Raw genomic sequence first — 144,179 nt, 5'->3', positions numbered from 1 at the left:
CCAAATCATTAACCACAATGTCTTGGGCGGATCCATAGGCAATGTTCAAGTCCTCCGCTATTTCTCTGATGGTTAATTTGCGGTTATTGACCAACATTTCTTTTACTTTATCAATTTTTTCACCGACTTTCGATGTCGATGGTCTGCCACTGCGTTCATCATCTTCGATTGACTCACGACCACTTCTGAACCGCTCGTGCCACTGGTAAACGACCGTTTTTTTTAGAGAATCGTTGCCGAAACACTTTTCCAATATTTCCAACGTCCGTGCGCCACTAAATCCGTTTTTACGCAAAATTTAATACAAGTTCGTTGCTGCAAATTTAAATCCATTTCTGCAATTGTAAAAAATCGCCAACACACACAGAGATAGATGTACTCTTGGCTACGTAACTTTTGCAAATGTCAAGTTATGACACTAAGATTTAAAGGGAATATCAACAACAGATGTACCAATTTAACAAAAAAAACAGAACTCAAATCGGAACGATGGGAGCGCCACACGGTGGTTATTCCGGGAACTTTTTGTTCAAGGTAGTATATTTACAAAGAGAGGTCGTTCCTCTCTCATGCACTCATTTCATATTACACATCACGATTCATTTTTCAAAATAAAACTTTAAAATACTATATTATACCGTTCTTTTTCGAATGACTTCCAACTTGGCATGACTATATGCATTTCATTTGGGCGACGGACGTAATTACAGCCGCGCACATTATTACCGAAGTTTTTTTTTTAACGAGACTCACTCCGATCATTCCAAAATAATTTCCAAAGCCGTTCTCCATGAATTTCCTAGAAATGTTCTCCATTCGCCGGATCCTTCTTTTTACTGAAACCGCCTCCGAAGTTCTTCCTTCATCTCTCGGTTGGCCTCCCCAGTCCCCCCCCCCTTCGAACGAACATTCACTTACTTTATTCTCAACGATTTCAATTTTTAACCTATTCCGCACCTCTACCGAAATCGATTCCCTCTTTCCACTCCACTTTTACCGCTCCGCGAGCGATTGCTCGCCTTAAATTTCTTTTTGATATGCATTTTATCCCACATTACTTCTCCTCGTTTTTTCGGTCCATGCCCTTCGTCCCTTACCCAAAGGCTTTCTTCGACCAGCATTCGGCTCCCCTGTGGTCCCTTGCTTTCCTGATTTCACTCTCGGTTTTCGTATCCTTCTCTCCTTTTGGATGTAACATTTCCAGTTCTTTTTTCCCTTCGATCCATCTTCCATTCCCTCCATCACCACCTCCCTCGCGCTCATCCTCTCCTCTTTGGGTCTCTTTTCTCTCTCCTCCACACTCCATCCATTAATGTCTCTTGCTATTAATTTTATTCCCATCCCTATATCACTTGACCATTTCCCTCCGAAAGTCTCCTCTCTCGCTTTTCGCGCACCCTTCCTCTCAGCACTACCACACCCCTCCCAATCCGTGTCTTTGCCAATATTTTCCTCCTCACCCTCTCACCCTTCATCCCTTGCTCCGTCCCATCATATCCTCTTTCCATCGCTGTCTCGTGTCTTTTTTTCCCTCCTCTCTCTCTCTATCCCCTTCACTGCCTCCCCCCTGAACACACCCTCGTACGCTGCTTCGTCCCGCCTCCTCACCCCTTACGCCGCCCCCCAACGTCCTCTTTCCGCCCCCTCCCCTCATCTTCATCCCCACCTTACCTCTCTGGGATTGAAAATCGATGCTGGGGCTCGGCGGCGCGAGACTGTGCAAGGGATGTCCCGTGGGATTCGGCGGTTGAAGGGGAAGGGGAAAGAGAGCACACATGGGAGGCACGCACACACACACACACACAACACACACAACACATGCGCGCCTTCTCGCCAACTCCCTAACCGCTAGAGAACCGTCAGTCTCCTACGCCCTTTCATACTCATCCTCGCCGTCATATCAACATCCCTCCTCTTCTCCCCTACGTGTCCCAATAACGTGCCCCGTCTTTCTCCTCAACCATCAAAACTCTCCCCACGGTTTCGACTCACCACTCTTCAAAAGTATCCCTCAACTACTCCCGACTCCCGTGTTATTCTTGCAATCGGACCCTACAGTCGTCCTTTTCTATTTTTGCCGAAGCGTTGTTATCCAGGAACTCGATTTGGTTCCCCGCTGAATCTTATCCCAATGCTCGGCTTCCTTCGGATATGTTGTTTGTGACCACGTTCATGGTAGGATTGGTGAATCGTCCCACCACACCCGTTTTGCCCACTCAATTGCTGCAATTTGCACCGGGAGGATGGGGGAATATTATATGAAAAATTCTTAGGCCTTGGAATACATATTTTAATGCTCAGGTGAAAAAGACTCAATTAACATTTATAACTATCTCATATTAATGATTTAGAAGATATGCTTGTGTTTTCTGTTCTTTTAGTCCGGTTCTTATATGACTTGCATGCGAGAAGAATTATATTAATTTAAGTTTCCTGTATGTTTTTATTTTTTATATAATTACGATATATTTTACTTAACCTTATAACTTAAAACCCTATAACTTTAACTTTAGCTTATCCTTATAAAAAGTCATCATGAACTTAAATAAAAGGAAAGTACATTACCTATCCTACACAGCTTAATTCCACATGCAATATCAATGAAGGTGACCCTTCTACGGCGAGTAAATTGAGAAAATAAATGCGTTAAGCTCTTGCGAGACTATTAATTACATGCGTTATTCAGATAAGAGTTGGTGTGGTTGAAGCTTTAATGCGTGTTCCACTCACAATATGGATTTCCAAGTATCCTCAATATTATTTCAGCAAGACTCTTTGCGATGAGATGAGGCAATCGACTGTTCACAGAGTTAAACGAGACCGGCGCCTAAGAGCACACTCTGCCAAAAGTAGCCTCAGTGAATTTACGGTTTCCAAACTTGCCTAGAAAACCAGAAGCGGCGCAGGAAGAGACTCATCCAGGAAGTTGGAAACACTATCCCGAATGCGTTACTTGGCAAGCCACGCGGCTCGGAATGACGAGAGCAGTATCCTCCTAGCTAATCAAACGGACCTAAAAGCAAATGACCACAATTCTATTAGGACAATGCGGTTTCTAAAGCCCATTTGCCCCATAAGTCTTCGGATTTTGTTACTCATAAATTCGGCCAAATAATTTTTTTTCGGGAGTTAGTTTTATTGCTAGACATAACAGACAAACCGGTGGATTACAATTTGGTGAAATATTTTCATGAAATTTTTCACCTCCACCAGAAATCACTCAACATGTATTCGGTATTTAATATTAAAGATGTACTTAGTGGAGAATAGAGGGGTCTTCTTAAATATATAATGATGGTATATAAGTCATCACATACGCATCACTACAATGCTTAATACGGCCATGGCCTGCATTTTTGCGTCCAATGTTAAATATGGTATAGCATACATTTCACAGATCCAAAGTCGTGGCTGCCAATGTTTTTTTAAACTTAGTATTTTTCCCTTCCTTTCTCTTCCAACTTAATGAGAATTTCGGGAATCATTGTGACCAATAGAGCTGTTGCTGCTGGTGTAATTGTTCATGAAGGAAAGAATTTGTCATACAGTCAACTGTGAATGTGCCCGTTTGCTCCAATAATACCTCAGACGTCAGTATCATTTATAATGATGTCGCATATTAAATTCATCGTTAAATAATCGAGCAAAGAAAATATTAAGGAAGTTGACGCCATCAGAGAACTTGCTCGTGCATGGGGAAAGAGCAGCGAATCTTTATCACCTCTGATAGAATGCAAGTTATGAGCATTTTCGAAAATGAGGTACGGAAAATTTTCAATAAAACTTTGAAAGGGGTATTTTAAGTCTAAGAAGTTTCAGGTGAAGACGAAGATATTAAATTCTGGAGAAGAACTTCTCGTCCCAACTCGTGGTGCATTTCTCAAACAGATACATTTGAAAAGTTTCCTTCATACATTCTGGTACCCAATAGATGCTCTTGTCCATAATTCAATACCTCATGATTATTTTCATGGACTCAATATTCATCATTCTAATGCAGGCATTTTTAAACAGAATAGTGATTATACTAGAAGCAATGATGGAAAATAGCCTGCGAAGGAGGGAGTAAAAAAGGAGCAGGGGTATCTAAGTCTCAAGATTAAAGCTTGAGCAAAAACAAAAAAATAAACTAAACTGACGAAATAGATTTAGGTAAATAGTGGTTCTACTCAAGCATCACAATTTTCTCTCGAATGTCAGTAATTTTGAACCGCTATATTGGCTATTGCCATTTCAATGATGAGTAAAGATAAAAATATAAAATAAAAGAAAAATATATCTATTTTTGCTCCAATTAATGTTACTATAGCACCCTGTGCTTCGAAACATGAATCACTTCCACGAAAAATAGACGTGTTTTTTTAGTTTAGCCACATACGATACTAAATTTTAAAAAAAACTAATCTACGTTAGTCTTTCTCAAATAACTTTCTTCCCTTTCATCGCGAACCAAATTAAAAGATACAAGTAACCAGAAAGAAATTTTCAGTGTATGACTTAAGATACAAATATTTATCGCTCTTTAAATCTCAGACGAACATTTTCATCACAAACAAAAACAGGATATATACAACTAATCAATGCCTTGTTATTCATTGGGCCTGATTTTTTTTCACCCCAAAGGAATCTGCCAAGGAATAATAAAATATAATTTGAAAGAAAATGTATTGCATGATGTCAATAAAATAAACCAGTCAATGACATCAAAAACAAGAATCAAAGGAGGAAAAAACTATTTGACCGTCTATTTAACGCATATATAACATATAGGAACTATTATGCTATGCAATCATACATACATCTTACCAGCATGTGTCTGTGTGTATGTTGTTTTGATGAAAATAACAATATCATCAACGAAAGGGAAAGAAAAACTTTCCTTCCAATACCTTCCTCATGTCATGCTCATATCATTTTATATTCAACGATTCGATTCCGTAAGGTTAAACCTTCCGCAAGGTTAAAATTAATGTTTGGAAAAGCTTTCTACGGGATCACGTTCCTATCGACTCTATCTAGAAAATATAACTTATGCAGGTAATGCGTACCTCGGTTGCCGCTTTCAAATACTTGGCATAACGTCCTCAAATCAGCAGAAAGAAAACATGTAATTTTCCCTCAAACGACCATGTTTATTCGACGACGGTGGTACGCGTTGTACGTTACAAATAAACTGTGGAAAAGTGCAAATTTTGTTTTTCTCATAATGACAAACTTCCAATACATCTCGCTTGAATCTGTTGAATATATTGAGTATTAACTATTGAGAGGAACTTAAAAAAAACCATCACATTCTAGGTGAAAATATCCTACAGCGGCAAAAAATACCAATTCACTTGATAATACCATCAAGGAATTTCAGAAGGCTATGGGAGGGGGATCTTTCACTATATTTTCCATAACACTTGATGGTAAGTGAGAAAAAGGAGGGCGAGGAGAGGTGATGTTAGCACGAAGTAAAGAGGAGCAAGACAAGTGGCCCGCTTTTTACTACCATTTATTTATCTTTCGAATCCCCAGCGCGCGGCGCATGACAATGCGTAATGCGAATGAAGTGCGGTTGGTTTGACGACGAAAATATTCCTCGACGACGGAATTGTTGGAATTGGCGTGGGTAGGGATTGCGGAAGGGGGAAGCGGAGCGCGGGTGGGGAGTGACGGAGGAATCGAGATGCCTGCCTACGTGAGCGGTGTGCTAGAGACGCCATCTTTCCAGATCAGCGTCGAAATGACGGCACGGGGACGAGCGGAAAGAAAGGAGGAAAGTGAAGCGAAAGGGAGAAGAAGGGAGGGGCAGCGAGTGGTGATGTGCGAGGGCCGCAGGAAGGAGATAGCGGAAGGGGTGGAAGGAAGATGAAAACTGACGCGAGAAGGAATAGAAAGGTCGAATGGGAAGTGGAGGAGTGGGGAATGAGAGGACACGAGGGACACGGGCAGGCAATTTGGCACGTATGAGCCGGAATTCCAAGAGCCTCTCCAACTTTCTTGTACTCTTTCAAACAAATAGGTGACATAATTTGTCGATACGAAATTTTTGGCAATGGTTGAGTCGTCAAAGCGCTACTTGGCAATACAATGTTTTGAAGCCACGCACTATTCTTCTTCTTGGTTATCTAAATTATAGCGCCGTGCGGACATGCATTGGTGGCGATGATACAGAATGAGATCGTGCAAAAGAAAAAAAGACAATAATCAGCATAAAGTAGTGACTGAGCACGCGTCTCTTGATGTAGCATCCATTCAATCCAATCACGATTGAAACATCTCCGCAATTTAGGGCTGGAAAATATTATTCCGTCAATTAACGCAGCTGGTCAATTGCAGTATGATCTTGTCTATATTAATGCAGCACAGACAGAAGACGTTCAAGTGATTACTGCAATGAAATCTTGACCGTAGGTTGTGTATTTGCAATGACTTTACTTTCTAAGTGCACCCATCGTTAGTTTGCCGTGTTTCCGTATTTCCTATTTAGGTTCATCAGTAGCAAATTTCTTTGGATTTTAGATTCGTGGAAACCTTAACGGAAAAGGGTTACCGGGAGAAAGCAAAAGCATACGTCAAATGTCAGACGCATCGAATACAAACGTAAAACAGCCTTAAGAGGTAGTAAAACCAGTAAACCACGAAGTTTCTTGAGGGAGCTCTCGGAATATTTTTCACGTTTCCCCAAGGAGTTCATTCACATAACTTCCGCGAAAAGGGGCAGTGTTTTTGTAAACAATCAAAAGAAAGGAGTAAAATCTCTGTGGATGAAATGAACCATTTCCATTTTAATGACTGTTAACCCTATCCATGCATATAACTAAACTATGTAAAAAAAAGAATACCTTAGTTTTTGTGGAACGGGAATACAAATGGTGAGCTGGCCATTGCCACACGTATAAAAATAAATGTCAAGCGAAACCTCCAGCAATTAGTTATTGTGATTATAAATTATCATACAAAAGGCTCAATATTTTTTTTGGTCAGAAAAAACTGAGCAGAAAAAAAGCGAGTTACCTCTAAAATGCCACTCGATCAATTTCCTATTGGGAAAGAAAAATAGTGTCAAAGAACAATTTAATTAGCTACATCTGGCTTAAATCTTTCCTCAAGGAGTATAATTACTTCCGTTGTGGAAACATACATATAGATCTGATCTCCCCCGTGGTTTGAAGAACAACCTTCGAAAGGGCCGAATTGTGTTCTTCTTCAGATATCTTTTATCATGCACTTTAGAGAATTAAAGGGATATTCATGTGTGTATGTGCGTATACACACGCGCGCACACACACACACATATATATAAATATATGTATAAATATATAAATATAAATATATATATATATATATATATATATATATATATATATATATATATATATATATATGTGTATACAAACACTGATATAGATTTTTAAAACATGAAAATACAAAGAAAGGACACTCACATATCGTTAGCAATTTTGACGTTTCGACGGCACGGCTGTCATCATCAGATTTCCCGATTCTGACAGATATATCGTATATATATATATATATATATATATATATATATATATATATATATATATATTGAGCATTGCCGCTATAATTGGAGATAAATTTAATTTGTATCTCTTCATATTGCAAAGCTTCCATATTTCCAGCGTTGAAATTAGCTTTTTCCAATAGTTCATAAGTCCTTAAACAAATATATATAGTATGAAATAAATAGGAACTTATTGTAATAGGATTTAGCACCGTTATGCTTCGTATTAACAGTTATGATGCCATTAATGATTAAACATGTGCATCGAGCCATGCTACGTTTTTTGCCTTTTGACGCAATGATTTATACACGAAATCATTTGTACAATGGCTTAACTCTAGTTCATTAGGAATGAAAAGTGTTTCGAGGTTCCTAAGCTTTGACTGAATTTTTTTTCTCCATAGAATTTTTAATTATAATTTATCCTCATTAAATTGCCTAAGTACATTTTAAATAAAATAAAAAGTAATAAAAATCTGACCACCAGCTTCTTTCAGACTCAGAACATTCAAGTTAGGCCGAAGATGAAATCGCGTTCATTTGGATACATTTGAGACTCTAAATTTAATAATCACTCCGGTGAATCACTAACGCAGAAATCCACCGCAACTACTCCCGTGAGATGACCAGAGTCTAATTGAAACCCTTTGCATACACCACTCCTATCTATCTCTCTGCCTTTCTCGGCCGTGAGGAGCCAAGGGAATGTGGGTGTGAGTCAAACAGATAAGGATTTGGTGGACAAGGAAGAGAATAACTCTAAGGTGGGATCAGGGAATTGAAAACGAAGGGTTGAGACTCGTTTTAGGGATGAAGGGGCTTTGAGGGGAGGAGTGTGGGGATGAGGGAGCGTGATAAGAAGATGGGAGGGTTGCAGAGGGTGTAGATAGCCGGGAGCGGCAAATGAGCGTCGGACGGAGGGTGATTGTCGGACGATGGAAGAGATTTCCTCCTCCCCTCCCGTGGGATGGATGAAACATCAACGTGAGTGCGGTAAAGGCATTTCTGTGGGCTGGAAAGCGGTTTACTTCGAGAGAGAGGGAACCGAGTGAAAAGGACGGCTGGAGAATGATTGTGCGGTTTCGGCGAAACACCAAAGTGAAGGAAATACACACAAATTGGAGAAGTATTACATCGAAGTAGCCTTTGTCCGAGATCAAACATGAAAAAGTTTTAGATGGGAAGAAAAAATTTTTCTCGCACTACTATGAGTAATTTCTGACCTCACTGAGGATAACAACTACGGGATAATGAGCGAATGGATCGCTAAGCCTAGACAATAAATAAAATATACGGGCAAAAGACAAAGTACAGAACCATCTGAGCAGAGAATGGCCTCCTCATCCATCATTAAAAAATTAATTTTGAATGATTAATCAACCTAATATTACACTGCGGCAGAACCATAAAGTCTGGTATTTGTGATTTTCAAGACACTTCAATATCACTCTTCAGCTAGTTTCAATAAATTTAACTCTTTTAGTAAGTTCCATTTTGGTGGTATCAACGGTGAAACACTGCACAAATTCTTAACGAGGAAAAACTCGTCACTCACGTAACGGATAATTTCACATCGAAAATATAAAAATCCTAATAATCCACATTTTCAGCCGAATTTCAGAAAAATCATCTTCAAAGCTTTTTAAAACCAGAGATTAAACAATATATCCAGGATGTGTTTGAAATAAATTGTAAAATAGCATGGGAATATAAGAGGAAAATCGATATTTTCATGCAAAATGAGCAAATAACTGGGCAGAACAATGAAGCTTGTCTGGGCTCAGATGGTTCCACATTAACATCCTAATTAGAGAAATTGTTGAAAAGAGGTGTATGATATTGTTGGTAGGCATATTTCATGAAATGAGAACATAAAACTGCCACAAAAAGAATATGCCTTCAAGAAATCTAATGAGCATACAACAGAAAAGAACAAATAGAATAGCGTAGGGATCCTTTGAAGCATTGGAATATTTGTATGATCCCGGTCACATTCTAATTGACGAACAGTTAATACATCTTCAAATACAAACAATGGACGGATAATGGATATGGATTAACCTAAGAAAAAAATGGTCTAAATATTAGAAAAGAGCAATAAATGTCACCAGGATACAAATAATCGATAATTTACTTAAAATTAGCCATACTGTTACAAACAGACTGTTACAATTGTTATCCCTGTATTTGCTTTTATCAATTCTCGATTTGTTTACTCAGAATGACCTTTTAACGCCATTTTAAAATCAATCTCGAAATTTGTATGCTCACAAAACTCCCCATTCAGCTGATTTACGAGGGTCATCCGGAAAGTAGTACCCGTTCGTGAAATAAAGACACAAAAGTAAATATTAACAAACATAAAAAATTTTATTTGAAAGAGGATACTTTAAACTACTTCTCAACATAATCTCCAAGCAAATTAAGGCATTTGTCATAACGTGTGACAAGTTTCTGTATTCCTGCTGCATAGTCCTTCGCCGCCAGCTCATTGAGATACGCGAGGGACCCATCTTGCACAAATTTTTGCATAATGCAGATGGTGTTTAACAATTTCATGAACAATTGTTCGAGAAACATTGGGAAAATGCTCACAGATGTCATCAATTGTGACGCGCCGATCGTTCCTCACGAATTCGTCAACTGAGCTCACCAGTTGGTCTGTAATGACAGACGGTCTACCCGAACGCTCATCGTCGTGTGTGTTCCCCCTCCCCATGTTGAAGTTGCGACACCACCGCCGAACAGACGACTCGTCCATTACATTGTCTCCATACACCTCCTTTAATTGGCGATGAATATCACATGGGCGAACGTTTCTTGCATTGAGGAATTTAATCACTGCCCTCACTTCACAACTGGCGGCGTTCTCAATTTTTTTAAACATTGTAAACAATCACAGAAACAACACAGGCAATGCTAGCGTCACGCAACTTGGCTCAGAGAAGGCAGACAAGCCACTGAAGCTATCTGACCTCGTCCAGCGGCTACTCGCGTCGTCAGCACTTCATGCGGCACGAACGGGTACTACTTTCCGGATGACCCTCGTACATGAAACTGTAGAACATGATTGGAATATTTTCCCCTGGCGCAATATGGTATCCCCACAACCGCGCTGTCATGCCAATACTTTCAGTGTCTCGTTTGGAAGTCGCATCACGACATCTTTTTAATTTCTGCGACCACCTTTCATCGATCCTCGTAAGCCAAGAATGACTAACAATGCCAAAATCTACAGAAGAGTCAGAATTTATTCCTAATTCGAAACTGCAAAGTGGTTTGGCATTGGTATTTTTGCAGTTTTTGATGAAGCAAGAGGAAAAAAAAGGAATTACTCCCATAATCTATTTTTAATCAAGCTTCCAAATTTATTAAGTGTGTCCATCATAAACTTTTCATCGTATTACACAGCAAAGCACGAAGTTTCCTACAATGACTCACGGAGCTCAAAAAGTACATTTCCGTAAGCATTTCACGCATTTAATGTGTACATGGGTATTGAAATCGATGTTTTCATGGAGACGATTTTTACATAATAGTAACCATTATAGAGGATTATGTATACTGTTAATACACTGGAAATAGTATATCGTGAATGATAAAAAAATATGCCCAGGTGGTAATATTTTGACAAACAAATTGATAAAAATTTCCACCAAAGAGTTTACTGAAGCAATGATCTACTGAATTTTATTTTTTATTGGGTGATAATAATAAAAAAAACACAAAACGCACGAATATATTCTCACAAGGCCACGTGTAATAAAACGGGAGCATATTTACCGTCGTTGAACCACCACACACAGGCACATTCTATGTATATAGGGGAAATATTTTCCTGAAATCACGGACAACGACACACGCACAGTTCCACGTTTTGCAAAAGCGCAAGCAAACTAATATGCTTTACAATCGTATGCCTCGAAGCAGATGGTAAAACCCGCAAACGTTTCTCCGGATGCCAACATAGCCAGAACAACCTACGAATTCGTTCAAACACCCGTCGCCATGAATATTCATCCCACGAGGGAATCGTGCCTTTCTCTCCCTCCCTCTCTTTCTCTCTCCATCTGTCTCTCTCTCTTTCACTCGCTAGCCCTCACGATCCATTGGCCGTCCCGATCATCAGCTCGCTTTCTCACTCGTGTTGGGCTAACCGAGATAGGCTTTAAAACGCATTAACCACCGACCGAGAAACTTCAGTAACGCTCGAAAACATGTAAACTCGAGTCCACATGAGACGTAGGCGTTCCCAGTTTTTCCCCCATTTCTGGAGCAAAGGAAGAGTGACATGGGCTGAATTTTGCCACTGGAGGAAGTACTCGATGAGAGACGGAACGCACAGTAGTTGTCTGCAGTGAACACACGGATACGACACACCGAGTGGAGGGAATATAGCAGGGGTCTGAGCGGGGTCGAATGAGCAACGGTGAGGGAGGGTCGGTGGAGTGGTGGGAGAGGGAAAAGTGTGGAGAGGACACCTCAGGAGCCGAGGGGTTGTTGTTGCCTTGGGAACGGCTGAGGGCGGCGGTGGGGCGGGAGGGAGGAGGGTTATCGGATCGAAGTAGAATGGAGTCCGGAGGAGGGAAAAAGGGGGTAGGAGAAGGATGTTGTGGAGCAAAAGACACAGGCGTAAAGGGAGGAGATATAAGGAGGCGGGGTCGGAGGAAAGAAACCCTAGGCAGTACGGAGTTCGGAGGAGGAAAAGGGGGTAGGTGAAGGATGCTGTGGAGCAAAAGACACAGGCGGAAAGGGAGGGGGACTGGAAGTGGGGGAAGAAACCCTAGGCAGTGCATCACTGCTCCGAAAGGGGTTAAGCGATCCTATGCATTATTTTCCCTATACTACCCTCCCTCAACTTCGCGCTTTAATCTTCCTCTCCTCTCTACATTCTCCCTCCATTCATTAACCTACCCCTTCTAAGTTTTTCCTTCCAGACTCACCCCACCCATTCTTCATGTGTTTTTCCTTTTTTCCTTATATTTACCTATCTCCCATCCATATGCGTTTCTCTTGTGGACTATTTATATCTCCGACCAAGGTAGCTCAGTGAGAAACAAAAGCACCGTCAAGGTATCATGTCGTGTTGTTTCTTATTATTGCATTTCTAAAATTCTGACTACGGTGCCCTACCCCCAGCTACTAACTAATAAAAATAAATACTTATCAACCATTCAAATTGATAACAACTTGTTTGCAATGCGGTTACAACATAAAAACAATCTTCTGGTGGTAAATTACCCACTGATTTTAAACTATACAGAGAAACGGCCAGTGCTGATTTTATCACCAATCCTGTTGCAGCATCTTAAAAATCAAATATTACCGTTATTAACACTTTTCTGAACCTGATTCAAATAACAGAATATTTTTTTCACTTCATCATTGCTCCTTTTTTGCACTATTTGCGTCTTATCCTGAATAGACATATATCTCATTTGATGCTTTCAGTCGCAAAAACGGATTACTGACCTGTCGCTTTTTTAGAAGATTTTTCTAATGCATATATTTTTCATACATATAAAATAAATGTGCTTCCCTTCCATTTGATGAAAATTTGTACAAATTTTGTATTATTTCATTTACAAATTTTGAACAGATCTCTAGAAATTTCATAGAGTTAATCCATCATTAGGATACAATGGTTGAAAACGTTAGCTAAAATTTACTTCAAGTAACTCCCGATTGCCACTGACTATGAACATTGTTATGAATACTCGTTTTCAAATTATACTAACATTTTCATTTGATCAATTTAAAGTGATTCTATTTTGGTCGATGATGTGGGGAAAAGTTCCGAAATAATAAACCTTTCATTCTCCGTATTCATAAAGAAATAGAGATACTAAAATATTTTCTCATATAAAAATAGTGTGCTACTTCTCAATAAACTTCCATCCTTTTTTTAAAGCCATCTTTCACCTTGCCCATAACCAACTTCATGACAAATCTACTTCTGCATGCAATTGCTCTCCTTTCTTGCTTTCAATACCCTTTAGTTCCAACAATATCATCGGAATGAATTCAAATATTTTCTTGAATGGTACAGTGTATCCAATAAAACAAAATTTCGTGTAAAAAAAAGACTGCGAACAGAAATGGCTTTTAAAATAAGAAATAATAAAAATAATATCCCGGTCATGAGAACATTTCGAATCTCCGAGCAAACAAAAGACGTCAAAGGCGAAAGGAATTTTTTTCAGAGCAAACACTGGAATGCAGCCACGTCGTTCTCACGTCCTAACTCACGGTGTTTCATAAAAACACGCTGTAGAGCGAAAATTATGCACAGGTGTTCCACACGCCACCAGGGAAAACAAGGGGTTAGCAAGGGAGAGTGCACACAATTCTGCTTTTTTCCCTCGAGGCCAAGAATTCTCCAACCATTAGATCAACACCCATCATACCACTCTACCAACGGAAGTTAACCACGAGTGGATAGAATTGCATCCAAAGGAGACAGAATCTATCCTATGTAGGGTAGTCTTGACAGGAATGTACCGGAGGTAACTCAATCTTCTTCTTGCTCTCACCCAATCTCCTAATTACCTCTAGCACTGATTCACATTTTAATGCATACTCGTACATTGGGGCCCAAGAAATTCGTCAAATACACTCACCATCGTCTATGAGGTGAAATGGTGACAAAGTACATTGACAGACAAGGTAGACTCCAGTTTATAACCTTCGGGCTGTTTCCTTCTTATTGATATCTCCTACTGGTTCGCCGAAGCCGAATATTTCAACTGTTGGTGAATATCTAAATAAAGTAACCAATAAAAACGAAAGTAAGTAAACAGTACTGTTAAATTAAATTAACGCGTCATTTAACCTGTCGCACCGTCATTTCTGCCGTATTGTATTTTTTGGTGAACCGAACGGTAATCACCTTGATCGTATCATCCATATTAATGATAATTAGATATGTTTAAATGTTCAAATATCGTTTTACAACAAATGCACATCAAGTTATAAACACTTAATAGCTAAATCTTAATAGATTAGAACGCATTTCATGAAAATGCCTAGTTACTTCTATAATAAAATAATAATTTCGTCTTTTTCATCCTTTAATGGGTACGTGGCACAAAGTGTTTACATAGAAACTTGAAAAGCCATCTTAGCCACTATGCATATTCATCATTTAGCTTTCACTGTATCATATACATGCTAAAGTGCAGTGAAACGCGTCGTGTTACGTACCATTAAAAACCTAAAAAAATACAAAGTTATCTTTGAAATAGGATGTCATTTGTTTCCACAAAGTTACTCCCATTATATTAACGTTACCTACGTATGTTTTAGATACACAAATTTGTATTCAAACAGATTAACACTTTTTGTAAAGTATCATACATTAGTTGAAATATTTGTGTAAGATTATTCATACACCGCTGTATAAAGTGAGTAAAGTTAAATTGAGAACATGCCCCTCATTGTCAGATATCCTCAATCACCATTTCACCCAATTTTCTTTCCCTCTTCAAAGAGTTTTCGAAAGTGGACCAGAGCTTTTGTAATCAGGTACCTTCTTCATCACTGTTTATAAACATCGAGAGTTTATGTCAGCTCTCCAAGTAATACTTTTACCGTCCAAAGATTTCATTTCTTCGTAGTTCCTGGGTCTTTGGCTCCTGGGTCTTCCATCAACTACTCCCATGATTCATACTTGGCCTTTCTCGGTAATTTGTCCTCTTTTTCTTCCCTTCAATTATGGCCTTCAACTAAGTATTGTGCCTCAGGGTGAGTTCATTTAGTTCCCCTCTTCTTCTTTTGTCCTCCATAGCATTCTCCATTCACCCACGCTTCGAAATACTTTTCCTTTCATCCCTCCGTCAATACATTTTCTTTTCATCTCTCTTCGGTAGCACCACATTTCCATTGCGCCAATCTTTTATCTTCAGCTCATATTGTCTGTTTTTCCCACAGTCGCAGAAAAGATACCCTCTTGCACGATATTTCTTAGCCATTTTCTTTTGACACCACATTCCTAGCGTCTCCTGTTTTAGCGTTGATTGCTGTTAGCAGTTGCTCCTTCTGATAGAAAGCCTCCTTCGCCACCCCTATTTTACTTACTTTATCCCTCTGGTTTCTGCCATCGCTAGGTGTTCTGCTGCATAAATGGTAAAGATATTTCACATATCAAATTAGTTAAGGCACACTTTTGGGTTGATTAGCGAGGCGGTAATAAGTCTATGTTCTATACCATTACCGTCTCAAGTTAAAAGAAAATTACCTGAACCAGATAGTTACCAATTCTATTTCAAATAAAAATAAATGACGTAACGTTAGATTCATATTTACTGATTCATTAGAGTTTCAGTAGCTGAAAATAAGCTAGTATTATATTCTTACAGAGAATATAATTTTTGTCGGAATACGTATAAGAAAAGCACATCCTATTGACGACCAGTAGCTGGGGACCATATTTTTGAGGGGAGAAAATACTTCTAAGAACTCCGTCGTGAATACTACTCATAACACATCAAAGACATAATCACCCTCGCTCTTTTCAGCCACCACTTTTAAAAATCCTCCAGCGTAAATTGCACGGACTCGTAGGATAAAACGGAGAAGGCTTTTTGAGCGCGGAACCCGAGAACATTGAGCATTTAGGTATAAACTTGCGAAAGCAAAACAGTGTTCCAAATATTTACGCTTCATTGGATCCATTCTGGTTTCATCTCGAGAATTTTGAAGCGAAAGAGCGAAAAGAATGACGATTCCTCTCGGCTTGCGGCGAAAGATACGCGATATTCCTCGGCGAAATGCGAAGGGTTCCCATCGATGCATCGGCACCGCCGAATAAACACGTCCCTATTGCTTATTCCGAAGGCGGCCGTTCACGGTCCATGAGATGGGATGCAAGAGGGAAAAGAATGGGCCACAAGGGAATGATAAAAGAGAAATGTTCCCCATTAAAGCGGGGTAAGGAATTGAGAGTAGGCGCGAGGGTGAACTTCAAGGGGAAGGGAGGAAAACAGTTAACAGCGATCGGCCAAGGGCGTTGGCGGGGAAGAAATGACTAAGTGGGGATATAAGGAGACTGTAATTAAAAATAGGGTTAGTGAGGCGTAACCGGTAGGGTCCATCGTGGCGGAGGACACTGATAACGGGACGTTTTTTCTTCTCTCCTCCTCGCGCTCCATCGCTCGTGGATGATTGTTTTTATTCCCGTTGACCACTCGATGACGCAGGATGGTGATCGTATGAGTGCAAGAGCAAATTCAGACCGATCTATTAAACGATGGCGGAAAGGAGGAGGCGGGGTGAGATGGCCGTTTCGATTCGTCCCGAGCGGAACGAGTAGTGAACGAACCCAAAATGTCTAATCATCAACACCGGCCCTAAACATCCTACACTTGCCAGAGCCGTAACGATCGGAAAGGGAATACGATCCTCAAATGGTTTCCCTTGGACGGGAGGGTTAGGCGGGGCGGGGACGAGAAAAAAAGAGGATGTCAACACTTATCCATAATCCGAAGCCGAAGGTCAGAGAGAAACAGGTGGAAAAAGAAGACAGAGAGCTTCCCCACCATCGTCTCATCATTCAATTAAGTCAGAGTGCCTAATAGGGAGGGGTTTAGTGTGTGTGGGGGAGGAGAAGAGGTGACGGGGACAGGCCGGAAGGGAGACGGGAAAAATGAGATAGGCGGATGGATACAGGTGACACCGAGAAGCGGGGGGAAGCGGCGGAAGGAGGCAGAACGAGACACCGGATTGGAGTGCAGCCAATTTCGGACCGGCTCTGATCGTCCTTCTGCGATTGAAGGAAAAAAGAAAATATTTGCAAGAGATTTCAATGGAAACATGTGCGAAGGCAACGTCACAAACATCCGTTGAACATAAAAATTTGGTGAAATACCGCGGGCTCAAGTCTATCAGCTGAAGATATCGCAAAGACTCCTTTTAAGGAGGAAAAACGTTTTTGAAATTCATAACCCATAATTTCTACCAAGACACGTTACTGAGTGCTCATACAGACACCAAATGGATGTAGATATATTTTGCATTGATCATCTCTCCCTGAATAATGCATGGCCAAGCGTTGGGTATTTATGCATCTAGCATTTGGCAAGAATGTTTGGAAAACTTCTTGAAAAACTGCCAGAATTCATCCAATGAACATGATTCACGTCGTAGGTGAGCGGACACTTTCATGTTTACTATTTTTAAGTTTCAGAGTTTGTTACATAAAATCGATATAATAAAACTAACAAATTAAAATTGCGGTCCCGATGCATCTAATGGCATCACTTAATTATTAATTCTGTGGTTTTGTGATAAAAATGAAAGTGCCACCTGAAAACAAACATGATTTAAAAAGAGCCCACAACTAGAATGAAATTTAAGTGATTCTCTTATTAAAACATAACAAAAACTTTTTTACGAAGGCCATAATTATCTAAACGCTACTCTATTACGCTGAGATCATTTTAAAGTCGGGGAGAAAAAACTTATTATTAAACAATCTAAATTATTTTATGCCATTCACAAACATTTCATTGTGCATTAAACTATTCTATGAAAACATGTACCGTATGAAAGTATCAATCCCGAAATATTTTTGAGTGCATAAAATAACTAAAAATAATATATAACATGTAATTCCAATCCATCGACTATCGTACGTTAACATCGAGATATTACAAATATCTGACATAAAGATATTATGCATTAATAATGTAATTTTTACATTATCAGGATGTTCCATACTTTAATACTATTTCCTTCTATTGCATTGGCATGCAAACTATTTTATTGTACAAAACATATTGCGAGTCGATCGCTATAATGCAACGAAAAAATGCTATTTTCTAAGGACGGTTTCAGATTAAAAGATGGAATACATGACAGAAGGAATACATGATTTAATTGATGTTAGCCAAACACCTAATTATCTCTGATTTTCCTGAAAGGGGTTTTGAATGAATCACAAAATAATATCTAGCTTAGAAACATAAACACCTACTTAATATAATTCATATTTACACACCGACTCTTCGGTTATTTTTTTTGGAAATGCATCTATCTGAATAAGCATATCAAACACAGCAACTTTGCCATCCTCTAAAGTAAAATATTTTACTGATAAAATGCCCAATAGATTTTTATCCGCTTATAAATCACCATTTGGCTAGTCTTGTGGCATTTAGGTCGACTGTGGGGTCGTCCTAAAGAAATTCTTCGTCAACACAACCAATCGATGATTTGATGGATTGATGTAACCGAAAACTAATGATTTCCAAATTTGTCATCGCGACTGAAAATATATGAGTTCCCTCATGACACAACGTGCTGTCGATACTTAAATGTTTGCCTTTTCTGCGGAGAGCGCTACCCTACATATGAAATACCCATCGTTCTCTGTAATTATTTAGCTATACACACTGACATGGAACAAAGGGCATGCGGTCTAGGATATTGAGAAAAAAACTTAACCAAGCCCGTCGGCAAATAGCTACAATATTGGCACTCACGACAACTTTAGATGAGTTGAGAGTGGAAGGAGGCTAAAATACGTCATCGGAGTAGGATGACTAAATCCAATTAGACTCTCGAATCCGAATTCCTCTCAGATCGATGTTTTTATTATTACATATAATTGAACTGACTAACAAAACCATGGTATGCAATCTAGATATTCCACGGTTCAAAAGTTAAAAAAATTATCAGTCAATTGGTCGCAATATATTGCTAATAATCCCGGTCAGTTTATTATCAATTTTAGTAAAAAATATGTTATATTATAATTTTTCTTTCCCTTTAATTATCATTATCTTTAATTCATACTAAAACAAGGATAGCGAGAGAGAGGTACTCTCTTTTTTCTTCTGGGAAAACCAAAATTTTTTAAATACACATCCGGAAGAGGTAATGTCACGATCATAAATGAACTGGCTCATAGGGGATACGTTCAGAACAACAAATGCTAAAATAAAAACTGAGCTTTACCGTGAAACTGATAATATCATCATCCACATTTTAATCACGTGAAATATTTCTGTTTTCTAATAAATATTGCATCATCGCTGCTCACTTAAGTTCCTCCTTGCGTCACCAAAGGCTTCTGCTAATGATGAAATAATAACACCTTAAACAAATGATCAGTTTCGTTCTGACCCTTCATCATGCGCTCATTCGTCTGTTCATCGAAGCCTGTCAGGCTTCACCATTGCTCCAACTCAATATTAAAATCTCTTTTCAAAGTTAAGCTGCAATCTAGCTGATGCTAACTTACGAGCACAATTCTTCATTTACTTTCCCTGAGAAATGGAATTAATTCCTTTTGTTCGTCTGCACTGTCACTCTTCGCTCTCTACTTCACAGCTCTTCGAGATTCCTTTTGAACCTGCACGACTATCATAGGTACCTTTGTGTGTTTCCGATTTCGTAAATCTAAATTGAATATTAACACTAAATATTCATTGTTTTTTTTAAGATCATCAAATAGCACTACATGTGATGATACTGCCAAAAGAACTGAGATGAAAATATTATCATAAAAGTTATTTAAGTGGTTTACCAATTGTATTATAGTCCATCCCTAAATTAGGTATTTCACTTCTGTTTCGAGTCCTTGTACTGTCTTGAATATTCATTTTATTTTTTTGATGATTCATGAATAACTTTATGACATTACGGCACTGGACGACCACGAGTAATTGCGCCAGTAGTCGGAGAGGACGGATTTGTGATACTCTTGTGAACATTAAGTAAAATAAATAAGGAGAGGCTTCGTTCCATTAATCATCCGGATGACGTGAAATAGTGTGGTCTTTAGTTTTTAATATTGCTTGCTGGTGTACTTTTTTCAGAGTTAACCAACCACCTTATCCTTCAACCAGCGTCTATTTTTCACCATTCAAAAACCGTTATTTGTACTACGGAAGGGAGAGAGGCTTATGAATTCTGCGTCCTGGACAGAAGCCAGCCAGCTTTACACCATAACCTTCCCGATGAGTGGAAGTCTATAATGAATTAATCGATCCATCAATCTCACGTCATCACCCCCCCCCTCTCTTGATCACCCACTTCAGCCCTCCCTACTTGCCACTTTCCCTCGATTCCCCGCGGGCTTCCCCTTCCCACCTTCCCATTCGGCTCGTTCCCTTCATCAGCTTCTCAACGCGCTCCACTTTTCATTCACCTTCCAGCGAATGCCGTCCGTATTCTCCGGCAGAGGATCTCTCTCGTATAAGGGATACTTGTACGGGGAATCTGAGACTCAACAGGGCTCTCTCGCTCTCTCTCTCCCTCTCTCACATATTCACGAATAGCTACTCCAGCAGCTTTTGATATTTCCCGACAAAATTTAAGACCCATCTGGAGAAATGCTACATTTTGGTCTGATTAACCGCCCTAAGAATTACATTAATTAATGTCTTAAATCCTATCCAAGGGAAGTTTGTCGAATGAAGATGACTCACAGACTCACTGGAAGAACTCTTTTTCATGAAACAGCAAAAAGAGCCATTGGAACGACGAAAGTCCACATTAAAACTTACGGGTGGCACAAAAGTTTAGCCAGCAGAAATTTCTCCTTTCCGAAAGCCAGTAACGTTTAGTTGTAACGTAGAGGTTGATATTGTTTTCTGTTTTACGTGTTTTCAGGGAAATTAAGGTTCGTTGAACAGGTTGAAGAGCTGAATTTTCACCGTTTAGTCTCGAAACAGAACAATGAGAAGATATTTGCTAATTAATAAGAAGCATAATGTGATACCCGCAATTTCAATTATATTCAAACGGATAAATTTAAATTTTGAACCTACACAGTAATGCAAAATGATTTAATTTCTACGCTCTGGTATCTACTAAGAATTGAATACTCATTTATTTCTATTTAAATAGAAGTTGTTCGTTAAATGTCGACTACTCCTCTCTGGTTGAGTAGAGGACGGTGCCATGTTTTAGGGTTTCAGAACCACACAGCTCTAAATGTACATTACTACATGGAGGGAGTTTCTGCATTTAATTTTCATCTTTATGAATTTGAAGCAGTCAGTGGAATCTTAATCTGACTGGCTGCATTTCCATGTATAATTATAAGAAGCTCTGGCGTTATATGCGTACAAATCATTCACATATATTTCAACCGTAATTAATGTGAGGTATCGAGGATACAGTAGATTCATATATAACCAACCACGCATAAAAAAGTCCAGTTCTTACAAATAAAACACATAAAAGTGGAACGGCTATAAAGTTTTGTTGTTGTGGCAGTCAATAAAGCAGTTCGAACAAGTGACTCCCGAAGACATACATGTATGTTTTCCCTAACTAACTCAGTGGAATAAAGTTACTCAAATCCCTTATTCATGTGTGTATTTTCCTTCACTTTCTCACCTAGAATATACTTCTGAAAAAAGCCACCCACTTAATATTTCACTCAATGCTTTACTATTGAGACACTCCAGTAATTTTGTTCTGATTGAATGGCGTTTTTCTGTGCTCTCTTCCTATGATAGACTGTTTACTGATCGTACAGCAGAGGTTTTAAACATATAATATGTTTTTTGGTGGTTTTGATGCATAATGGATTTTACAAATCATTTCCCTGGCTACCGTATGACGGCTAAATATTCAAATAAACAAGTACGCTTCCCCTCCACTGAATGAATAAATTGCATTATCCGGTTCAAAATAAACAGTGCAATCCACGCGGATGCCGAAAATGGGCTTCCTCAAAATGAATTTCGATTGTGAGGGAACGATTAACAACTTGCATCAATGAAATATACGACAGATTGGAATCATCCATCGAACATCCCGTCAATATCGTCATCATTCCATCCAGGAAGAGCCTTTCACGACAGAAAACGAATACTCTCCCGTAGCCCTCGTTACCGCTTGAATTCATCTTCATCACCGCTCCACACATCAGCGAGCTTTCCAAAATGGAAATATCCCTGGAGCCCCATTTTAAAGGAGACGGATCAAAGAAAAAAAAACATTGAAGACGACCGAAATGTTGAACCGAAAAATGTTGGACCGAATCGAAAACACCAGGGTGCATTAAAAACGTAGAGCATTTGTGACTGCTGAGGGAGAACGAGGAAAAAACGAACGTTCAAAAAATCTTACGAAGCATCAGCCGCCCTTTTCACGGGGAAAATAGTCACCATACCGAACCGCTGCACGTCCCCGGGAACGAAGCCCGCTCACAGGCGAACAGAAAAAAAAGACAGCGAGATCAGCGGCCTCATGAAACATCCGATGACGTGAGCTCTCTTAACCCCAAAACGACCTTGAGTCTCGGTTTTCGCTTAGGTGCGCGTGTGTGTTTGGCGCTCAAGTTGCTCTGAGTATTGCGCTTTTTTTCTGCGCGCCTGAGAGCTTGCGATCGGATATTTTGCAGGGGTTGCACTAAATCTGAGTTTGTGGATTAGCGCCGAATCCGACCACCATTTTGAAACAGTATATGGATGATTGCCTTTCGTCCCATGTCACAACACGCTGGTCCCTGGTTCTATCCATCTGTACGATGCACAGTGTTAAATTTAAAAGTTATGGTGGAATAAAATGTAGCTTCACCATGAAATTTATATGAGGAACAAATGTCGATTCTAATGCAGCATTTTGTGCTTTAAGCTAAGGAGAGTGAGAAATAATCCTAAAGAGGGATAAAGGATGATTGGAAAACGTCATAGCAATACAGCTATTAAGGAATGGATCCGGGTACTGTGTCAATTGCTTATCATCTTCCAACTGATACCCTTTTTCTGACGACAGGCAATAACATCAGGTTACTTCGTTAATTTTGGGAACATCAATGAAAGTCATGACTCGTTTAGAAAATACTTTTCCTCTTAATAATCTACGTGCTTTTACAACTTATTAATAACCCTAAGAACTAAAAGACATTAAAACCTCTCTAAATTATTATGTCTATAATATCACTCACTGATTCAACCCAGTAAAGCAGGAAAATAACAGTACTGTCGAAGAATTTCAAAAGTCAAAAGGCCCGCATATTTTCTGTTCTATATTTTAACAACATAATGGACGAATAAGGAGGTGTTGCATACGAAGGCTTTTTCACAGCAAATGCAATATTCATTAAAATATTATAAAAAAAACAAATGGTTTTTCCAAAATTCACTGGAAAACCTAACTTCTCTAGAATTTCGTTACATAGAAAAACCCGGCGGTCATAGATTATGTTAAAAATTTAATTTGTATTTCTTGAAGATAAACAATTTTAAAAACATTGCATGATAACAGTATTCGGTCAAACTACCATCGCAACTAAAAACAGAAAAAAACGTGAACATAATAAATTAGATATTTCACATTACAGTAATCAGAGGGTATTCAGTCGAAATGCGACCGATAGAGTTCAGTTTAGAAATATATTATTCTTCTATTCATAATTTCATCGAACTATTTGATCTGGGAGTTGAAAAGAGTTTAAACATATAAAACACATTATAACAATATTTGATTCAATACATATAAATAAATATGATCACGGTATATATATATGCTCGTTATTTGGTTTTTTAACAATATAAAAGTCGTCCAAGTGTTATGTACGTATGTGTATCTATTTATATATATATATATATATATATCTGTGTGTGTGTAAATATACATGTATGCATATGTATGTTTATATTATATTTTGTATATACATATATATTTATAACATTTGGACGGCAAAATATAACCCAAAAATATAAGCAGAGAACACGTAAAAGTACACTCACCTTTATGGTTAAAAAGTTTAAGCTTTCCGCCTTCTACAGGTCATATATCTCAACACTAATATATGTACATACATGCAAATATATATATATATATATATATATATATATATATATATATATATATATATATATGCATTGACACGCATTCATACCTCTTTGGTAATAAATTAGTATTCATCAATTTGCATTTTACCTCACTGAATATACAAAATATATCATTCTAGAGGCACTGAAAATCCATTAATATGTTAGCATCGGAGCATTAATTTACAACGTTGAACTAGAATTAATTTGTTGTATGTTGTTATAAGTAATTAAAAATACTGTAATTACCTTGGCGGATGAATGCGATCTCTGGATTTATTAATCTTAAAATTAAAATCACAATGTATACTCACCAACACTACATATATATATAATTAATTTTCGTCTTGCTGCATTATTTTTGCGCACTAATTGCAATATAAGTAAATTTTCCATATTATAACAGTAAAAAGTCCAATTTAACATCTATGAACAAATTTCGATGCAGTATACCAAAATTATATTGGGGAATAAGTGAATTTTAGAGGTAAATTTTTGTATTGTTGCCATTAAGAGCGTAAATTTGAACTCAAATGCAACGTAAACAGTTGACTTTTCTGTCAAAATGAATGATCAAATTTTGGAGATCAATAAATGAATACCAGGCGTTTATAATTTCGCTTCACATACCTTTTCATTTTTGTCACAAAAGTATGTCCCTTTCAAAAAAGTGCTTTGTGGTTCATTCGTCGTTCTAATTGCTTTCACATATAACTCCCCTCAATAAATCTTGCAGGATAAAATCACGGATTCTTTCGATTCCATAATGACTCAATGTAGACCAGAAAAAGTCTTTCACGCCCCTCCTTTTCATTCACGCGAGTATGTCTCTCAGATTCTTAAATTACTATTCATCAAAGAACACGTGCGCTTTCAAAATTCCGTTATTTGTTTTGTCGAATGATTATCCTCAGCCTTATTCATCATTTTAATATTTCCAGAGATACTGAGAACAAATATTCATAAGGGTAACTGCGGCATTCGACACTAAATAGGTCAACTTGTGACAATATGGACGTCTAAGAATCAGACTTGATGAGCTAAGGAACTATCCATTAAGAAGTAATGGAACTCAGGGACCTTTGGCTATCAATTTGGAATTGATAGTGTACATTAGAAAATTATTGGACAAGGGGACAAAATTAAAATATTCTTTCTAAGATATACAAGCCCAAAGAAAATTATGTAACGCTGTACATGAGCTCCCACTTTATGGATAAATTTACTTTATTGATATTAAATATATTTTCTCATTGGCCAATTCCCCAGTAGTAATCAAATCAAATCCCAGCATTCATCAAATATTTTAGATAGATATCAATCTAGTCTCTGTATAGCCCCAATAAAGGCGTTTTATTATTATTATTATTTCATAGGTAATTTTATCAAAAAACCTTGGGAAATATTTTATGTGTCCATCAATGTCGAAACTAAATTCTTTCATTGAATACAAAAATGTAAGTGGAGAAAAATGAAATTGAAAAAGCCTCGATAATTGGTAAATATATCTGTACTGTAATTTTTTAAGCTAATGCAGAAGTAGGGTATTTTAAAATCATTCAGTCTTTCCAAGTGCCATAATTAAAATGGAATTTTGCAAAATACCATAATATCACCCTATTGTTTTGTGATGTTTCATCAATTAATATCTGCCTGCTCTCAGAATGTAACTTATAGTTAGAGTAAACTAAAATAAAAGAAAATAGTAAAATATTAGCCAAATGAAAGAGCTAAGTTACCCAATTTCAACAAAGAAGTTCTCTTCAAAATACGGAGATCTTGGAATCGTCTTCATTATTTCCGTTCTCCCGCTTTATATCATACTGTTACATGTATATTTTTTTCACAAAATGAGGGACTAATATTCACAATTTTCCACTTGTATACTACTTTAGAGCGAGAATGTTATTTCCAGAACGGTGAATGTATTCTTCGTGCCATTTTGAACCCATATGAATCTGGAGAAACTAGAGATGGGATAAAATAAATTGAACATAAAAATGAAAACTCGCAGAATTTAATATTCAATTTGATTTGTAAAAAATTGCATACGATTAAATCTAGCTTGTTCTGAATGAATTATTAATAATGAATTCTGACGGTATCACAATGCATCTTGCATTCAACAAATATGTTAAAATTTTAGGAACGATCTTATTTGATAACGTAATGAGAATAAATACTCAAGAGCTATTGTTGCTCTGTGAAAAAACATAATGGCATATGACTTTATAGAGACAAATATGAACAGGTTCTTTGAAATAATGATAAAAATTTTAGCTATGTAGAGTTCATCGGCATTTTCATTATATTTATTACAAGAATTTTAAGGTTACCATGAATTATTCCCAATTATATTACCCAATTATATTCGAGCTTGGTTTCATTTTGAAGATAAAATTTCTTGTTGTACACGATTTTATGAGTTTGTTAGTAGAACAAGTTTAATTTTTATATTTATTTTATTTAAATAAATATGCAATCGCGAAAATTGTAACCCCGGAGCCCGCCTATAAAGTAAACATCGAAGGAACATCAAATATATAAGAGTGAATTAATAAAGCAAAACGAAACTGAAACATTAAACTAGAAGTATTAATAAAAGCATTTCGATACTGCAATCATCAATTTGCTGCCTTTTGATTAGACATGTATGACCTTATTACTAAGCAAAATACTGGCATACTTACTGTCGATAAATTATTTTCTTTGAGCTACTACTAATGACGGCCTAGTGACATAGACAAATCTGGCCCTCACCAATGCTTGCAATGGACAGGTATGACATAGCTCTTACATTTGAACATCTAATTTAATCTCCAATACTACTCATTTCATAAAATTTTGGTTTTTGGAGGATTTAGAGTTGATTCGAAAGTTAAATTTTCCAGTGGACGATATTTGCAGGTTTCTCTATTTTTAAGTAATGAGGGAACAATTTAGGCAAACGTATCATCAACTTTCCAAGATACATTGAGCACATCTAAGCGAAAAACTGAATGATAGGGAGGTAGCTCGGCTTATTTAATCTCTTGAGAAGTTTCCATAATTAGTTTTATTTGCGAATCGCAAAAACTTTCCAGAGCTCGCCATGCTTGAAGCAATGAATTTCAACTAGGAGAAAACACAATACATCACCCCAACTTTCTCCTTCACCTCAATTTTCTTTCTCTTCTAAGCCCTTCCATATCTGCTCGCCCCGCTTTCGACTGCTTTTCTCTTTCCCGTCGCTCATCTCTTCATGCACCCCGGAATCTTTGAGACGCATATCCCTGATTGCAGAATTAGGTCGTGCTAATCCTTGTCCCTTTCCTCTCCAGGTCTCGAGAAACGGAAGCATGGGCTTGACAAGCACGTAATTGAGGAGTTGCACACTTCCGAAACTCCTGGACCGAGAAATAGTTTACTTCAAAGCATAAATGAAGCCAACCGCATAATACCTCTCCCAGCGGGAGGCAAGCACTTCATAAAACCTATATGGGTTGATCGTGATTGGCTATACCGAGCGCAGCAATTAAAGTTTTTAAATATGAGGTAATGGAACATTTTGATAAAGAAGTCAAATTTCAGGAGCACATGAAAGAAAATGGAAGATAACTCAACCAAAAGGGATTTCTCCTTGAAGGGAAGGAGTTTCCTAATCTTTTTAAAACATTTAGATAAACGTTTCACGAAGCACTTTTAAGTTAACGATACAAAATTTACTCGCATTAGGTTTTGAATGAGCACAGCCTATACGACGATAGATTTTCTTGCCACTTAAAAAAAAACATAACCTGGCAACCGACACTTAAGTACGAGTAAGTCCCTCTTCGGTTCCGCACACTTCCTTCTCCTATTCATTCCGTATTGTTTTACATGGTATTTCCGTAATTAATTATGAACAAATATTTTATGAGTCTCAATCATCTTATCGTTTCCAAACATTCCTCTTGCATGTAGTCAATTTTGTTGCATTAACTGTACGTTAGGTTATCAGCAGTTAAAATTTCGGCATTAGACAAAAACATGTAAAAACACGATTCAAGCATTAAAAATTATGCAAAAAGCAATATCACTTGACCAAAACAGGGTTCAAATGTTCAAGATAAAAAACTCCTCTAGCTCGTGTCAGGATTTTCCCAGCCTGTTTCGTATTCCGTTCGCTGAAACTAGCGAATTCCTCGGCGATGCCTCTTCTGCGCATTCATTCATCCACACCCTAACTCCCGCTCCCCTTATAGTGGAGGGCAGGAAGTTTAGCTTGTATGGTGACATTTGTTGAGATCATTAAATCCACGCGCAAACACTAGTTGTCATCACAGGATACGAGTACATGTGGTGCCTCGGAATTATTATGCCAAATGTAGCATGTGGAACAGAAACCCTTGCGAAACATTCTATTCCTATTTCGTTCTCTCCCTTTCTCTTTTGACTCGCTCTCCCTCTTCCTACCTTCTCTTCATGCTCTTTGTTGGATTTCTCTTTTTCCATCCGTTTGGGGACCTACCCTGCTCTCTTTTTCCTGATGTTTTCACATCCATGCGTCTATTTGACCCACCCATTTTTTCTCTTGGAATATCTCCACTGATCACTCTAAGAAGACCACCCATGTAATTTTCCTATAGATTGAAAATAACTCCGTACTACCCACCATCTCAGGTCTACTCAGGTGGCGGATAAGGGAGCGCCTCCCAGATAAAGGGGGCGGTAGTGGTAGATTTAGTTGAGGCGACCGACAGCTAAGGTCATTTGCGCAATTAGGAATGGATTAGAAAAATGATCCACGGTTGAACGTCCCATCCGACGGACGGCGTACTCATTCGAAGTACTCTCCACAAAGCACCTCTAGTAGGGATCAGGATACCATTAAAAATATCTACCATCTCTAAGATTCTAACCCTGGCTCTCTGTGCGGGAAGATATTACATTAGTCATTGCATCATCCCTATCCAAAGGAGTCAGTACCGAGTAAATAAAACAATCGGGGGGACCTATTTTAGCACATAAGGTAGATAGGATTCAATAACTCTAGAAGATGTGAATTCATTGAGAGTGAGAAAAAAGTTTATACGTTATGAAGCCATAAGATTACCCTAACTCAAGAATTACTCTGCTATGTGCTGGTAAATCATACAGCGTTAAAAAATATCTCCATAAATTTTGCATTGAGAGGAAGTTGGACAGAATAGAAAGACAGCCATATTAAATCTAAATTTCGTTAAATCAAAGTAAAACCATTTGGAGTATTAAGAATTAAACAAGAGTATGAAAATTTATAATTAAGCAAAGAAATTGATTGATTGTTCAAGAATTAAAAATTAATTATGAAGATTTGGCAACGATTACAGAAACAAAAAATAAATCTAAGGAAGCAAAACAGTGTGAAAATTTAGATGATAAACAGTGATGTATCTAAAAACCAAAAATACGCTTAATGTGTAGCATCCAATCTGCGTTTAAGATGAAAATCATAAACAATAAGCTACCTCCTATATTTCTGTAGCCTGAGAGTTAAAGGAAAGAGGTCCCTTTTTAATAGTCAATACTCCTGAAGAAGGGAAAGGCGATGTAAAGACAGCTTTCAATGACACATTTTAATAAACTATTAAATAAAAAGGTAGTAAAATCATAATATATTTGTCTTGCCAAAGACGTAAACGCAATAGTGATCAATTATACTACATCAGATAAGCAGTTACCTTCGGTGAGGTACACTCAAAAGAAACGAGAGACAACTCTGACAGTTTGAGTATTTTATGGCAATTATTTAAAAAAATATGCATTGTTCTGGAAAGAAGATAACCGTAACTATATGTTGGTAGTTGATAAAAAGTGAGCACTCGTTGATTAAAAAACATATTACAAATAAGGCAATTTTTGGAGCCTAGAATTAGTATCTATACACTTTCTGATTCTGAGCAAATTCAAACTTTATAAAGATCTGAAATAACCAAAACCTCTCACAAGAAAGTATTACATGGTACCTAAACAAAAAAAGGTTACATATCACTTAACTGCATCAGCTGATGGTAGAATAAATGACTAATGGTCAAATAGAAGAGTTCACTGAGAAAAATGCTGAATGAGCAAATGAAAATATATAAAATGTTAATGACACAAGGTATATTATTATCGAACCATATTATTAGCAATATTTCAATTACATTTTTTGGAAACAAGCCCATGGATATAATTTGACGTTTCATCAAGTCACATCAAACTGCTTCTGTAGCATGAGCTAATAGTAAATACCGTTTAAATGCCAATTAAAAACAATGGGCCAAGAAAAACTCCTCTCTTAATACAAGTTATCGCTGCAAAGTGAAGTGTTTTAGGAATATATTTTACGGGAAGAAATTAAAAAAATAACAGATTCTTAAGTTTTTGTCTCTTTTATTTTCCCTCCTTTTTCAATTATAATTCATATTTATATTCCTCTTAAATTAACAACTCACATTTTATTAAAACAATATCTCTCTTCTTTACGAGCACTTCTGTTAGTTAACTCGAGAATTGGCGTATGAATAGTAGATTTAAGAAGACGCAGCATTTCAACTCAATTCCGATCTTTTTATAAATAATTAAATGCATAAATACACCTAAGCACCAGCTCTACGTTCTTTAAGAATGTGGTTAATAAATTAAAGATAGCTCGCGACTCGATGTCGCTGAAGCGGCGGAGAGAGGATGAGAGAAAGGCCACCTGAAGCTCTAGGAAGGAGGAGAGGGAGGGAAAAAAGTTCTCGCGGAAGCAGGCGGGAGAAAGACCTGGGAATGGGTCGGAGGAAAAAAGTGAACGCCGCCTTAGGGTAAAACTTTAACCCCTGAGATGCGAGGAAGACGCTGCTTTTCTTGGCGTTGATCCAGGATTTCTAGCGATGGCGCCGGATTACATCGTGCGCGCCTTGAGGGAAGGAGAAGAAGCGACGAGGTTACGGTTTGAAGGGACGGATGGAAGTCGATTCGTACCTGGTATCCTTCATTCTAGGCTAAAACTTATTCATTTATTCTTATACGAAGCTATTTTTTATCTCGCCCCTAATGCCTTCACAATATCTTGTGGGGACATTTTGATGGAAAAATGCGAAGTACAATGATAACTAAATTGTGTAGTGTAGTAAACAGTGCGTCGAAGGAAGTTATTTAATGCGTCTTTTCTCCATGGTTCATTATCTTCTAAAACATTTCCTTTTACGGATAAGCGTATGGATTGATATAGTTTGTACATGATCAAGAATGGGCGTCAGCAGATCTTCAAAATAAAATAAAAGATAGTAAAATAAAATATATAATTTGGGATGTCTACCATTGGAAAATATACCATCCACTACTGCTCTTCAACTATCACATTATATTTTTTCATAGGTCTCGTTGCCCAATTTGGAAATTCTTGCTGATTAAAATGTAAAATATGTTTGCCAAATTTAAATGCCCATTTTTCTCTTACACGGTACCTCAATAGTAATAGATTTGAGTAGTTCTCTGTTAACTCTTAGTGCATCATGATTTTGGATTAACTCCTTCCTGACACTGTAATGGTGTTATTAAAATGTAAAACGGCTTAATAATATCAATAATAGAGAAGCAATACGTGGTACCCACTAAATCATTGTATAAAATCGGAAAACACAGAAAAAGCATTCTTATATATAGCTAATTACTGAACATCTCTCACCAAAAATAGTTTTATGTAAGTGATACTAGCAAAAACGTTTTATGTAGTGAGTACTAGCAAAAACGTAATACAGGAAGTATATCATGAAAATATATATAAACAGGTTTGTGCCAAAAATATCATCAATTTGGAGAAAAAAAGAAGGCATAACATCCGTATGCAAACTTCTTTTTGGATCAGAATACACCATCAGACACAGCACAGCAGTGAGAATAATACATCAAGAAATAGCAATCTAGCTTCAACTAATTACGCACGCAACACGAACTGCAAACTACATGTCCACTCCTGAGATAATAGATAATCATCGCAGATGATGCAGGATGCAAACTAGATTGGCACAGAAAACTGAATAATTATAAAACAATAATAAACAATGGACCGGGCGTTACATTCATTTATATGAAAAGCTAGAAACATAAAATAAACATTAAAATAGGAAGTACAGAATTAAGTACATCAAAGCTAGTAGTATATGGCAAAGAGAAAAATATTCGGGGTTGGAATAATGACTTTTTGAATGGTTGGGTACAAAGAGTAGTCATAGCTGTAGTTAGCTCAAATGTAGTAGAAGTTACTTCAGGTGTTCCCCAGGGAAGATTTATCGGACCTCTTTAATTCCTACTTTATGTTAATGACCTTGATGGACTGTTAATGACCTTAATGCCATACAACGCTGGTGCGACATATGACAATTAGGATTAGATTATAAAAAGTGCGTAATGAAGAAACCTTGAAAAAAGATCTATTCCCTCCCGAACGCCTACTGCATCGGGAATACCGAAAAGGATTGTGTAGACTCGATAAAATACTTATGCGTTACCTTTACTCACGACCTCACCTGGTTGAAACTCTTACGGAGAATATGTGGACAAGCTAAAAAAAAAGTAGGATTTATTAGAAGATTTTTGGGGAAATGTGATGGAAATATCAAAGGCATGTTATCTTTCGCTGGTTAGGCTTCTTTTAGAAGATGCTGTTAATCTATGGGATCCTCAAGAAGTTGGATTGATTGCCATATTGGATCGCGTTCAGCGTAGAGGAGCCGGATTTGTTAAACGTTGATTTAATAAACTTAGTAGCGTTCCCAAAATAGAGCTAGGATAGGAATCACTCACGGAGCGAAGGTTAAATTACCGATTAAATCTATTGTTTAAGCTGGAAGGATGTCTCGTTAGCAATCGTGTTGAAAATGTAATATTTATCCCATTGTATTATAGTATATATATGTATTATATTATAGTATATATTATGTCATTAAAATTGGAGAGATTAAGAGTGCAAAAGATAAATTTAAGATACCATTTTTTCCGCAAACCGTAAGGAATCAGAATAACATTGTCCAAACGTGGTAGGGGTAAACGTATTAGGGTCAAAATTAGTCTGGTTAACCTCCTGCAACATACCCTATCAGTCCCTTACAGGGTAATAAAAAATACGAAATACATATGTTAACTAAATATTGTGTAAAGCATTCCCAACTGGTTAATCCATTTCAAATGACACGAAAATAAGGAGAAATAAGTGTCATCATACACTTCTTCCCTGGCCATTGATTGAGCTGAAAGAGTGCGGATGCTAAATAACGCAATAATTCTGACAATTATAATATTCGTAACATGCATTACCAGCAAAAACATCATAGGTATATCGAAGAATTAGGAATTGAACATATATCCACACAAGTATACACTGCAGTCGTACTGAAGAGAGCCTCGATAGTGAGGAAATTCCTCGAGTAATAAAGGAAAACGTGACTTCGCATCGGTAGCCGCACGATCAAAAATAACACTCTGAGAGCAAAAAGTAAAAAAATAATAATGGCTTTAATAAATTTATAATGTTTGTTTTTGTACATGGTGCTTCTTATTTTTGTGATTTATTTTTCTTTCCTAGTTGTTCATAAGTGTTTTTGTTTCCAAAGATATTTTCGCATTGCATGCATAATTTAAGAAAATATCATTAGAGTTAATCGTTAAATAAAAGCATAAGGGCAGGTTAATTTTTTATTCTTCTTATTCCCGCCCCTATATCACATTAATCACAACCTATTTGTACCAGTAGGTGTCGAGTTTCTTAAATGTAATTTAAAAACCGGTCAGAGAAGTTATCGTAGAATAATGAAGTAAAATGAATTCCACAAGCCTATGGAACAAAGTAGAACTTTTTTAGAAAGCAAAACGTTTTTTAAAGTCTTCAATGTATCTCAGGTTCTAGATAATCACGCTAATTAAAAACATAGTGATGGATAAGTTAACAACTATTGAGTTAATTTCATGATACTGCGAAGATTCCTGATAAACGCGAATACGATCGTATTCAGATACTCCATGAAAACAATGTAACATATTAACGCTGGAGGAAATAAGAGACAGCTCCCCCAAATGACTTCAATTGGAAATACGAAAACTTGCTTCTAAAAAAATGAAAATAAAAAATTAAGGAGAATATAGTTGTTTCGAAATCAATAAATACATCGAGAATATTTACAATAAATTGCAAAGTCTATCATCAAATAAGCTCAAATTTCTGACTCCCAGATATAGCCACAATGAAATGGAATTTCACAAACGAGTGCGGTTAGATGTTGCTAAATTTATTCAGGGGAAATGTGAGGGCCGAGCGTACGCCATTATGGAAGGAAAGAAAATTCAACACAACTTTTATAATAACTTCCACTTCAGATGCAGAGGTGGTCCTCGGGAGTGTTTGCGTGTAGAGCGTTTTCGGGCTCTCCACGCATCCAATTTCGAGAACGACCCCTGCATCATCGAATAGCTGCAAAAACCTTCGATATACTCCCACTTCTGACGCTCGAGAGAATGATGTTATATTCATTTCCGATCGATAAACCTGACATAAGATTTGACTGTTTTTTTGCTCATAAATATATGCCACTTTAATCATAATCGAGATTCAAGAAAAAATTACAGAAAAATAACAGACAACATATGAATGCAAACCAAAGCTTTTTTAAGGGATAATAAATAGAAAATTTTTGCTTATTTCGTTTAAAAACTTCGAATATAATGAATGTAAATGTTGATGGACAATAATAAGATTAACACATTCATGATGTGTTGAGAAATAACCAAAATATTTTTAACTGAGCAGGAGCACTTGAAATCCATTTTCACCAAAAAAAACTGCTTTTCCCTGTGCGTGAATGATACTCTCATATTTTTGGCAGTTTATTACCAACAATTTCGTTATTGTAACACAATAATTGTTATTTTATGAGGACAAAATTAAATCAAGCCGTAAGGCATGAACGATATTGGGTAGGAGAATGGGGGACTTCTTTCCAAGTGCTTCTGGTGGTTTGCCTCTAAATGTTGAGAAAGTCCTTTGCCGCCCGAGTATCTAAAATCGAATATATTGTGTTTACTAAAGATTTTTAAATATATTGTGCACAGTTCATTTCGTTTTCCTCTCTCTTATACACCGAGAAGAGCGGAGTGACAAAGGGTATATCTACTTCAATCTGCTTTGATTAGAATACTCTTGACACAGAATCCCTGTAAACTAAGAATTTACTTATCATAATGCGTCATATCTGTGATAGAAGATTGAAATATTACTGATACCAGTATAGGTTAGTTGTTGAAGTGGCAATTATAAGTCTTAATTCCTGTGATCCATTTACATAAATATACTAGCTGAATTAAATACAGTGCATGCATGAAACATGGCTATGCATGAAAATAGTTAAAATGGAGAAAAGATGGCAGATTTGTCGCGGGACATCTAATAAGGATTACAATAAAATCATTAACACGGTGATTAGCCCTAAGGTCTGCTTGGTAGGTGATGGTAGGTTCCACTCGATACTAAACCCAATACCGAATGAAATTCATACATCAGGGTACGGGGGTGGATCCTTTCCCTGTGCCACCTATGGTTAGGGACTTGCCCTGGAATCGAACTCGAGCCCTCGGGTCAGCGGTCCAACACCCTACTTCCAGACTCCCGCGTCCCGATTATAAGGAAATACAGTGGTTTCAATAAAATCATCAGGTTTATAGAAATAAACTAGTGCATCCCATCAATTTCTCTTTCGTCTTCGACTCTTAGGTGGTATTGGATGTGGATCGACGGAAGGAAAGGAGTTAACTCCTTACATTTAATAAATATCACATGATAAAACTTTCATAAGCAATAGATATGTTTGATTACGCGTAATGAGAAAAATTTCAAAAAAAGTCAACCTCTTCGCCAATAACAATTTTCAAGCCAGACTCGCTTGTTCCCGTCTCCTTCCCTTTCCTCATCTATTCACAGCGATATCTAGAACACAAGACAGCCCATAGGGTTTGGGAAAGGAAAAGAAAAACATGGAACTCGATGTGATGACTAGGCACCTCAAACAAGTGGGGATAGCGGATTGACGAGAAGAGTTTCGAGGCGCAAATATTTATCAAATGACTCCCCGAGATTCCTTTCGGAGGGGTTGGTGGAGTGGGGAAGAGGATGATTGGAGGAGGTGGGGGGGGGGGAAGAGAGAGAGGCAGTGGGGACTCGGAAGCCCGGCAACGAGATGAAAAGGGACCTGAAACTGCGAGCGAAACGTACGGGCAGTGGGAAGAAAGAAAGAACCAGGAAATCGGAATTTTCGGACGGCTGGCTGAAAGCGAAGGGGAATGAACGAGTGCTCGGTGAATTGGACGGAGTTGAGGGACGAGGACGGGGAATTGAGGGGGATTGAGTGAGTGAAGGGAAGGGCGGGTGAATAAGAGGAAAGAGGGGGGGGACGAGGGAGAGAAAAGTGCGCCCGAAGGGAGGAAGGAAGAGAGAAGCGGAAGATTGAGATTCAGAGTGTGTCAGAATTCAGGAATATGCGTGTTTTATATTTTTTCCTCTCGTTGAGAGAGAGAAATAAAATGGAAAGTAGATTTCATTTTTTAACTGTCGGTAAAAATCGGGAAAAAAACATGAGGATAAGGAAGAAAGTGGTATCTCTGTTTTTCTTCCTTCTTTGAAATATTAGCTTCGTCATATTTACTGGGGACGATGAAAAGGAAACATTTTCGATCGAATTGTATGGCTTTTTTTTTTTAAAGAATTACCCAACTCTGCACCATGAAATTCTAATGCCGAATACTAAGTTCTAATATATATAGTTAATTATATTCCTTAAGCAGTTGGAAACATAACTTTCATTTATTTTACGAAAACTTAGTCATAATGAATGCATATTTGGTGCTTTTAATTTATTGCTGAAAGTTTCATAAATTTATCTGTAACGAAAAATCCTCTTTCAAGAATTGGCCAACAGAGTCAGCAATCGGATTCAATTTCCCGATCTGGAAGTACATGTATCCTATTGTCTGTTATTTCAAATTACATTGAATTTCCCAACATCAATATTGAATATCATTCCAGAAAAATTATGAAAACAAAAGATGAAAAGAAATAAATTAAATCTCCCTCGATCAATGTCAGCATCTGTCAAACTCTTCTGTGGAGCTCAGGGTTGATATCCTCGATTAAAGTGGAGGAGTTTGAGCGTGACGCAGCTGGATAGGACTCCTTAGCATTTTACCCATCTTAAAAGCACGCATTAAATTAAGAATTATCACAACACAATATTTCTTGGTCCAGTGGTTCGATTGCCCTAGGCTATGGACTTAGCTTCAATGTTAAAGATAATGACTTCAATGGTCAATCTTACTATTTACCCAAAGATTGGTTTGGGAACTCACAGTAGGCAAATTCCTATGACTAGTTTAAAAAAAACACCACGCATTAGGTGCACCAAGCAATATTCCACTATTATAGTAGATAAACAGATGAAACTGGAAGCACAGAAGTTTTTGACTGCCTATGAGACAGCAATTGATAAAAAATTAGAATTTTCAGATTTAATTCTCAGGGAAAATAATAATAGTTACTATTCCACTGAAATTTCTACACATGAAAGCATAAAAAATGCCATTACCACGAGACCTGTTTTCTCAAGCCCTGGAGTGGGTATAGGCATGACACGCGAAGGGATTATTAAATCATCAGGTATGAGAAAAAAATAATATGCGTTCTAATCTTATCATAACATGCGATATAGTGATACTTTAACACAACGTGATTAATTATTAATCTTTAAAATTATTTTATTTCGCCAATTAAACTTCGATAATTCATTTAAAAAACTATTTCTTACCTGATGAAGATCTATATGTTTTGAATATACGCTTTTAATTACTGCAGCATTTTCTAGAAAATATTTCAAGAGTAATGGAGGTAATAGTAGAATAGTACCAATTCGAGTAGAAATCTCCACAAATAGGTTTGAATAATTAGAGAAAATCAAACAAGGAAAATATCTACAGGCTGTATCACAAAATAATTAAAGTAATTTTACCCCATTAGATTACATTGGTTGAGAACAAATCAGAGGTATTGCTTAAATTTACTTGACTTTCTGCATGCTTCATGGTAAACTTTTATGTATCAATATGTATAGAAACACAAAAGTACAAAATAAAAACGTGAAACGCAATGCATGAAACTAAAGAAAAATGAAGAGCAACAATGAGGAACAATTAACAGCTAAAAAGCTGAAAAGAAAATGGAATGCTGTGTTACAATATCTTCGGTTTTAAGCAGCATTTTTCCGAATAATATAGGTTTATAATGATGATTGGTACTTCTATGACTCTACACTCGGGCTAATTACTAGGTATAAGTACCTACATGTCGCTTTCTTATAGAAAACTGTTATCATATTATTCTTGGTTGTACCCTTGCCCATTTTTTCTCTCTGAGCAGTATGCACGAGTACGTTCAACGTAAAAAAAACGAGGGAAAATATTCCTAAATCTCTGAGTGAGACGTAAACAAAATTTGTGAAATGGATAAAAAATCAGCCAAATGCGAAATTAACTCATTTTGATGCTACAGTAAGTCAAGAGCATCACGTCTTAAATTAATTTCTGTTCAAAAGACAAAATGTCGTCCGAAATTTTCCAATAATCAGGGAAATATTTGTAGAATAGAAATCATTTTATTAGTGATACTCTATGTTTCATGCAAATAAAGAACCTCTAAATGCAAAGAAAATACCAAATAAAGCGGTGTATTTACCAGAATGCCGAATTCACGCGTTTAAAACTCTAATACGCCCAAAGCATTGAAGAGTTGGATTCAGGCGTATGGTAACTTTTACCTTGCTTAAGCCTTGGCTTTATTTATTCCTATAAATATAATTTATTTCATCAGACGTATATAATCCCCAACATGTGTCTCACATATTATAATAATGCGGTATTCAGGCATGTCTCAAAAGACTGTTTTATCATTTTAAAAATAAAAAACAAAATAACTTTATAAATATATAAAGTACTTCAGCACAAAATCCTGAAAACGTGAACCAAGAGAGTAACTTGTTAGATGTGATACCAGAATAATTGCTTGGGATGCTTTCCCTAATATTGCGTTGTGCTCCAAGCTTGGATGTTGGTACTCATACTCTTTAGAATCCTTCATTTAATTCAATATTTTGTGGGCGAGAATAGCAGATAAAGCGAAAACAATTACGCGTGAATAAACTACTTAAAACACTCATGCAAAATTCAAACAGAAAATTTAGAAGCGCTTATAGCAGTTCGCTTGATCAAATAATTACGATTGCGCAAATATTGACAAAAGAAGTGGAATTCAAATATGTTACACAGGTTTTCTGTAACCTTTCTCTGAAACAGCTCGAGTGACTCCCGCACCAACTTTTTCATGTTCCAATCCTTCCAAAGGTTTAGTCTTTTGAGAAATCACAGCCGAGAGACCGTCGCCCTCACTAGAGGAAGTCCCTCCTTTTTTGTATGCGGAGAACATAGTGAAAGAAAATACACGGACGGAGATGAATTCTATACGAATCGCTTTTTTTTCATTTTAAATATAGGAGACAAAGATGATGTTAGGTAGGGAGAAAGCGACTCATCGAGAATCTACGGGACGGAATAAAGGGAAAGCATTTTTAGGGCGGAGGGGAATAAATAACGGAAGAGAGGACGAAAAATTAAGAGACGACAAGAGGGAAAAACGAAGAAACATCCGACTAGAGCTTGGGTGGTTGTGTTTGGTGTTAGTCAGGGGCTGAGGGGCCCAGCGCAGTCGTTCGTCGTCGTCGGTTGGATGGAGAACAAACGAATTTTTCCTTGGCAAGCCTGCCTCCCATTTTGCCCTCTCTCACCATAATACCAATTATACATCTTCATCGCTTCTCCGCTCTGCGCCCCCTTCATGCCGGCGTGTTACAACCAAATGAGCAAAACTTCGATAAATACATCTCTTAGGTCTTAAATGGACTTCATACATGGTCGCTATTTCAGCAGGTCCATAACATGGCTTTAACTAGCCTTTTCTTCACATTCTTACTCAACGTCCTTGCCATCAATTCCCTTTTCCTTGCGAAATCTTCTTCGCAGAATACAATTCTCTACCATATTTCCTTACTACCTGAACAATTTTGTTCCAAAACGCTCCCGAGATACGTAAACTGTTCCAGCTGCTCTAGACTTTGCTCGCCTCTGCTCCAACGTTTAACTTAACCTTTCTCTTTCTCGAAAATCGCATAACCTTTGTTTTATTTACATTTTCTGTCATCCTATAGCTATTTCCCTGACCTTCCAATACACTCAGCAGAGTTTGCAATCCTTTGACTGACTTACAAACTAAAGTTTGTTCATCAGCAAATCTATCTGATATCATGATTTCCCTGTCGATTCTCATTCCTACCTTCATTTTCTCCCATGCCTCTTTTAACATTTCCTCTACGTATACGCAGAAAAGTACAGGTGAGGATGGACTGTCTTACCCCTCTTCCTAACACTGCACATCCGGACTCTATCGGTGATACCTACCTGCGCAGTCTGTAACATGTACAATTCGCGGATAAGTCTCCTATCCCGCCAATTTACGCCTATTTTCTGAACACCCTAATAAATTCTATCCTTTTCATCCTATGAAACGCTTTGTCGAAATCTACAAAATAGACAAAAAACGTTCTCATTGTATTTAATGTTCCTCTCTATTAGTGTTGCTCATAACTGTCGCTTTATCTTTTCTCATTTCCCTGCCTTTACCCTTTTTCTAATATTCCAAGTTCCTATTTTAATTTACGATGTTCTTTTCGGCATCTTCTGTGCTGTTTCTATCGTTGTCGCTTTTTCGTGAGATGACGACCGCAGAAGCCTAGCCTGCCTAGCTGCCGGGGACTACACACGGCCGATTGTGCTCAGTCCCATAGTTGCCAGGACCCATTTTCATCATGGTATCCATCCTTACATTGTTAGAATGAATAACTGAGGTGGTTCCCCATTGCTTTCATCAGAAGTGTTTAAACGTGACACCATCAATGCCGCCAATGGGGTCATACGCATTTGCAGCCACCTCATCGAGGGACAGACGCTGCGCGGACTACCTTTCGTCTGGCCCCCTACCTTCGACCTACTATCTGGTACGAGTGACCCAACCGGGAGCAAATATCATTTTTCCCGCCATTATAGCTTGAAAGGTCATCGTTAAGGTTATAGCCCATGAGGAGTGCAACTAAATATATGACCTAAAAAACTGCAACAAATAAAACCTGAAATGGAATCATGTGTGGATTTTTCAATGAGCCCTAATGAAAAATAGAAAACATTATTTTGGGTAGTTATTTTATTTTTCAACCTAACACCTTTTTAGCTCGATAGACGTTTGCCATCGTTTTTCCAACTTTTTGAAGCCGACCAACAAGTAGGATTTGAAGAGGCTTAACACCGAAAGACATTTCGGTGTTAAGCCTCTTCAATGTAGTTGAGGAATACGGACGTCCTCGTCTGCCATTCCAAGGGTCGCGGGTTCGATTCCCGCCTGGGTGAGTTTCCCTCCATCTAGGGCTTGGGTGTTTGTAAATGTGACCATTGTTATCGTTGTTAACAGTTCGATGTAAAGGCCAAAATGCGCTGTTTTCGGACTAATTCTGAATAAATAAATAAATAAATAAAATGAATAAGCTAAACTTTACGTTAAATTCACAAAAGATTTTTGAAACGATATTACCGGTTTCATCACATTGATGGTATCTTCAGGTACAAAAATCTCGTGCCATCATTTTTGTGCCTCTCGTGTGCATTTTGTGTGATGAAACCGAATGTACCACGTTAATTTTTTTGTGAATTAAGTTTCTTTTATTCAACAAGATGAATGTTCACAAAATCGAGCCCGACACCATTTGAATGCTCAATAGAAGTGTTTAATCACCACATGTTACTCATTTGTTTGATTTTTATAAATAAACAAAAGTATCAATCAACAAAGAATATGAAAAAAGAGATGGAAATCTATAGCTGAAACTTTAACAGCAGTCTAATTAGGTCTGACTCTTAGATCCCGTAAGGTCTTATTGAACAGCCCAGGTATTAATCCAAAACCCATAGATATTCGAAAATAAAACTATACTCACGTCTGTTTTTCAGGAATGACTAGCTACAGGGTCTATCCCAAAAATAAGTAGAATTATGTTTGCCACTAATGCAGGAGGCTGAAGTTGGGTGATTTTTGGTGATAAAGGTAATGGAAATCTTGGGAAAGCAACGCGACCCACGTCAGTCAACCGCGGGCATATACAGTGTGCGGATTACTGCTAGACTGGACCCCTGTTTGACGGTCACGTCACGAATTTCCGTTGCCACTTCCCATGGAGCAATGATATTCGATTAAATTGTGCATCATGCTTGGTAAATTGGATTCGGAGACCATGACCACGGTTAAAGTTGCTTATGGAGATGACCCAAGTGATGGTTTTCTGCTTGCACAGGATGCTCTGGGAGGATAACGAGGAGGTTGATGATGAGGAATGCCCTGGACATCCATCAACGACAGAGTGTGATAAAAATGTGTAATAAGTGAGACACATGCTCAAATTTGATTGACCCTAAAGTTTCAGGATGTTAGCAGGAGAGTGCAGTATTCATAAAACCACAGTTCATTATATTCTTATAGAAGATTTAGCCAAGAGAGAAAGTGACCCAAATTTCTTAGATTAGATGGTTACTGGTGACGAGACATGGGTCTTTCAGTACGGTCAGAGTATAAACCCTTTGAGTACCATTTTCGACTACTGGATTATGTCAGAGGCCATGAGCGAGGATCATGTCGATGCCTTACAGGAAGCATACCGCAACTAACGGAGGCACTATGTGCTATGTACTGTGAACTGTAATACATTTTTTCTCCAAATTTATTCTACTTATTTTTGGGAAATATTTTGTAAATACATGGTGCATAAAGAAGAAATATAATGAAATTCCCTGCGCCGCTCCTATTCATTAAAGTGGGATTAAATTACTTTAAGTAAGTAAGGGAAAGCTAAGCTTTCCCGAACTACCGGTCTCAGTGCTCTCCAAGCTATGGAAGTGGCAAGACGTCAGTTATTGTAAACCCCTGCGCGCCGACGTCATGAAAGACCAACCAAGCGGAAATTTCAAGTGAACTTTTGCAACGTATTGAAAATGAACCTGATTATTTGGACAACGCCATCACTTGTGATGAATCCTGGACTTCTAAATACGACCCAGAAACAAAACGCCAAATCTCTGAGTGGCACACCGACCAGTCCCCCAACCCCAAAGAGGCAAGAATGAGCAAATCAAAAGTGAAAACAATGCTCATTTTCTTTTTTGACAGTGAAGGATTGGTCCATAATGAGTTTTTTCTTCAAGGACAGACATTTAATGCTGCCTAATACGTGGATGTGCTGTAAAGACTCCGACCGAAGGGTCATCAGGACGAGAAAAGACATATCCGCTTCCTGGCAACTCCATCACGACAACGCGCCTGGCCACAACGCGCTAGGAGTCCGCGAGTTCCTGGCCAAATACCAGGTGCCAACGCTGCCCCACCCCCCTATAGTCCTGACATTGCCCCAGCAGACTTCTTTTTGTTCCCTCGGATTATGGCAGCCCTAAAAGGAACCCGTTTTTCGTCCATAGAAGAGATCCAATCAGCCGTGACGAAGACCTTGCGATAGGTGCCCGAAGACGCCTTCCAGGGCGAGTACCGGTCAATAGCAGAGTCTCTGAAAAAATGTTCAAAGGCCCAAGGACAGTGCTTTTAAGAATTTTAAGTTTTTTCGCAAATTTTTTCAATAAATTACTTTAAAAAAAATAATTTCAAAACTTTTGGAAACCACCCTGTAGTTTTTAGAATGATTTAAAAATGCATCGACTTCTTAAGTCGATACGTGTGATGAACGTATATATACCGATTTGAACGACAGTGAGGTACTCGGGGTAACAGGTTTAAACAGTGGACTTTCAGCCAATCTCAATCTTCACTCGATGTAACCACTGCTAAATTGTGCAGCATCTTACGACTGCGCGATGGAGCAGTAGCCACATAATGACGATAACAGATAACATAATAGATGAAATAACGATAAAAAATGAAAGCTGCAAAGCAGGAAAGAGCACTTAATCTCCTAGGGCGCTCCAAAAGTATAAACAGAAATTGTCAGACAAGTGCGAAGTGGATTTGATCCGGGAGGATGTTCACTCGAGTCCTATGATCAGAAAAATACGCTCAAAGCCTTAATCATAAAAAGAAGATGGCTCTAAAAATGGAGCAAAGGAGGAGATCAGGTCATCCCAAAGGTTCTTCTTTCCATCGAAGGAGCACTTCCTTCTCTCTGAGTAGTAGTCCCTCACCTTTCCCTCCGCCCAGTACCTACCTGCTCATCTCCACGTCCGGGCAACGCGTCATCGACCGCCCCCTCCCCCTCAGCCGACTCGACCTTCCCCCAGCCCGTCAACTGGTCCTTACCCATCCCCAAATCCACCCTCTCCCACTCCATTTGTCCCTACCACCCTATATACCAGGGCACGAATCTCAAACCCGCCTACCGGCCGAGCCCCTCTAATAATCCTCCCCTCACCTTCGATCCTCATCTTATTTTTCCCACAGAGACCTCCTCGTCGTCACCATGAGAAACTTTCAAGAAAAGGTGCCCTCTGCGTGGTATTTTTTGCCCTTCATTCTCGGGAAAAAGGATAAAAGGGTTTCTTATTTTAGGGAGTGTGGATAAACAGAAGAAAGGTCGGGATTGAGATGGATGCGGTCGATAGGCATTAAATGGCATTTACGCTCCGCTCATCTCGCCGCAACCAGAAGATTTAAGTCGAATGCGTTGAAAACAGATCTCTACTGAATGATATTTACGAAAAGATTAGAAACAAAATCTGGAGGAATTAAAAGCCCTAAACTCTCTCCCATCTAAGATGATTCTTATTCCTCTTTGGATGCCGAATCCGCGTTCTCTAAAGGATTACGAACCCCACTGACGAATGATCAGTCGACTGTCACCGATGGTAGGCCTTTTAAAATCAATAACTCCCCCAAAATGAAAACTCAAAGACCATGTTTAAGAGAAAAAAAATGTGAAAAGCACTGTTTATGCTCAAATTTTACAGCCGCAGTAACATGTACGAGTATCTGAACACTTTCATCGTCATGAAACTGTGGACATTTCGTGCAATTCAAATTACACTGATGAAAATCATAAATACTCAGTTGCTATAACGTCAAGAATGCATAAAATATTTGAAATCAGGATAAGCCATCAAATAAGTAGAGGCACTTCTGGAATTGAAAACAAATCTAATCCAAAGTGTTATCCGTGAATTGCATGAACTGCGACAGTTGGCAAGCTATTGTCGAAAAGTTGGAGGTTGACCTGACTCTCGAATATAGTAAGGCTCTCATATGACTTTCAAATTATAATAATAAAATTTAGAATTTAAATTAATTGATTGAACAAAAACTATTAAGATGGGTTATGACTATTTTAAACTAAATACTGAAATCAACAATAATTAAATTTAAGAAGAGTAGTGGCGAAAATTACGTGTACTTCAACCAAATATTTAACAGACGAGCTAATACCCTTATATTAAACATTATTTCATTTTTTTCAAATTAATGAAATCTACTGATTATTAATAAATGAAAAATAGTTGCTAGTGATAGCTGAATTCTAAGTAAATATCTGAAAAATTTGTCCAAACATGCATGTTTTATGACGGGTGAAAAAAGGAAGAGGCTATTTGAAAGTAGTTGGAGGAGGTAAGGAGATTTAATGGAATGCTGAAGGGCTTAATAGAAGTTAGAAGGTTGGGTACACGAGAAAGATAAAGAAAGATAATAAGCTTTTTAGCGGGTATGAAGGCAAGTAAAGGCACGAGAAACCGAAGAAGGAAAATATAGGTATGGAACAAACAACAGAAAGTAGATTCTACGTAGTGTTGATTGAGACCGTCCAAAATGTACCTTTAATAGGTAGATTACCCGCGATGATGATGAACGGGGTTTGATGTTTGAGAACTGGGTGTCAGGGGTCGGGGAGGGAGTATTGCTCGGAGTACGGTGATTGTTGATACATATATCGAGGGTTATGTTACATTGTCCAAAGCAAAAGGCGAGCCAGAGTTGACATGTTACGTGATAAATTACTTAGCTAGAGGTGCCAGAGGGAACGGAAAGAAATGGAAGAGAACTGGCAGGCTCTTGGTCGGAGGAGGAGTGGTGAAAGTGGGAAAAGTTTTAAGTTAAGGTAACTGATGAGTACTATTGAAGGATTCTGGGTGTGGCTTTAACCTATAATTTTATACATATTTATAATGTATATACACACAGAAACACACAGAGACTCTAATGAAGATGGCTGGGGCCACCTTTACCAGAGTACACAGGGAAAAGGCTTATGTGGCTGACATAATCTTTTATTAAAATATTTTTACGCTAGCACATATGCTTGTGCATTTGACGTTTAACGCCAAAAAGGTGCAATTTATTCAAACTATATAAGACATCTCCCAGCGAAGAAAAACCTTTTAGGTTTACCTTTAATCCAGATTAATGCAAAGTAAAATGAGAGGCATAAAGAAGATTAAATATTAGGATTGTCGAAATGGCTCCAGGAATTTCCAAACCTTTAACATACAATTATACCATTGGTGTAAAATGCTTCTTGGATGTATATTTTTCTATTTTTGAATTTTAAAAATATTGAGATTACGTCTTTATGCTCGGGTTTGTTTTCTATTTTCATTAATTTATTTACATCATAAAACCATTGAGTTTATATTTTTAATGTGGGTGGATATGATTCCATGTACTGGAGAAAAAATTGCTTCATGAAATTGTCAGTGTAGCGCAGTTGTCCTGTGGGTGTACCTCCGAGCTATAGACCAGAAGGCCTGGGTTCGGTTCCGGGTAACGCCACTGGACACCCTCAGCTTCTGTCTTCTTGGTAACTGCCAACCACCGGCAGGCCGTGTGGCGGGGTGACAACGCGCCAGGCATGCGACATTAAAAATTAAGTCTATGTTAAATTTTATTTGCATTATATGATTGTAAAAGATCTAATTTTGTTTTTTACCATACGTAAACATTATCCTTGAGATGAGAAGTTCGGCGTATATTTGAGGCTTTTGAAATTTGGGTGTTGAGAAGAATGGAAAAGGTGAAGTGGCAGAACGGAAAACAAACGGGGAAGTGTTAGGCATAGTGGGGGGGGTGTGGAGAGGGGACTGCCGGGAGAAATCCTTTGTTCAAAGCATACTATGCGCGCGTGCTCACAGATGCCACCGAGATGAAGAGACGTATGGAAAGTACATAAAGAGACCTATATTAAGAATTAAATCCAGTTTCAGCTGTATGTTTAACTTGGTCCGGTGATGCCCCGATATGCTATATCTGTAACACACACACACATAAATGTAAATGCATTTAACACGCATTTATATGCGTTCGAGCAAAATGCCAAAAGACTACTGGGTAGTTGTTAATCATGATACGTAATTCAGCAGTTGAAATTCTCCAATTATGTTATCGAAAGCAATCCCATTTAAAATACCCAGCAGTGGAATCAGAGAAATGATAGAGAGCAAGAAATAGAGCAGGACAGGATCAATCAACTCGAGAGGGAAGGAATATTATGCGGAGAGGGACCGAAAAAAACCGAATCCGATAGTGAAAGCCAAGCTGTCCCACAAAGTGGGATATTGGGGAGGAGAATAGTATAGAAGTGGCGACCTATACGAAAGGCATGGTGAAAAGGAAACTGAAATGGCAGAGAAGACAAAGAGGGCGGTGTGAACGGTTGGCTGTAACGAGGAGGCCCTAAAGAGCTCCTGCTCCGAAGGGAACAGCGCAAAGCAAGAAAAAATTAAGCAAGTTGTAGGTGAGGAAATCGGGGAATAACAAAAAAGAAACGAGGAAAAATATAAGGGGATAGGCGATAAGAGGGATGGGTGTATACTTAAGGGGAAGCGGCGCAGGAGTCGGCATCATCCTCTCATGCGATTGTTCACTCCCTCTCCAAAAAGGCCAACAATGTCCATGCGACCATAAAAAAATAATAATTGCATGGTACCCAGAAGAAGAAATACTGAGTAGGAGGAAAAGGAGGGAAGCTTCCAGAATCCTGTGCGTGAACGCACTTCGGCAGGAGAAGCGAAAAATTATAAATTTGCCTCTAAGTGTGAGGGCAAAATTTCAAAGCAGCAACTTAAAGGTGCTGGGTTATGTTACTCGGAGACAAAAGAATGCCGTAGGAAAGCTAAGTGGGGAAGAGGACACGGGAATACAAGTGGAAACACGCAGGGTTTATGCAAAGCTCAAATGAAGAGGACGAAACTCTCTGTCAGATGGGGAAGGAAGCCGATGGTTTTGCAAACAAATTTCCATTCGCACAAAATGAATTAAACCTAGCTTTATCCTACTTTGGGGAATAAAAAACGCTATTAATGTTTTAATGAGTCATTACATTAATGCGAATGATATAAGATCAACATATTACAACGGGAGTAAATGCAATCTTCCTTGTTAGAATTCTAAAGCTATTCGCCAATATCAAGCATAACCTAGTACTTTTCTAGGCCGTGCGATGATTTCAAATTTAGCAAACCAATCATACCATACACTGGACTTTGCATACAAGGCTCTATAAGTCCCTTTCATGTCAGAAGTAATACTATTCTATAAATTTAAAATGCTGAAATACGGTTCGAAAAAGTAGGATAGATAATTCAACCTTCACTAATCGATATTAAATTGTAATAAGCAATAAAGATCTTCTTGTGAGGGAGGAATGTTTCAAGATTTAGAAAAATAATTTTAAACACATTTACTGAGATAAAAATTTTAAACTATGAAAAATTCAATATGCACAAATATACAAAAGTTCATCGTCTACTTATTGCATTTGTCTTGAACAGGATTTGCTTCCTTGAATGATACTGACAAAACATACGACAGCTAAACCGTTAGGTAAGACGTAAAGAAATGCTAAGAAAAGTTAAGATGCAAACTTTGTGAAAAAAGTATGTTCATGGCTGTTTGCCTTATGCTAGGAGCCAATACTTCAACTAAGGCTTTGTGCGGCTGGTAACAAAATGCGAGCGAATGAACGAATTATTCTGAGCAATGATACAAGAAAATATATCCAGAAAAATATTTCTGACACCACATTTTTAAAAACAGTTCTATATGCCAGCTATGGGGCTCCTCTTCCTTCTTGTGATACATGTAAAATGAAAGGGTTTCTGCCGCCAATTACGAAAAAATACGCATTACTGCACTTATAAGAAACCAAATTCCATTTTTTGAGCCTACTTACACAGCAGAAAACTTTGCGATACGAGTGCTATCCACGGGCGTATTCAATCGAATGAGGTTAAATAAAAATGGAGATGGGATAGAAGTAAAGATCGTCTTGAATACACTTATCACTATACTACCTTGATCAAAAGGTTCCCGGAATAACCACCGTGTGGCGCTCCCATCGTTCCGATTTGAGTTCTGTTTTTTTTGTTAAATTGGTACATCTGTTGTTGATATTCCCTTTAAATCTTAGTGTCATAACTTGACATTTGCAAAAGTTACGTAGCCAAGAGTACATCTATCTCTGTTTGTGTTGGCGATTTTTTACAATTTCAGAAATGGATTTAAATTTGCAACAACGAACTTGTATTAAATTTTGCGTAAAAAACGGATTTAGTGGCGCACGGACGTTGGAAATGTTGGAAAAGTGTTTCGGCAACGATTCTCTAAAAAAAAACGGTCGTTTACCAGTGGCACGAGCGGTTCAGAAGTGGTCGTGAGTCAATCGAAGATGATGAACGCAGTGGCAGACCATCGACATCGAAAGTCGGTGAAAAAATTGATAAAGTAAAAGAAATGTTGGTCAATAACCGCAAATTAACCATCAGAGAAATAGCGGAGGACTTGAACATTGCCTATGGATCCGCCCAAGACATTGTGGTTAATGATTTGGGTTTCCGTCGTGTAGCAGCAAAGTTGGTTCCAAAAGACCTCAATTTCATGCAAAAAAGAGACCGTGTTGACGTCGCAAAACACATGATTTGTGAGGCTGAATCCGATCCCACATTCATCAAAAGGATCATTACTGGAGACGAGACGTGGGTTTATGAGTACGACACGCAATCCAGACATCAGGCAAGTGAATGGCGTTCACCAAATGAGCCGAGACCAAAAAAACCACGTCGTTTTCAGTCAAAAAAGAAGGCAATGCTGACGGTTTTCATGGATTACAACGGTGTAGTGCATCATGAATTTTTGCCAGAAGGCCAGACAGTAAACAAAGAGTATTATTTGGGCGTTATGAGACGTTTGCGTGAAGCAATTCGCCGAAAGAGACCAGAAATGTGGGCAGAAAACTCGTGGATTTTGCACCATGATAACGCACCGTCGCACAGTGCTATCATTATTCGTAATTTTTTGACGAAAAATGCAACAAATACCATCCAACAGCCACCGAATTCACCTGATTTGGCTCCCTGTGACTTCTTTCTGTTCAATCGAGTTAAAAAACCATTACGGGGAACGCGTTTTAGCAGCCGAGAGGAAGTAATGGAAAAATCGCAGGAAGCACTGATGGACATACCGAAAACCGAATATAAAAAATGTTTCGAGGATTGGATCAAGCGCTGGCATAAGTGTGTTGCAGTCGATGGGGATTACTTTGAAGGGGACAATATAGATTTAGATGAATAAACTTGTATTTTTAATTTTCTGAATAAATTCCGGGAAAGTTTTGATCAAGGTAGTAATTCAGGGCATACATAAGTTTTTATGGCCTCAGTTCATGTATTTATTGGGCAAGGTAGTACTTTTACATTCTGTAGTTCACAACATACAAAGCAGTTCTCTTTCATGCAATCGTATGAGTCATGCTGAAAACAGAGGAATCATTCAAACCCCACGTTACATGGGTAAGAAAAACCAAAATGAGAATTGGAATAGTATTTCGGGGGATATACATAATCTGGATTCAAACGAAGAATAGAAAACATACTCTTACCACAAATAACTGAGCAGATATCCGCCAAATATATTTAAGATATCGGAAATAAACTAATACTCATTTCCTAAGTTTCATGAGCATGACAAAAATTTCCCGTAACTATTACACTTCTAAAATTTCTTTCCATGTACACATTACGATTAAGAGGGCAATAGAAGTACGTAACATAAGGGAGGGTAATACACATACTGTATGCATGTAAACTAATCTTTAGTAAATTATCTACCTGAGTTTTCGGTATGTTTTCTAAAATTAACTTATGCATCAAACTTATAGCCGTAACTTTTCTGTTTTTTTTCAAAATTTTTAACGTGAACCCAGTGCTGTTGTACCAGCTTTTATTTAAGTCTGCTTCCGAAAATCCCAACCTCACGTTTACAACATGATCTAATGTTAGATGAATTCTTAAGTCTACATTTATGATCCATGCTAAAAAGACTTTGTACTTTTCCATATATTTTTATTTTAAGATACGACGCGTTTCACCGACTTGTGGCATCATCAGGTACAGACTCATATGCACCTCCGAATCTCCAGGAACTGTGGCGGAAACTTCATATCCAAATATCGAAAGCTAGATTAAAATGAAATATTATGCAATAATGGTCCGATATTTTTCACAAAAAACATTAAAAACAGGCATTGCATCATAAAATTGAACGTATCATGAACTCAAATTACCAAAACATCCAGATACACTCAGATGGCCCGAACTGAGGTGGACGTCGTCGAATTTTGGGCCGAGGTGGCTTTTGAGTCCATTTTCTCGGCCTATAATGCGCTGATATGGCCACTTCATGCTTATTATTTGAGTTATCTCGCGCAATTAAATGGCATAGGGCAATGAAATTGTATTCACATTTGGAACCTTAAAGAAGATAATATGATATATAGATACATATAAATATCCTAAAGTATGTGACTATCTTATCTATTCCCAGGTTATTTCCCAGTATTTCATCAATATACGTTCTCTTTGCACGGAAGTCATTGAACAGGTCTACACAAAATTATTATGTTAATTCAACCGTAGGAAAGGCCCAGTGACAGTATTCATTAATGATAAATTTATAATAATAACTTTATGCTCTAAAGTAAGTCCCCCTGTTATGCAGGTGCAATATGCGAGGCAATTGAATATTTAGTTAAATCTGTTTCCTCGATTTTTAACGACGCATCAAACTCCTTACAAATTAATAATGAGATCAACATTTCCTGTGAGACTGTTTATTCATATTAAATATCTGAAACAGTTGATATAAGGATTGGTAACTGATTATCTGAGTCGCCTTTTTATGTTATATATTGGGTTACGTAAGTATCGCATACCACTCTTTATTCACCAACGTCTATTTTTGCACGCAGAAAGACTGAAATTCCTGATTTATATTATACTTTAAACTAAAACAACGGCCTATTACAGAGAGTAAAGAGACTACGGAATTGAAAACAACTGTTACTAGTGGGGAACTAAGCATGAATCTGAAATATCAGACAGAAAATTCGATTGCATGAATAGAATTCAACGGCAAAAAAAAGAGAAAATCGTGCAGAAAAAGGCAGATCCAGGCGCTTAAGCTAGGTTTCACTTGGAAAAACTGAAATCATTGACCATTCGACTCCAAATTACGAGATGGCATTTCAAAAGACGAGAATAAAGCACTGCGTAACTAATCGCAAACCGAAGATGAGCGCCCTAATCGCTATCCTCCGCTTTCACCAAAATAAATCGCCGGCGCGAGAAAAAAAAATAATAAAACGAGAGCGGAAAATAAAAAGTGGGGATAAAACCGAGGAGGCAACTACGGGAGGTACGGTGGAACGAGAAGAAATAAAGGGAAAAAGGCGATGGTGCTGTGGCAGGGGGGGGGAGGGGGGCGTGGGTAGAGGGAGGAAGAGGGGCGGGGTTGGTAAACCCGATGAAATAAATCACCCGGCCATCCCCTTCGTCGCGAACGCGTCTCTCACCCCTCACAGACACTCCCTGCCCACGAAAATCCACCCTTCCCTCCTTCCTTCCTTCCTATCCGTCAAAAGCGCTCCCCCCTCTTCCCCCCTCCTCCCACTGTATTCCGTCGCTCGCTAGCCCCCCAGAGTCCATCCCCATCCTCTTCAACATCTCCACAACCCCCGCCCCACCACCTCACTCACGCAAAGGGGTCTAAAGGGTCTTTGTTTACCTCCGTGAAGTTAATACCCTTCCGCAAATTGGTCTCGGAGGGAGATAGGGAGTAAATTAAAGGCGCGGAAGCTACCCCCATCCTTGCTACTGCGTCTACCTACGGCACTATCCTGCGTGGACTACGCAGACGTGCATACAAACACATCGACACCGCACCGACAGCGCCCGGACCACCTGGACATGAATATTAAAAAAAAGGACCCATGGAGGGGGGGTAACGTGAGAGGGCAGAGTTCATTCTGGGGTCAGGGATGGAGGCAAAAAAAGGGAGAAGCTGCATCCAGAGCTCATTAAGACGGAAGACGCACCTCTCGTTGCTTGAGATTAAAAGATATAACACTGGCGAGGAGTATGTCCGGCTTCAGACTCTAAATGTTCAGTTTTTAATATTAAGAGTCTCTTTCATAATTTAATTTCATGATTTGCTTTGTATATTATCAATCAGATATACGATTGTGTATACACACTTCTTACGAGGTTGGTTGAACGACTGAAATAATATAAGACAAGATGTAGGACACGCGTGGTACCAAAGGACGCAGCCGACGCTATTAAGGATTGGCCCCGCGGTGGGGGCGGCTTCAACAGCGCATAATAGTTTTTAGTTGGCAAGCCCCCATGAATTCGCGAGAAGGGAGTTCATTTGGAAAGGCCAAAACTCTAGGAACGGTCCTGAAGTATGGGCAGCAAATAATAAGTTAACTAGGGAATGGAAAGATAAACCACTGGGCTTGGTTGCATTATAATGTATCATTCCAAGTGAAGTGGTAGAATTAATGAAAGAGTAATAAATTTTCCTTTACAAATATCATCAGACCATTATAATCCCGCAGGATAACATCTGGCGAATGTTTCCATTAAGTGTCCCTAGAATTGAAAACTTGAGGATCTGTTTGGCCGCAGCATTTTTACAATTACTTACTGCGGTTACTTAAGAAATGCATTATGTCAGCACAAGCTAACTCTAGAACGAGAAAATGTGCTTATTTTCTTTATTCAATTTCTCTCCTGCGCACCGAACACTGGATTTTTCCAGTTTTAATTTTTGTTAATAGCTCTTAATTAGCTTCAGACGACAAATAAAAGTCAGCCCAGGGTCTAACTATGCTTATTTCGTATTTTCCATCGTAATCTATTGGGAATACAACGAGAAATATTAACATAAATAAGATAAATAAAATAATTAGTTAATACTTAAGGGAAAGTAATATGAGGCGTATTTGGTACATTTTGGTTCATAAAATAGTCTTAAGTAAATAGATTGCGCATAGATTGTAAGACGTTTGAGGTAGGAATGGAGATGGGTGGTAACAATAACCTAAACTGAGACGAAAACTTAAAAGAAATCTTCGATATAATTTGATAATAGGTGAGGAATATTGTAGGTACAATGGAGGTTTTGAGTATTAAGATGGTAGTTAAATTAATGAAATAGAGACGAGAAGATAAAATATTAAGACATGATTTTGTTCAGAGGCAAGGGTATCGGCGGAAAGATTCGAGCAAAAAGGTAAAATTGGGAGTTACCAAAGCGCATTGGTATTCCGTATTTTGCTGTAAAAATTTGAGATTAAGAGGAGGTTGAAAAATAAAGGAGACTGGCATTTAGGATGGAAGAAATGGGGATTAGAAATTTTGAGGAAAGCCTCCTACATCTTGTAAAATCTATATTGATTATACGTCTGTAATGAATGAACTTCACATAGGTTAACAGAGGCTAAACGTGATCTCTCGCACTCCTTCAATCAGTAACAAGGAGAAGGGAAAATCCTACCAGCTTACGAGAGACCATCTGGCCCTCAGATAGATAGAATATGGGAACCAGAGTTTCGTGGGGAATATGCCCGGGGAGTTTGGCGGTCGTCTTTGAGCGGCGTGAGGAATGATAGAGAGGAGAGCAGAGGAAGTTTGGTCGGCGTAGTTGTGTAGACGGACGGAGAGTTAATGTGGTGGAGTGGGGAGCGGGGGAGGGACGGAGGAGGTGGTAGACGTAGGTGGCGAGTTGGCGTTTGAGAACCCGCCACCCACGCACGCCCCCGCCTTATTCCTGACGTTACCTCCTCCCTCCCAACAGTACCCACAACAACCTTCTGACTCTAGCTCGTGTATTCACGCCTCCTTCAGAGTGAAACGAGAGTGAGGGAGAGAGTGTGGGCGATGGGGTAGGGAGGGATAAGGAGAAAAAGGAGGAACGGATTTACGGAGGGTAAGACGAGGAAGGGGCGCTGCTGCTTTGTGTACACATAAAGTTTTGGAGCAGACGTGCCTGGGTATGGCGTTGTGCGGGTGACGCTCGTCACATGTTTGTGCGTGTGTGGGCGCGATTGATGCTCGGAAAGGCGGCTGCGAGAGTGGGAAAGAGAAGAAAGGGTCTTCGCGTTTAGGATAACAAAAAGGTTTAATACCCGACAGCCGAGAGCAAAACTCACGAATCATGGTAACGTGGGTGATGGTGAATATATGCAAATAACATAAGCCCTCATGGTTAAAATATGCAGATCGGCTTCCTTTCAGCAACCTGGAAACATCCCATGCACTAGTTCTGAGTGAGTAATAGAGTTACGGCGCGAACAGTTGCCATGTTTCCATTCCTTTGTACCAGCATTTAGGGCTAGTCCCCTCTCCATTCTTCAACTGCCCCCTATAATCTATCCATTAAATGTTTTTCCATTCGTCTTCGCCTAAATAGGAAAGTTTAAAAGCTATGGCACGTGTTAACTGTTAAGGGCATACTATTATACCGGAAAACCATATTTTGATAATTTATGATGCTTCAATTTCATACAAGACACCGATTTAGGATATGAAAAAATGCTTCTTCGGCGAACGAATCAATAAGTGTATCCATTACTCGTATATGAAACTCCTATTTCGTAAGCACCTCATATCAAAAGGAATCGAATAAAAAATTCCAATCAATAGATACCTGCTACTAATAAACTCGAATTCGAAATTTTCTATGAATCATTTTCATTCGGCCCTTGTAATTCATAATGTGCTCGTAAATAATACTTAAATAAGTAAACTTTATTCCAACCTAATAACATTATAAGTTAGTCCATCATCAGCATATAAAATAGGCGTAACTATAAGTAAGAAGTCGAATAAAAATAAATACATGGTATTAGCACTGATATTTCTTATGAATCGATTATTTCCGGTCCACAGATTTTTGCTTAATTTTTCATTTCAAAAATGTATTCTTGTATTAAAATTGGCTTTTCTTATTTTTTCAATCTTCAACAGCATAGAACTTAGTTGATATTTCAAGAACACATACTTCATGCGGCATAGTACCCTCATGCTTAGAGTGTTCGTCTACTGGCCAGTGGGATCTCCGAATTTTGTTCAGAAGTATGCTTCTGCATGCTCCCCACAAACATCTAAGTGGATTGATACATTTAGAGTTTTGCGAGGAGTCACATTTGGTATAGGGAAAGGAGCTGACTCTCTAAGCCTAAATGTGCAAATTGCTCACGTATTTAGAAGCATTTGAGACTGTTGAAAATTAGTATTAGGTAAGCCTTCAGCAACTAATTACTGCTTGACAGATTTTTCAGACACTGTTGATGTTTTACGTAGATAGGCGTCCAACAACTCGATTTTCGCTACACATACAATTTTTTTTACGATGAAATCAACTTCGAGAATAGAGTAAAATTCTGCTATTTTCACTCAGCGAACCAACTTACTCAGGCACTCCAGGTTTCCAGAGATGGAAAAAAACCCTGGCTCCAAGAGAGGAAAAGAGCTTTTAGTTATGCAAGCTATTTTTCCTCGTCCATCTTTGAGGAAAGTGTATAACTTTTCCAGACCTGCGAGGGCAAGCAAATTTTGATGGGGCGAAGAAGGAAGAAAGGGGGGAGGGGAGTGCAGATTGAAGATGGACGGAGCGAGGGCGAGAGTGTTAGTAGTCGCATGAAGAGCGAAAATTGCCGAATAGAAAACACGAGGAGTGGTTGGTGGAGAAGGGAAGTTGCGGGGAAGGGCGAAGTACAGATGACGCTCAAGGATGGGAAGACGGGGAGTGCGGGTGGTGAAGGAGACCGAAGGCAGGCGACATTAGGGCACGTGAGGGTGTGAAAGGAGAATGATGGAGGCGTGGTGAATTGGGGTGAGTGAAATTCGGGCGTAGTTTTTAGAAATAAGAATTTGGAAGGGTAGGGATCTGACAGCGGTTTGACGGCGGCAATGAAACTATTGGAAAGACGCTGTGTGTGGGGAAGGGTGGAAGAAAGGTGGATGCTGACGGAAGAGGGAATGGAAGGGAAAAAGGAAGTAGACCCAGAGTGAGAAATGCGCGAAAATATGGGGTAATGGTGGGGGAAGGAATGGTAGGGCTGGAGTGAAAAGTAAGAGGGTGAGGGGGAGGAGGGAGAGCGGGATCGTGTGAATTGAAGCGAGAGGCTTTCAAAAATTATGAAGCAGCTGAAGGGGAACATTTTTAAAGATGAAAAAAGCTAAAATGTACCGAACATTTTTTTATTTATTTTTGCCACTTTCACTGATCAGTTGATCAGTCACACTACTTTCGATAATTCCAGATGAAAGTGTGGCAAGTTGCAAGGCAACACAGTTAATGTACACACGTACCTGTATATTTCTATGATAGAGAAAATCTGAAAGGAATTTGAAAACTTAGATACAACTGAAGAGAGAAATATATTTTCAAGATATCAGTCTTCAATACCAAACAAGAAATCTATTCCTAAATTTTCCTGAATTTGCCTTGTAATTTACCCGAAGATGTTAACGCTATAACGAAACCAAGGTCGTAATTAAATTATTTTATGCGGAAAACCCAAGTTTCTTCTTCCATCATGAATGAATTTCACTATGTAACGCCTGCAACTGTGTTATGTACCTAAATATACGTTTAACGGATTTTACTTATTTGGTACATGATCCAAATATTACATCAACCGCACAAGAAAGTATTTTTTCTATAACGGTGGTCGATTAGACCAATTGCATTGCCGAAATGTCCACGCAACTTTTCCCAAAATGTATTTCCACAATTCCAAACTATTGGATGGATATTACAAAATTTAATTTGGAAGAGGACAAATACATTATATTTGGAATTAAACATAGCTGAAAAACCCTCCGAAATGCTATCTTAACATGAACAGATACCTGAACTTGAATGAAAGCAGTCTTCACTGAAGTAAAAATACTCAATTTTATTCGGTGTAACTAGTTTTGACGCATCGGCATCATCCGAGAATAAAATTGAGTGGAAAGATACATTGGTATTTTTACTTCAGAGATAACATATTTCCACAAAGTTAAGCCTTAAAAACATCGAATATAGAAGCAGCCTTATTTTTTCCCGTCGACCATAATATGACGAAGAATTCCATTTTTTAGCCAATTTTCTCTCTCCAAAAGACAATGATTCTTCCCTGGGTTATTCCCGAGTGGAGGCCAGCACTTGGACGTGAACACGTGACGAGAGGAAAATTGAGATAGAGAGGAAGCAGGTTTGGGGGGGGGGGGTGGAAAAGATCCGGAGCGAGGGAGGCTCTGGAAATGTATTTCGATTGAATTACTGGGTTCAGGGACGGCTCTGAGGCCTGGCCCTGCTTTTCAACAGCTCGAAACCCAAAACTTACGATAATTGAGGGATGATGGATGGAGAGATGGAGCGCCAGCGTCGAAATAGACGGGAGTAGAGAAGAGACGAAATTGAAGAAAGGCATCCCTGCGTAATGCATTGAGCGATGAGTAATGTGCTCCGATTCTCTGGTCACCCGTGGCTGTTTATAATGTAATTTGAATTCCACACCACCTTATATTATGCGCCAAAAAATTCAGTCGTCCTTATTTTCCAGTCCGCTCCATCAAAAATAAATAATACATTGAAAATTACCGATTGTTCCTCTGCTCTAAATAGTTTTTTTTGTGATTTTCAGATAGTTTAACACCAAATTCACCATTACATTTTTTAAAAATTCATTCAATAATACGTTTGATAGACACCATACAATTTTATCAAAAAAAAGTTTAACAGAGTTTATTTGAGGGTAAAAAGAAACTAAACATTTCCACAATAAAGATTTAATATTTCACGGCCATGGTTTCGATGCTTGCCAATCATCATCAGGTTACGGAGGTAACCTGATTCTGATGCGCAGCATCTAAACCGTGGCCTTGAAATACTAAGTCTTTATTGTGGAAATGTTAAGTTTCTTTATACCCTCATAATTAAGTAATTCCACAAAGTTAAACCTGAAACTGTTATTTTTATCAAGAGCTTATTTGGTTTATCTCTCAAATAGCAGGGACGAGATATTTAAAGGATGCAATAGAAAAATAGTTAGACACATGGAAATGTGCGAGATAGTAGGCAATGGTGATTTCTGTACGAATGAATAGGTGCTGACAACAATACAGATCTGAAAAACCCATTGGTTGGATGAAAGAGATGATAATCAAGTGCTCTTTTTTCTAATGCCTGGTGTGAAAGACCTACAGATACCTGTATTCTAGATTCACTCCGCTGTGGAATATTTGCCGGGAGTATACGAGCAAATCAGACCACGCTGAGTTATTTTATAGCACGCCTAAAATTCATAACGATTACATTCACTTAGACCTTCACATTAATGGGGGATATATTCCATATTCGAAGCTGCAAACATGCTGCTCAACTTTACGATTAGGTGACGTACCAAGGTTTGGCTATGCCACAACCACGTTAGGACCTTCATCATTGGAGGGAAAAAAGTCGTATATCTGACTAAAGATAATTTAAAGGAAACCATGGGAGAAAATGTAGGCACTTCATAGGAGAGTATGGCGATAGTTTCTGCCTTCGTTCGAGCTAATTTTGAAACGTAGCCGTTCTGAAACGTACCCCTTCTTTGTCTTACTCAATCAATGAATATTTCCACTTTACCACCACGCCATGCCCCTCCTTGCATGACTACAGAGAGAATAAAGTCATTGCCTCACCCTTTGTATATGATTTCTTTACGTCTGTTAGAAAATAAATCTACCCTCTCACGAGAACATAAATTCTCGATAGACTTCTTCGATCCTAGCCATGTGGCCATTTCCGAACTTACCATAAATACTCAGATTGTTCCGCATCATTCCGTTAATACGTTCGGCGCAGATAAAGGAAGTGTGCATTTTATGTATCACGCATTTCTTTGATGTCATAAATAGTCGCGTTGGCTAAAAATTCGTTCGCGTAAAATACTGCCCTTGAATATTTGGGTTCTTTTATCCCACATATCTCTTTTGCATGGACATAAAAGCCGCCACCCTCCAAGTGCTGTACAAAAATAGTATTACACAATTAGAATTCTGATGTCACTACATATTTCTTCTCCGCGCAAAATTTTTGACACTGGGAGATTACAAAGCGGCCACAATTGCTGGACGTTATTTTCTTAAAAAAAATTTTTTTAATCAAGGGGAAAGGTCAAGCCTCTTACCTTTATCTAGAATATCATTTTATTAACACATTATTTATAGAAATACTAATGTAGAGGAGGCATCAAAGGAAGTAGTTCCTAGGTTTTTTGTCTTATTTTTCCCTGATTCGTTTAAATGGTTGCCGTGGCCTTGAAAAGCGTAGTCTTCCATCTAAGATATGCGTGGGAAAGAATATAAAGACGAGGAAAAAATAATCTTCAGTCATCCGCTTCAACATACATTTTAATTATCTTCGTTATTCCTTAACAAAGGCAAGCCAAGCCACCTCGAGGTGGGTGAGAAGGGTGGAAGAATAGCCTTTTTAGACAGCATTGAGGCAGGTGGAAGTTAAAAAGAAATGAGCAAGAAAATAATGTGATGCAAACAAAAGGAAGTACTCGTGATGTCTAGAGGATAGTGGTCATTGGGGACAGTCCAAAACCAACCTTTTGTGAGAAGAATATCTTGTAGGAAAGAATTTTAAACAGCATCTATATTACGAAGGCATACCCAGGAATGAGAATTGTCGTGATATTACGCTGTTTTTACAATGGCAAAGGAACGGACTGGGACACGATTTCTCCTTCCCATCAGCACAAGATATATTTTTAATCTTCGCGATGGGTAATTAATTGCACTAATAGAATAAATACGACAGACGAGTGTGTGTTGTAAAGACTCTTCGGGAATCTGTGCTGCCTTATTCGTCTCTTTTTAAATCCTCTATAATATATTTCGCGTGCCGACGCCTAGATACGAACTGTCCAAAAGTTACCATCATTCTCAACAGTATGTCAGAATGAGCTGATTTTTAAGCTAGTATTTTATCAATATATTTTCCGATTAGCACAGAATGGCACAAAATCTGCTACATGAGATTGAGGCAGACTCTAAAAACATTAAGAATTTGACGTTTTATAATGACTTTTAATTATCCGTGGTTTCAACGAACTTTATATGGTTTTATATTCGAGATTCACCCAGCTTCCATTATTTTTAGATGACGAAATACATACTCAGAAAATCTCGTAACCTTAAAAGACGAAAAACATCGAAGATATTGTTTGTTTTTTTTGACACGGCATGTATACCATGAATAGAACCTGTGCTGATTTATTCATTGAATAACCTTATTTAAACTGCATAAATTATTACGTTATTAGCAACGAGGGACCCATGTCCTTGGGTGGCAGATGCGTTTGAAGAACGAAGCTCCAAGAGGCACTTTATCACGCCAACAAACTGGGACCTACAAGAAAGACAAATTCCGCCATTTACTTGAAATCTATCGGCCAAAAATCAAGCAAAAAAGTTAAACGCCAAATTCTTATCCAAATACCATCTCGGGATTTCCTTTCTCTATGACACAACACGTAATTCACGTGCAGCGAGCGTAGGAAAGTAGACGTTAGGGTTTGGCTTTTCCCTGATGTTTACTACCGAGAACAGACGGCAGAGGTACTGCACTCCTTTCAAAGGGGCAGATAAAAAGGAAGAGAGGACTAAAAGTGTTTATTTGTGAAATATGGGCCTTGGAAAGGAATAAAGACGGCCCTAGAGGAAACTCTTGAGAAATTCCGTCCCAATGGAGACGGAAGAACGAACCTTCCGGAGGGGTTAAACGGTTACACAGAGGAGAGAGGAGGAAGACAGGTATACCTAACCGGTACAACAAACAGGAAGAGGAGCGAAACCAAGAAGTTTGAGAAAAAAGTACCGGGTGAGTGTAGGCGTTAGGGAGACGAAGGGTTTATTCAAAAGGTAAGGGAGTTTTTTTTTCAGAAGAGAGAAAAATAAAAATTTTTATAAGAGATCCCCGCGTGTTTGCTGGATAGAAATGGCAAAAAGGAGAGGGTGTTGAAGGGGTTTGAAGGAAGGATGGTCGACGACACCTTTAAGGTTCGCCGTCATGAGGAGGCGGGCGTGTTCGGGGGTTGGGGAGCAGGATCCCTATGGAGAAAAACCATGTGAAAGTAATGGGGCGTCGTCAAAGGAGGAAACGAAAGAAAGTTCAGGATACGAGTCGGGACGAGGAAGATTTCTGGAGAGCGTGCTACGTCCAGGGGTGGCAGGAGGAATAAAAAGGGTTGAGGGGGTGGGAGGGTGGGAGAGAAACGGAACTCGAGGAGAGCGGTTTGCTGGAGGAGAAGATGAGAAAACTTTAAAGAGAGAGCGAGCGGATCTCCTTGATGCGGAGAGATATTTTGGGAAAGAGGGGGAAATCTTTTTATTTTCGTTTCGAGCAAGAAGTTGATTCTGTGATATTTCGTGGAGACAAAGCGAAATGCTAATATTTCCTTGAAATTTCAGTTAGTGTCACTCAGAGCAATCCATTACGTAATCAAAGCTATTTTCAAATCCACTATTACAATTTTGAATCCATGCATCAAAGTTTTATAGCTTTATTTTTAAAATCTCAAAAAGTACACTCCTGCTTGCCCAGCGCAGAAAATCATTGATTCATTATGAAAATAAACATGAATAATTTTTTTTATTGGATACTAAAAGGAAATTGGCATTAAATTAATAATTAAATAACGATGTTTTTAAGAGCATTTAGAGAATCACCCAAGTTTTATCTCTTTTATTGGATAAACTAAAAAAAGGAAATAAGCATCACCTAGATAAAATATCAAGATTAAATAAGTAGCTGAGTAACACGAATTTCGTCAAGATTATGAAAATATTTTGCAAAGAAATTCAATATAATTGAAGAATTTAGTAAAAACAAATACTACACTAACTTTAAAATGCAAAAGTATTCCCTTATTGTAAGAAACGGCCAGCTTGAATATGAAGTAGAATATTGCTCATTTAATACTCTCCATGAAACGTTTTGATAATTGCACGTCCATGTAGAGTTAAATTGTTGGAGCTTTGTCATACCTAGATTAACGCATGTGTCATAAATTCTAATAAAGAAGTCACTAATGAATACTTAAGAAGTTATGTGTAAATGAATACTCAAGAAGTTTAATATTCCGATAAATTCCAAGAAACTGCGGAAGATGTTGCAACAAGGACATCGAGGGATCCGGGCTCAAATTCCGGTCAAGGCGAGTGATTTTTACACTCTGAAATTGTTGCATTATAATATTCCGATAGATTACCTAGCCACAGGATATTAAAAAAAACCCTTATAGAATACGAAATCCAAAACTTAATATCGAGAAAATCACGCAGCAGATATTAAATAGAACACTCGACCTGATATTTTTCATAATTGCATCAGCTTAAATGTTCTGATAATCCGAAATGTACCTCAAATTAATTGAAGTTAAAAGAACGTTCACGGCTAACATAAAAATTACAAATTACATGAAAGCGAAAAGTGTCAAATATGTAGGGTGCTATAAGTATGTAAAAGCAGGTGGTAACCTATATTAGTGCACATAAAAATACTAAAATCATGAACAAAAATACTTTGAAAAATTAGACGTACCAAGAGCGTTTTTCAGACATATTCGCCAAAAACAGTAAAATACTAGTGAATGACTTTTTATGAGAATTTAATCGTTTTACCTTAAGGAAAAGCTTAATTAATGAGCACGTGCAATTCTCGCTCATTCATGAACCATTTAAACATCAGTCATGGTTTCAATAGCTGAAGTAAAACTTCACTGGCGCCGATTAAAAATAATTAATAACCGCTAAATAGTGAAACATCCATACCGACAAAACATAAATGATCACTGGAAAACTGCAAATCTTTACTGTCATCAAAAACTAGTTTCAATATATCAGACATGATGAAGTATTTTAATTGATTTTGTAGTGCTTATATGTCAGTATAGTGAATAAAATGAATCTCATACGCACATTCAGTCGATTACGTATGAGTAAAAAGGGCTAAGTGACTACATACTTGTGGATAAAAACGAAAAGATTTTGCACCAAATAAAAATGTCGTTCTTTTTTTAAATGGTTATCTAAATTTCTTATTTAAACGTCACATTTTCCTCCTGCGAAGGAAGTAATGCAAGCATCGCTGGTTAATGGGGCATCACCTGGAGCGAATAGCCTTTGAATGGGCGAAAGAGGATCTGATGGTGGGGGCAAAGGGGTTAGTAGGAAGTAGGAAGTGTGTTCGAGTTGGGGGCGGGAGGAAGAGGGCGTGATCGCGCAGCTTAAGTTGAGAAATCAAGGGTGAGCAGAGGACGATGAGGGGAAGCAAAGACGTAAAAAATGGACGAGCTGCCGTGGGATGGCGAGGATGGAGGGCGTAAATGATTTAGCCACGGTCGGTAGAGTCTGAGGTCAGAAGAGATACCTCTAACGGGAAAGGTGCGAATGGCTGGAAGGGGAAATGGGTTGAGGGCAGTGGAAGGGGATGGAGAGATTGACGGGTTTCTGGCAAGGGACCGTAAAGGATCTCGGGGAGGGTTGACATTTATGTGGGTAGAGCAGAAACCACCACTTATGTGATCTATTCGAACATTATTTTACTCATCCTTGAGTAGTAATGGATAGATATGTAGTAGGAAGCAAAGAACTACCAGTAAAGAAACATAAAAGATACTATTCAGAATTAAGGATGCGCGGATTAAATTAGCATTAAAATCTGACAATTTATAGCAGCCAGAGTTCTTATAATGCTTGATAAGAAAATTGCCTCTTGAATTTTTGGTTGAAAATATTACTATATTTTTGTGTTTTAGAATAGAATATATTAACGTATCAGACTCATCCTAAAAGAAAACAGCATATTCTACACATTTGGATTTCCTGCCTTTTCTCTACTATAGACGCAGTATATTGCAAACGACCTCAGTCATCAAGATATCTAAAAGACTTACATTACAAGAATTATTATTTTTTAAAGGTAATATAGGATTCACCAGGCACAGTATCTTCTATATATCAGCAACATATTCCCAAGCCATTTCATTAAACCTAACTTATATGATAAAATTAACATAATTTAAAAACTCAAAAGCTTCATCCTGCAACCTCTAAGTTGACGATTTAGTGATGCTTAATCAAAACAAGTTTCGCTGTTCACACAGTTCCCGATTTAAGTAACAATGATCGCCACATTGCTTAAACCATACCCGTTAGCCTCTTTATGGACTTGTACTTGTAAAACTGGGCAATGATTGTGTAATGTAGCTGTTAAGGATAAATAATTCATTTTATAAGGTGTTCGAAATAAAAAAGACATTAAATTGACATCTATGAACTAAAAACTTTGGAGCGTTTAACCATTTCTCTTTTGACATTTTTCTATGTAAAAACGGCTCCATCTCACTCAAATTTCTACATCTTTTCGGCCTCCAAGAAATGATAAGTGTCCTTTTTCTAATAATCAGCTTCTGCCGATGCAAATATTGCAAACGATTTCCATCAATCACCACCCCCAAAAAACATGGGCTTAAAAGCAAAACTCCACTCATTAATACCTATTTTTATAAAAAAATGGAAATAGTTACATCAATAAGTCTCAACAACGGATATAGTGAACATTTAATTTATAAACTGTTGGAGTAAAATTAAACCAAAAAACCCATTCAATGAAAAAAGCAATTGAACTGTATCTATGAATCTACAAAATGTCTCTAAATGCAAACCAAACAAGTGGCGTAAATTACCTTCTATTTGACCCTTTACATACGGAGTATCTAGAAGCACAGCCAAGAGCAAATCCAACATGTACTTCGGTAGTCCCATATTCGTAGGCAAAGCTCTTTCCAATTCTAAAAATTGGTTATTATTTCCAAACTGAGGCGTAACAACTGTAGTGAGAGAAATCTTTATAGCAAGAATTAGTTAACTAAGGAAAAGTGCGTCATAAAAAATTATGGATACTATTTTATCAAAAATGTGAAATAAATTAAAAATAATCACGATTTTAAGCCAATAGTTTCAAAGTGACTTCAGTGGACTTCTAAGAAATATATGAAAGTGAAATACAATCATTTTTAGACAATACTGTTTCATTTAATTAGATGACGGATTTGAATTATTGACCGTAGCTTTCAAGTATGATGTCAGACATCTTCTCCCCACATAAATATTTCACACAGCAAAATGAATACGTCCTTGCCAAAAATCTTACTATTTGACCTTGGAGTTGTTTTTTACCCACTTGGACATCTCTATGAACCCTTTAATATCCACGGTTTTAGAACTATATTTTAAATGTGTACCTAATTTTTAAATTTTGAATGAAACAGATGCATGAGTCATATTGAACGCCAAATATTGCCAAGAAAAGGAATAGTGTTGCCCTTATCAGATAAAGAGTTGAACAAAGGGTGGAGTAAAAGTTGTTTGACTGTCTTGCATATATTATTTTCATTTTGAATCAATCTGCTATAACGAACAATAATAATCTGCGATTACTGCTCTAAAAGGTAGCCATACGCAATTTCATTATAATTGCAACTACTATATATAAAAGAGGAGACTACCAAGTTACACCTAACAGACGGTGATGATAAATTTAAATTTACCATATGTACCACGGATTACCGTAATAATCCGACATGGCTTCCAAGAAGGCACTGAATAAAATAGACATCGGGTGAAAATAAAATTACACATTTATTACACCTTACGTATATCCGAATAAGCTTCTGATTTAAACATAAGTAATGTATCACAATTCATACGCTGATGACTTCATGCGAATACTGTATAAAGACTACGACAATCCCGGTATTAGTAGCCATTATTACATTGAAATAGACTAGCAATTAAGCAAGAAAAGATAGAGGATAGTGGCTATAACGAAGGTGCTATCTGAAATACAATATCTCACATATTTCCACCACACAATAACATATTCTTCAGAAATTGCACAAGGTCTTCTTCTTTTCATCTGTCTAAATGAATTTTAAGTAAATATTTTAGTGCTGGATATCCCTCTTTTGAATGAATGCTAAATTTTCTCTCATTATGTAACGTATTATTTTTATGTGACACACGCTTCGGGTTATTAATGGATTACAACTTTTTAAAGGACGGTTAGAATGCTCAGCAGACGATCATCCATTTTTGCTGCGAAGATACCGCTCCTTCCTTTGCATTCCCTTTAGATCAACACATAGTATTAATCTTTTAGATGGTTTCTACTTACGAACCATCAGGTTTCCGACAAAATTTGACGCAGATTCCCTGCTCAGCCCTTTCGGTCTCGGTGAAACGAAAGAAGAACGCGATGAGCATAGAGTGCACACCAATGAACAGCTTGTTTGACTGACTGAGCAGATCGACAGATGCATGCGCAGTAGGTCTCAAGGTCGCGCATCACACAGTTGAGAGCTCGAGTTGGAAATGGATGAGAAAGAATAGAAATGTTGGAATATCCTTGATGATGCCACGATGTGCCATGACATTCTGATCGTTACCTCAAAATATTGAGAATATGCCAAAATATTTAGAAAAAAAAATTAGTTTCCGATGGAGTTCTGATATAAGTACCTACCAACAACCGTCTAATTGATTTAATACAATAGGTGATGTCCCAAAAATTCCCTCGTCGGTTTGTCTTGAAATTGCGACTTAGAATTCCATATTGGCATGAACGCCGGATGTCATGATATGGATTTTCTGAAAATAATTTTAAGGCGCGATATGACCTCAGCCGTCGGATCGCCTTAAAAGAAACCCAATAACCTGATGCTGCTACGTATTAACCAACAAGTTACGCCGCCACTCACGAGCATCCCTCTTGAAGCGGTCCGGACACTGGCGTGACGCATCATGTAGATGCTACAGCGTCCCACTGCCAAAACAAAAACAAGTTTCAAAAACGGCACTTTCAGCATTTCACTGCTACGATATGCACTTTGAATTTTTTTCTAAAATGCTTCCCATCAAAGTTTTTTTCATGTCGGTTATTCGTTTGGGAACAAAGGCCGGTTATTTTTAATGGAAATTCTTGCCATGAATAAAAAACATCTCATCGAGCGATCCTAGCGAAACGTGTATGCGCACACAAACACACGCACACACACACACACACGCACACATGTCCACTTTTCGCATCCCCCTTCCTACACACACCAGTAGGTCAGTCGAAACTTCCTCCTCCCACCTCTTTTCCTCGTAGCACATACTCCGCCTGACTAAACTCCCCTTTGTGTGTCTCTCTCTCTCTTTTTCCTCCCTCTCTCTCCATCCCCTTCCACCATCACCACCACCTGATGGAAAACTAAGGGAGCGGAGGCAGCGGCGGTGGCGGCGGTGGGGGGGCCAGGGGAGGCTCCCTCAGGGAGAGGCACCGGCCCGGTTCGGCGGAGAGGCAGCCCCGTCGCTTCTCCGCCCACATTGTGGCCAGGAGGGAGTCCATGATGGAGCGGGGTGGAGGGATGCCCTTCGGTGCCATGGACGCGGCCATCCGAAGGCCCTCGCTCGCCTCGGTGGCCGAGAGGGGCAACTGGGGCAGCAGGTGGGAGTTCCTCCTCTCTTGCGTCGGCCTCTCTGTCGGCATCGGAAACGTCTGGAGGTTCCCATACCTTGCCTACCAGAATGGGGGAGGTGAGTGTTGCTATTTTTTGTACTATTCCGCACTCCCATTAGGGCCAGTGGTGACCATAGATTTAATTTCACGTTGTGCATGATATTTTTGAGAAAAGATTGTAACTGCTATGGTTTTCGGGATCAACTGAGTGCAATTTTATTATTATTATTTAAACAGCTTTGTAGATTGGCCGGTATGGTACTAACACTTTCGTAACATAGGTGACATTATCAGTGACGCATACTTGCATTAATGTAAGCTATAGAAAGTCGTTTCCTTCTTCCAAAATGTGAAATTTACTCGTTGTATCCGATGATTTACATGTCATCTATTGCAATTAAGGTATGAGTAAATTATAATCAAATGTACGAAAGACATTGTTTACTTCTTAAACTCTTCAGCCTTCAAAATAAAGCTCTTTCTAGATTTGCCCGATTTAATTAATTCTATGGATCCTATTACAATTATTCCGCTATCATATTAAGCCTCTAAATAAAGCCATGGGGACTGCTTTAGTTATATGATACCTTGGGATTTAGCCGCCGAATCAGATGTGGAAACATTACGTTTAGTGAATTCTTTCAGTGCAAACAGCTATGTGGAGTTTTACGGAATGTTTGATTTTTTTCTCATCTATGTGCTATTCTATAAGCTGTATATGCATCGCAAGAATTTTGATCTTTAGGCTTTATTAGTGCTTCGGGTAAAAGATTATCTGAAAAGGTTCAATGCATTAAATTAACTAAATAAGAAGAAATATTCTCCATTGTCACCTCACCACTAAACACACTCAATATCTATGGACGGCATATGATTCAGGAAAGGCAGTGAGTGATCGCATTAATTCTCATGTTTTAATCAAAGCGGAAACATTCAGGCAAATAAATCAATGATCACACAGATTTATCCATCTTTATAGGCCCAGATGCGTATTCATGCGTAAGATTGTTTCTGCAACTGTGACAGGAAATATAATAATGACCCAAGCCAAGAGCTTAATTACTAAGAATTACAAAATTCTTCAAAAATGGTGAAAAATCGAAAATGTCATAATATTCCAGCGGTATTTATATGAGAACAACCACTTATTGACCGATGGACATAAAATTGAAAAAAACTCGAATTTTAGAGAACATGTAGCCAAAGAAACAACAAGCAGTAGAGAAAAAAGATATGTTTTGGCTTTTGTAGCTTATTTTGGTTTTCTCCCAATATATTCACCTGTTTCATATCAATTAGCATATGAAAACAATTAGAAAACCTATCTTCAAATGTGAACCTTGAATAGCGTAACTCAAATTACAATGAGTGAATACCGTTAATTTAGCTGAATGATCAGAAGAGTTAAAAGGAGATATGATTGTGATAAATGTATTGCGCTTCGACATTAATTATTTAGTTATATGTAATAAAATGTCCTTTAAGATAAAAAAGTCCCCATTCTTTAAAAATTAGTAGGAAGTTAAAAAAATTAACCTAGATTGAATTTAATTTAACTCAAGTAAGAGTAAAATGCTAAATTTGATCATACGAACTAAATTCATTTTCTTATATATATATATATATATATATATATATATATATATATATATATATATATATAAGAATATATATATATATATATATATATGATATATATATATATATCATAAACACAGTAATCAACCTGACGGTCGGATTGGTAGGTGATGGTAGTTCAGGGTGGGGGGGCAGCTCCTTTCCCTGTGCCAGTTCTGGTTTCCCAGGAAGATCTGGTGCCCGAACAATTACATACCTTGGGTGTAGTTGCAGGTGCCCTGAGAGGATTGGCAGGATTGTCCGTGACGGTTATTTACGCCATTTCTTGCTAGAATTTAATTAAGAAACGATTTAAAACGCTCATGCTCGGATAAACGTTCCGCGGGAAATACTCGTAAAGAAGCAAATAAGTGAGCTCAGAATGTTTACGTGATTATTACAATAAATTTTCACTTCTGCAGAAACAAATACATTGCAACACAACAGCATTTAAATTATCCCTACACATTACTTTTTATAGTAAATATCCTTGAATATTCATAGATTTGTTTCTATACCTATTGTGGCCTTGATACATACGGAATGCAGGATAAAAATATTCTCTCGCTAAATATACATCGCCATTGATTCTAGCTCGCCCATTGAATGACCGCAGAGGAATAAGAATTCCACACACCGGATAGATGTTCGTGGATATATTGGGGATCTGGTGACCAAGTCAAAAACCTTAAGGTAACATCAAGACACACCCAAATTTCTCCTGTTTGTGACTAATAGTATCCAATGAAGTTCTCCGCCCAAAAAAATTTACAGAAACTGGAAAAGGACCACTTCACTCATGAAGCGAACAATCAAAAAACGAAAAATCCCCTAAGATATAGATTTCCCCTAAGAATTGTTCCAGTATTACATAACGGTAGATATAAAAACTGCAAGTTTAGGACGGTGATATTTATTTCTAAGAAGCATACTATGTATTGCAATATCAAAAAGCCGCAAACGTCAGTCGGGCGCAAATGATAACTGACACATCATGGGAATTAAGACTTTCCACGAAAACCAAAATTTTGAACGGGTGCAGGGCACCTAAGGTGAAGTGGCAACGGAGACGGAAGTTCTAGACCGATCATAATTCAATAGAAAGTTGGCCGACGCTCAACTTTAGCGGTCGGTTCCCATGAAGCGGAGAAAACATGGAAGTGACGAGAGGAAGTATTACTCCTCTAACTTAAATTTTTGACGCTAAGTGGTATAAATTACTCAAAGTAGCCTTCATATAACAAGCGCGTAAACAGTAGGTGAATTATTCGTACGTTCACTTCCAAACAATGCACTACAAGCCGCCACAGAAGCGCGTGATATATATTTTTAAGAAATCAAAATTCATGTTAGAACATCAACCATGAAAAATAAGTCTGCAAACAAGGTTTATTGGATCAATCCATTCATTTGAGTTACGGTTATGAATTGTGAAAGAGAGAAAAAATAAAGCTCAAATCTTTTTGATTGACAGTATTTAGCCCTGGTTTCCTCACCATTGTCTCACCAACCGTTGAGAGTCAGCACGAAAGAGAGTCTGTCGAATGTTCAAGACACTTAACTTAGATGAATTTGAATACCACTCCCAACCAGCAAATGGAAAACAGAACTCGAATATTAACTCAGGTGATGTGTCGTTAATAATTTCAAAAATTTTTGTGCATTCACAAAATACTCCATGATCTGCCATTTGGGCGTACGGAGAGGTTTTAGGTAACTTAGATATCACTGGAAGGATTGGTAGATGACACTGAGGAATTTTTATTGAAATTTCTGCAGAGTTATACTTCGTTTTTAATATGAGGGCGAATCGTGGGAGGGTCGGCAGAGTATGTACCCCCATTAGTTCGTGAGTATATCAGTTTCCCTTTCTATATTACGTTGTCTCATCTTTCGCAATACTGAATGTACTAATTTTATTGTAGTAAAAAACATTGTACTTCAACCTAACATTTTATGTATCATTTTGTTCACATTTTGTGCATAAATATTGATAATCTCGAAAGAAAAACTTTAGAGACAGTGTAAACTAATACAGTAGTAAAAGTACGCTAAACATGAACCTTGAAGAAAGGCGGCTTTGAAAATTATGTAACATGTCGAAATAATACTAAAGTGTGCACCGCGAAATCATGATCAATACACCATTTGTGAAAAGCTACTCATTTAATATTATTTTACAATTAAAATATTGAATTGCTATTAAAATTTATTAAATATAAATGATTTATTGATCCAATAAAAAATAAAATAATAAAAAAGACAATTTTAACCTAAAAAATGTGTTTTCTTGCCCTATGGGTAATGTTTAGATTTCTGTCATTTTCGACAGTCATTTGACGCCTGGGCATTTATGATAGTCAAATTAAAGCATAGAATTAATAATGGAGTGGATTGTCGAAGCAGTATAGATAAAATTGAAGACCCAGACTTCACAGGTCATTTTCAGAATTCGGGACACTAGGATATCACGGATATTAGGTATCACAGAAAAGTATATGTTTGAAGAAAAATCCTGATTGAAATTTAACAAAAGGCACAGACACAGTATAATAATATATCGTCGTTTAATTGGAGTGATTACTGTACTTCAAGAAGCAATTTTAGCTAAAGCCAAGTAAGGTGTGTTGCACCACCAAAAAAACGGCCAAATAGGAGATCTAAACCCAAGACATGGGAGGGGGCAGTCCAAAAGCTACCACAACAATCCTGCCTGATGCCCTAATAAGAGTTTCTTCCTTTCTATCCTTGCAAAGTGGAAGATTTTTACACAAACTAACTCCTTGGCTTATTGGAAAATGGAGTACAAGTAAAGGGAGCTCATAAGAATAATGTATTGATTAGGAGTTATAATTAATTATATGGCAAACCAGTGAGATTGAATAAGGTACAATAAGAGGCATATAACAGGAACTCTCACTTATCCTCTTCTGTTCACCTCATTCCTTTCTTCATCTTCTTTAAGCCCCATCTTTAATCACTCATTCACAATTTGTTCTAACATGCGATGTTAAAGTTTCCTCTTCATAGTAGTTACTTCCACCGCAATAATCATGCTCAACAAAATCTAACAGCACGAAAACTCAAACCCCATGAAATATAAACTCAGAAAATCTTTATCTTAAAAATGCATTTGACTTAAAATTGGACTAAGCATCATTTTATTCTCTAAAAATAAAACGCGTGCGTAAATAAAACCAATTTATTTTTTATTCGAGAAATTTTCTGAGTTTTACTGCAGTCCAAAAACTTATTCCTTGGCAGAAAAAAAACCCTACTCATAGAGCAGCATCGTGTTAAAGACTCCTCAGAGTCCCCATATTCATCAAATAATCCTCTATAACAACAGGTTTCAGGGAGAGAGGAAACTGAGGAGAACAGGGAGTGGAGGACCCGGTATCTCCCATCCCCCACCAGAACATTGAACTCTACTCATCGCGTAAAAACACAAATTGGCATCGTTTTGCCGAGGATGGTGGCAGAATTTCCCCGGGGAAAACTCTCTTAAACAAATTAAGGAGTTCTCAGATGGCCAAAATTTTTTAAGTAGGACAAACGACCCCAAAATTTCAAGGGAACGGAGCGCTGGAAAAGGAGCCTTGATGTGCTCCTGCCCTGCACTTTCATACGCTGGAAATAGAAGAGGAGCGGAGAGAAAGGAATCAAATGCTGGTACGTGTCCAGGATTCGGACGAGTGCAATTCAACAGGTTTTTTGGCCAAATAAGAGTAAAAGATTTAATTGATCTAGTAATTCATCGTGATAGACCCGCTCAGCCCATTGTGAAAGACATCCACAGGTCCCAATGTAAGAAGAACAAGCCATTAGTGGGAGACAAATTAATTCAATTCTTAAGGGATAATTTGCAATATTTCAAGATTATCTCACCTCCATTGATAAAAATCTCTGCCACAGGTTTGTTAAACGCGGAAATTTTTTTATAATTTTAATCAAACGTTCATTTAAACGCAAATTTTAAGCACACCTCGTACCGAATTTTTGTAAAATAATTTTATTCTAAAAATTAATCTGTTATAACACCATATATTATAACGATATAAATGCTCTGAGTGTAACAAAAATATGTGTTGCAAATACCTAGGACAATATGAAAGAATATATCGACCCGTCAAGTTTGAATTAAATAACTTCGGTGAACTATGTGACCGGTATTATTTTAAGAGTATTTACCTCAGTAAGAATTCACTCCGTTATCATTAAATTAGCTTACTAGCAGAACGTACGTACAATGCATGATTTCATTCAATAAAACTCCATTGCGAGCCATGCGATAAAAGAAGCAAAAGAATTGAAGAAAAAGTAGTAACCTGAACATATTGAGAATCTCTCTGTCCAATATTACATTCACATGATCTCATGCGAGATCGAAAACGCTGCTACGGGATTCAATACGCCGCCATCTTAGCTCATGGGCTTCACTTACGCCACTTCATACTCGTTTCATTACGCTATTTCGTGCCTTCCACAGTTCCCCGCCTATGAGACTGCGCTCACCTTCCCAAGTACCCTCTCGACGCCCATACTGCGCGATTCACTCCATCTCCTTCTATTTCATTACCTCAATTCTCCTTCCTTTCCTACAAGATCATCCCCATCTCTACATTCTCTCTTCCACTAAGGGTTAGTTCTTCCCTATAAAATAAAACGCCCAGCTCTACTGTCCTTTGTACTATTTATTTACTCAGTAAAATCCCTACATAAAATCTTCTCCAAAAGCTATCGACCAGAATATTAGTTTTCTGAAGATTTTCGTATCCGTTTATCCTCTCCGTATATTTTGGTTGACTAAATTCGCGCATTTACCTTCTTAGCGCGCTCCATTCTCGATTTTCCCGTAGCTCTTTTCACCCATAAATTATTTCTATTATTGTCATTTGTCAAGTGAGCTAGTCTCTCCCTTCTTATGCCACATATTTCTTCCTGCAGTCGTCGTGGCGTCTCTTCATTGGTGGATTAAATTATTTAGTTATCGGATTTCCCTATACTTTGGAGAAGATTTATTCATTATATCTGCAGTAATTATAATAGACCTATACCTCAATTAAAATATTCTCAATATCAACATGAGCTTTCATCGGACTGAAATAAAAATAGTAATTATCAAAATCAGTAAGTAGTAATATTACTGAGATTCAAGTAAAAGTTAACGTTTTGAATTAAGTTTGGCGTAAAGTTTGGCGTAATGTTGACAACAGCAGCGGGATTTTTGTAACTAAAAATGATAAAATCCAATTTTCCGAAATCACCATTCTATCTCGTCCATTCTCCCAAGGCGAAATCGGATAACCGGATATGCGTTTATTCAACGTCTTAATTTAGAATTCACATTTATTACCTTGAGAATGGAAGCTTTCGAGGATAATCCTTCCAAAAATATACTTCCTGCAGTAGGAAGTCCAGTAACAAAACTATACCATTTTTTACGAAAACAGGAATTAATTTTTCATATGCTTTTCAAAGTAGCTTTCGAGTTGGTGATACGGATCGTAGGCCTTCCAAAACGTGAAGTGTTATTTTTCCTCCGGTTCATTTTCATCAGAGATTGACAAGTGGGTAGAGTGTTTGGTCGCCGGCTAGAGGACCTCGATTCAAATCCGGGTGGAGTTGAACATCTAAACCCAAGCACTAAATAATCTCGGAGGACCTCAGGTGGTGTAGGGAAAGGAAAGGGCGTGTGAATGCCTGAACGCGTAAATTTCACACGGCGTCGGGCCTAATACTATGTGAGCTCTACCTTCACTCAATTAACCAACCTTAGTTACTATTGAGGTACAGACTCATGAAGAGTACCTACTTGTTACCTCAGAGAGCGCCTTAGTAACGTTGACTATCGTCAGAAGTAATTGGGTAACGTCAACATTCGTGATTAACTGTTTCAGTTTCATCAATGTCTCTACTTACAACGAGGACCGTTTCCTTCAAATTCTTCTGGAGGACACTATCTGAAAGCTTGACTTACATTTTACGTCTTTCTAAGCTATTTTATTGAATGTTCCATCCTGAAGAAAATATGCGCGATCTCAGTAACCTGGCGGTAATCCATCTGACGGACATGTATTGCCTTGAATTTTGCATCGCACATTGAAATTTTCTTATAGCAGCGTGGTATAATGACATTTACCATTAGACAATTTGCAAACTATGCACGTCTTTCTTCGTTAATCACTATAACCATATTTCTGATATTTCTTCAATTTCTTCAAAGTTATACATCAAATATGTCAACTTTGCATGGTCACATAGAATTGACATCGCAATGCATCAAATTGAGATTTCATGTGACCATCGTAAATCGCAATGCGTAGTCCTGCTGTCCAGTGCTAATAACGGATTGGGAATGAAATACGCTTTGTCCCACGCTTCTCCGCCCTCTCTGCTCCTTTCATAAGCCCCATTTCTTTTCGTCATCTTGCTATTGCCATTGCCAACTATTCCAGCTTTTTGCATCACATACAACCTCGTCTCTAGTTGGTTCGTCTCTCTTCAAGCTCCTTTCGGCAAACGGTTTCAAGGTCCTTCCAGCTGGAGCAATATCTGCTCCCCTTTAAAAATAAAATAAAAATAACCCCTGCTAACGACTTGAGATCTTTGTTGTAAAGGGTAGCTGTCAAGCTGCCTCATTGTTCCGGCTTCCAATATCAGATGCGCTTCGCCTCTGTCTTGGCGCCAAATTCAGGTGACTTTTCAAGCCCTGAATATGTTTATGACCCCCGACTGGTTAAAAAAAAACTCTATTGCTACTTCTGCCTTTCATTCTTTTAGTAAATGTCACATCTTCTATGGGAAAGATACAAAAGTAAATGTCTTTAACAGAAACCATTTTTTCTCTATTCAAGTTTTAATGGTGGGTTGTGTATGAAACGCTCATGGAATGTTTTCTCCATTTATCGAGGCATTGCGAACTCAATCATAAATTAAAGATCTCTATCGTGGCTTCAGCTGGGTCAATAGCTAGAAGATGGCAGTTGTCGTAAATGCCAAGTGTCGGTTTGGGGACAGTTATTCTGAAGGTATTATATCAGGATTCGTGCGAGAAAAATTGCATCTCATTGAGACTACGGTTAACGTATAGATTAGGGGTTTTAATGGCATTGCAGGTATGAGATGAGAGCCCTATGCGATAAGCGAGCTGTATAAGATAAGAGCCTTCCTCCATTTCGGTGATATTTCAACATTTACTTAAAATTAGTGGTAATGTATGCTAAACGTACAAATATATGAGTCAGAAATAATACTGTAAGGTAATGCTCGCCTCGGAATATGTTAGCATCGAAATTACCCTTTTTAGGTGCATCACAAAAGTAAAAAGAGGTGATTTCAGGTTTGTATTATTTATACCACTATGCTATCAAAGGTAAAAATAAGTGGTGACCGGTAAAAATAATTCATGCACGCCCATCATAATACTGAGAAGTGAAATACGCATCCGCAAAATTGCTAACAACAAGATAATACAATATAAATGACAGATGTTAAGTGCATACGAAAGTTACGAGAACCCACTACTAAATATTCACTTAACCGTGAACTTTTTTTTGGGAAATGGCAATATATTGAAAGTCTTTTGAAAACATTCGATTCTAAATACTTCAAATTCTCTTTATAAATTGGAACCAGAAGGAAATCAGAACATCATATGAATATATATGCGACGATTACTTTATTGAAGACAAATTTAAAAGCAATTTCAGAAAGTTTTCGTCCGTATTTGTCCCTAAATAGTAAATTAAATCATATATCCTTCAAGGTTCACTGTTGCAGATACTTACAAAAATTAGTGAATTACAGCCAAATATTTAATGTGACTTTGAAATTTCTTTGCAAGAATGTTGCAATGGATTAATGCGTCGTTTAACACAATTTTTGCCGTATTACAATGCATTTGGCGCTTTAAATACGGTAGAGCTATATGGATTTTACTTGCCACACGATCAACCACACGTTTCTGGATTTTAGTCTTGGAACGATAAATCTGATTCATCCTCTCTCAATATTTGTGCCTCAGGGTGGACCGTGAGGAGGATGACGCTCTCCTTTGGGTCCATTCCTATACGGTCTCGCCCCATATCCTCATCCCCCTGTCCCTCTCTCTCCTTCTTCCCCACCACTCTTTGCTCTTCCCTTTCGCACGCCGCCGCCTTTGCAGTATCCCTCGACTCCTACCAATGACCCCCGCCAAAGAGCGTCGCCTTACATCCGACCGACCGACCACTCGACCACCTCCACCCCAACCTCCCTGTCTCTCCCTCTGGTGCTCCTCCTTGGAGAGGATACTTATGTGTGTGTCCGACGGATCCAAACCCTTTTGCTGCCCCCCTCGCAACGGCTGGGCCCCGGAGGGCGGAAAGTGGGTGGAAGAGCGTCCCAACTGGTGCCGCTCGAGGGGCATTATCAACCAGTCCCTTGTTCCGGTTCCTCGGTCTCACAATGACCCAGTTAAAAAGAACACCCGGTTTCAACCTACCAAGCAATCCTCATCCTCAGCAAATCGGTGATCTTGCCTGCCGGCAAGGGCCCATCGTTTCCAAGAGCAAAGAAGACGGCGTCGAAGTACGTCTTTGATCGAAATCAACTTTAAAATACAATAATATTGTTCATTCCTTTGGGAGAACTATTTCCTTCGCAGGAAAAAAACAATCGTTCATAAGTAGAACCTTTTAGATTGCCATTCAACTCAATAACTTTCCCAGTTTATTAACTCTAACGGCATCCAGTACTATTATCAATAATGAAGCAACATAATAAATAATATTAAAGCGACGAATAAATAACCTACCGAAGATTTTGCTAAGGATGGCTTTGAATTTCTATCATTGTTACACGAGATCCTGGCTAAACCGACCTTAGTATTATTCTCACAGATGTATAAGTGTGTGTGTAAATATATGTATATACATATATATATATATATATATATATATATATATATATATATATATACTTACTTAAAACTTACTTGAAGAAGGCCTCGGAGAAGGCCGAAAGCTCAAACAATTTACCGTGAGTGTCCATTTAAATGTTACTATTTTATTTGTGTTCTATTGTGCCGTCTCAATATTATACTGCTCGTGTGAGTGTTTCCGTATAATCGATATATATTGTGATATATATATAAAACCATAAACACAGTAATGAATGAATGAATATATATATATATAATGAATGAATATAAATATATATATATATATATATATATATATATATATATATATATATATATATATATATATATATAGATTATAACATACATTTGGAATTAAATCTTTAATAGGGTGAGAGTTGTTTTAATTCTTTTGATAATCAAATGACTTATTCTTTGCATAATTAAAATAATTAATATTTACGGTAAGGTTTAATAAAAGAATAATAAAATTGCCACATTTTATCCTGTAGGCTAATCTAACTAATCCTGTAGATCATGTTCCCTTGGGTTCTTAAAGTCTGAAGAGCTAAACTAAATACTACATATTTATATAATTTTTCACCTTTACTAATGTTCAGCACGCTTGCCTGTAGTCAAAACATCTGATCACATATGTGCACGGTTTGTAAAATTTGTACTGAAATCAATTAAGTTCTCAACTATTAATAATTCATGCAGTTTTACTTCCAAAAGAGCGCAAGAACTTAAAAGAAGGGCGTTAAAATGTTAATTCTTTCAGAGACCAGGAGTGCCTTAAAACTTAATTATTATATCATCATTGTTCTGGTGTTGAAAGTTTTGTATTTTTTACTTTATAACATAATCATATGAATCAAATTACCGTTATAATAATAATTTATCTTGTTCAGATTAATTGTTGTTTGCATTCGGTATGTGTGTAATAACTCTAATTATTATTAGAAAATTAGTGGGAATATATATATATATAATATACATATATGTATATATATATGTATATATATATATATGTATATATATATATATATATATAACCATAAACACAGTAATGAACCCGAAGGTCGGTTTAGTAGGTGATGGTAGAGATCACCCAGTACTAAGCCCTATACGGCGTGTGAAAATTCACACATCATGGTAGGGGGGCCAGATCCTTTCCCTGTGCCGGTTATGGTTTCCCAGGAAGACCTGGTACCCGAAAAATCACTTTAGCTGGGGTGGAGCTGCAGGTGCCCAGAGTGCCTTGCCCGGGAATCGAACCCGGGACCTTCCGGTCAGCAGTCCAAAGCTCTACCCACTGGACTACCGCGACCCATATATTTATATGTATTTATATATATATTATATACATGCATACATTTATATATATATATGTGTGTGTGTGTATATATATATATGTATACATATGCATGCATATATGTGTGTGTATATATATATATATATATACATATATATATATATATATATATATATATATATGTATATTATATATATATATATATATTCCCACTAATTTTCTAATAATAATTAGAGTTATTACACACATACCGAATGCAAACAACAATTAATCTGAACAAGATAAATTATTATTATAACGGTAATTTGATTCATATGATTATGTTATAAAGTAAAAAATACAAAACTTTCAACACCAGAACAATGATGATATAATAATTAAGTTTTAAGGCACTCCTGGTCTCTGAAAGAATTAACATTTTAACGCCCTTCTTTTAAGTTCTTGCGCTCTTTTGGAAGTAAAACTGCATGAATTATTAATAGTTGAGAACTTAATTGATTTCAGTACAAATTTTACAAACCGTGCACATATGTGATCAGATGTTTTGACTACAGGCAAGCGTGCTGAACATTAGTAAAGGTGAAAAATTATATAAATATGTAGTATTTAGTTTAGCTCTTCAGACTTTAAGAACCCAAGGTAACATGATCTACAGGATTAGTTAGATTAGCCTACAGGATAAAATGTGGCAATTTTATTATTCTTTTATTAAACCTTACCGTAAATATTAATTATTTTAATTATGCAAAGAATAAGTCATTTGATTATCAAAAGAATTAAAACAACTCTCACCCTATTAAAGATTTAATTCCAAATGTATGTTACAGTCTTCGATGAGTATCATGAAGGCAGATAGATACGTACTCTTTTCATGTTTCCCGTTTCCCTTTCATTTACTCATTTCTAGTTTCTCTCAAATCTGCGCAAAATGAAACAGCGAAATGGATAGAGGGTGCATTTTAGCATTAACAATGAGATTAGCATTCGATTTTCGGTTTTGATTCCTGTTTTTTTTTCTTTTACTTTTATGTGCACGTGATGATATGAAATGATGAATACACAACTGTGACACCATCGGTGTTTTTGCATGAGAAACGAGATTATTCCTTGAGTAATTGAAAAATTTGCAATTCATGCAGGATTTAATTAATAAACAATAAATTCTTATTCACCAATCAACCAAAAATCATTAACTCTAGATTTCCCATTATTTCGTGATTTACCCATTCGCTGAACCTCGAAAACCTAAGTTATCAGTATTCTGATGGCAAACAGACACGAATCACCCGTAAACCTCAAATTTTATGGACATGGGTGAATGCAAAAACTAGCACATAGTTGGTATCCATTGATTACCGAACAGGAATTAGTTCCCTTCTCGTGTATATGGATCGATAACGGGTTGGTAGAATGTTCGTTTGTAGTCTTTAAAACCCTTCCCCTCCGTGTCCAGATTGTATGTTGCTCTTCCCTTTTGTATTGCTCAACATGAGTGCCAATAGAAATAACATCCGATGCATAAAGATTTGAAGCGTAATAAAGCACGGGATTGATTAAATTCTCAACTTTTATCTCTCAACTCATCTCCATTTCTTTCTCTCTCTCTCTCTCCCCCTTCTTTCTGGTCTCCATGTCATCGAGGTGAAAGAACACAAAGCGAAGGGAGACTGTGTGCGTGTGTGTAAGAGTGAGATAGAGGGCATTCCAGATTAATTTGCATGCTATTCCTTTTGAAGCACTGAACTGCATGCACTCCGTCGGCTCCGCTACGACCTTGGACCATGCTACAAGCTCGGCTGAACACACATCCCCTCTGTATCTCTCATCTCTCTCTCTCTATACCACCTCCTTCCTGCGGTACCGATCCCCCCAACCTCCCTTCTCCTCTCTGAAACCTCACTTCCCTTCCTCCCTCGCTCAGGCCGGCCCTCCCCGTGCCAACGCGTGCATTGGGCCACATTCATAACAGAGTTCCCTTCGCAACGAAAGCTTCCACATCAATACCACCCCGCAATTAAATGGACTCGAGGGACGTAGAGTTATTTACTCTTTCTGAGGGTACCTGCTAGCTAGAGATTGTTAATAATAATATAAAAAATTATACTCAAATTAAATGTTGAGGCTGTTCAATTTTACACACATTTAATAAGTATTTCATTAATCGCATGTTCTGTTGACTTCAAAAAATCAGTGTCATTCCATCATATAGGTTTGAACGAGAGTTACGCCATGCATGATATAATAGACGAAGATTTGGTGAAAATACCGCTTGACAGGTTACCACAATATACTCTTTGAAAATTGTATTCTCTTTCAGCGTAGTCTACACTAAATATTAGCTGCGAAGGAGTTTAATATTTTTTTGATTCACGAGTTAACTAAAAATGGTTTTCTTCTTCAATTCACAGATTACCGAATCAAACGTTTTACGCTCAGGCTCCCAACTAGAGATTAATTAAACAAAAAAGGTTATATAATTTTTTTTATTTAAAAATTCCTAATTAACATGGTGACGTTCAAGCTACGACCGGAATAACACGGCGGGTCGCCGTAGTCCAGGGATAGAGCATTGGTCGACTGACTGTGAGGGGCTGGGGTCGATTCCCGTGCAAGTATCTCTGGGCACCTGCATCTCCAACCAAGTTATGTAATTTTTTGGGTGCCAGATCTTCCTGAGAAACAATGACCGGCACGGGGAAAGGAACTGACCCCCCTACCCTTATGTGTGAATTTCACACGCCGTCGGGCTTAGTACTGGATGAACTCTACTATCACCTGCCAAACCGACCTTTGGGTCGATTAATGTTTTTATACTGTTTACATGTATCACATACTTTTGTGCCGTTGATTATTGTGTGTCCATACCGTCTGTTATTCCATCTAAAATCTCCTTTAAATTATACACTACTTTTGGTAATAAATAATCACACTTAATTTTACATTCGTAACTTACCCCAAACTCATGTTTGATGACGCCTTGGACTGCCAATGTATCACTGACGTCCTTTCCTCCTTCATAAAAAAATAAATTCTGAGGTAAGCTTAAGCGTCAAAGTTATACCGCCGTTGTTTCCATACAAGCAAAATGAATGCGTCCGCTAGCAATAAAATGTGGAGATAAGAATACAATTCATTTCACTCATGGGAATAAAAATATAAATGACAACACTAGACTTCTCCAACTTCGTTTAAAAGCACATGAATATGATGTTTAATTATTTACACTTCTGTGCTGATCTTCCCTTTCAATCTTTTTCACAGAGAGAGAGATAAAAATATAACGCGCATGTGGGTCAAAGCGAGTGTTAAAAAAAAGACACGAAAGACTTAAGATGGGTATATTTTGAGGCCGGATTGATAGTAAAAAGAGAACGTTGTAAAAGACAGTTTTACAAGTCATTAAAATTTCATGATTACTTAAAGCAAAACTAACAGTGTATTTCTGAAACCTTTATGAGGAGTAAAGAAGCTCGAAAATTGGAATAGCGTTCGTGTTTCTCAAAGTAGCCACGTTTAAGCAAACCTACCCATCCGTGGAGCATTTTGGATCTTAATAACGTGTATATCTGCAAAGTATGATAATTATAATAATCGATTTTGAAAATTATAAGCTATGCTAAGACGACAATCTTTTAAAATCAATTCCGAAACGAACTTAGAAATAAAATGTACTCTCATTTTGATCTCATATATTAATAGTCAGAGCAAAACCTTACATATCAACTAGCATGACCATCTTTTCAGCATTTACATTTTTTTCTTTATTTGTTTTCTTGTAATTTGAAAGAAAACTTGCAATGCATTTTAACACCACTCACGATCCAAAGACCATTTAACTCATTCACATATTATAGGAAATGTGTCGACCTCGATGTACTTTGATTTATTTATTATAGCTCTAGCACTGCCAAAATTTTATTGAATATGGCATCTATGCACTTCATTTCAGCTCATAATACTTTCTTATTCGTTTTTGTTCGAGAAAACGCAATGTGGTTATTTATAGAAAACTAATACCACTGACACCCCTAGGTTCATATTTCTATTCATTTTAATTTCGTATAATTAACCCAATCATATTCTAGAACACTGCTGTGAAACTTCATGCGGGTCATCAAAAAACGACAACGAGAAAAGGAAATGACTTGATATCCCCGGTAAATTCACAAACCATTCGTATTTCGTATACATACGAAATTTGTCTAAATAAGAACACAGAAGGAAGGTTGAATATAATTGTAGAAGAGAGAGTGTTGTTGGATAAAATATGAAGAAGACGAATAAATGACTGAATCAAATGCATGAAGTTTCAATAATTGGAAGTAAATTATAAAAAATTAATTAATTAGCATTAAATCATAATTTCCGGCGGATATGAAAACTAAAAAAGAGTATTCTATTAGTTTCCACCTGTTTATTCTAAAATGTCCAATAGCGTCAACACAGGGCAAGATTTCTTTTATTTCGTGTATTTGCTTGTTGGTCTGATTACGCTGTGGCAAAGCAAAAACTGCTGTCGTTGTCCGCTCAGATCTGCGTCCTTCCCTGGCTCTCATGCCCTACTTTGATACAAAAGGCCACTCCCATTAACATCCGTTCTTCCTCACCTCTTTTTACTGACCCATTCTGCACCCAACCCTTAATCTCTCTTGATAAACTCCGGCGAAACCTTATGTATACTTTTCTCATCCATATTCAACGCTCCCTATCTCAGACCGTCTGTGACCCTTAACTGTGTTGCCATAAAGCCTTGCCTCGACCCCTAGATTTGCTCCTTCAAATCCTTATCCTGAGTCCTGGGACTTTTCCAGTCTTCCAGCATTCTAATCGTCTCTGCATAAATTTAACTGTGCAGCCAAAGGTAATGGGAACATAATCGTTCTCTTTTTCCCTTGAAATAAATACCCAAAATCAAAGACGTCAGGCTAAGGACAGTTTATACTTTACTGAAAATATATAAATAATATTTCAAGGAAAATTGTTATATAAAATTATGAAATAAAGAAATGTACGTTGTAGCAGGTAATTAATTAATTGTCCTACTGATGGCTATGCCTGATGGCACACACATTAGTGGTGGCTTTGAATTACCTGAAACGTTTACACCAAATCCTTTCTGTCACAGCTCGCCTTAATTTATGATTATTGTAAGAAAATAAATTCCTCCTTTAGATATTCCAACAACCGTGACCACCTTGCGGAACGATAAAAGAAAACATCTTAGAGAACTAAGTCCATTCTCACTGTAGAAACAAACGTACTCTAAGACGAAGGAAATATCCGTTAACCGTGTGGACTGTAAAGCAAATTTATTTCCTCCCTCTACACTCTCATGCATCCTATTTCCCGCGATCCATTTCCCTAATCTTTCATCTTATTAACATCCTTCCAGATCAGCGTAAGACAGAGCCATAAAGTGTTATAAAGAATTTAAAATACATATTCCTCCCAATAAAAATGCATCAGAAAAAGTGAGTCCAAGTAATCATATGCATCACATCCCACAACTTTATTTTTATGGCAAATGTTTCATGTCTTCTTTGAGAAAAATTGCCCTGTGTATTAGACGTCAATTTAGGTCGAGTTAGTTCACTTGTCTGTTGCCGTACCGTTCTGTTGAGTTACGCGTCCGCCTGTTAATACAAACACCACACGTTCGAGTTGATACTGAACATGATTGTTGTGTAAACTCAAGGCAATTCGCCACCTGAGAAACGCGATGGCAATCCAAAAGTGGATCGACACAGAATGGTATCCGAGCACAATACGGTTCTACCTCTTGGTCCTTCGTATGCCAACGTTCTCGTTATCATACACTCCTAAAAATTATTCATCAAAAAATTTCATTCCATCTTTAACCACGAGATATAAAAATAAAAAATACACTCACAGTAATATACGAATCGTAAAGGAATCATTTTGCTCTAGCAGCGATAAATTCAAAACTCGGACGTCTTTATTCTTAGGCCTATCTGATCTTAGGCTTTCAATTAACATTTATCAAAACGCATTAATGTCATTTCCGTACACTCACCTGAGAACTCTCTTATTGCATATAGTTCCCCTGGTTTTAAAATGTAAAACGAATCAATGAGTTCAGTAATAAAATTTTTAACATTCAAATTGTATAAAAGAGAAGACAGTTACAATCAAATTATGGTCTCTAACACCATATATTAATCTTTATATAGAGAGCTATATTATAAAAAAAGGAAGATGATTTTTTTAAACGATTCTGTAGAAGAATCACCTCTGCCCACTATACCGAAGCGGACAATTTCTGGCAGATTCGAAAACCAGGCAACATCGAAAATTATAATTCAGTCAAAGGTTACTGATTCCTGGCCTGCCCTCACCTTCTCGCGTATTCGGCCACGTCATCCTTAGAAATTGTAACTAAATGGTCTAAACCTTATTGTCGACTCTCCCCAGTTTTTCCCCCGATTCTCTACCCTCTGATTATCCGCTCAAATTTCTCCTGTTTCTCTCCTCGCAATCCATACCGTTTGCTCTTTGCCGCTGCCCACCTCCCTCGACTCTCCAAACCCATCCGACCCGGTCAATCAAGATCCTCCTCTCCTCACCCTCACGGCACTCAAATCTCCTCACACCCCTTCGGGACTCATATCACTATTCCCACCACCCTCCTCGAAATTAAAAAAAAATTCGGGTAATTTTTATCCCTAGAGCGTGACATACCCGATACCCTCCTCGCATTCTTTTTCACCACACTCCTACACCTGCCCTCATTTCTCCCTCCCCTTACCGCCCTAGCCGTATCCCAGAAGCCCAGCCCAATCACCTTAATCATCGTGCCCTCTTCCTCACGCCCCATCACAACCCAACCCGCCCGACTCCCGCATAAAACACCATCCGGAGTCCAATCTCTAAAATCCTCGTCTCTCCCTTCCTTCTCCGCCTCAACTGGCTTTTCTCGTCCCCTTGCGTTAACTTTCCTCGAGCCTTACAATCCAGGTCTCACTACGCTCCAATCAACCAATGGAAACACTTCCTTCCTTACTACCCTCCTCCCCACTTCACTTCGACCAACCCTAACCCCTTACCTCTATCACTCCTATTCCATCGAATCCTCCCTCCAACCTCCGCTTCTCCCTTTCGAAGAGCCAATAAAATGGCTCCCTCGACATCACTCAATTCACTCGGATGATATTCACATTCAACTTCTCCCCCCCCATTTTCGATTTGATGATAAAAGAATCGCCGAGCACGAAAAAAAATCGAGACTCACAGGAAGAGGACATGCGCAACGATGTCGGAAACCAATCAATCCCACTCTGTACTCGTCTCTCTTCCAACACAAATAACTTGTTTTTAGTATTCCCTGGAGAGCAAATATATCCGAGAATCCCTTCTCGATTGCGAACATTTATTTACATGTGGACTAAATTTTTTAACTTTATATTATTTGATCATAAAATATTATCCATTAATTTAAATTTTACGTAGCACACTCTACTATTTCCACTTTATCTCTCCATGAGTACCAATATTTGTTGTTCTTCGGTTATGAAATTCATTTCTCAACTTTACATATTTGTCGTTTTGGTTTAATAAAAGTGTTTTTTTCCTGGACTGAAGTTGAGCATCAACAAATAAAATATTACACTATTTAGCTTAAGAAATATTTTGAATAAACAAGGTTAAATACCACCTTTCCATTTAGCCACCAGGCAATAAGGAATTAGGGTAACAACTACAAAGGACAACCCGCAGGGCTGTCCCACGTCTTCATCTGATTTCATTTAACTCATTAGACCTTTAAAACAACCAATTCTAAAAAAGCTTAAAAAAATGATGATATAACAAATTCATATTTTTACTATAGGTCCTAATATTATATTATTTGACGTTTTAATGACAGTACGATAGACTAATTATTAAAACAGTCGGGTGCTACTCAAAGATTCAACCCCGGATAATGCATCTGGACTACACGAGCTAAAATGCAAGTGGTGTCATTTTACCAAATAGTAGAATTTCGCGGCAAATGTTACGTTTTCCAGGTAAATGAATTGGCCCTGCAGTTCTTAATGTAATATTTCAGCAGAATCTCTTCTTTAAAGTTAGGATTTGTTCTAGCGATTAAAACCAACCTCTGGGTATATCACTCAGGTGATTTTATTTTAATTGCCCCTCAAATCCTCCTGGGGAAGATCATGAGAATGATAAGTTTCACTGAAATGGAAATTAATGTTTCCGCTTCTAACACAAATAACACTTTACTTCTATTCCCTAAAGAGCACGAAGTAGAGCTACCTGGAAGTCCCTTTCCAATTTTACAAAATATTTACTTTTCCTGTGCACATTCGACTGTATTACTTGATAATATGACCCCGATGCATGCATGCACTGGTGAAATGATCACTCCCCAAAGAACATCATTATAATTGTGAAATTCATTCACGCAAATATTTTTCTATAAATAAATAATCCTATTTTTCAAGAACAAATTACGTGATCATACGATCATACGTCAATCATACGAATTCATTTATACACAGATACCGTAAATTAATTAATTCAAGTATGACAGCGTGTGTGCATACAAATAATGTATAACTTATCGCACGAGAAGTTCATTAAATTTTGGAAAGTCTTCAGTAATATTTTTAACTGTCATCACAATTCATCCCTCCAACTTCCGGGCATGCTGACAACGCCTTTAAATAATTATTATTAGGAAATAAATTATCACCTCGAAATGCATCATGAATGAAACACTACAAGAGAATATACCCATAATGGCTTGCTGTTAGAATCTGATAAATTAAAAACTATTAAGGTTCATTGAATTCTTCCAAACCCATGGGGTAATAACCATGGTAACATAATGATGAATATTATCTTAAACTAGTTCGAAAACTGGTTTCATTCCATGTTGTTGTTTGCCCCTTAAAATTATATAAACATTAATACATATATGTAATGCGTACAACATACATTCAGGATACAATAATTCCGTCTAGGTTTTTTCCTGCCATGATAATTACGTTAATTTAGTGGTTGCAATGATCCATTCCGCGACTCCATCAGGAGGCACTGAAAGGTATATGGAATCATAAAAATGTGCTAAATAATAGGTAAAAAAATTAATGTGATGTAAGTTTTGGAATAAATAATATTCCAAGGCATATCACATTAATTTTTAGCCATTAAATATTGGTTTTCCTTGGCTATACATATTTTCAAATTAATATTATTATCGGTAATCTAACTGTTAAGATAGGTTTTTGATGGACACAAACTACCAAACAGTATAGCAGCAACTTTCTTGGCTATCTTTACAAAACAACCAAACATTCAACCTCAAAATGGCCGACTGACATGTTAAAGCTTGATCATCCGCACCCCACACTAATTTCATGAATTTCTCACCTACTTTCATTCCCATCTCCAGTTCTTCCCACTATTTCCTCCACATATATGTTGAACAGAGCAGGTGACAATGGACACCCCTATCTTAATCCTTTTCCTAACACTGGTCATCCGGACTCTAATCTGCCTCTCGTGTCTGAGCTGTCTGAGAAATGTACACGTTTCGGATAAGTCTCTTCGAATCCCTTCCATCTACTCGTATTTTATTCAATAAATTCATTAACTCTACCCAATTTACCCTATCGGACGCCTTTTCGAAATCTGCGAAACAGACAACTACTGGCCTTTACATCCTAATTGCATTCTATGTATGAATTTCTCAAAGAACTATAAATAAATTTTAAAGACTCAAAATACTGCTAACCTAACCATTACAGAAATCTGTTTCTTTGTTTTTTCCCAGTCTTACGCCTAAGGCAATAGCCAGATTGAGTGGAAATCGATTACAGGCTTAGATGGGAACCTTCTTCCACAAAATATAATCAAATTTTAACATGCGGACAGAGTACTTACATGAAAACATATATATAATTTTTATACATATATTATATATATATATATACACACAATATAATTCTATAAATTCGATTAAAATGTGTGTGTATATATATATATATATATATATATATATATATATATATATATATATATATATATAGTATAATCACAGGGATTTAATGAGGTAAACCAAAATTTTCCTGATTAGAACAATATTTATTCCTTCTACGCAATTATCAAAATAAATTTAGCCACAAAAAATGTCTTGAATGGCTAATTTTTTATTCTCTATAATCCTGTTTATTCTTTTACAAGGATTGCTCAAATTTTGGAGCATAACTACTTGAAACTTGATTTTTCATCAAATTTCATTACTTTATCGAGATTGGTCATTGTGGTGACGCTTTGTCTTTTACGAAGGATTAACGTGCACTCGAATTGAGATGACGACTTTTAAATGCCTTAGCCATTGTGATTTTTCACGACTCAGAGACTTTTTTGATAGAATATTAGGTAATCACAGACAAAAATCTATAATCGGAGGTCTAGATTATGTCTATGCCTATTGAAGGTCTGCCAAAAAAAGTAGCAGCACTGAATCGATTAAAAAACATTTATCACCACAGTTGACACATTCACACAAAAATGTTCAAAGTAGCACCCTAGCCAAAGAAACTGCCAGCCCTCCTACTGCCAGTCCGTCTATCCGGAAAAAATAAGGCATACTACATTTGGGACATAACTTCGTAAAAATTTGGGACATACCATGGTAAAACCAACATAAATGATTAATGTACTATTTAATTTATTAAATATGTAATTACAAATAGTCACCTGGCCTGGTGGCACGATCAAAAAATTACACACTCACTCTTTTGGAGTTTTATTAGGGGATTCAAATCCCATTCTCACTCTCTTTCGGAATTAAAGTATTCTTCCAGAAGGGCTAAAGAGCTGCTATATTATATCGGTATAAAAATTAAAACATATACTTTAACTAGAGTATATGGAGATATAATATTCAATATCGGACGGGCACGTTGTCATGGCTGAAGGTAAAAACGGGAGCAAGGTACGTAATGGAGTAGGAATGACAAAGAAAATTGAATTAACGAAAAGACGAAGTATATTCAAATTATTAGGGAAGCTAGGCTGGGAATTACTCACAGAGCGAAGGTTTAATTACAGATTAAATCTCTTGGATGAATTGGAAGGGTATTTCTTTACCGAGTATATTGAAAATGTATTATTAGCGCCATCGCAATACGGCTAGGAGAGATGATGTCAATAAAATTAAAGAGATAAAGTGTAGAACAGACAGTATTTTCATGTGTATTCATCCCATGCCATACACTCTAGCGGTGGCTTGAAGGGTACTAAAATATCGAAATAATATCATCGTTTATATTTATTTTACAAGGAGGTGAATGGGTTACAAATGAAGAGCCATACCAGGTGTCAAAACTAAAACAATTATCCATGAGAGGAACTTAGAAATAACCAAACGGAAGAAAGCGTGATTGGGAAAACTGTGAGGTGAAATTTATGCCTGATTACATCAAGTAGGAGGAGGAGGTGAATCATAGAAATGCGTTTTTATCTTCTTATCTCTGGATACTTTAAGATGAAATATTGAAATTTTTTCAACTACTAATTCATTATCTGTTTTCGAAGAAGAATTCCTAGTTGCTCGAACATGAATAATTTCTAACTGTTACCATGAACTCAATTCTTCTTCTCCTTACGATTTTGGTCTCCTGTGAAACACGTTGATCTTCCTTTCAAATTACTGCCTTTGCAAACTGTAAGAAAGTACCTCACTGGAATCATTTGTTGGAGAGTTAGAGAGCTCACCTCATAATGGGCTTGGCTATTGCTCATGATTTGAAGCTAGCATAACAATGGAATGAGGGACAATGATATAGCAAGCATGGAAGCAGAAGAAAAGTGAGGGACGGGGAAAAGGTGCATAGATGGTCTCGCTGTGACATCCGTTGTCAATACCTTTCCTAGTCTGAAGGCATTTGTCCAGAAATGCCTTCTTAGGACGTAACACTTTCTGGTAGGTTTAGGACTTATTCTTTGCAGAGTTTGTTGATGGAAAGTTTTCTGAGAGATACGAATTTACGATGGACTCAGAGGATAAGCTTGGTAGCTAGCATATACGTTTACACGTACATGCCTTTTACATACTAACATAACCAGAAGCCCGTCCTCTTTTAAGCTACCCACCAGCCTCACCAACTTCCGCCTCTAACCCTTTTCAGAGAGGCAGTCTTAAGCATCCTTCATCTTCAACCGATCTCAAAACTACCCCATTCCATTTTGGGAGACCCACGCGCACACAACTGCCAACCCTTTCCTCCCTCCCCGACCGAAGTTCCCACTTTTCCCTCCCATCCTCCCCGCCATAGAAACCCTTGCCCACCGGCATCATCATCGCCCACAGCCCGTCCCACGCAGCCCTCCTCCCTCCCCCTGCACCCGGACCCCTTAACTCTTCTCTCCCTCTCCCCACACTCCGTCCCCTGGGCGACCCCGGGAATCTCTCCTTGAGCCGCCACCAGTCGCCTCTTGCCTCCTCCCATCTTCCCAGTCGCTGATTCGGCCCCTTCTCCCAACGCCCGTAACTCTCCCTCTAATTCACCAAGCCTCTCCCAGGACCCTTCTCTACTTCCTTCCTCTCTCTCCTCGCACCTTATCCTCAACCCCTTCCTCACGTCCCCCCTTTTAATCTTTGGTTTATCCACTCATTTCCCTCTCTCTCTATATCTCTTCGCTCTTTACCATCCCCTTATCTACATAACCTCCCACTCCCTCTCCACTTCCTTTTCATTTTCTTTCGCCCTCTTTCTCTCTCATTCCCCCGCTCCTGGTTCAGTCCCTTTGCTTCCTTCTCCCTATTAATCACGCCCCTCTGCGCCTTGGTCCCTCGCGACTCTCATTATAATTTTTTTCTTTACTTTCTCCATTCTCCACCCGATTCGAAATGTCTTATCTAGTCGGATATTTTCTCTTCGTTATAAGTTCGTCGTACGTTAACGTTTTCCCTTTCATTCACGCACAGAAGAGGAGTGCGACGTAAAATTCGATGCGTGAATGACAAATGTGTGTTTGATGACGATAAATTTAAAGAGGGAGATCAAATTACAGATAGAGAGATAAAACTGTATAAAAATTATCAGATAATTATTATATTAACTCATTATTGAAGAAAATAAATATTCAGCGGTAGTATTAGCGGAGAAAAATATTTTTGGAGCATTCATCCTTAATGGACGAAGAGACATCACACTAAAATTAAAAATGGGTAACACCGCTATACAAGCCATTACACTTATCTCATACTGATGGTAATATATTATTTGGCATGTCAATTCAGCCATCTTAAAGCTTCAAACAGCACTAGAGAAATATTTATAAACGAAACGCTGAAAAACCGGTAAGAGATGTGATAATAAGAAGCTCAAAGATTTTTGACACCTTACACCAGTCTTTCATAGGCCCGTCCTAACCACCAAGGTATGTGAGTTAAGGGCAGACGAAAGTCCATCCTACGAAAATTGGACTGAACTGAATATCCACGAAACCAATATCGGAACAGCCCATGAATGGGTGGTAAAAAATGAAAAATATTGTTTTGATATTAACATTACGTTAAAATTTAATTCGTCAACAAATTAGCAACGTGAGTCATTTTTTTATTTGCCACCTGTATCAAGTGAGTGAGGGTAATGCCTGTAAACTGTAATATAGCTAAAGATGACAAAAATAACCATTCAGGTCCACCGCAGTGCAGAAAATTCGGGAAGGTAGGCTTCCTGCATACCCCACTCAATAATGGGAGAATAAAATGAATCCGAGTACCAAAATCCCAACGCTGCAAACTTCCTGAGCGATAATGAATTAAAGGAGACATCCAAAATTTTCCAATAAATGGTGCCCCTAACGCGACACACTTCTCCGGAAAATTTCATAACTTCCTAATTTCAAAGACCTTTGTAAGCTCTTTATTACTACTACTTAACAATAAATTTGATCACAATATAAAAGGGAAGATTTTATTTTTCAGAAACTTTTACAAGCTAGCGTAGCACGCCATGAAAGCGTAAAATCTATATAGGCTTTAAGTAAATCCTTCGAAAAACCTTTGACATTAAGCGCGGCAAGTTACAGTTTTTGTGTAGAACTTAAACATACATCTATGGCAAGTGCAAAAATTGAATGATATATTCAAGTATCCAAACCAAAATGGCAAACTGGATATTATCAACGAATAAGTTTGAATAACTGATGCTTAACCTTCGTCGTTGCGAAGTGAAAAAAACTGGGAGAACCTTTTGTTACTTCCCTAATTTCGTAAAATACTGCCAATAAATAACTCATGAGATTATTAATTTGGTATTTTCAAAACGATCATTATAATGTGGAGGAAATGGCCATTGGAGAGGGTTTTTACTTCCATGCATACGAAAAGGATAGGATTCATATAGATAGTCATCTCAGGAAGCCGTACGGCCTTATTTGACAACTATAATAAATACTGCAAGAATTTCTCATAGAAGGTTAAATTAGTTATCTAATATTCCTTGTATTCATGGGAAAATATGAAAAAATAATGTTCAATTAACTTAATATTGAAGGAATTGAAAAATAAAAACTGTACATGAAGGGTTATTTTTGAAGAAAACTAAGAGGAAAAGTAATTTCTCTAGAGAAAATGAAACTCCACTTTTAAATGTCCAAGTCACTTCCCGTGTGTTACTTCTTATCGGTAGTTCGATGATTAGAGATATCCCCCCGAAAACTCAAGAATACATCATCTTAAATTATTATTATTTGTCTTAGACCCGTGCGCTTCAAAGAAATATATGATCTCTACACGAGGCTCACCGGTACTCCTGATATCCTGTAAAAATTGATTCTGGTCAAGCAAGAGAACCTTATCATTACCTTATATCTTCTTCCGTAAGCCCTAAATCCAAATAATATTCCTAAATCACTACTTTCACTATACACCATTTACAGCCTCAACAATATCGACATTTTTATTTAGTTTATATGAATTGTTTCTTTCTACTATTGTATTTTCCACTAACCCCTTCGGTTGCGTCGCTTCTGCACTTTCTTTAAACTCGACTTATCTACTTCCCTCGTTTCCGCCTATCTCCCTACTCTTTTGGAACGTTTAATCCCTAGAATCTTTTCCGCGTCCACCTAATCCTTTACATCACCCCCATTCCCCTCCCACCACTAATCCCCGGTCCCCCAATTCTGTTTTTTTATTCCTAACTTTAACTTCTCTTCGACATCTCTCTCGCCATCTCCATATTCTCTCCCTTCTATCCAACCCAAAACATATACTTATACCTTTACCTACTAATAACCCACTACACCAATGAAAATTGGGACTTACAGTGACGTCTATTTGGAATACTTCAAAGCTTTCATGTTTCTTTCAAACCCTTTCTGAGAAGAGGATGCCGATGCAAAACCGAATGTAAACTAAAATTACATGTAGTCTCACTAGTAATCTGTTTGTATTCAACTCGAACTCAAATGTTCGGTTTGGGTCCCACATGGAAAGTGAATTAGGAAACGTCATACTGCAGCCTCCAAATTTTGCGGATTGTACAGGAGAAATACTGACCAATAGTTTGAGTACTTGCAAGAGTATTGTATCAAACTGACAGATTTTATAATTTAGATTGAAAATGAAAGTTCGCCTGGGGTTCATGGGGAAACTGGGAGTAATATTTCTGAGGCTTTTCAAAATTTGACGAAATATGTAATTATTAGCAAAGGTCATGGGTCATGCATAGCCTATGGGCACCTTCGAACTGAGAATTTATTTTACGGGCAAATTTTCCCAAATTATGGTAATTCAAAATCCGATTACATCTAGTAGCTCACGGCTCCGTTGGCAATTAAATTACCTTAGGCAAGAGAAAAAAGTCATAATTTAAGTAATTAAAAACTTCATGAAATACCGTCAGATTTGTTCAAACCTTAATGAAATTTATCACTGCTTGTTTTCCATGCCTCGTAGGTCAACTTGATCTAAATCAAGCTGTATCAAACTAAATCAATAGAACCGTAAAATTTGATATCTGAGACATTCTCGAAGGAGAACAAAAATGAAAAACAGTGGGGAAAAAATAGATTTAAAAAATGGAAAGAAAAAGATTAAGGAAAAAATTTACAGTCTGGTCCATAAAGTCATACAAACAAGAACGTGGTGTCGGTGATTTGCAATGTAAACTCAAGAAACTGAGGAAAACATTAAAGAACAAATGGAAAAATGTAAATAAATCCGAACGAGGCTTCCTAACGACGAGCTTCAAAAGATAATTAGGAAAACGTTAAAGCAGTCTCGGAAGAGGAAGGATGGCATTAAAACAAATGAGAACTGTAAAAGCTTCATATCAAGGAGTGCATGGAAGGTAAGAGGTGAAGGTTAAGTTTTGGTTTACGGAAGAATTATTGAAACTGATGGAAGGGAGAAGCACGACAAGAACTGAAGGATAACTCTACCATAAATGTTAAAGAAACAAATTCAACCTGGAGAAAATAAATGTTAAGAAATGACGGGTTAAAAATTAAAGAAAGCAGAAAATAATGGTACATGAAAAGGTAGAAGCAGCCTATCCAAAAGTAAGAAACCCTTTTAATAATAACAAAAAATGTAACACAATTCAACGGGTTGAATTCAAATCTAAATTAATTTCAATAAAGGAACGAAGAGAATATTTGTAACGAAATTAAATTGAAAGAGAGTTCCGTAAAAAATAACTGAAATAAAAACGGCGTTGATGAAGTTATTAAAGAAGACGCTCCACTGAAAGGTTAAGAACTTGAGCTTAAAAGCCGAGGGAATCAGAATCCTCTTCGGGGGTTATTAAAAATTCCAAAGGAAAGGTTCAAATCAAGCTAAATAAAATCACCTGTGAAATGTATCAAAATGGAAAAATAACGGTCAACTTTGAGATGAGAATTATAATACACGTTCCGGGACAAAGAAGAAAATCAATGTTTTGATATGTTTCGTACAATAAGACTATGCTATGATATAAAATACACGTCGAGAGTCTAAAACTGTAGATAGAATATAATGAAAAGAATTCCAAGAAAAAGTTCAATTTACCTTTCGGAAAAGTTATAGTTAAGCACTAGAAGTTATTTTTAGCTCTTGTTCTGTGTACAGATAATATAAAGGAAAAGGAGCAACAGACATTTATTTAGCGCTGTAGGATTTGGAATAAGCTTTCGATAATTTCAACTACAACAGAGTTCGTCATTCTGAATGGTATGTTTCTTCTGTAGGCAGAACAATGATCCACAGCCTGTAGCGTTTAAGTATTATTTAGGGCGTAATTAAAGCTGGATTAAATCTAAATCAACGACGATGCAAGAATCAAGAAAGATGCGTTAAGGCCAGTGCATAAACTTCCAACTTTTATCTTCAACATGTACATATACATGCTTACCGTTACATACAGATGTACCTGAAATATCAAATTGGACGAAAAAATGACATATTTTTAGCTGTAGTAGTGCAAAAAGAAAGACAGCTGAAAAGGATGCTTAATATCTTGGAGGAAGTGAATAAAAGGTAAAGCCTGAAGGTAAACAAAAGGCAAGATTATGCTCGGCGACAGAAGAGCAGACGGCAATACACGTATAAAAGTGTTGGATCAAAGTTGGAGGAAGTGAAAAAGTTTTGCTATCCGGTAAACAGGAGCAGCAGCAATGGAAGAAGCAAGAAATACGTGGCCGAATAGGCACAACGAAGAAGGTATTCTAGCAAAGAGGGCAATTACCACAGGCCTAAAGAAAAGAAAAATCCATTGAAACATATCTGAAGCATGCCTCTCTATTATTGGGATGCATAGGAAATAATAGCAGTCGAAGAGAGGAGACTCTCGTCTTTAATATGTAGAATTAAATGAGTTTGGCAAACATCCAATGGATAAATCAAATAATTGGGGAAATTTTCTGAGGAGCGGATTAAGAATTAATCTAATAAAAGTAACATATTACATAAACCATACTACATATACATTAGATAAACAACAACCATATTTGATATATTTTGCACCATATAACTAGTCGAAAATTGTTTGGTGTAATATAAGGGAAGATCTATAAAAAGAACAAGATTGAACATAACATTCACATTTCAAATACGACGCCAAAGGAAAAAATATGATGTCATGAAGAGGTAGAGATAAGATAGGAGGATGGGAATCGAATGGAGAATTACATCAAATTAATCCTAGGATTCATAACCAAAGAAGATGATTGGATCAAAGTTGGAGGAAATGAATAAGTTTTCAACTGTTTCTAAATTCATCATACCCTAACTTGGCTCACATCCGTTGTGAATGATAATTCTCATATGAAGACGCACATTTTACGATATGAAACAACACCGTAAAGACGTGCAAAGAAGAAAAACTACCACTGCACTCGCATATGTTGACATTGGCATGAGAAAATGCAATTTTAGTGTCGAGGTCGGAAATATAAATTTTTCCAGGCGATTTCAAGTCCTGAGGTCAACTATTATTCCACCCGCCTAGACGAGGGACAAGCATTTAATTCAACACCATTAATCACGATTAGTTGGTCCTTAATTTCCCAAAGAGAAGCAGTACCTTATTAGATTTTGGAACTATACTTAATTTCCAATTCCTTTGATACTCCCCAACAAACATTTATTTTTCTCACTTCTTTCGTCTCTTAGATGTAGTACTATATTTAATCGGACAATATAAAGATTAAAACAGATTTTACTTTTAACTAAAGCAAATTAAAGCTTCATATGAAGTTTTAGTAAAAGTAGTGAATACATCTCACTTTATATTAACACAGGTGTTTTCTTATTATCACCTTTCGGGCATACATTGCTTTTTCCTGTATCACTTAACTTTCAACGTAAATTTGGACTAACAAATCACAATTTTAAAGCCTATTAAAAATTCCAGACAAGAAAAATGAGAATCATTTAAAATCATGATAATTCAGTAAAAACGGATACACTAAGCAAAGTAAAGCGAGCCCACTATCTTCAAATTTGACGACCTAACAAATTATCTCATGAACTCGCCTGTGCATTCCATCGTCAACTGTAACTGGCGCTAATTTGTGAGACCCTAATTTCATCACTCACTCTCATGTTACCAGGAATGCTGGGAAGACGTGAAGAATTGAACTCAATCATTTTGTTATTTTGCCATCAATTCCATTTGGGGCGACATTTCACCAAATGAATTATTATGTATGACGGAGTCAAGATTGGGGACAGGAATCAAAGAAGTATTCCACAAACTACAAGACAAAAACAATCTTATCACTTAAAAAATTAGAAATGGAAACTTACGTGACAAGTGAAATACAATTATAACGTTTCGCGAATGAATGAGATGATTCTATCTCGTTCTCCTTTCTATTACTGCCAGATTCTCACTCCTCGTGTGCTTCTACGAACCTTGCCTCCGCTGAATGCTTAGCCACCCTAATCCCCCCGAAACGCTACCTTCATCTCATCTCCACTCCAAATAGCCTTAAATTTTCCACTACATAACCCCCCAACCAATTCCTCTCTACCTTCGACTTCCATTAAGATCCTCCCGCTCTCCCCCATTCCAACCCTCGTCTCCTCAATGAACTAAGCCTCTGTTTTCCAGACCGTGTCACTGGCTACGCAGACCACCCTGAATTCGTTTTATTCTTCCCGTTTTTCGCCTAAGTACTCCTGACATCCACTTTCCTCCCATCTGCCCTTACGCACACAAGAAAATTATTTTGAAACGTGACAGGGCGACTATTTCCGGCGACTCCTTTCCTGATCTGCTTTTTTTGCCCTTCCGCTCATGTTCCATTTTGTCACTACTTCACCAACGGATGGTGGTATCAGATTTGGTATCATCGTCCTTCTTCACAAGTACGATATGTACTTTCTTTTCACTGAAGTATGGTTTTATAATGGTAACTGACGACCAGTATTAAGAAATAAATTAAAAATGAATCGTAAAATATGAGCCTTAAATGAAGCAATCACTAGAATTACCTGCAAACAATGGGCGTATCACCATATGTAATTTAATTGATTAATATAATTTAACTAAATATTTATAAATAAAATGAAACAATATTTAACCTGTAATGCGTCATTACAATCAAATATTTTACTTTACTTTATGAGCGGTCAAAGCAAAAATTAAAAAGTCACAAATAGACAATCGTTAAATAATTAGCCGTAGAAAATTACCCTTAAAAATAATAAATAAATTTCAAAAACATTAAAATTCAGGTAATAAAAATTCAAAGTGGTAATTATTATGCATAGAAACATGCAATTTCTGAATGGTAAAAAGACCCTTAAAAAAACCAAAAACTTTTCACTCTCTGAATAGAAACTCGAATGAAAGATACTGTATGAAACTTCCTTTACCATTTGACTAAATATCCTGCTTTTAACTTGGCGGTGGACTGATCTGCTGTTGGTCTCGACCAGAAAATTAACGAGTGAAAAATGAAGCTCTTATTTTTTAACGAGCTCAAAAATATCAAAACATGTTTGCGCTATGGTACATGACGACCCTATTTTCTTTCTAACAGTATCAATGAGTTTTATTCCCCTTCGTGCCCTTCTCGACGAGTTAACTTGACACATACTTATATAACTTGATACATTCCTTTACTGTCTCGGTTCTTAAACGCGTTCGCTTCGCCAACGTGCCATTTGTTCAGACATTGCCTATTCACTTGACAACAGACCGCAATTATTTTGACATCTGCTACTCTCCCCAATCGCTTTGAACTCAATTCATTTTTCTCATGCAATCTGTTGCCCTTCGTCATTACCTTATAACCATGAGTCGTCGTGATTTTAAAGGTTATGGATAGGCAAAATAAGATAATCATGGCAGTTAATGGGCAGACATTTATGCATAAAATTATTTCTCGTACCCAGTGTTCCTCGCGTTTATTTAATTACCTCAGGCAGTTTTTCAAATCTTCAGATTACTGATAAGAATAATATTTTCCACGAAACACAACGGAACATCCGATGCTTGGAAATAAATTACACACTGAGGTATTAATTTCATTCGTTGTAGAATATGAGATACAAATCAAATTCATATAAATCTAGAGAAAGGACTTTTTATTCTATGTTTTTGAAGCTCATCTACTTTGGGAGAACTTTTACGGAAAGTGCTTTGAAGTAGCGAAAGGAATTACGGGAACACTCATGGGAATTTCGGTCGACAGATGAGAGAGGAAAATAGCGATCCTCGTCAGAGTGGAGAATGGATGGGACAAGCTATAGCTCCTGGTTTTCGTAGAACCAGCAGTTCTGCCTCAAACAGTTGCCGTCAATCTATGAATCAGGAGATATTCTAAAACTATGGACGTCTAAGAAAATTAAAACCCACGTCAAAGGGACTTGATGAACGACAGAAAATCAAATCGTGTAAACAATTGTGCAATACTTGATAAGTTTTAGCAGAATGGTAGCCTAGTGGGTAGAACATAGGACACTCTGGCCAAAGCCTCCCGAGTTCAAATCTCGGGTGATTCTTTTGGACAAGCCCATCTAAAATTCCAGAGACGCACCGTCCTCTTTACTAGAACTTCGAGGGTGACATTATGGTGAGAAGCGAGGGGAGGAACTGTTTCCCCTTACCTGAAAGTGTGATTATGTGAATAGGAATGGCTTTGCTCCGGATGTAATCAGCCCTTCACCACAAAACCAGTGATATGTTTAAAACTCTTTCTCGGCAATTTCATTCATAGATCTACTTTCTTTCATCTAAATAATGAATAGGAAATATGAAATCCGTGAGGAAACGTAGATATAATGTATCAAGGAACTAGAAAAGAATCAGGCTAGGGGAGGATAGAATTTAAACGATTTCCAACCGCTGTTCAAACCCAACAGGTAATGGCGAAATATTTCGTGGGCTTGGAGATAGTTTAGCACACTTTTAGTAAATTTAAAAGAAATATTAATCCTGACGGAAATCATTAAGCACTTTTTTTTACCAATAAATGACAGTAGCAATGGGTAAGTGATGAACAAGAATTTATACTAATACTTAGAGATATTAAGATATTATTTAGTTTTTCAGGTGAAGAAATTCCCGTCCCCAAAGACTAATTGAAAAACAAGCAAAATTTATTAAGTTCTAGAGAAAGTTGCAAAAATTTTAATAATCAGGACAGAGGTGAGATCCAACATTCACGACAAATGGAGCGGAAAAAATAAAGTAAGACATGATCCTAGGATGAAGAAACCTGCCTTCAGAGTTTCACGTGCATATGCATGAAATGGATGAGCACCGCCCGCTTTAATTACGTAATCCTATCCGGGTCCTTGCTTGGACTAACAAGCTATGAACTTAAGCATTATTGAAGATAATAAATAAAAAAATATCGATATTTGAATGATAAAACATCATCTTTAGTAATACCAAATGTGAACACATTATTTTAATGTACATCATGGTGTACGTAAACATGAAGGTAAATGTGATGAAATAAAATGTACAAATTATAAAGGGAAGACACGAAACAGGTAAACCAGCATACTTCGAGCGTCGACAAAGGACACAGCATTTTACATACTGCATTTAGCACTGATTTAGCAGAATAATGTTGAAAGTTGAGATGGTCACCAAGTCCACATCGTTCACGCATTTCGGTTCATGTAAATCACTAAACGGACTACAAAGATGCCGAAGATTCATTCGACTACTTTCTCCCAAAATATTTTACAGGTCATGTTTTAAATTTTAGTACCATGATAATTCCAAGTACTTGAACTACTTTTTGGCATGAAAACATTCTCTAAATATTAAAAAAATTATGGAATTTATCAATTAGGTATTGACGTCACTAAAAGTCAGACTTTTATACCCGCATATATACTTGTATACTTACATTGGGTGTCATTTATTCTTACTCTGCGAGAACTGGCTTTTTTTAATCGTAGAATACAAATATAAGCAGAATATTCCATTTAATGAAAAATAAATGCACAAAGATAATAGTGATAAATGCATGTAATACGGGCTAACAATGAACAAAATCAAAGAATCATCGACTGTTTCATCGGCAGGCGGTATATTATTTTCCGTTACAATTCTTGAGTTAAAGATACTCATCAGCCTGTAACTCTGCCCCTAAAGGAAGCGGAATTGCCGGCTGATACCGATGATAACTAATGCTAGTCACCCCACTTTGAAATACGTGTGATACCTGAGATGAAAAAGGAAATATGATATACAATTCCCCTCATACTGTCTTCCCTTTCCTTACTCCCTCACTCAAATTACGCCATAATGCAGTCATTTGTTTGTCAGTCCGTCCTTCCTCCTACACTACCATCACACACGCAACTTTCCATCTCGTTCCCGACATTGACTCAATTATTTTCTAACGTCCTTTCACCCTTTTGGGACCCTCTCCCCTTTTAAATATATCCCTACACCCTCTCACTTCGAACAACCGTTCCCTCCTTCCCTCCCCCAACCCTTACACACCTGCACCCCTCCACTCCCCCACCGCACCCTCAACAATCCAACGTCACGCCGTTCCCACCACTCCCCAACCCACAAACACCAGCTCCCCACTCCCTCCATCCGCGCACACCCGCCTCTCCCATCCATCCCTCCTCCCAGCGCCCCAATCTCACATCCCCTGCGTCCTTCCGCGACGTCGAGCGATCCCAAAGGGGAGTGAGAGGGATGGGGAGTGGAGGGGAAGAGGAGGACGGAGGTGTGGGGTGAAGGAGGAATGGGTGCCGAGTTTGTTGACGGGAAGGGTGGGGGACGAAGAGCTGCGGAGGGAAAGGTTTTGAGGGTGCGGAGAGAAAAATTCTAGGGCGGCTATGTGTGCTGGAAGGTGGCTTGTGGGGGTGGGGGTAGCGCAGAGGGCGGGGAGGCGTGGGGAAGAGAGAGAGAGAGATCAATAGGATTCGTCCGGATGCTTGAAGGGGTGAAGAGTTCGTGATGTAAAAGGATTCGGTATGGGAAGGGTTGGTGATGAAACAGAGAGGGGTGGAAAGAAGTTTGTCGAGTGGTTGCGGGAGGAGAAAATGAAGAGGGTCCAGAACAAGGGAAGCAAAGGAAAGTAGGGTAAGCAAACGTCTTCATTTGATGGGGCAAAGGTGACATCATGAAATCCGTTCCGGACCTGGTCGCTAATTTCATCCATTTTCATGCGAGCTGTTATTTGCGGAGATTAGCAACCCGAGAGCAAACACCCAAGGAACGCCGGGAAAATATGAATCCACGAAATGAAGGAGGAGGTCAAAGTGCCGAGAGGAGAGGACGGGGAAAATTTTAGGGATGAAGAAGGGCAAAAACGGGTGAAGTTGAATGGGAATGACGGAAGAATCAGCGAGAGTAGAAGACGGAAAGACGAAAGAAAGGAAGGATGTGCGTTGAGTTGAAGGGCTTTGAGAGAAAGTGAGAAGAGTGGGAGACCAGCGGAGCGATTGTTGATATTAGTGACGCCAAGGGAATGGGACGGGGTTTTTTAAAGATGAGGACTAGAAATGTAGCTGAATAGAAAAAGGCTTTGAATAAGATTTGTGTACAAACAGCTACCACTCCCAATGAGAGGAATGAGAGGCGATGAAAAAGAGTTCGAGCCTTTTCAAACAGACAAAGTCGAGAGCACTGAATTCACTTCAACCGAAAGAACATTAAGAGTTTATGTGTCACATTGCAGGAGACTGCTTTATCCCAAAAAAATTACTATATTTTCTATTCATGCTGCATGAAGAAACTAACTACAAATCTAATTACATATGACGTCAAAGGTATCATATTTTACAAGAAGTCCCTTATCGCTGATCCATCGTATTGTGAATTCTTAAATATTGTATTCATGACATATATTCTTATTATTATTAGAGGATATTGTGACAAATTGGCAGTTTTTCAGCTGGTAGCATAAATTTTAGTCAATGAATTCGTGCATAAAATTTCACGCATTATATGCAATGATCATTGCATTTTTTTCATCTTTTCTAAAACATATTTAAATTGTTTGGGACGGGCTCAAATGGTTCTGCATGTAAAATATTCCAATCAATGATTGTTTTGTTAAGGAATAAATGATTTCTGATGCACTCTCCGTCCTCCTGTGCTTCCCCAATACGTACATATCTGAAATGTTTTCTTTGTACATTCTCCATTTATGTAATTAGCTACTCTTCATGTGGGTTCCATACTTGTTTCGATTACTCTAAAATTGATCTTACCAAGGTCTTGTACGCCTTTTTCTTAGTTGCTCTAACGCTCCCTTTGAGATTTCTCAACACCCATTGCAACGTTTTGAAAGCTTTCTTAGCAATGCATTCCACGTTTGGACCCCACTCTAAACCTAAGTATTTACAGCCATCGCATTTAGGGATTACATTTTTGACAATGTGTAGTCCCTATTGATTGCATTAATTTATGATAAATGGGCGCAGTATTTCTCTCTGTACTACTGAACTATAGATTCAGGAAATGTTAAACCCTTTTAAGTTGTGCAACCCCCTAAAGAGATAATCTTTAAGTACATAACATTTAGCTCCGACAGTAAAGGTGGCTATTGTCTTTGAAGTTCAATACTAAAATTTAAGAGCATTAATGGCAGCACTGCATAGCTAGGTCCTGTGTTAATCTATACCATTGACTTATTGGTTAAAATGACTATTACCAATTAAATCAATTGACAAAAAGTTTCAAATCACTGACACATATTCAAATTTCTGACAATGTTCCTAAAGGTTGCTGTTCCTGGAACGTTATGAAAATTTTAAAAAATCAATTAAGTTCATCAAAATGAAGTACACAATGCATGTGCTGCCCTAGACACAAAGAAGTAGTGGCAATGTATGATAAAAAAGACAAAGTAAATGTCAATAAGTAGTTGAGGTAAAGTCTAAAACAAAGCCTTTGTAGATTGATTATGAATATTACTTAATATTATTTTTAACTTTGTCATGTTGGCCCAAGTATTCATTTCTTCTCTCTTTTGCACTTCTAGGTAGTTTATTTGCTATTGGTCTTTTCGACTGAAATGTCAGTTTTCATTAAACATTATATTTATACTGTTTTTTTGAGTGAATCAATTACTTCGTCCAAGCACATTAGTTTTAACCCAATGCTTTAGAGAAACCCCATTTTATTACGACGTTAAACAACATTTTTATTTTTTACCATTTTGAACTTTTTTATTGCATGAATTCGATTCTCATAAAACGACTCCCAATTTGAGAATCGAAAGTTTCATTAGGATAGCTGTATTACTGCTGACCACCTTATTTAATAAAAATCCTTTTCTACTATTACACATACATGTATTTCTATTCTGTGAAACTTACGTCAGACTTCATTTTAGATAATGCTGTCAACACCTGAAGTACAGGTATTCAAGAGTTAGCTATTCGAATGTAACAGGGTTCGGGAAATATTTCTCCTTCGCCTTTGCAGGGAATCATAGTGGAGAGAAGGAGATTGTTCGGAGTTGGCGTTTGAAAGCTCGTTCGGTGAAGAATTTGGCACCGGAGCAGACATTGTAAGGATAATAAGACTGCGAAGAAGGAAATTGCAGGAGGTAATTTTCGTCTACTCAAGGAGTCGAGGAGACGGGGAACTAGAGTGGTTTGGACAGGAATTCGGAGGAAATAGAAGGAGGGAGAATTTGAAAAGGCCACTTAAATTTGAAGGGCTAAAAATTCGATAGGGGAGAAAGGATGAAAGGTAAACGTTTTCTCACGGTAAGCCGAGAAAATAAGTACAAAGGAAGACATTGGTTTAAAGTTTTATTTTCGGTACTTGGATGGATTATTCTGACGAGTTCAAAATTACAATTAGAATTTTTCCCGAACATCAATATTCATATCAGGTCCTAATTGTAAATATTTTCTTTTGAAGCTTGTTTTTATAGCAAACTCCCTGAATTGGCTACTGTATCCTCGCAACACGTGACGCTGGTCTACATATTTCGTAATATAATATCGGAAAGGTTGTTGATTATCGTATTTGGCGTACTGTAGTGAAGGCTCACACTACACTCTGGATGATCAAAGAGTCCCAAATAACGAAGTTTAGTTAATAATCACACCACTGACATTCCGAAATGCCTGTATGATCCGAACAGCACAGGGATTTTTAATAAAAGATTGGCGATAACATCAATGAAAATTGGACTTTTTTCTTGATAAATAGTAACACATTAATCATTTATGTATAGCACTAAGTTTATATGAAAACCTTCCACGATTTCAACCTAAACGCGGAAAAAATATCGATAAATACCCTATGTAACTGAAACACGAAGTACAGGCCAGTTTAATTTGCAAATAATTATAAAGGTAGGGATGGAGTTTTTATTAAAATATCGTTTTAATTAAATAAGTTCCCATGCAGTTAGCTTTTTTAACCATGATTAATATTTAATCAATAACTCTTGTGCAAAAAAGTTATCAAATAAGAAAATTACTTTCTTCACCAAAAAAGGATAACTAATTCGCCAATGCTATGATAATTTAAAAGGAATATCATTAAGAATATGTATTTTTATTGTATTCCAATGGCGCAAATGAAAATGTCACTCGTCCCCACTTACACCTATTACGACTCATATGGAAGACCTCTGGTTCCGGAGTCCGCGTGACTTTTAGCGTCCTTCTATGTAAATACGAACTAGATCCAGAGAAGAGGACGGAAAATATTTCCTCCTAAAAGTGTAAAAGCACTAAAATCTCAGCCGAGGTCAGTGTTACCCACTAAGGCTTACTAGAGGTCAACTACTAGGGAGGCGATAGCGACACGGCTGGCGGACGGAGGGAAAAGAGGTGGTGAAACTACTTCAGGCAAGGTCTTCGGTCGGAGAGCGAGGAGGGATGAAAAAAAGGAAGGACCGTGACGGCGTTGATCTCGAATTGTGGGGAGGTTGCAGCGTAGGTGGGATAATGATGTGGAAATGGGCTATTAAGTGCCCCAAAGCGTTGGGTTCGCAAGTAATCAGGCCACGTAGGAGTGAGGAATGGGGTGAGTGGAGTTCCCTCGGCTGCACAATGGCTCCATCCCATTCTTCCCCCTCCACAGGCCTCTCTCCTCACGCCAGCTTCCCGGACCCAAAATGTCCGACTCGCCCCCACGACCGCTAAGGGAGCGGCCCTCGTGCCCTTTCTCACCTTTTCCTCGACCCCACTCCCACCAGGTGTATATCTCCTGTGACTCGCCCACGCAAAACTAATTCCTTAACCCAGTAGCTCCAACAACTGAGTAACCGATGGACGCAGGTCGATATGAGAGAATTGTCATAGATCTCAAGCTGATTGGGTGGTGCAAACAAATATGCTGCGCGCTGGTATGACTCGAGCTGAAAATGAAAGTAGTGAGAGCATTTTAATTAACATTAACACCCATTAATTAAGCGCGTTTAAGAATTATCCGAAATGTTTTCATGTAAAATTACAAAATATAATCATTAAGCTGGATAGTTATCAATTTACCCAGAAATCTTCTTTGAGTCATAAGACTATTTCGATTTTTTAATACAGCTATAATATTTTTTTAATAACTCATGGTTTCCCTAAAATCGGAAGACGAGTCCTTATTTAGCCACAATCGACCGTTTTAAAAAGCAGTGAATAAACTAAAGCGGCGAGCTAAAAATTTCAATTTTTCGAACAGTTTCAACACAATTTCTCAACGATTAAATGCTATCGTGCTGAAGTTATCAAGACAGTATTTTGATCACAACTATAATTCAAAAATCGATCTAAAATAGAATAAAAGAACAAAGAGGAAATTTAGTCTATAAAAATATATGCATTCCAAAAACAGCAATACTAAATAAACTGGGTGTGTCCTGAAACCTTAAAAACTTTTTAAACATTTCATTTCTAAAATAGGACCTGAGATATATTGTGAGTGGAATGGACTCCAACAATAGTGACATGTTTCTCATTTTAGCCATATCATTCTTCCGTCTGATCTCTAAAGAATATAATGGTGAAAAATCACTCACTGATTTATCATTGTATCTCTCAAACCTGGATTTATAGCTTTCTAATATTGTGCGAAGGTTACCCTTGGTGTCTAGACACCCGAAAAAAATTTCGAATTCAACCCTAAAGAGGTGTAAAAATTATCAAGTAAAGCCGAGGGTCTCTCCATCGATTTGTTTTTTCATATATATTAATATTAAATTAATTGAATCTGGGTTTATTTTACGCTCGAAAGACTAATTATTTTAATTTTGCCAATTATTTGTTTATTTCATGCATTTCATCATCGAGAATTACTCTTAAATAGATAAAATTTCTTCGTATTTTAGACTTTCACTGCTATAGTTCTTAAATGTGACCTTTAATAAATAGAATTCAACAAAACTTCGAGTCTTGGAAAGGCTTAGAAACCAAAAAATCAAATACGATATAATGTCAAGGAGATCCCTGAATGAGTGTGAATATCGTTTTTAAGTATTATAACTAATCCATTATTACTTACCCATATATCTGCATAAAATTTATTCCGCATATTAATTGATCCTTAGGAACAAAATTTTGTAAATTACAGCTATTAATGTTAATCTTTTTTTCTTTTGGGAAACTATATATTGAAGTAACTCGCTGTATGGAGAAGATACAGGCTCGCAGTGTGATTAGGTTCCTTCATTTGAAAGGTTACAGTGTCCGGCTAATCTACGATACGATGATGGTTCTTTTTGGATTTGATAACGCGTCATATCGCACACTTTTGAGGTGAAAATTAATTTTAAAACCAGCCAAATGTTCCTCATAGACGATCCAAGAAGTGGAATACCATCACTCACGGACGATGCTGCCACAGTGAAGAAACTGGAGGACTTTATCCTACTAGACTGAAGGGCAATCATCTATATGATCATCAATGGGACTGATCTTAGTTACGGCAGTGTGTGGAAAATAATTCACGAAGGAATGCACATATCAAAGGTGTCGGCGAGCTGAGTTCCACGACTACTGACTCGTTTTCAGAAGTAAGCACGGCGCGACCTGTAATCGCTACCGCGGTGCGACCGGCATTCAAAGTGATGTGGCTTTTAAATTTTCCCACACCAGCCCTAGTCTCCCGATCTCGCCCCAAGCGACTTTTTCTTATTACCATGGCTCAAGAAACTATTGCGAGGTCGGAGATTTGACAACATAAATGTGGTCGTTCAAGAATATGAACAATGGTTTTCGACGTAATCTGCTGAGTTCTACAATGACGGCCTTCGAAAGGTCAAGAAACTCTAGATGTATAACTCTGAATGGTGAGAACATGGTTTCGATAAAAAGTATCGGGAGCAATTTTTTTGTGACGTGGCTGCACGTCGTTAGCGCGCTCACCCCTTATTGGCTCGGTGAGGATATTATTCGGGCATCTCGGACTCGCAACAGACGTTCAATGAGCACCGTATACCATGAAACCTCTTAAAATACTATATTCCAGGGTTGCCGAGAAACACAAAATATTACCTATCCATTGATCTATTTTTGTGACAAATTTTTCCGCAACCGCTTCCCTCTTTCGTAGCCTTTTCTATTTTGTTATTTTCCACCCTGAAGAGGAATGAATCCTAAAACGGGGCTTCCGTATTGTTTTTATCATGTTTCTGTTATATTTTATATACATTCCTTGCATGATATTACTTTATGGAAATAAAAACCTTTAAAACTGAAAAAGCACTGTGACAAAAAATAAAAAATACTCTCGCAAAACAACCGCCTGTATTAGATTCTACGCCGCTTATTTTTTCGTAGATTACATTTTATTAGACAAGTTTATTGCTTATGCAAATCAAACGGGAAATGGTAAACTGAATAAGTAAAAATGAAGTTAAATTTTGGGATAATTATGAACAAATTTTGAGAGCGTTAAATCAAGATCGTTCGAGGGTATCTCGATAATTTCTAAGTCTTTCCCTCTGTAGGTTTCTACTCGGACGAATGGATTTACGCTGTTCGTATTTATCGCGCCGCTTGATTGACTAAGGACGCTTCACTAACCAGCCCTCCCTCCCTTGAAACCTTTCACCATTCCATTAAAAAGAGGGCCTACGCGGACGACTATTTTTAAAAATACGCTGCGCTCACCCTCTCTTCCAGCGAATCCCTCACGTGGCCGCAGTGGATCGAATGGATCTTCGCAGCACATGAGGATGACAAGATGAAAACCACGCGATGTACGATCGATCTCCATCTGCACCTGTCTCTGAACCAAATGTCAAGTTACTAGCAAATGGTCATGCGTATTTTTCGTCGTTAATGCGTTCGATTACCCAGGATGTAGCGTGCGACGACCACACATCAGTACAAATGTAACACCGTCGGTACTTTTTCTTCGTTTTCATAGAAGCCTACGATATAACTCACAATAATCTGATCACAGTGGACATGAATCATATCTTTAATAATACATTATGTGCAATAGCAATCACTGATATCTGTTTTGAAATAAAAACGATAAATAGATTGACATAAACCTCTATCCCCTGCCTACATATTCATTTCATCTTGTGCTTTTGGAAACTTTTCACTCTCATATTGAATAAAATATACTGTCAATAAATAACGCTCAATAAATCTTCAAAATCATTTTATCTCAAGCAATGTTCTCATTATACTGTTCTCTGATTCTGAAAGAAAAAATCTCTTTCTTCTTGCACTTCCTTGGAATTTTTCGATGAGGGTAACCAGTTATTCTTTCAATGGTCTTCAAACCATGAAGTAATTTTTCATAACCTATGAGATACATAAACAAGAAAATCATTAACCTAATTCCTCTTCCATTTTATGTCACTGAAAGTTATGCACTTTAAATAAATTGCATAACTTAATTGCAATTGCATAAATTGCATAAATTTATTCAACTGAAATTGAATTAATTAAATTTAAAGGAGATGCAGTAGAACAGAAATGGAGTGAATCCAGTCTTAGATTTATTGAGGATCGCCGCCATATCTCACTAAGTAAAAAGGGTGCCCCTATGGAAGGAAGGGAGGGATCAGTAATGTTAGTGTTCTGTTCAGAAGAACTTAAGTTTTCCCAGATTAATGCTTTACCTTTTTGGACAAAGAACAACCCTAAATTTCAAGTTAACTCACTTCTAAATCAATTCAGCATGAAGAAGCTGAGTTAAAGCTCATAGTACTCATAGTCTCCACATTATACCTAATCCTCATATATCCATCCTTCAAATAAGAAAAACTAAAATTGAGAAAAGCTTAAGAATTATCCATGACAAATTACAGTTGCATGGATCATTGGTACAGTGAGATTCAAAACAGTGTAAAAGTAGAAGTTAACTGTAACATTTTAGTTTGCTATTCGAGCATCCTACCATAGCACAGATAGTATTCCTTGAAAGAGTTTCCACTGCCATGGAACATTTAGTTTCACTAACAGATAATATAATTTCTTTTATGCCTTCAAAATTATATTGATTATGTGCTATAGCATGTGAAAATAAAATGTTTATTGATAAAGTAGACATGATCAAAACCCATGATTTGATTTGTAGCTGGCTTTGCATCCAAAATATGTTTTCCTTCACAGCTACCAAACCAGGAATGGTGTTTCCTAAACAAATAATGGCAAAAAGTACAGTGTGGAGTGCATTTTTACAAGTTACCATGCATACAAAAAGTGCAAGTTTGTTTATTTTCATTGTGTAAAGGAAATAGTGAAATGTAGCATCGTAGAATAAAATATGATATATAGACTAGTGGAATATGAAGGCTAAATTAATGATCAGCTTAATGAAAATCTTAAAATAATAGTGGAATTAATTAGAATAAACCTTCAACATTGAATGGACAAATTAAGCAGAATCAAATGAAAAAATATGAACAACTATCAAAACACTGATCATATGGCCAATAGACTAAAAAGTTATCCCTCTGCCATTTCAATCCAGATAACATAATGAAATCAAAGGCAATACAACAAATGAAAAGAGTGTTCATGGCAAAAAACTGTTAATTTCCACCATATTTAGTTGAGGTATTAATAAAAAACAAACAAGCTACCTCCAAAATCTAAGAAATCGATGGATTTAACTTGAACATAGTTTTATGGGTCCATCTATAGTTCCAACAAGGAGTAATAGAAGAAGATATGAAATTTAAGAATCAAATTTATGGATTTCCTTTAGCTGCATCACTCTTCAATCATTATTATTATGAGTCCCATGGTAAATATCATCATGAAAAAACCGGTAAGGATTAAAACCAAATATGACTATTTTCACTTCAAGATGGAAAATTATTAAACAATTATGAAGTAAACACTGTCTGATAGAGTGAACCATATTATTCATAGCTAATCTTTTAATAATATTTCTAATTCAATAAATTTAGATACTTTGAAGTAGGAATTCAATAATGAACTAAAGTAGAAATAGTGTAAAATAAAAGTTGTTATTGTGCAGAAGTGCTTAATAAGCTCAAAGGATGGGTAATAATTTTCATGGGTTATCCAAGACCTAGGTACCTCTACATTTTAGACTGACTACTTAAATATAAGGGTAGAAAAAGGAACTTTGCACTTTCGCATAAAGATTTAATACTTCACATGACCATGGTTTTGATGTTGGACATCATCATGAGGTGAAATCAGTATTAAATCTTTACGTGAAAGTGCAAAGTTTCTTTTTCTAACCTCATCATAAAGGAATTCCACAAGGTTAAGCCTGAAATTGTTATGTTTATCAAGTGACTACTTAAATTCAGGCAGTAATTTTCGATGATGAGTATCCTCATTGAGTATTTAAAGAAGGTTGCTTATGTGTTTATATGGTGGACCCGAGTGGAATAAAAAGCTAAATGCAAGATGGTGTTATTTTGGACTCAAAAATATTGTCAAATCCAATTCTAATTTAATGCAAAACATTGTGTAACCAATTGTCATAGGAAATTATTTTGATTGTGAATAATTTTGAAATGCTTTGCCCTAAGAAATATCTTTTACTGCAATTCCTTGGCAGTTACAGAACAATTATATGAGGTAATTGCAGTTTCTTCGTAGAAATAGTTAACTGATGACTTAATTTTTATCATTGCAGGTGCTTTTCTCATTCCTTACCTTATTATGCTGGCACTGGCTGGAAAGCCCATGTACTTCTTGGAATTGGCTGTGGGGCAATTTGGAGGAGTAGGTCCTGTTGCTATGTGGAATTGCTGTCCAATTTCAAAAGGTTTGTAAAGTTTTTGAGTTTGAAACAAGCGATAAATACTGGTGCTTACAAGTTAAAAGGATAAGGCAAAGAATAATACACCAATGAGAAAGCATGAACTCTCACTCCTATGTATAATTTGAGCACATGTATTATCTACATTATCACCCAAAATGGTCTTTCAATAATTTCATTGAATGCTTTCTGAGTCTTCCGCTGGCAGCTGAAATAAGTTAACTCACTAGATTTAAGAATTTATGTGCCTCAGAATGTTAGGCAATTTGGTAGTTTAAACATCATTCTTCTGTTCCAGGAGTTGGCTGTGCAATGGTGACAGTCTCCCTGATAGTGTGCATCTACTACAATGTCATAATGTCATACACAGTATTTTACATGGTGGCCTCATTTGCATCTGTGGTTCCTTGGAGTAAATGTGATCCTGAATGGGCTGACATGGAGACTTGCTATGTCAGAGGAGTCACACCAGTAAGATCAATAAAATGATTAGCATGCACTGTGAATTAATCCAAAGTTGTGGCTGTCACTGCTTATGAATTAATTGCCTTCACCTAAATGAATTGGAAAGAAAATTTTTGACTGGAGTCAACAATAATGGTTAAATTGAATAAAAAAGGGAGTTTAATTTAAATATTCATATCCCATATTAAATGTGTGCACATACTAATAATTAAAAAAATGAGATGGTATTGTTGGTATAAATTGCAATGGGGAGAAAATGAAGATAGAACTGTAAAACTAACCCAAAAGTTGAATCTAGAAGAATTACTTTAATGAAATACCATCTTGGTGTGGAGAGAAAAAAAATAAGTAAAAAGTATGACTAAAAATTTGTGGTCCCATGTCAAATATTTTCAACAAGGCCATGTGCTTGATAAGTATTTTGTATAGTAATATTCAGCCCCCAGGCTACAAAGTCATGTTTTTTGGTCCCTAATAGCAATGCTCAGCAGGTGTTAATGAAATATAGTATTTAAGGTTTTTCAGTTCCCATAACATTCATCACAGGATATATCCCTTTGAATTAAATATTTGCTAAAAAGAAGTAAAACAAACTCATGAAAGGGTTTTGATGGTAATGTATAGATGTCACCAAGGATTCTGAGTTGTTTCCACTTTGTGTTATATTGTTGGATGACAGTTTATCTGACATTACAGTCACCATTTATAGTGCTACTGTGATGTCATTATGAGTATCACCTAAAAAGAAGAAATAAAAAAGTGACCTGGCCCCAAAAAATACCACCAAAGCTGCCACGGGCATCCATTATGATGCTAAAAAATAAATGCCATTGTAATTTATGTTGCAAGCAGATTGGAAAACATTGACAGAGTCCTTACAAAACACAACATGGTGATATGGCTTATGATTGTCATTGAGAAAATCGAACTCCTGTAAATATAAAAAGGTCAGCATTTGAATAATATATGTGAAGAAGTGTACGAAGGCAAGTGTTCTTGCTGAAAATCTGACATTGGATCACTCAAATACTAATCGTAAGAGCACCAAAGAGTGACCAAGAATAAATAGTTCAAGATTTCAACCATTGTAGATGCATTGCATCTGGGCACATGATCGATTTTGAAGAAGTCAGTTCTATTACCACAAAAGAAAATAAATGTTTTCCAAGGTTGATACACAAGGCTATAGAAATTACCAAAACAACGGAGAATTTCAACAAATAGGATTTTGAAACACTCTATTCTTCAGCTTGGAAAAGAATTTTTCAAAATAATCAGCCAACATTCAATCAGAGTACAGTGGACACAACAGCCAATCAGGATGAATGAGCACCTGAGCAGATGAAGAACCCTACTCTGAAATATGCTATTCCGGTCAAGTTTCAACAAAATTTAATGAGTACATGAAGATGCTGATATTTACATCAGTAAAAACATCATTTAGCCAAGGTGGTACAATGTGGGAGCAATCCAAATACCCTGGTGTATTTATTTCATAAAGTATACAATTCTGCAATTTTCTCACCTATGTTCCTTGATTACAGCAGATATGTTTCACAGAAACCTCCATTCTAAGAGCACTCTGGAATGATTTTTTCAAATCATTTCATGATCTAAACGGGCATTGTTTAAAAAATGGGATTGTAATTCAAAATAATTTAAGAATGGTATCCTTATGAAAGCTTCTTCTAATCCCAATCCCATTTTGGCCACGATTCAAATGGCCAAAATGTAAAATTGTAGAAAAATACTTTCTACATCACCTTAGCCACACTTCTTATATTCAATTATTAAGATGATGAGGAACAAATTATACCAAAGGCATAGGATTTCTTAAGCAATTTGGTAATGAATTCCTTAACTATCACCCCAATTTCAACATTTCGATGCCGTTCATTGGCAAAATTGTTACACATGTCCTGAGGTGAATTTCCACAGTTTTAAGAGGAAGAAAAATACAAGTGCTAATAAATAGTTTCAACAAATATGGTATTTTTGCCATAATAATGTTTTACAACTATGCTGTTCAATAAAATAATTTTTCTTTTGAATAATTCTTTTCACAGGCTCACAACTACAGTGCTGGAAATGGCACCATGTCAACTAACTCAACTTACAAAGAAACAGCAAGCCTACAATACTGGGAGTAAGAATTTATTGCCTCAATTTCACTAATATCATAGCATTTGTAGTATTTGCATGACTTAGATTATTAAATGCAATTATTATTGGAGAATTTAAGGGGAAAATGAGCATATTAATACTTAAAATGGAAAAATGCTACCCCACTGAAAACTACACGCAACCCCATTCACATCCTAATTCAAGGTTTCCCACAACTCTTCAATGGCTAGCTCTGTCCTTGCAATGAAACATTTGACTCCTCACCCATTGTATTATTGTAATAATAATTGCTGATTTTATTTCAAGATGGAAAAGATTTAAAAGCAGCATAATTATTGGTCATATTCATATCATATTTTAGTCATATTTATATTCAACAATACTTGCAGTAACTCATACATGGACACCAGAAGGTGGTCAGCTCAGAAGATCAAATACATCAAATAAATCTTGAAATAGGTCGACCATTTTATAAATCAGTGATGAAAAATCATTTCAGACATAGATTAGAATGGAAATTAAAGGTTTCTGCCAATACCCACATGAAGCAGGATCCCACTTCTCAAGTAGAAAACCAGAGCAACATCTCTGAAAGTCATAGGAAATTACAGAGGGATATAACTAAATACAATGAATTATAATTCCATTCTCAATTGGCAAGTATAGGTAGTATATGAGTTTGCCATATTCATGTATTAATAATATGAATGAATATACTGTATAGTACACTGAATAATCATGATATTAAGGTTAAGCAGATGTGCAGTGTAAGTGGTCAAAATATAAAAGAAATTTTTTAAAATTGCTGAATATATTCTACATTTACTCTTACCCACTCATTTAAAATCATGAATATTGTGCGATATACCCAATATCATGTTTTGGATGGAAGTTGATTGCAAATTGCAGCATGCTTTTTGTTTTGTGCATTATTCTTCAAATCAATTGAAATTGTCAAATTAGCATGAGGATGAATGGTATTGCTAATCACAAAAAAAATGCATAAAATAACTCCAAAAAGGTTTTTCTTTATCAATGGAAGAAACGCTAGAGGGTCTGATATAGTTTAGATGATCTGAATCTTGTACTGCCTGAGGATATTAACTAAGGTAATTAAGAAAATTCTAATCAAAACAACTTTCAACAAAGTAGAATTTCCTTGGCAGCATTCCTTTCCATAAATAAAATCAGTTCACAACTCCAATGTAGGACATTAATTGTTAAATTAAGAATTCCCAAAATACATAAGTGGCTAAAGAATAATGCCTGTCAACGGCCTCACGTGCTTCAATACCTGCAAAGCTGAATCTTATTCTTTGGATCAGAATGTTGCTTCATAGTTAGCACCAGGCTTTAGAATCTATATGCATTTGAATCTTATTCATTGTTCTTTTTTCTTTTCACAACAGGAGATATGTGCTTCACTTATCAAGTGGGATAGAAGACTTAGGAACTGTAAAATGGGATTTAGCCTTGTGTCTTTTATTCTCTTGGGTGGTGGTAGTGCTCTGCCTTGTAAAAGGCATCAAGACATCTGGAAAGGTATTTATATTCTTATTTACCTATGTATTATGTTCCCAAATATGTACATACCATCATGTTTTCATTGGCTATCATTTAAAATCGTTCACAATCTTGTGCATTGAGCTAACAGTCTAGCTATGGGAAATTTATTGACAAAACAATTGAGACTGCTATGTTGAGTTGATATTGAATTTAGTCACCTTTGCTACAGCAACACCCTTTAAATATTTACTTATTTACTCTAATCTTCAGTTTCAACTAGCATTGCATGCACACCAGCATGCATGTTTAGTGTATTCATGGCAATATAAAAATGTTTCATATTGACAGAAGTACATTTTAATGCAAGAATTTCACAGTATAAAATCATTCTCCTTGACAGGGATTTGAACCCAGATTCCTCTATGTCCAGCCAAGGGCTATAGCTACCAAGGCTTAGAGTAAAGTTCAGTAGCTTAACCAGCTAATGTGGTCTACTGGATATAGAGGAATTCAGGTTCAAATCCTCTTGGATAGGAATGATTTTTATGCTGTGAAATTCTTGCATTTCAATACATACCAATGGGTGACTCTGCTTAAGTTACTAATCTAGTATTTCCCGCATATTTTTAAAATATACATTCAAAGAAATGCAAATTGCTGTTGCAATGTTTCATAAATGGCAGAGGATTGCAACCTCTGATATTGACAATACATTACAAATGGGCAGCCCATCTACTTTGGCAGTAGATAATGGATTGCAACTCAAAATATTATAATATATATGCAATACATTTACATGTATATATGAACATAGTTATTCCACAGACTAAGCTCAAATGGACATGCACATATGTTCACTCAGTCATTGACTGATGCTGATTTTTGTCAAAAAAATCAACTCGTCTTTGCAATAAGAGTAATATGCAATGATATTCATATGCATATATATATATATATATATATATATATATATATATATATATATATATATATATATAGAGAGAGAGAGAGAGAGAGAGAGAGAGAGAGCCATTTGAAAAAAGTTTCATCCAGCTCCCTCTCTCAGTTCTTGATTAATGGTTCTCACAACCAACAGACATATTACTTAAATATATTTTGTTGGGTTTATTAAAAAAATATGTGCATACTCCAAAAGATGTGTATCAAATGATTAGTTTTCTTATACCTACAAAATGCAAGCATAATGAACATAATAGAATGAATTGAAATTCACTTAAAATCCATTTAAATCTTACAGGTTGTGTATTTTGCTGCAACATTTCCATATTTGATTCTCTTCATTCTTCTGGTAACTGGGCTCGTTCAAGATGGTGCTATGGCTGGAGTTTTGTATTTTGTGACCCCATCATGGGAAAGACTACTTGATGTCCAGGTATTGTTTATGTATCAACTGTGAATAAAAAATGCCATTTCTGTCCATTAAAAATTTGCAAACTTAATGTCTCCGCAAATTCATTAATCAATATACATGGATAGTACATCTGTAATCCACCAGATTTTAAAATTCATAAATATCCTCAAAGAAAGCTTAGATTGGTTTTTCTTTAAAAAGATGATTAATGGCTCCACAACCTTAATTTATTTGTTCACTAAAACCCAAAAAATACAAATCTCATTAGTTCAATAGTTTCAGCCTCAACTTTGTGGAAGTTCATTTTAATAAATGATGTGAACAGCGAAATGATTGTGACTTTAAACTTTGTACCTGAGGATGACGCCGTAGCGTCGAAACTAGTCGTACCTGTAATAAAGTGGTGGATTGAAACAAAGTGTTTTTTTCATTTATTACAAATCTCATATTTGAGGGAGGGTTGTGATAATATTATTAAGTCAATAAAGATATATAAAAATAATGATTTTTGATTTAGCATGGTAGTCTATCAAGTATTATGTCTAGGTACTGACCAAAGGGCCTAAGGTTCAAATGTGAGAGATACTTCTAAGCTCATCAAACTTAACCCAAGTTAAGTGATTTTTCTGAATATCTGACTGTCCAAGAAATCACAGGTGATACATGGGAAAAACTCTTTCCTGTCTTCTCCTGTGAGAGCTAGAATTTCACAAGCCAAAGGGCCATTCGCAAGATGCCAATCACCCTTTGCCCTCACCTATCAAACTAAATTTGCTATTGAAGGCACTAGTTGATGTTTTTTAAACTATATTTGACCCAAATATGTACTAAATTTAGCCACATAGTTATTATTATGAATATGAAACTTAATGCCACTCAATTTACTGCAATTGAATTATTTGTAAAAAACTTTCTCATAACAATTTTTTTATTATTTATGTCAAGTAGCGACTAATATCTTAAAATCCCATTGTTTTTCTGAGAGTGAAACTTGTTTTTTGCCAAGCATAACAGACTTATGATCTTATAAATGAACTTTATGACATTTCATTTTATTGTTACATTATTAATGATATGAAATTATTGGCCACTACAAGATTACTCTGTCATTACAGAGATTTGGATATGCATACTCAGTTTGACCATCACTCAGTTACATACTGTCATACAGTTTTTTAGGCTAATATTTTTCAGCTACCCCAATTTATTCATGGAGAATATATATATATATATATATATATATATATATATATATATATATATATATATATATATATACATACATACATACAATATATATAGTATATCATACAGCTTTGGTGAATATGAGGGTATCCAAAGCCATTACCCAGAATTGAACCCTGGCTCTCTCATTAATAGCCCAGCACTCTACTTGCTGGACTCCCCACCAGGTTATTGTGTCCTAAATCCTGAAACATATATTGTTTTGTTTATTGTATCTTATTTTGTTTTACTATTGTTTCCTTTGATTCATGAATATAACAAGTCATTTCTAATTAGTGTGTATTAAAATTGTTATTTTTGTGATATCAGTGAGATATAAAATTATAATTAGAGACTAAATATCCTGCTGAATGTTCAAAGATGGCAAAAATCATCACTGAGTATTCATTTTCCTTGTTTGTTAACTGTTTCAAGTGTGAATTGCTCACTAAAGCCAAATTGATATCTGACTTAGGTATGGCAGGCAGCAGCTGGGCAGATGTTCTTCTCCTTAAGTGTATCAATGGGAGGACTGATTATGTATAGCAGCTATAATGACTTCAGGAATAATGTTTACAGGTATTGTTTTCCTACTTAACAGCTTAGAGCTGAATTTTTCGGGCATTGGCTGCCACCTTTAGTATATTGTTTTCTAAATTATAGTTTAAATATCCTCACTATATTCTTAAAGATAAGTTGCTAAGATGAGAGATTTTGATACTCAAAGAAATTCCAAAGAACTATAGGGCAATATTATATTTCACTGCAGAAGGTATAGTACCTATCAATCTTCACATTTGCTGTTATCTCATTGACATTTTTTAAATCTAAGGGTGGGTTAAAAAGTCCATGCAAAGATGAAAACTACATGATTTTTTAGGCTAAAGCATTTTTATTTATCAACATAGCCAATGTGGCAAATACAGTTAGTGCTGCTTTGGTCATTTGAAAATGCAGCCTCAAATAACTGGAGAGGTTATGAGTAACTTCATAAAAATTTTCTATGAAACTAATAGAGCTAGTTTCAAACATCTAAATCAATAAAAGCTTTTCTTTAGAAAAGTAAGCGACTACAACCAAACTCCAAACCCAAAAGATTTACCAGAAAACAAAACAAATGGTTTAAGTTAGATATCCTTCATTGATATCCAAGGATGAGGGAATATGTTATCAGGTTTCAAGTGAGTATAGTCACCAGTCACTAACCCACTTCAATATGAACACTGCCACTGTGGCATGGTCTGGTGATAGTACCCCTTCCTCCTCCCTTCAAACAAGCTATTTTTAAGTCAGTTTAGTTTGCCTCCAGAGATAAGCTGATATTTCATGTTATAACTTGTAATGAGTTATTTAGATCTTATAATTTGGAGAAAATACTGATATAATCAGTCAACTGGAGGCCAAAACTCTATACATAGTGCAAATATTCTAGTAATATTATATATCTTCTAATACCACATTTCCAGGCCCATAAGATGCACCAGTGCATGAGACGCACTGTGATTTGTCAGGGGAGAATTTAGGTAAAATACTTGAATCAGACAGAAACGGTGAAAGTATTTAATACAAATAAAATTGAATCGTTACATTAAAAATTAGCAGCTACTCATATATCAAACTTAAATTCATAATTAATCATTCATGAGAAATTCATCATCATTGGGCCAAAATGCCTTGTTTTTATGTTCTGAAGTGTAATTCATGAATTCAAGGGGAAATTTTGTATTGTTAGACAATCTTCTCTCTTGAGATTCCATGAGGGTATTATAATTAGGATAAAATCCAGTCCCTACCTACGCATTGCCTTCCACAAGTTTATTATGATGCCATAATTAAGTAAATAAATACAAAAAATAGGTTAAATTATAGGTCTCTTATCTTGATTTTTAAAGTAATTAAAGAATAAACATTTTCTTCGATTTTATTACTACTTGTCTACTGCATTCCACAACAAGTTTGTAAAATCAAAATTAAGTAAATAAATAAACAAAAAATTGGGGTACACTTCAATCCTGTAATCATGATTTGCCAAGCAATTAAAGTAGCCTTATTAAAAACATGTTATTTGACTTTACTACTACTTAGCAACTATTCAACACTTTACTATGCAAAGCAATAATGCCTACTAAGATATAATAGAGTAATACTATATTATAATAAATTATTCTTTTCACACAGGGATGCACTGGTTGTCAGCGTGTTAGATACCATCACAAGTATAATATCAGGCATGGTAACATTCTCCATCCTTGGTGCAATGGCTCATGATTTGAATGTGCCTATTGACCATGTTGTGAAGGAAGGGCCAGGGTTGGCATTTGTGGCTTATCCAGAAGCCCTTCTTCGGTTACCAATACCCCAACTATGGTCAATATTATTCTTTTTAATGCTCTTCATTCTGGGACTTGATAGTGAGGTAAAGGATTTTTCTCATTCCCCCTACTTTAAATATTCATCATTAAGCTTAAAATATTTTACATACTTCCTTCAATGTATTACATACTTTTTTGCAAAGTGGTATTGATTCAATATGTCTCTTCATGAGAAATAAGATCAGTATAATGTGCTAATTTTTTCATTGTGTTTGTGTTGTTCACGATTTCTTCATATTAGATGTATAATTGTTACAGATGAACTCCTATACTGCTATCTCAAGCAATATAACTTTATATGCACATAATTATCTATTATTAATCAAAGCCAAATCTTTTTTGGTTAATCTACTTAAGCTACAATTTTAATAGCTAATGAAATTTAGTTACTTTTAATTAAACTGCAAAAAGAAATAAATTTATACATGTACTAATATTTACTGTTACAGTTTGCTCTTCTAGAAAATGTACTGACAAGTGTATCTGACGAATTTACATCATTGAGGAACAGGAAGCTTTCTTTCTGTGTTTTAACAGCCATTCTCTGCTATTTCGTTGGGCTTCCATGTGTAACATACGTATGTACACAAAATATCTCTTACAATCTCATGAAATTAAATTTTTCACCAGATAAACTTCAATTCTATGAATTATTATAATTAAAACTGTATTCACAAATAAATTTGCTTTTTCAGGGGGGCAATTATGTACTAACATTGATGGATGCTTATGGTGGAGGAATAGCAGTTCTTTTTATAGCTATATCTGAATGTATAGGCCTCATCTGGATATATGGTAATTATGCATCGTTTTTGCTGTGACTTTATCTTTGCTTAAAGAATTCAACAAACAAGTAATATTTTATTTACAGGGCTTCATAAAATTTGTGATGACCTTGAATTTATGCTTGGGTATAGGCCCCAGTTTTACTGGAGAGTGACATGGGCATTCTTTGCCCCTGTTATATTATTGGTAAGTTGAAAATGACACATTAGAGTAGAACACAAAACATCATGTAGAATTAAGATAACTTATCAAATGCTTATGATGTTTAAAATATATATTAAATTTGTTAATATAAAATGAAAGAGATCTCTGTTTAGAAAGTATTCTACAATCATTTGAGATAATTTATAATAAACAATGGGTTCAACATGATAAGTTCTGATGCAGGTTGATAAGGACCAAATTAGTAAGTTTTCTGCATCCCTGCTGCTGACATGACATGATTAACTTCTTGTGTAAGAAAAACTTGTGGTAAATTTGATATGCTATAGGTAATGCACAAGGCTTGATGAAGTATATGTACCAGAACTAGAAGTCACATGTATCACAACTTCACATATATATTTATTATTGGGTTATTATTTTAAAGAGAGAGCATAAGGTACCATAAAGCATGACTTACCTCAAGTTTTTCTAGACTATGCACATTTGGATAGGGAGAATAATGTTAACATTGAGGTTTTGATTGCATTGAAGGTGTGCACTATTCCGCTATTAAAAAGAAATTTTCACCCTGAATATTTGGCCAGCAAAAACTCTGAAGGAAAATCATATAATCAAGATAATGTTTAGATATTGTTCAATTGGTACAAATTTGCATGTAGTGATCAGCCATGACAGACTGCCATTAGCTTGACTCATTCTCACTTATTCTCATTAAACAGTTTCAGTATAAATAGGAATACAGGTCTGCATAGCTTCGGACAATTCACAATTCAGTGGAATATATTAGTGGCAATATTGTGGTATAACAACGCAACATGTTTGCTGAAAGAGTCACTAATCATATTCAGTCACTGTGTCTTCTGCAATGCCCTTTTTATAACATATTGATATCTTTTTGGCAAAAACTTAAAATGAATCAACTTGCATAAAACTATATAAATGATATAGTAGATAGATACTGTTTTTATAAATTACTTCAATTATTTGCAATGGTGTAAAATTTCCGAAATATTTTCAATAGTTGTGAAAGGAAAACTCCAATAAAGGGTCTAATCATTGATAAATGAGACTAATATGATGCTGGCCAATACATATCATTGCTGAAGAATAAAATAGTTCAATGACTGCAAAATATGTGAAAATAAATGGAAACGCCATATAATCTCACAGTAAACTGGACTTAGAGGGGCACTGAAGGGGCAACTGCAAATACTAATGGGTGCTAAAGTGCACTAGCCATCTTAGGGAATGCCAACCTAAAGATTCCATGTGTCTAGCAAATAATTAAAATTTTTGATTAATGATCTGCACCAGCAGTCCCTAGACAGGATTTAGTTTGACAAATTGACCGTGTTAAAGGCTACAACATCCTATGTTTGAATACATGTATTTATAAACATACCATAACAACTGGCAAACTAAATGCTAGTTTTCATATGTTAGGCTAGGTCTCATCTTGAAAATAGTCTTGCAGCATGTATTTTTACATGCTGCAAGACTATGACATGCTTGCTTATATATTTCATGGAGTAGGTGATGCATAACTATTTAATTCAGTAGGTGATTAAGAGTCCCAGTTCTTTCTTATGTGCAAGAGTTGGTTAGTTTCAATATTCTGGTATCTAAAAAAGCACAGTGCCACATTTAGCTGGTGGTTCCTAATAGTATCACCCAGATTTGACCCTGGAGCCTCCCAGTCAGCAGCTGAATGATTTACCAACTTAAGTGATATTTCCAAAAGACATAAAAATTCCCTGACAAGTGGGATGAAAATCACTACTTGTGATCAACGTAAAATTGCCTGCAGTTTCTCATGTTCACATGCCATTTTAATTATTTTTACAGGCCATTTTCATTTATTCCTTAATTGTACATAAACCATTACGATATGAAGAATATGACTATCCCGATTGGGCAGATGGAGTTGGTTGGTGTTTAGCATGCTTGTCCATGTTGCAAATCCCAATAATAGCAATTATAGCTGTGTTTCAACAAAAAGGACCATCATTCAAAGAAGTAAGTAGTAGGCTTATAAAAAATAATGCAAATACTTCTTTCAAAACATAAATCACTGTGAAGTGTAAAGAATAAACAATCCACAGAAATATAATTATACTTCTGTGAATTGTTCTATTCTTTAATTCTTTAATTATTTATTCTAATGTAGTTAAAACATTACATTAGATTAATCATTTTCTTATTGTATGAACACTGAGCTAAAGGAAAAACAAATAAATACTAAAGCCAAGCCATAGAAATATGTAAATCTAAGTCATCTACAGTAGGAATAATACAAATTTAAATATGTACAATAGCCACTGTAATGTTTTATATAACAAGTGAAATTTAATTTTCAGAAAATTTTACAAGCTGTTCGGCCAACTGAGGACTGGGGTCCTTCAGACCTTAACCTGAGGGATGACTGGCTTGACTATGGAAATAGATCAAAAACAAACCTTAGGCTCAATTCACTAGATGTTCAAAATGGTAAGTTTGTCAATGATTTTATAGAGAATAGCAGAAATAATCTTCCAGATTCATCCACAATTCCTATTTAAATTAATTCCATTAATTTCAGACTGTTCAAATTCAACTCCAAGAACAATAGGTGCCAAAGGAGGAGAATATTTGTGATATCAGGAACAGAAGAATGGATCTTGTGTTAAAGAGTGAAGTGAAGAAGTGAGTTTGAGAAACTGTGCTTTGGGTCCATTGCAGTGGAACAGTTCCTGGTTTAAATACAATTTTATGCTCATCAAGTATCCAATGGATCAATAGTGATACTGATTGTGAGAAGTAAAATTTCTCTCTTGTAGTGTATGGAAATGTTTTAGAGATCATTACCCAGTATTGAAACAGAAATAGTTTTGGTATCTTTGGGAAATAAATGGTGTTCATAAGATGATAGTGGAGGAACAAGAATTCTCTCATCCGGTTGCAAAGCTAGCAAGTATTAGGGTTAACTATGACTCTCAGGGATGCTGAAACCCGTTGAATGCCATTATTTCCTGTGCATTTATATCTTAATTTCAAGAGACTTTTTTCACAATATATATTTAATTTAGATACCAATCAGTTGTATGTGCGAAGAGAAAAGCAGCATGTTCAATGTTGGAATTGTGAATTAAAGTGTTCATCCGACCAAAGATTGTTTAAAAAAGGACTAGTCAATATTTTTATGTTTTATGTGAGAATAGAAAACTTATACCTGCCATTACGGTATTTGTATATAACTGTAAATTATATATTATATACATATAATACAAGAACATCGCAATTGTTCATGTGTAAAGACTTGTTGCAAAGTATTACTATTTTAAGGTTATTGCCCATGAATTTTTACTGTTAGGGATGTTAAAGATCTGAGCTCATTGTGGTATTCCTAGTAATATTTTATAGAATGGAATACATACACCAAAATACAGAGCATAAGCCTTTGCTATAAGGTCATTAATACATACTATAGAATAGAATCACTCAGAAGGGTTTTCCCCAAATGTCCCTATATGCTGATATTATTGATGCTGCAAATAAAATAAACCTTACTATTTTATCTACTCCCAAAGATGTTATGAAGTTTCATGGCTGTTTTAGGATTATTGGCACAAAGTACATCTCTATTTTCTTTCAAAATAGTTATCCAAGAAACAGTTCGTATTGTTGATAGCATAAAATGAAGTAAAATTCTATAACAGTAGTTATGCTTACATATAATTTATTCAAATGCGCTAAATTAATTTCATGTTAAATTTTCTTCACAATGTCACATTTAAATGTGAACCTGAGAGATGTGAATGATATTCAACCATATTTCTAATATATACCTTATTAATTATGGGTGTGTGCCTAATTAAATTGTATTATGAACCGTATTCACATAGGTAACCCTACACTTGGTGATTCAATAATGGTCTAGAAAAAATAACAAAAATAAATAACCAAATGAAGCAATCCACTCTTTCCAAAACTTGTAATGTAAAGTTTAATAAGTACATAAGACTCAATTTCTGTCGGACTGTATGGAAAAAGAATAACCATTTTCACCCCAATTTTCTCCCCATTATGTAAATTTCATTAATTAAAAAGTGCTCAATGTATATTTTGAGTTTAGGAAAATAATAGCTGAAAATATTTAATTCTTTTAATTAGACTGTTAATTACCTATAATATATTACCAAAAAATTTTATAACAGGAATGATTATTTCTGATGAACTATCACTACTGTAAACCTAAAGAAAATGAGTGATACTAATAGTTTTGAAGCATAAAAGTTTTATGGAGATATGTTTTAGAAACTTTTATCAGTTTTTATGTCCAATCTATAACGATAAATGTGCCTCAGATCAATTTATAGGTAAAAATAATATGTATACGTGTTGAAAAAATGTAAACCAGCTGAAGAGCAATAAAGATAAGACAACTTGTTAAATGTGATTCAAAGAATATCTGAATAATCCCAACGACAGAATTACTTATTATTAGAAAAATAATTTTCTCTAAAAGTCTTAAAAAATATTAATCATTCTTAAAAATCTTCCTCTAAATAGTGGTTCAGAATAGAAACAAAATATCATCTAAAAACTGTTCAATGAAACATCTATCTTGCTTCGCTATAATTGGTGCCATATAACTTGTTCTGGTTAGATAAGAGAATTACTTTTAGCCATAAAAAATCTGAGGAAATAGAAGTAAGAAAAAATAAATGAAATTTAAGCTTAATTTATTTTCTCAATGATGAATGTTCCCTTTTTCTTGACTTTCCCTCCCCCTCTACAAGCATCCAAAAAAGATTCTATATTATTTCCCCAGATTCTCCTAATCATCACTTCCTTCAGTATATGATTGTCTCTCTAGAATAAAATTTGATGGAATGTTAGTTGGCTGATGACCTCAAAGATATTTAACGCATAATAACAAACTCATTACTCACGTCTTCAAGACCTCCAGTCTTCTCATATCTTTCTACCTCAGAGTATTTATTCACTGTCATGCCATAAAATGCTAAATTTCTAATTAATAGTTGTCAATATTTTATAAACCACTTGCCTAGTGGCTTAGACAAATTGACGGCTCTTCCATTTACTAATCCACAGATAGCTAATTTGAATTCTATCTATTATGGGACTCAAAGTTGTACCATCATGCAACAGATTTTCTTAATCATAGTTTAAGGTGTCATGTAAACTCAGCTGCACAATAACCTTAGGAAGTCAACTACTTCTAGTCTCAAGCCTTTTTCCAAACATTTCTATCACTTTTTACATATTTCCATTTCCATGCAGAGCAAAGAAGAAAAATGCAGTCATGTCAAAGAGCATTCACCCTATAGTCTTTGGTCTCAATTCTCTTTCCGTTTCAATGACGCTATAAGTTTTGGTTTAGGTATAGCATCAGACGCTTCAAGTTTAAAGGTGCCTATTAGTTAAATCTGAGTCTGATAGTACCTTAACTGGGACTGAACGTAGATTTTTTTCTGAATTTGATGAAAAAAGTTCTAAATACTGGGAAATATCTGTAAAAGAAGTAATTATTGCATTTGTGGTGCAGGCACAAGAGAAAATTTCTCTTGTGCAGAACAAGATGTAAGTTTATGATGAGGAGGAGAGCCTGGCAGTGCTCTTATTACGTCCAATAGCATGGTACCTAAGTTATTTGTCAATTTTATATTCCACGTGGATAATCACTACTTGAAATCTCGAGCGGTGAAACCAACCTATGATAGAAGTACGAACTCGTACATGCGTCGAGATAGTACATTCTTGGAATCAGTTTAATTTGAAAGTAACATGACGCCGTAGTTGAAGGGTTACGGTATATTTGGATGGACTTAGGGAATCAGGAATGTCGTACGTCTAAGTTTAGTCTAACGCGTAACTAAACGCCTATTCTTAAACCCCTTATTAACCATTTTTTAAAACTTGCAGATTCCCCCTCCTTCCTTAATATAATGTAAAGCGTCAATTGGTTTCCTCCCTCTATATTGAAAAGCTATCCAAAATATTTCCTTCTCCCACAGCTCCCGCATGCTCATTGACTCTTAGTACCCCCAGTATCCAAATTTTCCTGCTTTCTTCGAATTTCAAAGCGTATGCCACAATTACAAAATACCCCAATATGGTAGATACAATAAGTCATATATTGTATCATCACAACTCACCGAATTCGTCAGCCATGGCGGAATACACTTGGTGAAAAATTAATTTGCAGTAATAAAAATCTCGCTAGCCGACGGAAAATGAATGTGAGGTTTCAACGTTGTGATAGCACGCGTCCACGCATGGGAAATAACAAGGCTAAGTAATACCCTATTGATCACATTAATTTTATGCACAGTAGTCTCGGTACAGCCATGGCAATCAAAAACCAGAAAATGCAGGTAAAAACATGAGATCGGGCGCTGCTAGAACTAATCTCTCCCAAGTTCGGGAAAATTAAATACAGAACGGCAACACGGCCGACATTCACCGTTTAACGATTATGCCGGTACGTGATCCACAGAACATTAGGGATAAAAGGCTTTAGAGAATCGAATGCTTCTTCCTCTTTACTGTCAATCTTAAGGAGATTTCCGTGTCAGAATTTCCCCACAGTTGTCAACACCATTCCCGAAGCAACTCATGTTGTCGTGTTAGCAAACACAAGCCAAGAGCCACCCATGTCGGGATACATACCTGTAGAACGAAGTTTTGACGGGAAGTTAGGTCAAAACATATTCGTAGAATTTATTAACAAAATTATATTAAGAAATATATAATGCGTATTGAATTGCACCAAGAAGTAAAATCCACGTCGCAGGGTTCTTTATGTAATAGGTGGGCTAGAGACAAGTCCGCCGGTGATGTCAGCAGTTAATCGAATATACTGTTATGCTGGGCTGTATCTGTTCATTTCGCGCTCCAAGTTTTTTCCCTGACTGCCACAATCGCTGAAGGTATGTGGAAGCTTATTCGAGTGAGGAAACATGTAAGGAAATCATCCGAATGGAAAAGATCCATAATGCTAAGTAATGGAGAAAAATCCACTCGGCCATGTCATTTACCTGCATATCAATTTCATAAGTGTAATTAATCAGTGTGGATTTCATAATGGCTGAAAACTTCCCATTCAAGCGGCTTTCACTGGAATGACAATCAATATAGTATTATGTGCCTGGTGATGATGGTGCATTGACATTTAAACGCGTTGCACGCAACAAATTGTTGTGACATTTAGAATTTTTATTATTGCTAATAAAAGAATATATTTTTAAATGCTCTGATTAGGTGAACTAACATTGAAGTCCAGACACACTATTTCAAGAAATAGCACATTTTTATTGTGGACACGGCGTATAGCATCCACATCACAGATTGGTACGTACTCTCTGCCACTTGTGGTTTCACAAGAAATGTCGGAAAACTCATTGTACCTTGCTTTTAAGGTGAAGTAGGTCGAGGAATCACCGAGGATTGGGGTTCATGACCCTCCGGGTGCTTTCACCTCTAGGGTACCATGTAATTCACCTCAATGCACCTCAATTCGATAATCTTTTGTCAGGTAAATTTGTGAGTGAAATTTCTTTTTTATTTTTAGCAGAAAATTCATGAATTAATCTAATGAATGCCTTTCAGAATGGAGGTTTATAGCAAGACGAGATTTAAGTAGCGCATGATACACGAAGTTGGAAGGATGAGGTGAAAAGAAGCGTTTTACGACGAAATGGGAGTGGACAATTCCTTACCTAAATAAGAATAATGTTTGCTGATGTTGGCAAGACTTCCTTATCATAGCAGCATCGTTTAACTGAAGAGATGGATCTATGAAGGAACAGCATAATGATACTGAAAGCAACCCGAAGAACCGCGGCTGTATATTATTTGTTCTTCAACCGATAATTTTAAAAACAAGCAATTTAGGTAAAAAATAACGCCAAAATTTCAGTGAAAAACACCTCTATGTTCAACTTTTAACTTGAATCTGAACTAATGCTGAGATTTCATCCATCAACTACCTGTGTAACGCGACACGAAGAGAGGCTCCACTTAGGAAATCGTTGCCCCACCTGACAAGTTAGAAGGAAACCCAAGAGGATAATTGTCTCATTACTCAGAAGAAAATTGTTTCAGAATGGAGAAAAAGAGGGAAAGCTATTCCAGTAACTGCATACGGAATACCTTGAAATATTGCCCTTCGGTTCAATCCTATTTTTTAGGCAAAACATGTTATTCGTATTCCTAAGCTTTTCAACGGTTCATTTATTATCATACTGCGAAGTATTTTTGTGACAGGTCTTTTGCTGCAAGTGTTTGCAGTGGTGAACCACATCATTATACAACTTTGAAAACCAACTACGACTATTTTCTTTTGCGTTTCTCACGAAATTGAGTGCACAGTGGGTAGATCTTAGGGCTATTGACCGAAGAGCCTGGGCCCGATTCCGGGTGACGCCTTTGGCCACCCCATGTTATGCGCGGGTGCCCGTTCTTTCCGGGATTCACAGGCGGCACAGGGAAATTAACTGGCCCCTCTGTCCTGAAGTGTGAATTGCACACGCCATTTAAGCGTGTGAGATCCACCCTCGCCTATCCAATCAAACAAAGAGTTCTCAATTTCAATTTCAGACTTCGATTTATTTGGGCGGGAGGAAAAGGTCAACGTAATTTTCGTAAGTTTTCATCTCCTTAATACTCCCTTTTCACCCCTTTTCCTAGGTCCTATTTTTCCCAATACATATTCTTGGTAAATTTAAATAGCTGGATGAATAGAATAAATGAAATTTATGGCAGCCTCGGAAATACAGCGGGAGCATGGCTCCTAAACTGTCTCCTTTCTCGGAGTGCGTACTCTATATAAAAATACTTTCAGCTTTCGCGTCTATTTTCACAATTACTGTCAAACAGGCTAGCAGGTTATGCATACATTTCTATAACCCATCGTGAGGATTCTTCATCTCAATCGATGATCGGGGGCTCAAGAATAAGACAACCATTTAGAAAGTAGTGAAAGATATCACCGAAGATTTCCCCAATGAATATTCAACGAAGAATTCTGCTAGTCTCAAACAAACTGTAACCTTTTTCTTGACAAAATACCATTTCAAAGAAATCACAAGTATGCAAGTATTCCAAAAACCATGCCTTTGCCAAAGCTTTAAACATACGGGGCCTATAAATGGGAATCAAGGGTGAATCAGGGTTAAGGGTCTTTTGGCTAAACACCCTTAACCTAATTATCCGCATGAAATAATGAATTTTACTTCAAAAGAATTACAAGATTCAAATTTTCATTTATGAATCAGCGAGCAACAAAACCATCGAAACGGGGTTGTTTGCCACTATATATTATCTCTTCTGGTCCAATAGTTCTCCACTTGCCTGATCGGATGGACACCATAATGATAATGAATCCCGGCAACTACGGGACTCGGCCCAGTCGGCCGTGTGTCGTGCCCACGGCGGGAGAGGCAAAGCTTCCGCGGTCGTCATCTCACGAAATTCTAGCACAACTGAGGGGATGACTCAGAAAATGGGGCAGAAAAAGAGAACGACCGTGAAAAAAGGAACTTAGAACTCAGACGATGCTGAAGACTAGGAATTTGGAAAATATCAATTGCAAGATGGAAGTATTGACATTTTAGGCCAATGCGAGATGAGATGAAAAGATTGTTGTGATTATTGGAGCGAAAGTTATTGAGCAATACACGTATATAGCGGAGGGCAGAGAGTCAACATATCATAGTCATAGTAATGTACTGGGAATTGGGGCGAAAGGTATTCAACGTGGAATAGGTGAACATTATAACAGAATGTTATGAGAAAAAATTGGAGCAGACCCGATCAATCTAGGGTTGATCTAGGTATATATACTTGTATGACGACAAGAAGTAAATAGTCCACACGGCCAGTTAGATGACAGCATTGTGAATGCACCTGAATGAAAATACTTCATATTAATGAGAATTGGAATGCATTGGTAGGCGAAAGGACAGACGGCAGTGAATTAATAGGGTAGGGTTAGGGAGAAAGGAATGAACGCGGAAAGAAAACCATCGGGTTTTGCAGACGATACAGCTTAATTATCACAAACAGATAGCTTAAACACTACAGTAAGCGTAGACATGTATGCAAAATTCCAGTAGATAAAAGCTCGACTGTATTATGGTTAGAATTTATTTAGGAATATCGGTTTTCCGGGAGTAGATGTGGATTTAGATCACAATATAATTAAAGCAAGTAGTAAGAGAACATGAAACAAAGAAGATTTAACTGTGGCGAAGAGGTAGTAGCATTAGAAGGCCTTTAATAACACTGTGAGAGATGATAAATGGGCGGGTACGATACAAGGCAGATGGGATTTTCTCAAATGAGGGATAAAAAAAGGGACAGACAAAACTCTAGGAAGGGAGAATGGAAAAGGTGTCAGGAACCCATGGAACACAGAAGATTGATAACACAATTAAGTGGAACGACGTTAACGAAGCGATAGAGCGCAATGGAGCGTTAAACGGGAAGGTGAAGTAAATGTTGAAAGGTAACAAAGGATATTCCGTTTACACTATTAAGTCTGCAACGTGGTAAATATTAATCGAAGAAGAATAGGTCCTGATAAGATGGAAAGAATATATAAAGTTTCAATATGATAAAGATAATGCGCCTGGAAGTTTGGATATGAAAATGGGAAAAAATGTCGATAACGATGACCGAGTACCAAGAAAGATTGAAAGACAGAAATGCCATTAAAGTAAATGAAATAGATTTTGAGAATATATAACAACCCTGCGTTAGGTGGGTCGTGATAGTCCAGGGGTAGAGCGTTGTTCTACTGATCGGAGGACCCGGGTTCCCGGGCAAGCTTCTCTGGGCACCTGCAGCTCCACCCAAACTATGTGATTTTTAGGATACCAGATCTTCCTGTGAAACCATATCCGGCATAGGGAAAGGAACTGGCCCCTCTGATGTGTGAATTTCACACGCAGTGGGGCTTAGTAGCGGGTGAACTCTACCGTCACCTACAAAATCGACCCTCGGGTTGATTATTGTGTTTATGGTTTTTAACAACCCTGCAGAGCCTATGAAGAATTAAGGAAGATGAGGAAGGAAGAGCTTTTACGTGCATATTTATGAGGGAGGAATTTAGCCGGAAGACTTCGATATCGATACCATCCTGGAAAAGAGAAATGTAGCAGTATTCGAGGACTATAGTAATATAGGATTGACTTCAAATAGGGCAAAGATCACCAACAGAATGTTAGAGAGGAGAGTAAATGATTACACAGGAGAGGATGAGTTCGGATTTAGAAAGAGGATGGGCACAAGAGATACTAAAGGAATAATGAGGTCACTAGCGGAAATAAACTTCGAGTAGAACAAGGATGTATGTGAACTCGGTATATTTCTAGAAGGCGTTTGACAGAGACTGGAGGGAAAGATGACTTATCCAGAACATGTACAAATGTCAGACAGCACTAGTGCGGATAGCTAATGGAGAGTAGGAATGGGCCGATTTAGGCAGGGGAGTAAGCCAGTGATGTCCATTATTTCATGTTCTGTTCAATATATGTACGGATAAAATGTTAAGCGAGTCATGGAAGTGGGTGGAGTGAATTTGATTGAATTTGATCCAGGTGAACCTGGATTACAACTAAATTACAAGGGTCTGCTTTTTTCTCTACCAATACAATTTTATCACTCACCCGCTCTATATCCACTGCCCTTCTCCCTAGGTTCCTATTCAGTGCTACGGCCACTCCTCGTTGACTCTCCCCCCTCACTATCAATGATTAAGTCAGTTATGAGTTGATCAAGTCATCATCACACATGCAGATTACCAAGCATTAACTAGTCAGACAGCCAGGATATGGTAATTATCGTTGAATACTTCACAGGAGCAATTTGAGAGGCATGAAATAGAAATTGACTATAAGAAAACGAAAGTGATGAGATTCTCGAAAGTAGGTTAAATATTAAAGTGGGAAGAAATAAATTGGACTAGCTGGAGGGCTGTCACGTATTTGGGCAGTATTTTAGTGTCAAAATGCATGTTAAATGGGATATTAATAAAATAATTGCTTTGGGGAAAGGAACATTTAAGCATGAATGGTCAAACAGTGATCTTAATACAAGAGCTTGAATTCACATTATAAGCTTTTGAGAACTAGGTACGGTGTAGAATAGAGAAAAATAATTTGGACAACATGAAGCCTGATTTTTTTAATGGTGGGCGAAGAGAGGAAAGAAGGCAAAAAAGTGGATGAAGGAAACACTAAGAGGCAGTGGGATGCTGGGGCCGGGATTAAAGGGAGATATTTAGCTCAGCAGAGAAGAGGAAGGAAGACAATGCATAGAAAGCATGAAGGCAGGTAGAAGTAAACAAGGAACTGAAAAAGAGAATAATTTCGGCCAAGTGAGCGGATGCCTTAGCGATACGTAGAAGAAAAGTCGTTAGGACCGCCAGAAACCTCTCTTTATTTGGTAGGATGTTTTGAATGAAAGACATCAGCTCTCGCGATGGGCTGAGAATTAAGGCTCTTGTTTGGTGTAAGTTTCTTGCAAAATAACATTTTTCAGGAGGCTAACCTTTCCGCAGAGTGAGATCTGACTGAGCTTTACAAGCGAAAAGTTAAAAAAAAAAACTCGTTCGAAGGCCACGCCTTAATCGTTCTATAGAGTGGAGGGGCGTGGTGGCTGGAGGGGAAGAGTGAAAAGGCTTTATCAGAGAGGGAATGAGATAAGGGCCTCACGCACACATGCGGGGATCGGATTAATGGAGAGGGAGAGAAAGCAGTTGCGGGAGGGGGAGGGGCCAGGAAGAAGAAGCGAAAAGAGCGAGCGAGATACCCTCTCCCTTTCCACCACCCGTCTGGTTGTCTCAGTTTCATCTGGGATGCCTTTCAGTCAACAAGTGCTCTCGGTCACGGATATTGTTTCCCCCACAGATTCTGCAGCCTCTTGCTCACTCTCCCATCAACGAAGGCCTTAAGCTCCCTCTCCTCCGCACCCAACCTCCCAGGAGCGAGGTGGCTCGGGAAGAAGAAGGCGACGACTTGTTCGCAAGGGAGGGAGGGGGACAGAGCACTCGCTCGTCGAAGAGCGGGGACGTCCGTACGTCTAGTCGCGGGCGGACGGTCCCAGGAGGGCGCGGACCCGACCCGACTCCTGCGAGATGAAGAAATGGTGGACGAAAGAGAAGGACACGGAGGAAAAGGTATGACCTTGAGAGTGATTTTTGCGCTTAAGTGTTGAAGTATTGGCCCTGCGGTTGGGGCGTTCGGCCGGCCCTCGTCAGGAGGGCCCAGGGTTTAAATCCGGGAGGGAGAAAACTTGACGCCCCCGATTATACCAAATCTGTGTGATATTCTAGGTTAAAGAACTTTCCGGGAAATCTCCCAGTCGGCGCAGGGAAATAAGTCTGGCCCTCCCTCCCCTCATCCCTCCAAACTTTGCTGGAACGTCTCGATTTCACACGCCGTAGGGCTAAGTGCCAGGTGCTCTGCACACCCTCACTCATCAAACCGACGTTTGAGTTGAAGACTGTGGATAATAACCAGTGTTATTTTAAACTAGTTCTATGTAACTGCCAAGCATACACACGATTAGTTCGGTCAAATATTCGGCAGCATGAAAGACTTTCACATTTTTGCGATGGCATTCATGCTAAAATAATCGCAGTGCAAGGGGGGATCGTACTCCAATTAAATTGCAGATAACTGGGTGGGTGCAGAAAAGGGCAAATTAAATTCATGTGACTACACATGTCACAAAGTTAGGCCCTGCACTGATGATTATCGCACTAACTAGGTATTTTTTGACCACATATCAGTAACAATTGCCAAAAAAGACTGCTTTGGCCAATAAGAATGAAGGTAAAATAAGTTTTTCTTCTTGGATAGTATACATTTAGGTACTCTCCTCTGACCTAAATTGTCATGTTTTCCAATGATTCCTATCTTGACGTGTATTTTCTTCTTGTGATTTTTATCTCCACCTGATCTGATTTCTGCAGAATGAGCACCTGGCTGCGCTCATCGAAGAAACGTCATGTAGTTGTCTATCCTTGAACTACTGCGCATATGTACAGGAGATATGTAAAATGTAAATAAGTACGCATTCCATAGTTCTTATCTCAAAAACCTCGTACATTTAGGATAATGTCCTTCCTCGTGTGTTTACATGAAATTCAGCTGACGGCTGAATTTATTATTAAAATTTGTTGACACGTCGTTGTGAAAGATAATTTTCAATCTATATTACTTATGCTCAAAGTATTTTTAATTTTATAATATTCAAATCAATATTCAAAACATTCTACGAGCCAGAAGCTTAATACATTATTTAATAGAAAATATCACCGATATTTTAGAGCATAACCTTGGCATTCATGTCTCCTGCAACAACGATTACACGAATTAAAAACATGTCCGTTTCACGCCCACTTGTGACGCTTAAATGTATTTTTCAATTCGGCCACTTGAAACCACAAACATTAAATAATGGAAATAACGTAGGCACTTCCCCAGGAAAGGAGAAAGGGGCGAAATGAAGCCATTAATTGATAAGGACTAATAGTTTGTCTTTGACCCACTAAATTTCAACCTTCAAAGTTCTTTTGATGTAGGTATCATAGGCATTTGATCATTAATGAACTCAATTTGGAGTACTCATTACACCAAGGGTGAGCGAGCTAAGTCCACCGCTTCTTTTATTTTCAAGCATATAGAGTCAAAACTTAGTCCGTCATTGGTTTAAAATAGTGTTCAGGATTAAAAATTCTAAAGAGTTTGTTAGGAAAATATTAGTACAGAACTAACGCTATATATCTCCAGTTAATCATCCATATTTTCATGGTAAATCATAATTATAGATTTACACCATTAATTTTTAGCGATGAAAATTCCACGGAATAACATACAAACTCGCAACAAACTACCGACTCCCTATTTAACTTCGATGTCAATGAATTAAGTGAGCACACCTTCTTAGGCTTCTCTTGTTTTTTTTAAATATCTCAGAATGGTATTTTGAGATAGTTCACAAAAAACAGCAAGAACTATATATCGCTCTTAAATGAGGTTTTGAAATTCATAGGTTTTCTGTGAACATAATTCATATGTAATCTCAAGTTAAGTGATTCTTCTGTTCTATCCAGTGAATCACCCTCCTTGGTCATAGTAAACTACGTTTTTTTCTGGAGAAACAACTCGGCCACAGTATGGCATGAACCCGTGGAGATAAAAAATCCTTAGTTCCATATTTCCTCTACAAATTAGCCGAGATTAATCACCACAATAACATTTTTATTTGTAATTCACTAGGGCTCGCGTACCATTCACGCACAAAAATCTTTAGATACTAAAAATACTCGCATTATAATAATCCGTAAAAAAATTATCAACAAATTAACGTTCGTCCCCTAGGTAAAAGTTAATTCCAATTCTAGCTTCAAAGAGGCAATTCTATAATGTGAATTACTGTGGGATTTGGAAAAAATACATATGCATAGAGACATCGTGGTGACATTCCGATTTAAATAATTCAATTCTCATTAAACTAACTAATTACATCCGGTGTAAGAGGAAAACACATTTTGTGAATCATTTCGGCATAACGAAAACGTTTTAGATAAGGCTTAACGACGCCGACAACAGTTACCATCTAACGTTTTCCTCGAAAATGACTGCATCGGACTTACACAATTCCGCGGCCATTTGCGCATTTCTCTGAACATAATAAATTCTAGCGAGTACCAAAGTAAATTAGTGCGCTCAGAAGCAATTGTGATGGTACCTTCTGTTTATTTGTTACCACATACTACCTTGATCAAAAATTTCCCGGAATTTATTCAGAAAATTAAAAATACAAGTTTATTCATCTAAATCTATATTGTCCCCTTCAAAGTAATCCCCATCGACTGCAACACACTTATGCCAGCGCTTGATCCAATCCTCGAAACATTTTTTATATTCGGTTTTCGGTATGTCCATCAGTGCTTCCTGCGATTTTTCCATTACTTCCTCTCGGCTGCTAAAACGCGTTCCCCGTAATGGTTTTTTAACTCGATTGAACAGAAAGAAGTCACAGGGAGCCAAATCAGGTGAATTCGGTGGCTGTTGGATGGTATTTGTTGCATTTTTCGTCAAAAAATTACGAATAATGATAGCACTGTGCGACGGTGCGTTATCATGGTGCAAAATCCACGAGTTTTCTGCCCACATTTCTGGTCTCTTTCGGCCAATTGCTTCACGCAAACGTCTCATAACGCCCAAATAATACTCTTTGTTTACTGTCTGGCCTTCTGGCAAAAATTCATGATGCACTACACCGTTGTAATCCATGAAAACCGTCAGCATTGCCTTCTTTTTTGACTGAAAACGACGTGGTTTTTTTGGTCTCGGCTCATTTGGTGAACGCCATTCACTTGCCTGATGTCTGGATTGCGTGTCGTACTCATAAACCCACGTCTCGTCTCCAGTAATGATCCTTTTGATGAATGTGGGATCGGATTCAGCCTCGCAAATCATGTCTTTTGCGACGTCAACACGGTCTCTTTTTTGCATGAAATTGAGGTCTTTTGGCACCAACTTTGCTGCTACACGACGGAAACCCAAATCATTAACCACAATGTCTTGGGCGGATCCATAGGCAATGTTCAAGTCCTCCGCTATTTCTCTGATGGTTAATTTGCGGTTATTGACCAACATTTCTTTTACTTTATCAATTTTTTCACCAACTTTCGATGTCGATGGTCTGCCACTGCGTTCATCATCTTCGATTGACTCACGACCACTTCTGAACCGCTCGTGCCACTGGTAAACGACCGTTTTTTTTAGAGAATCGTTGCCGAAACACTTTTCCAACATTTCCAACGTCCGTGCGCCACTAAATCCGTTTTTTACGCAAAATTTAATACAAGTTCGTTGTTGCAAATTTAAATCCATTTCTGCAATTGTAAAAAATCGCCAACACACACAGAGATAGATGTACTCTTGGCTACGTAACTTTTGCAAATGTCAAGTTATGACACTAAGATTTAAAGGGAATATCAACAACAGATGTACCAATTTAACAAAAAAAAACAGAACTCAAATCGGAACGATGGGAGCGCCACACGGTGGTTATTCCGGGAACTTTTTGATCAAGGTAGTATTTCAATGCCTTAATCACTTCTAAAAATAATACGTTTAAATGGGAAATTCGACTGCAGTTGCCATTTCATATATGGCCACCTGAAACCATTCTATGCTATTACATTAATCTAAACATTCGCCACTAAATTTAAGCCGGAAATCAAGCGAATTAACTGACATTTTAAACAGAAATATTAATTCAGGATAGGTCAGTCAATTTACTCTGCTTTTATTCTTTATGGTTCTGCTGAATTTTATTTATCTTCTACTTTTATACGTAGGGTCTATATTGCTGTACATTCATAGTACAAAATATGGATGAATCCTACCCCTTCAGAATGATATATTAATCGAAGATCTTAGCCATTAGCGGATACTCATACATTATTACTGCCTCGTGAAGTGAGGAAGAGTTCAACTGTTTTGAGATAAGGGCACACAAATGTAAATTAACTATATACTTTTCACCTGTGTCAGAAAATGTCTACGAAATGTTTAGTAGACATGTCTGCTAAATACGTTTCACCTGTGTCAGAAAATGAAAAACGCATAAAGTTGGTGAGAAAGCCTCCTCGGGGTGGAGTAGTCCACCATCAAACGGATCTCAGCTGCCCACCGCGATTGTTATTCTTTTTTTATGTTTTCGGCAGAATAATGTCTTGTAGTCAACTAGCACAAACGAGCCGTTCTCTTATGCCCTATCGATGTGGTCTAAGTTCTACCAGATGTGTCCCAATTGGTTTGTCCCATTGGTTGCTTGTCCAATAAGATCCAACTCTTAGTCGTGTTAGGTACTTCCACGTCTTTTGGATCTGGCAGACAGCCTCTTTAGTGTAAACTTAACTAAGCCCTCGCACCCATTGTGGAGGTTATTTAGCCAAAAACTGACCTCTTTTTGAGAAGGCATTTCGAGAAGCACATTTCTACCCAGTTCATCATAGATATAATAATAAGATTAACTTTCCTTTCTGTGCGTACTACTAATCAAGAGATTTGACAGAAAAACTCAATGAATTGCGGCGGAAGAAAACATATCGACCAGAGAATAATACTTAAACGTATCTTCTCACCAGTATTCGTTGCATAAGGTTTCTCTGATTAAAACATCCATTCACCTGCAGCATGTGATATAGGGTGCACAAACAATAATACCCTCCGAGGAACGTCATCTGATTGAAGCACTAAAATGGAATTTGTTCGCAAAGATATACTCCTGAAAAGGAGCGAATTGAAATAAATGCAGTTTATGAACACGGGACCCAAACTGCCTCCACCCATGGGCTACAAACCTGTCAAGTTGGATAAGTTAGGAGTGTCCATGACCCCTGAGACTAATGTTGGAGGAAGTTATGGCTGTTCCATGTAGGCTTACCAATTCCTTATAGATAGAAAATGAGGAGCCATGGGAAACTTAGTCTACGCAGAGACTGCTGCTCGGTGGGACGCCTTAAAAGGAATCTGCTTGCAATGGCACGCTCATTGAGTGATGCCGTCATATTTAAAATGTGACGAGAAATCGTGTCAATCATCTTCTACCAAATAAAATATGGGGTGCATAAGCATAGCATATTAATATTAGCATAGTCAACCCTGACAACTTGTGGAATAAGTTCACTGTGGTGACATCTGTGCCCGGCAATGGCGCTGCAAGACTTCCGCGGTCTGTCACGAAATCCTTGCAAAGGAAAGTCAACAGCTGCGGAATGGAAGGCAAATGTTGGTCCATTGTCATAGGTTAATAGGGCAATGTTGACGGCGGGAGTGAAAAAAA

General features: G+C 37.2%; 1 protein-coding gene across 1 annotated transcript; it reads left to right on the top strand.

Moving 5' to 3' along the window:
- Nucleotides 1-69,174: 69,174 nt before the first annotated feature.
- On the top strand, nt 69,175-129,705 carry LOC139691924 (sodium-dependent proline transporter-like). Its single transcript, XM_071589873.1, has 14 exons — nt 69,175-69,411; nt 115,167-115,298; nt 115,591-115,763; nt 117,824-117,903; nt 119,291-119,423; nt 120,646-120,780; nt 122,459-122,562; nt 124,162-124,399; nt 124,805-124,933; nt 125,051-125,150; nt 125,227-125,327; nt 127,152-127,322; nt 127,664-127,793; nt 127,885-129,705. Exons 1-14 carry the CDS (start codon nt 69,222-69,224, stop codon nt 127,938-127,940), a joined length of 1,872 nt encoding a protein of 623 aa, XP_071445974.1. The 5' UTR covers nt 69,175-69,221; the 3' UTR covers nt 127,941-129,705.
- The last annotated feature ends 14,474 nt before the right edge of the window (nt 129,706-144,179 follow it).

This window comes from Hetaerina americana, unplaced genomic scaffold (assembly GCF_022747635.1).
Source record: "Hetaerina americana unplaced genomic scaffold, ioHetAmer1.1.p SCAF_4, whole genome shotgun sequence".
Classification (NCBI taxonomy): domain Eukaryota; kingdom Metazoa; phylum Arthropoda; class Insecta; order Odonata; family Calopterygidae; genus Hetaerina; species Hetaerina americana.
The sequence above is the reverse complement of the archived record's forward strand: the minus strand, read 5'-3'. Positions and strand labels throughout refer to the sequence as shown.

Excerpts from the sequence above, each read along its gene's own strand:
- LOC139691924 (XM_071589873.1), top strand. The coding sequence starts at position 69,222 with ATGATGGAGCGGGGTGGAGGGATGCCCTTCGGTGCCATGGACGCGGCC. Across the intron at positions 124,934-125,050 it reads GGCTTCCATGTGTAACATAC|GGGGGCAATTATGTACTAAC; the intron begins GTATGTACACAA and ends TTGCTTTTTCAG. Across the intron at positions 127,794-127,884 it reads TTCACTAGATGTTCAAAATG|ACTGTTCAAATTCAACTCCA; the intron begins GTAAGTTTGTCA and ends CATTAATTTCAG.